Source organism: Zosterops lateralis (assembly GCF_965231275.1).
Source record: "Zosterops lateralis genome assembly, chromosome: 11".
In the NCBI taxonomy this organism is placed as follows: domain Eukaryota; kingdom Metazoa; phylum Chordata; class Aves; order Passeriformes; family Zosteropidae; genus Zosterops; species Zosterops lateralis.
In genome coordinates, this window is record NC_139771.1 from 15203333 (window position 1) to 15336543 (window position 133211).

General features: G+C 41.3%; 3 protein-coding genes across 4 annotated transcripts; 1 reads left to right on the forward strand and 2 right to left on the reverse strand.

Moving 5' to 3' along the window:
* Positions 1-6985: 6985 nt before the first annotated feature.
* Positions 6986-15392, reverse strand: THOC7 (THO complex subunit 7). The gene is made up of 8 exons (XM_083869615.1): positions 15272-15392; positions 14847-14964; positions 13831-13958; positions 13373-13459; positions 12329-12386; positions 9262-9328; positions 9084-9153; positions 6986-7864 (listed from the first exon to the last, which is right to left on the reverse strand). Exons 1-8 carry the CDS (start codon positions 15288-15290, stop codon positions 7797-7799), a joined length of 615 nt encoding a protein of 204 aa, XP_083725741.1. The 5' UTR covers positions 15291-15392; the 3' UTR covers positions 6986-7796.
* Positions 15393-15449: 57 nt separating this feature from the next.
* Positions 15450-99999, forward strand: ATXN7 (ataxin 7). 2 transcript variants are annotated; one of them, XM_083869613.1, is made up of 13 exons: positions 15450-15507; positions 33863-33955; positions 41959-42213; positions 42694-42762; positions 65463-65567; positions 90204-90456; positions 91121-91383; positions 92129-92211; positions 93913-94178; positions 94600-94798; positions 95671-95792; positions 96069-97020; positions 98145-99999. In XM_083869613.1, the coding sequence occupies exons 3-13, from the start codon at positions 41970-41972 to the stop codon at positions 98160-98162; spliced, it is 2574 nt and encodes an 857-aa protein (XP_083725739.1). In that variant the 5' UTR covers positions 15450-15507; positions 33863-33955; positions 41959-41969; the 3' UTR covers positions 98163-99999. The 2 variants fall into 2 exon arrangements, with proteins under 2 accessions (XP_083725739.1, XP_083725740.1); XM_083869614.1 differs by lacking the exons at positions 15450-15507; positions 33863-33955; positions 41959-42213; positions 42694-42762 and adding an exon at positions 58678-59035.
* A 7429-nt stretch (positions 100000-107428) lies between these two features.
* On the reverse strand, positions 107429-114040 carry PSMD6 (proteasome 26S subunit, non-ATPase 6). The gene is made up of 8 exons (XM_083869668.1): positions 113843-114040; positions 112538-112743; positions 111881-112026; positions 110628-110847; positions 110411-110519; positions 109145-109313; positions 107881-107958; positions 107429-107734 (listed from the first exon to the last, which is right to left on the reverse strand). Exons 1-8 carry the CDS (start codon positions 113985-113987, stop codon positions 107638-107640), a joined length of 1170 nt encoding a protein of 389 aa, XP_083725794.1. The 5' UTR covers positions 113988-114040; the 3' UTR covers positions 107429-107637.
* Positions 114041-133211: the final 19171 nt, after the last annotated feature.

Here is a 133211-nt window from a genome sequence, read left to right on the forward strand (position 1 = left end):
CTTGCATTAGCAGGGGAAAGTAAATATTCCCACTGCTTTTTAGCAATTCTCCTCCTCAGGCGCTGTTAGTGGCATAAACCATCTATCAGCTGGCAGCAGGCTGCAGCAGCAACTGGCAGAGTTGAAAAGCCTGTGACATCGGATTCCAAAGGATCTACAGGCCAAGTAAACACTGACAAGGGCCTGGGCCTGTGGGAGCAGGGAGCAAGCAGCCCTGAGCAGAGACTGCTGTGCCACCAAGGCTGGGCTTGCACAGCACAGCCCTGCTGCTGCTCCTGCAGCCCAAACTTCAGGGAAATGCTGTGCTGCCAAACAACCCTGCTGCTTCCCTCAGGATTTTGGTCTCTAAGCGTGCTGTGACATTTTTGTTCTTCCTTACTTTTTTATTTGTTTGCTTTATCTGAATAGTTTTGCAACCCCCTGCACCATTTTCTGCACCGCCTGTTACCCAGATTGCAGGAGCTGTGTGATTTCCTTCCTAAAACTCCCTTGTTGGGTGCTAGCTGCAGCCCTTATATGATACCTAGCAAATTAGCATCATTGAGAGGCCTTAAACAGAGGTGAACAGTTTTCTTTCATGGATTTGGTGAAGGATGGCACAGTGTTCTTGTAGAATTGGGGTCTGGGTTTAGCCCTATCAAGCTTAGGGAATGTCTCTACCTGTATCTTGAGAGATGATGCAGTGGAGCACAAATCCCCTTTTTACTTCTCTACATTGGGTAAATTAAATTGGCTATTTAAAGTATTGGAATAAGATTACACAAGGGTTTTTCCCCATGTGCCCTGAGATCCTTTGCCGTTGCTTTGTGTGCTCACTGTAGCAGCTGGCAGGTTTGGTGGGTTAGACAGTAAAGAAGAGAAAAAGAGAGAAACTATCACAAGCTAAATACAAATACAATCTGCCTATTCAATGATGGTTTTGCTGACTCTTATGCCATTGTCCTGAACGTGTAGTACTGACAAGTCAAACCCAAACACATCCCAAATATGCCCCTCTACTTCTCCAGCTCTTCAGCACTGCTTTTCTGCCCAGACAGGTCTTGCAGAGCAGTGCCCATCTGGCCCCTGTCCCCCCTCACTGCCATCCTGGGCCCCATGTACACAAGCAAAGGCACCCATGGGCATTGCCAGAGCCCACACAGGGAAGAAAGTTTTCCTTCACTTTGCTGAGTGTTGTGGGCTGGGAAAGGCTGGTTGAAGTGCTGGGAAGAACCTGTTTTTCTATATAAGAAATTGAATGAATATGTACTCCTGACAAGCAGAGTCCCAAGGTGCAGAAGTTTCTCATTCCTCCAGTGAATCCTGCTGCTGAAACATACCAGCAAATAGTTTTGCAGCTCACATTTTATTTGATTGAGGCACAGGTCTCCCAGGGAAGGTTTCTGTCAGCAAAACCGCCCGTTTGCCTTCAATCACTCCTCAAGTCACCTCAATAACATGACATGTCAGAAGGGCAGAAATCTCACACAGATGTACAAGCTTTGAAAAATAACCAGTACATGTCAGGCAGCGAGGGAAAAGCTCCAGCATAACCAGTCTCCTGACACCAGGATATTTGTGAGTGTGTGGGCAGGTAGTGGATGCTCCCACTGCAGGAGATGTCCCTACTCTAGTTTTGCATTTTGCTGGGCACAGGGAACACTAATAACATGGTGTGGTGCTCCCAGTGCTCCATGACCCTTCCCACCTCCTGCAGCCATGATAACAGAGCAAAAGACAATTGATCTGAAAGCTCTCTGTGAATTCATGCAGAGTGTCAGAAGATACTGACATTAACAGGCACTAAGAAAAAGACAAGACTTTTTTTTCCCATGTTTTCTCTCATATAAGTTAAAGCATCTTCACCTCTGAATTTCCACTAAGTTGTAAAAGTTTCCTCAATGTAACTGGGAGAAGCTGCCCTGGGAAGTGGGGGTTGTTTCCATGTGTTGTGTCTAAATTTATGTCTTATGCTTGGGAATCTACCAGAGGCTTCTGTTTTCAGCTTTGAAGCTTAGTGTTGTTTGGGAGATTTTAGCAACAATACAACACTTTGGGGAAGATTCATAGTTTGAAATTGGAGTTCATGCATGGGATTCTGGTGCAGCAAATGTAAATGTGGATTTCATTTAGGCTCATATAGGATTTAAGTGTAGTAATATTTTGTGTAAGTTTTTGGGAGGTGTCTGCAGTCAGCTTGCCCCACCAGATCATAAATTATATGTTTTGTTTCTATTCCAAATGGGCTCCTAGGGGGGCCTATTTGTTACATGCAGTACATACACTTCTGATGAAACTTTTGTGTTGAGAAGAGCCAAATCCTTTCCTCCTTGGAGATAAACCATCATTTTAAATTCTCTTGATGGTAACTTTTCATTGTGAGCAAACTGGCAAAATCTAAAAAAACGTTGTTTAGGTAGTTCGCTTTTTTATTTTCCCTTTATTGGGAAAGCAATTTTAAAACACATGTCTTTGCTGTTAAATATTTTAGGAACTCTCATGCACTGTAACCCTTTTAGCAAACTTTTGCCAAGTTTCTCCCTGTGGTGGTGCAAATTCAGAGCAACCCAGTCTGTAATGATCCTGAAACAACTCTTGCCCTGTTTCAGGGTGATGGGGCTGGATGTGTTGGAGGCAGCAGAATCTTGCATGCCAAAGGGTGCTTTGTTCCTCCTGCAAACACTGTCAGACTGCTCTTCCAGCCCTCGCACGGGAGAGGCAGCACAGAGGGTTTGGGATCTGTTATCATCAGTAGGAAAATGAAGTATTGGATACACTTGTGTCGCATCATGTAATATCCCAAAGGCTACAGGTTTGGGGATTGCACCTTCTGCTCCCTAGCAGTGTTTTATGTGTTTTGGGGCATTTTTGAGAGAGGCTTTGACAATCAGGGTGGTTCAGGCAAGAAATAAAAACTAAGTGCGGGGATGAGCAGGGGCTGTGCTGTGCAGGCCCAAGACTTCGGCTCCATGAACATTGTGGGTCCCTCCAACTGAGGATATTCTATGATTCTCTAGGATTTAACCCCTCCAGACAGTGGACTGGCTGCGCCTGGGAAACGGTAGCAAAACAAAACAATAAAAGGTCTGAAAAGGGCTCATAAGGCTGGGAAGTGCTGGGAACGGGGCCGGTGGGATGCATGAATCCCTGGAATGGACTGGTGGGATGCACGGATGGATGCAGGGATCCCGGGGAGGGTCCCGTGGGATGCAGGGATCCCGGGAAGGGCCCGGTGGGATGCAGGGATGGATGCAGGGATCCCGGGAAGAGCCCGGTGGGATGCAGGGATGGATGCAGGGATCCCGGGAAGGGCCCGGTGGGATGTAGGGATGGATGCAGGGATCCCGGGAAGGGCCCGGTGGGATGCAGGGATGGATGCAGGGATCCCGGGAAGGGCCCGGTGGGATGCAGGGATGGATGCAGGGATCCCGGGAAGGGCCCGGTGGGATGCAGAGATGGATGCAGGGATCCCGGGAAGGGCCCGGTGGGATGCAGAGATGGATGCAGGGATCCCGGGAAGGGTCCGGTGGGTTGCAGGGATGGCTGCAGGGATCCCGGGAAGGGCCCGGTGGGATGCAGGGATGGCTGCAGGGATCCCGGGAAGGGCCCGGTGGGATGCAGGGATGGATGCAGGGATCCCGGGAAGGGTCCGGTGGGTTGCAGGGATGGATGCAGGGATCGCCGCACGGATCCCGGAGCGCACCGCCCGCCCAGCCCGGCCTCTGCTGCCCCCTGCCGGCGCCTCCTCCCGCAGCGGTCCCTCCAGCTGCCGGGTTTGTGTCCTCCGAACCTGCGGCCCCTCACAAAAGCTACACAGACATAAATGTAACAAGTGTGATAAAACGAGTCCGTTCTCAAGTTCCTTTTCGTGGGTTCCTCGATAAGACAGCTCCTGCCACTCAGCCAGCGATGGCTGCCCAACACAACCCGCGCTGCCTCTGGCCAGGACAGACAGAGGTGCTTTTTCCATGCAACAAACCCTCCATCATTTCACCTGGCACGGAGCTGTAAGGCCCCTCATCCTTCCCTTTAGCACTCTGCTAGCCCAGGCAAAGTTCACACCATGCTGCATCCCTGGCTTTAGGTTTACTCTTGAATATTTGGGAAACTCCTTGGTACAAGGAAGCAGGGTTTCCTCAGCCAGGATGTCCTGGTGATCTATTCCCCGAGTGCCTTTGGCACATCACTGAACAGCCTCACACAGCCATGCCAGGCCAGCTCCTGCTGGATACATTCCTGCTGCCAGCAGGCAGGTGAATCACACAAGGCCAGGGTGGACACAAGCCAAAGGCAAACCTGGCTTTGCCTCCTGGCTGCTGTGGCAGTGCCAAGCACACAGGAACAGCCTTTCTGTTCTACCTGTACAGAGTGCCCAACAACCCACAGCCCTGGGCTACAAGTGGATGGAATTCTGCAACAGTGCTAAGAACCTTTATTAAAACAGACTTGGGAAATGAAGGCTGAGCTAACCCAAGAACACGTCTGACAATCGAGGTGGAGCACTCCTGTTGCTAACTTGCTTTCCCCAGGGTCTGTTGCATACAGATCTATAAAATGGTTCATACACTGGATGTGTCTCTAATGCAGCTAGTTGAGAAAGAAAAAAACCACACAGGTTCCCAGAGCAGAACTAACAGTACTTGCCTGCATTTCTGATTTTTTTTCCTTAGTTTTTTAAACTTATATGAAAAGGAAACCCACCTGAGCCTCAAGTAAAGGAGGGAAAGCATGGTACAAGCCAGCTGTGACATCTGAGAAACTTACAAGCATCTCAAATAACTCATAATTTCTAGCTCATAAATCTTTGGGATTTTTTTTTTCCAATTTTCTTTGCTGGCAGCAGCTTTCTTCAAATTAACATGGTTTCAGAGATATCCCATCATTTGACAGTGTGCCACGGTGACATTCTTTCTCCTCCTTCTTCCATCCCTTCATGAAGCTTGCTAAATCTGTCTTAACAAATCCTGCCCAAGTTACCAATTCTGTCCAATGTTCTACTCTCCCTCTGCTGCTTTCATTTGGACAGGACAGAAAAACAAGTCCTGGCATTGAAAATGTCAGTTTATCACTTCAGCAACTCTCTTCCTGCTTGTATTTTTGCATCCACATGACAAGGGCACTGAGATGGACCGTTTAGGCATATAATAATCTTTCAGCTTAGATGGGGTCAAGGCAAATCAAAAATTCAGGAAACAGCTTTTTAAAATAGTGTGGTTGTTGAGATTCTAAATTATGTACTAGGTTTTCATACATGTATATTTAGAGTCAATGCAGGTAACCAGCATGACAGAAGAGTTTTCTAGAGAGGAATGTAACAGCCACCATCATGTGTGCCTTGCAAACATGACACATGGAAAACTTCTGGAACAGAAGATTAAAGGACATGCAGATATTAATTTCCAGCATATGCAGGGCAGATTCAAAGCTGGAACCTGAGTATCAGTATTAAAGCAGGCTAAATACTGCCAGGTATATGAATTCCATTTGGTTTTGTTTCTTTTTTGGTAAAAATCTAATGTTCAAGAGATTAGATGTATAGATATTGAAAAAAATAGGAGTAAATATTTTGGGTGTCCCACTGAAGCTGTGCTTTGCAATGAATTGATGTTACTTTTTTCTTTGATTGGCCTGGTGACATCACTTTCTTGCTGCCACATTGCACTAGGGCAACTTGATTTTCTAGGGCAGTAATTCCTTTTCAAGATTGCATCACTGCAATTTGAACTAGAATATATTCCTTTGACATGCATTTGTATTGCTTCTCTTGTGTACAGCTTACTTCTCTGTAAATATTCCTTACCAGAGGGATGGACTTAGGTGTTGGCACATTTCTGGTCAGAGCAGTGCAAGTTCTGAGGTAAGATACTTGACTGATCCAAGTAATTTCCAAAGAATTTTGTAAAACTGGAAAATTTTGACATTTTCACTCTTACAGAGACTGTTTTTACCTGGTGAATATTGTCCTCCTCTGCACCAAAATACACTCCAGATAGTTCATGGAGGCCATTTCAAGAAAAAAAAAAAAAAAAAACAACACAAAAACAACAACAACAACAAAACAATTAATATACTTTAAAATTGTCCTTGAGTCCTTGTCCCTTATGATCTTCATAATTCATACATTCATGACAGTGACTCCTCCTTGATTTGGCAATAATTTTGTGTAGCTGTTTACAAAATATTTTACCATTCCCTGTTGATAGGAGGGGAAAATCCCTGTACACTTAATACTTTTTGATGGTGTAGTTCTCCTATTAAATGCCTGTTGTTTGCTCAGCCACCCCTCAACCTGCCAAATTTGTAGTGCATGAGAAGCACTGCATGTCTGTACAGGCTCCATCAGACAAACCTGAGCTTCCCTGTATTCTGAGCTGACCAGCTGTGAACTAGAAGACTTTTGACAGCTTATTAGTACAGGGCTGCACTGTGCTACTGAAGTTGTGTGACTTTTTATGCAGCTGGCTTGCCTTTAGCAAACTTGGAATGTGAGCAAAACAAGCTCAGATACGTCTGTTAAGCCCAATCCACACAGATCCACAGCCACTGAGAGTGGGAATTAGAGCATCTAGGTTATAAATGTCTCAAGTCTCAATCATGGAAATCCCCCTCAGCTGTCACCTAGTGAGACAGCAACTCTAATCTGTGTAACATTATTTCCCTTGAACCACATATGCTTATGGTACAGTCTGAGTGAGATCCAAAATGTTTTCCTTCATCCAAACCACTGAAAGGCTTCACTTAATGAGTGTTTTTAGAACATGACCTACTACTGCCTTTTGTTCCTTCCTCCCTGCATTACAAAAGCTTAGAGCATGTTCCGTTCTCTTTTGGGGAAGGTTGAAACTTTTCCTACTTCCCAACAGATTGCTCAGACATCAGGATGATCCAGGTGTATGGACAGATTCTGCTTGGCCTACTAATAACTAAAGTATCTCTGATTCTTTAACATCATGATTATTGCTCTACTGCTTCAGTTTTTCATCACGAAACAAGAAGGGCTCCACCATCTGTTTCAGAAATTATGATGTATTTTGATAGTAGTCAATTGACAGATAAAATCCAGAAGCAGATTATAAACGGTATTGGGATTAGATTCCTGGTTCTTCAAGAACAAAGCTTTTAAACTGAAGTTTAAAACATGCCATTTCAAAATGTGACCATTGATGTGGTACAACAAACACGGCAGAGTAAGGCTTGGATCACTGCAGTTCTCTGCTTTGCTTTGAAGAAAAAATTAAAGCTAGTATAGTGTCATTTTTGGGTTTTAATTCTACAGAAGTAATTTATTTTATGTTAAACTAGCAAATTCTAGTCTAGTCACAGTGAGTTCTAAAATGGCAGCCCCTGTGAAAAACTAAGAGCCTACTTAGTTCAGATTTTGGTCCCATCTAGAACAGGGTATGGAAGCTGGGACTCATGAAAAGATGCACTGCCCTCAGTCTGATGTCATGTAAGAAAAGGAGCCCTTATTGTAAGGCTCATTCCCTACTAAAAATAGGAAAATCTGTGAAAACACCTTTAATTGGCAAAGTTTTGCAAACACCTTAGTTCTCAAGTACAGTGTAAAAGCTTCATCCTTTGTGAAACAAAGTATATTTATCACAAATTACAAAGTTTGTGGATTAACATTGATTGCCTGTCTGCAAACATCTGCAACTGTTTTCCCCTGAAGCATATGCAAAACACGTATTTTTGTATAAAAGTTCACAGAAGCTGTAGAAAACTATTGCCAGCTTCATCTCTCTTACTGTCGATTTCAACAAAAAATGAAGATACTTGGACTTTCTTAAGTAGTACTGTCAGTCTTCATATGCCATCTACTGCTTGGCCTCTGCTTCCATCTGAGTTTCTTGGGATTCCTCAGCTTCTGAAAGTTTTTCATCATCTAAAATTCAATATTACTGTTAGTCAAACGTGCTTGGTCATATATACAGACTATATTGAAGAAATTTGTCCCACTTAGGTATTTTATTTTGATTGCCTCAAATATATATTTGAGTATCTCATTCTATAAAATGCTATGTTCAAACAAATAAAAACCCTTCAAAGTTTTTAAGAATGTTATTTCTAACAGCTGTTACTGCAAATATGGGTAAATTCTATAGTATCAACTGAAGCAAATGGTACCAGATTGCTTCTAATCCCTTCTTTCTCTTTGCCTACTAATGGTTTATTTATTTTATACTGAAGGTGTGCTTTGCACTGAACTGCTACCTCCTTCACAAAATCCTGAAAGGTAATCTCTATGTTCATATGAAAATGCATTTTCAAGACTAATACTTAAGCAAGTGTTAGTAACACATAATAACAATAACCTTCTGCTAAAGTGCACCTAGGATTAACAGTTCATTCCACTTAAGGAGATCTAGACGGCCTTAGAGAATGAAAGTCTGTTCTTACAGCCATCTCTGCATTTAATCAGGTCATGCTCAGAGGCTGTACCAATTGTTCTGTCTTTGAAAGACATGGCAAATACACAGCAAATAATATTTAAAACAATATTACCCATATTAGAGCACGGAAAGTTAGTGCTGATTTGAAAATATTAAGTATTTGTATCACAAGAGATGAGTACGACTAATTCCTGAATTTAGCTCTTGTGTCTGACACCAGTTTTAGTCTCTGCTCTATCAGAGATTCACAGTCTGAGTAGGTTGTCATTTACCTTCCTTGTATTTCAATTTCTTTTTAGTAAAGGCTCAAATGATACCATGATAGCACTGACATGTTCAAAATTACTGAAATAGGAATTATAAAATTAAATTCAGAAATAAGCAGAAGAATATTTTTCTTTAAGAAATATTTTCTGCTAAAAGAAGAACCCAAAAAAACTTTAAATTGCTATTCTCCAACCTCACATTTGAAAGAATTATGCTGCCTACAAATTAACCTGAAGCTAGTCAGGAAACAGCACAGTGGGTAGCTTGTAGAAGAAAACCAGAGCAATCTCAGGCTCTGGACTACTACTAGGGAAAAAATTCTGCCAATGCAAGAGGTCACCAACCTCAATTGCACAGAGCTATCCCCCCTGCTGGAAGCTGTCATTCTTTTTGATCTGCTAAAACCTAACCCAGTTATACCTATTACCAAAGAGCAGCACTTACTCTCCAGGGTTTGCTGAAGTTCATGGATGGTGCTCAGGAGAACATGGAACTGCTTCCTTCTCAGCTCCAACTGGAATGATATAATACATGTTGTAGGAAACAGAGAGCAAATACAGCCAAACAACACACAGCAGACTCTACAAAAATTATTATATAACCATCTCTAAGAAAAACCTACCTTATCTTCAACATTTTCTTTAATGTGAGAAAGATTTTGCAGTTCCTTTCCCAAAGCTTCTAGCTGCCTGAAAAGAGATTGTCAGAGTGTTCTTAAAAAATTCTGTAAATTTCTTACAAAACAGATTTGCTCTAAGTAGAGGAGAAAGAACTATAAAATAAATTGTTTATGTAAACAAAACAAGTGAAATTATTTAGATGCAGGAACACTTCATGTAATTGTTACACTATTATGTTCTAGACTTGTAATTTCAGGACCTTTACAAAAAATTAGGCCTCCAAGCTGGAATACAGTTGTACCCTGGGCATTTGTAACAATTCAGTCCTGACACAACATGTGATTTACTTGACCCTACAAGTTAAAGAAGCAGATTCATAGTCTTAGAATATCCTGAGCCAGAACAGACCCACAAGGAACATCAACTCCAATTCCTGGCCCTGCACAGGATACCCCAAGAGTCACGTCCTGTGCCTGAGAGCATTGTCCAAATGCTCCTTGAACTCTGTCAGGATTGGTGCTGTGACCACTTCCCTGGGGAGTCTGTTCAGTGCCTGCCCACCCTCTGGGGAAAGGACTTTCTGCTCTCACTTCAACTCACCATGGACCCCCACAATCCTTTTTGAGGCTAAGAATAGCAGGTACCACAATACACCTTTCAAATGAGGATGGAGTACCAACTCTTACAGCCAAACCTCATTTGGTCCTTCCACTTCTAATGCCTATCATAGTTTATGCACCATGCAATGAGAGCAAACTGCTCCTTTAAAGGTGGATTGAGGCTGATCATCCCTGATTAATTAGCAGAGAGAGTCATAGAGTGGTTAGCAAGGAAATCAACCTTTCTTTCCTGAAGCCATTGACAGTTGCTGCAACTAGTCTGGCTAGGGAACAACACAAGGCCCTCCAGTTCTAAGTACCTCACTGTGGATGGAAAAAGGCCTCTTTTACTGCTACCTGAGGGTGTCTTTTTTTGAGCCAGCTTGCTTGGTACCTCAATGGGAATCTCTGAGAGAGTTGTGTGTGACATTACCCCTTTCTTTGATGGAAGCAGGCTAACAGCTTATAGGCTCACACACTGATTTTGGAACCAGTTGACTTCTAGTTTCTGAAAAACTTCCATTTGGCCAAATCTTGCTGTTTGCACTGTGCTGTCAGGTGTAAGCAGACTGAGACAGGACAGACTTTTTTTCTAGAAACATCCAAGCCACATCTGGAATTTTACTCCTTTTATTTTAAATTCCAGAGAATCTTTGCTTAGCCTTCTTACTTTCATATCTACTTTTCTAAGACTCATTTTTTGGTCCTCTGAACAGTTCTTCTGATACTACATCTAATTACACTGTGGGCACTGTTGTTTAGTACTTCAGCTCCTATCACTTCCTTAATTGGCTCCTGTGCACTACTTGTGACTAAGCTGTTAACAGCTCCTTTTGTGCTCTATGACTCGTTGTTCCAAGAAACAGACTCTTCAAAGCATAAAGAAAGTATTTTTCTAAACTTTGTCCTTTTGTGCCACGTAACCTGCAAAAGCTATAAATGTAACTCTTGCAATAAGCCCTTTCTGTTTCTTCTCACAAGAAGTTTTCTCAAGTGTTTTTAGTGATTAAGAGTTCCATGAAAAGTGTGACATTGTTAGTGAGGCATCCTCTATTCTGAATCAAAGGTGGCCTTTGGATCATTGTATCATTTTCTGTATACTTTCCTACAGATTGCTTTCTTACCAGTTATAATTTACCACTCTTTCTAGCTTTGCTTAAGAAACTTAGGCTTGGATGTGTTAAGCAAAATTAGAATAATCATTCCAAACCCAAACAACCCAGCATCCTCTAAGATGACAATGAAACAGTATCATCTATCACAGAATTATAGAACAGTTTGGGTTGGAAGGGACCGTAAAAATCATCTCGTTCCAATCCCCTGCCATGAGGAGGGACATCTTTCTCTAGATCAGACTGCTCAGAGACCCACCCAAACTGGCCTTGAACACTTCCAGAGGTGGGACAGTCACAACTTCTCTCATCTAGTTGTTTCTATTCTTAATTGACTGCATTTCTTTATTAAAGCCTCACTTAATAAATATCACATGCTGACTAATGAAGTAAGAAGTAGTCAAGCCTCATGAGCCTTGCCTGTAATAATCAAAGTTCGGGTAATGAAATCAAGGCACAGAAAAACAACATACAAGAAAGAAATGTGTAAAACATTGTCAGTGGTTTAGAGCTATTAAAAATGCTATTATTAGAGTAATACAATAACCAAAACACTTCCATTTGCTATGAAAGGCTTTGGAATATGAAAAGACAGCCTCCCTTAGCAATTTTACTGAAAGTGGGAACAGGATAAGTGCACAGCTGCACTTAAATGGGAACAGTAATCCCACACTGCATCTTTAATCAGTTTAAGAACAACAAACTCATAGATGCAATAAATCCTGGAATGTTTCTATGGCTCAATAAAGTTAACCTCCCCACAACTGCCCCAAAAGCACAGATAGTGATGCAAACCCAGAATGTGACAAGCAGCAGTGTGAGTTACATGCCAGACAAGTTGGACAACAGGTAGGTCTGACCTGCGTGCCAGGGCAGGTTATTTGTGCTGCACAGCACAGCCATTTATAACCAGGCATGCAGGAACAGCGACCAGAAGGAAAACAGAAAACCCTAGCAGGAGCTTTCTTCTGCCTTCTCTCCTTCCACCTTACTTGCTTGTTTGTTAAGCATTTTGAGTGACTACTGAATCTGGCTGGTGCAAGGCAAAGGACTTCCCACCATCTCCCTTTTCTGAGCAACCCATAGGTAAACTGACATCAGATGTGCATTTACATCTCAGTTCATTTATTCACCTTAACAGTGCAAAAAATTTCAACTACAGAACAATTAGCAACACTTCTGACCCATAGAGATTGGAGATAAATGAAAGCTCATAAGGCCACAGAAACACAAAGTTTTTGTTGTGTCAAAGGAATTATACAAATGTGAGGAAAAGTCAAACTGAAATCAAGGAAATGTCTAGCCTGGTGACTTCTAGTTTACTGCTCTATTATAATTTAATGTAGTTTTATACTTACTTCAGTGTTTCATGTCTGTCTGGGTGATGCTGTATGACTTTGGCCAATGCATCATATTCTGAAAGACATTTAAATAGTTAATCTAAATACTTCTGAAAATACAGATTCAAGAACCCAAACTCAGGTACCACAGAATGGCAAATTCTTTTTCCTTGAAAAACTGTTTTAATGTTTCTCAAAACACCTTAAGATAGCTCTGCATTGCTGCACACTTAGTCTTTTGTGTCTGATTCATAAACATTGGGTTTAGATACAATCAAATGTATACATACAGAGAATGGTGTTAATGTTACACATGAACATTAAAGAATTTTAGAAAAAAAAGTATAAAATGATGAATGGATTTTTTTAATTTTTAGGGTTTTTTTAAAAAAACCAATTACACATTAAGAACAATGTTATGGTTATACAGACAACTAACCCAGCCACTTCCTGATAGTAGGACCATACATATGCCAACTACCTCATTCACCTGGAAAAATTTGTGCTGCAGACTGGATAGAACATTTTAAAAAGCAAACACTTCAGACCTATGTTTGTGAAGATGTAAGAGCTCCATATTCCTACTGGTTACGGTTATTTTAATTTCCAGTTGAGTTCAAAATTATCCACAGCATTAATCAAACAGTTGTATTTAAAACCTTTCATGTTATATTTCTAAAATTTCTTTTTGGCATTTCATTTATCGTGAAAAAACAATTTTTTTGCTTCTTCTCAATTGCTCATCTTTTAGACTGTTTTATGTTTCAATGAATTATGAGTATACAATTTTAAAAGTAGGGAAGAAGTAAACCTCTTAAAACAGGTGTTCAGAAAAGACACTGTTTTAAGTTTTCCTGATGTTGCACGTCATTGAGATTTGGTTCAATCCTGCCTGTGTCATCCACCCAAAACTTTCTGTAGTGAGTAGAACCCACCAGGCTGATATAGTAATCATGAGGCCTTGCACTTTCAAAAATTTAGATTCTATTTTCAATACAATGTATTCTAAAAGATAACAAAACAATGACGCCCACCACTGTAAATACAGATATGGCACCTTACCCTGGCGATTTTTTCGAATCCTTTTTGCTTGCAGGATTTGCTTTTTGCATTCAGATATTTTCTCATGGGCTGCAGCTATACTATTTTCTGAAAAAAAAAAAAAAAGGAAAAAAAAAAAAGAACGGTATAGAGTTACATTGAATTCAAAGAATACATGTAAATAAGCTATTCTGCTAAACTATAAAAGAGCTGTTTGTGAACATGGTGGCTTGTTAGCTCCATCAATTTAAAAACTATATACACTTCAATAGGTTAAAAAAGCTCTTGTTTACGTATTCTATATAATTACAAGAGGCTTATAGCACATATATGAGTGCTATCCAGTTGGGAAAAAACCAAACCCAAAAAAACCTCCAAACCACTCATCAGATGTATATATTACGTTCACCAGAACTGGCCTAAGTTTATTTGTAAGAGAAACTATCAAACAGAAACTAGTAATATTTTCTCATGTTTACCTATATCCTTATAGATTTTTTCATAATTTTCCATCTCTCTCAGGTTCATGTCATACACCAGAAGAGTTTTCCCCATTGAAAATTCACACTGTGATAAAGTACTCAGCATTCGTTGGTACTGGCTGTATCTGAAAACAGACAAGATTTTTTACTCCCAAGCAGCATAAAAACGGTTCTTAACTTTACAGAGCAAGAAAACAAAACTTCATGTAGCATAAGGGACAGCTAAATAACAATTATTCAATAAAGAAAAGACTCCAAAGATTCAGTGTATAATTTTTTTGGAAGTGCAGTTAGAAACACTGCACACATTAATTCCACCATCATGTCCTTATCAGTATAAAGTGGGTGTTAAAGCAGTGAGTAGTTTGACCCGGGGCTTATAAATTTCCCAGCTCGGGTTGGCTCTGTGGCCACCGAAGCAGTATTTTAATAGTGCAGTGCTTCTCTGTGTACACACTCATAATATCGCGTCCTCTGGGAATTTACAGCATCACCAACAGAGACCCAAAGAAGGCTGTCACTGGTACCTTACTAATTCATTCTTTAAAAACAAAACAAAACCAAAAAAAAAAAAAAAAAAAAAAAAAAAAAAAAAAAAAAAAAAAAAAAAAACAACCAAAACCCACAACAACGACAGCAGCAGAATACCAGCAGCATTTCCCTTCCCTAACAGAACAAACGCAGAACTGCCAACTAAAATATCCGAGTCATGATCCTGTTATTGGAGCGGGAACTCGCGGCTGGATCCCGCAGCAGGCACAGGGATCCTGCGGGCACTGGATTTCAGTGATTCCTGACCCGTCCGCAGCCCTCCTCTGCCAGCACAGTCCTCGGCTTGTCCTGGAAACACCACAGAGCCAGAGAAAAGCAGCTGTGCGCGTTTTAACACGGATCTCTTCCAAATGGACCGAGCCCCGCTTTCCACTGAGAATCAAGCTAAGCAGTTCCAAGACTCAAAAAAAAAAAAAAAAAAAAAAAAAAAAAAAAAAAAAAAGGCAAAAAACAAGAAATACCCTTCCTCCTGAGATCCGGAATTACACCACTTAATGAAACTCTTCACCAGCAAATTGATCCGCCTGTCATCGCCAGCTCCATCGCCATCGATCAGCAGTCGCTTGCGGATAACTTCATCTGAGGGGGGAAAACCCCGGTCAGGCCCTCAGCCATGGCAGCCGCCTCCCGGCCCCGGCCGCGGGGCTCTCCCGGCGCTCCAGGCAGACATTCCCGGAGCCGGAGGACCCGCTGAGCCGCGGGGCCCGGGGGCGCAGGGAGGGCCGCGATGGAGGCCCGGCCGCGGGGTGAGCGGCCCCGGGGAGGGCGCGGGGGCCGCGGGCAGGCGCTGCCCGGACCGCAGGGCGGGGAGAGCCCCGGCGGGGGTCGCGGCGCGGGGCGGGGGGAACGAGGAGAGGACGGCGAGAGGGAGGGAGGGAGGTCTCACCGTCGGTCACGGCCCCCATGGCGGCGAGTGCCGGAGCCGGCGGGGCGGCGGCAGCAGCGAGTGAGGTCAGCTTCCCACAATGCAGCCGGCGAGAGCGGCGGCCATGGAGGGGGAGGCGGCGGCTGCTGGGGCCTGAGCCGGCGGGCGGCGGACGCGCGGCCCGGGGAGGGCGGGCGGACGGGCGAGCCCCGCGCCCCGCGTGGAACCGGCCCCCTGGCGAGGGGCGGCCCCGCCAGGTGAGCGCCCGACGGGGGAGGGAAGCGGCGGTCCCGCAGCCAGGCTCCACCTCCCCGCCCCCGCCGCCCGCAGCGGCCCCGCCGCCCCCCGCCCGGCCGCCCCGCCATGCCCCCGGCACATGGTGCCGCGCCATCGAGGCCGCCGGCACCGGGCCGTGCTCCCCGGGCTGCCCTCAGCCACCCGCGCCCTCGGGGGTCCCCACTGCCCGCACGGGGCTCCCGCACGGCCTCGTCTCACCTACAGTGGCGGTGGTGATGGCAATAAGGGGGCAGGCGGACGGTGCCGCCGTGGTGGCGATGAGCGGGGAGCAGGTGGATGGTCCGGTCACGGTGCTCGGTGCCGTGGATGAGGGTGGTGGGATGCCCTGTGGCGGCTGTCCGGCCCCTGTGGCCGGAGGGAGAGGGAGCGCTGGCTCCTCGGTGCCTTTCCCCGGTGAGGATGGGGAGGATGAGCCCATGGCACAGGTGTCAGGGGCTGGGCTGGCCCGCCCTGGCCGCCCCTGGGCTCCATCCTCACTCCGTGCTGGGAGGACAAGCAACAGGGCCTGGGCTGTGCAAAAAAAATCATAATTCTGATGCTTCCTGGCGAGTCTGACTATGATCAGCAGATAGGAACAATAGTTGTTTTTTCCTGTCCCGGCAAACTTAGCTGGTGTGGGAAAAAGTGGTTAGAGGTATCTGAAGTAAAGAAATATTAAGGTGTCATTTTGGTCATGGGCTTGGATGCTCGGACAGTGCTGATAACGTTACTGTAATGTATATCAATGTACCTGAGGCGTTGCCAGAGCCTCACACCTTTCTATTCCCTCTTTATTTTGGTTTGGACAGTTAAGTGGCTTGTGATCTTGTTGTGCTTAGCGCTATCCATTGACAGTTCTAGGGTGGTGGGGAAAATCGCGGTGAGAACGTGCTCTATGTGATCTGTTAGTTCCTGTGATCGAGAGGCGCTTTTTTGTTCTGGATAGAGGCATTTAACAGCTCTTTACAGATTTGTAGATTGTTTTAAGTCAGTGCTTTGTCTTCAAGAGGCGACTGATCAGGGCCTTTGGAAGGTGTTATCAGGAAAACATTACTGGGAGTTGTCCTTAAAATTCCCCAGAATTTTAAGAATAAAGCGTTTCCAGTATAGGAAATTTGAATAAGTGGCTGCTGTTCTTGAAGTTTTTGTGTACTCTTATGTGATTGGTGATGTAATTATATATGAAAGCCTAACCATCTATCCAGTTACCCAGGTCTGGGCCAAAGACTGGGCCATGCATTCAATGAACTATGTAAACGTTATTAAAAGTGCTCACTTTTATGAACTCTGATCATGTTGCCATTTAGTTGGCTTCACTTAAGACTTTGTTTTCCTTGAGGCTTTGATCACTATGGTACAGCCTAGTATTTTGCCAAAGGGTGAGAAGAAGACCTAACTGCACTTCTCTATGCAAATTTTGTACAGTTACTGCCTTTCTCTCTTTATCCACTTACTTCCTTTTGGAAGTCTTAAGCATCTTGAAACATCCAGTTTAATCAAGACTTAATATTTTTCTTACACCTCTCTCTGAGCTCTTTCCATTTTCTGAGCCCTTTTGGTTTTTCTCACCGAGAAAAGTTGGTCAGAACTGAAGACTGTTGTAGGTGAAAATCCACAATCATTTATTTAATCATCTCAGAACTTCTGTGTGATTTTCTGTCATTTAGTCCAATACAATCTTTTCTCACTTTTTGTTCATCATTCCACTCTTGGTCAGATAGTCTTATTAAGTTCTTCACAATGACTAATAGATAGTCCTTGAGTAATTAATTTAGAATACAGCAGTACATATGACTAGTTAATAGTATTTAATTACTTTTGTGCCATTCTTCATATGTGTTACTAATTATGAGCTTCTATGAATTTTTTTCTTCTGGGTCTTAGGCTCATAAGAACAATTTTGAGAACAAAGCCATTATTTTTTCTTTTTAAGACACGGCTTTCAGGCATCATCAATGTTCATTAACTTTTCTCCTTTAGAATGGAAGTAGAACTTGGTAAATACATCATCAAGAATCTCACTAAGGCTAGGTATTGATGCAAGTGCCTGTTCTCTCTCCTGCTCTATTTTGACATATTAAATATCCATGAGATGTTTTTGCTTGAGAGGGCAGTTCCTGCTTGCTGGGTTTCTTTATGTGTTTGAGAATTCACTGTGTCTTAAGATTTTTTGTTTTGCTTTGTTCCATTTCCAAGTGGAATTCCTTATCTTGTAAGTGTGAAACAACCCTTGTTTCTCTGCTCTGGAGGGTGTTGCATGGGCTGTGTACAGCCATGTCTTTGCCATTAATTTAGTGTGATGTGTGATGTAGATCTTTGGAACAGGACTGACTTACTTGTTTTTATTTGTCCTTCACCACCTTGGGTATTCTGTGCAGATTCCATCAGCTGCAGTCTTTTATGTAATCCTTCAACTGATCAGCAGAAACACTGAGTAGCACTGGACCTTCCCTGAAGCCTCAGTAGTGGAGATTCAGACAATAGGAAAAAAAAAAGTCTTACACAGGGGATAGCACCTGACTCTGTTCCAGCTCTTTTGGAATAAGTACCTGTGTGTGCTTTCAGCCAAGCTAAAATGTCATGCAGTTTTCCCTCTTTCCTTGAATTCTTTTATGTGTGCCATATGGTAAGACCCTGGAGCAGCTTATACATAATAATTTGCTGCACATCTGTCCTTGTCAAAAGTGTTAAATAATCCTCTTTAATGTTTCCAGGTGACTCTGGATGCAAGAAATGTAACCTAGGTGAGTTCAGTACTGCAAGATGTTATACGTGTTTGGAACTGGCTTTGATTTTTTATAAGTATCTTATATGGCTTTTAAGTGCACTGATTTTTATATTTTTTTAATTGAGGAAATCTGTTAATGCTGAAGTTTTCTTTCCTGAAAAACAATCTATGAGAGTAAAGGTTTCAAGTGACTTTATACCTCCTCCCTTTTTCTTTAACTGTGTGTATATACAATTTTTTTTTTTCCCAACCACACAAAAAGTTAAAGGGGAAGAAGCTTTTTATAGTATTCCAGGCTATAATGAGCTATGATTTTTAAGAGCTAAGAAAACAGCTTTAACTATTGACAAGGTGGATTTAAAATATTTTTCTTTAACCTCCCTAATAATTTATGAGATGGTTTTAGATTCCAGGTTTTCTTCATGTTGACTAATTTCTAAATCAGACTTCTGTGTAGAACTAAATTTTACAGAGATCTAAGTATAGTAGGTCAGAAACTGCAGGGTATTTTTATCCAGTCCAACCTATATTCTTGTCAGAAAGCCATACCAAATTTATTTAGCGAGACCTATTTTCTGTAAGCCTATGTTTAGCATTACTTTTTACCACCATCCTTTATTTTTCTGTTGATTATATACCAGGATTTTGTGCAAGACTGACACCAAGCTAACCTATCAGGCTGCTTTTCTCATTTTAAATTATGTTAGTGGTTTATTTTCTTTGCAGTCTTCTGTAGCCTCAGCATTTACTGAAAATTAGCATCAGTGTTCCAAGAGCTTGTCATCTCGTTCTGTAAAAATTCTAAGACACTGGCTGTGTAATTCTGCAGATATTAAAATAGTCACTCTTGGCAGATAAGCCTGGAGTTTTTCAACCCAGTGATTGAGGTATAAAAAGTAAAGTGAGTGGTTCTTAGCCTTGTAAAAAGCTTTCCTGACATGGACCCTTGTGTTTCTGCAGAGCCAGCTCGTTTTCACAGAGTTAAAGCAGAACGAGAGAAGGGAGGGTGAAAATACTTGTTGTGACTGTAGTGATAATACCAATAATTTAAAAATGCAACATTTTATTTTCTGAACAGTAATCAATTTTGCTGTCTACTGCCTGTGTTACCAAGATTGATTAAATGTACTGTTAATCCCATACTTTAAAAACCAGGGTCCTGTCAGATAATAGTGTAACTACAAGTTGTGGTCTACAGAATTGGTTTTATTTGTTATTTTTTTTTATTTTGTAACTGAAAGAAACCTGTAAAATTCCAGAAGTTTTGACAGAAGCACTGTGCAAAGTATTAGTCCTGAAATATTTTGTACATTAGAAAGACATTTTATTGCTACTACTTTTCTCCTGAAGAGAGAAAAGCTTATCTTAGCCCTAAAAAAATACTGCTACATGGTTCTTTGAAATATTTTTTTTCCTAAGTAAGGGCTTGTGTCTTAGTTGATCTCAATTACTCAGGTGGCATTCTGATATTGTCCTCTTTCAGCTGTCTTCACAGGAATTATGTAACAGCTTTCCAAATTCCATATCCGCCTCCTACTGAATATTTATGAAGCTTGAGGATCAATTATTGTACATTTTAGGATGATCTGTGACTAATCTATTAAAGCCTGTCAAACTCAGCTTGAAATTTCTTGGTACTGGAAGTTGTAGGTATTGAGTGTAGAAGGCAGAGCCTTCAGGTGCAGGGATGCAAAGGAAAGTGTGCCCTGTGTATGTGCCAAAAGGGGATCTGTTTGAGGAGTGGAATTAACAGGAGTGATACGGTGGCTCATGATACCTGTCCCCAAAGACTTGGTAGATTCCCACTTTGCAAGAAAATCTTGAGTGTCTTGAGAAACTCTGTGTCATGAAGCTGCTGCGAGACAGATTAGGTGGTTAGAATTTAAATCTAAAAAATCATTAACACTGTAGACTTCAGCTGCCTGTGCAAAGGCTCGGGGATCCCACATGATGTCTGCATTCTGTGATTTAAAGTGACTCAGGTAATTTTAGGGTGGCATTTCATGCTGTTCTGTAGGTCTGTTTCATGTGTTTTTTAAGAAAGCAGACATTTATTATTTTGGAGGGGTTTTTTGACAGGAATAGTCACTTATCTAGCATTCTCCTAATTTGTTGGCAGGATGTTTTCAGGGTGAGTTTATTTTATTTTACTAAGGAAAAAGAGCATATTTTTGGGTTTTCCTTCCTCAGTCTTTCAGTTCATGGCTGTGGTAGGGATCAGCGTGGTGCCAGGGTTTTCAGAGGAAGAGGTGGATGTTTAATGAGGTTTTACCACTGACTTAGAAGAATTTGTCTTTGCTGGCATTGCTCCAAATTGTAAGTGTTTTTATTTAACTGTTGTTTGAAACATTGGACGAACAATACGAGAGCTGCGAATGTCATATTTACTTATATCAAGTTTAAATAAATAACTGTTAGTGCTACCGAGGTAATTTTGCGCAACGATTACGAGGGAAAAGAGGCATTTCCTCCTTTGGAAAGCAGCTCTTGCCCGACTTCAGAGCGGTGTTTTCTGAACCACGTGGCCACATGCTTTGACTCAGCTAAGAAAGCTGAATCAGAGCTATTGCGCAGCTTCTGAGTCAGCTTTTCGAAGTTAAAAAAAATTTGGTTGGTTAAATTTTTTTTTTTTTTTTTTTTTTTTTTTTTAAAGCAGTCCCGAACTGTAAAAGAAGAAATTTTACAAAGCTTTGAGCTTGGCCGCATTGTGGAGAAATGTTGAAAGAAAGGTTTCTGTCTCAGGAGATGGAGAAAGAGTATCAAGTCTATTGATAAACATCTGTTTCTTGCTTTAAATTGGGTTTCTATTTTGCTTTGTATTATTTTATGGTTTTTTTTCTTGTTATAGAGAAACTCTATCAGTGGGTAATGTTCAAACACAACTACAATTTACTGTTCCCGTTAAACGTGATACACTGACACATGTTCTCATTTCTAGTTTCTAAGGTACAGGCCTGAGCAGAGAAATAGAAGTAATTGGAGGCATGAGTACATGCTTGGGTGATGTCTGCTCAGGTTTTCATTTGTAAAATGTTGAATGTAGTAGGGGTGGCACTGGTTGGGCACTGGAACAGGCTCCCCAGGGAATGGTCATGGCCCCAAAGCTGCCAGAGCTCAAGGAGTGTTTGGATAACACTCTCAGGCACAGAGGAGATTGTTGGGGTGTCCTAATCAGGCCCAGGAGTTGGGGTTCAATGATCCTGGTGGGTTTCTTCCAGCTCATAATATTCTGTGGTTCTATGATTCCATGATCCTGTGAAAACACTGAAGTTTATTTCTGACCACTGATGGCCTACCAAAAAGGACTGGAAAGAAACAGTGTAAACCCCCAGAGTGAATTTGTGGCCTTAGGAAGATGGCATACTCTCTTCACTTTCTTTTTCTGGTGTGCCAATGTAGCTTCTAAACTCTTGCTTCAGCTGCTGTCTAAACAGATGGTTTAAGCAAATATTTCAAGAGAAATGTGGTGAGAGGGTAACTGGGCATTTTCAGCAGAGACTGTCAGATCCAGAAGGGGCAGATCCAGGTTGTGGCTCAAACTGGTTGTAGCAAAAGAGAAGGCTGGTCTGGCTGAGGCCATTGGGTCATGTTTCCATGAAGGTGTGGGGGCCAAATTCTTTAGTATTTGTTGGTGTTTTCTTAAAATTATACCAGCCAGAAAGGCTTGAAGGAGATGATGAATCTGCACATTTTCTACGCAGTAGCTGAAGTAGGAACATGCTTAAATCCTGCCTCTTTCCAGGGCTAAGCACCTTTCTCCAGGGAGCATTTTGGATTCATGCTCTCTTGAAATTAGGATCATAAGACCTTTCTTTCAAAAAGGGAGCAAAGGTCAATCTTTGCTTTCAAAACCCAGGAGGTGGTGGTGGTTCTGGTTCCCTTTTCATCATTAGCAGAGCTGTTATCTGCTGGACTGCTCGCCACATGTGTGGGAGACTTCAACCCAGCTATCCTCCTTCCTGAGGGGATTAATGCCCGTAATTCTTTCCATCAGAGTGAATTTTGTAATCACCAGACTGTTGACTAGTACAAGGTGGTGTTGCTGTCAGAATGATAGACTGAGCACAGCAGTGAAACCCAACACAAAAGATACTCAGTGACTGAGGACTAAGGTGTTTAAGGGAGTAATTCATAAAAGCAAACCAGTAATTTCAGAAGTGCCAGAAAGGAACAATCAAGATAATTTTTTTCAGCATTGCAGGTCAGATTCTGTTCAAAGATGTACAAGTGCCTCCCTGGTGATTTCTGTACTTGATTTTCAAGCAGGGATAGAATTTGAGCTTGAAAAATACAAGGAACAGGAAAAAAAAAACCCCAACAAATTGTGGAATAAAATAATCTGCTTCATAAAATATTTTGGTGAGTTACAAAAGGTAAATAGACAAGCTAATGTCAAGCATCAGCAAAAAGAGGAATTGGACACAAAATACATTATCTATAAAGTATATGTATATCTATATATATGTATACGTACATGTACATTTTCAGTTGAGATAGGGAAGTGCCTATATGTGTGCCCAAAACATTAAGCCTCAAGTGTTCTCTTAGTAATAGTTATGAAAGTAGGTAACAATTGTATCTGTCCTCACAGTGTTTTATTTCAAGTAGGTTACAAGGTAACTTCTTTGTATAATAATGTTTTAGTAGACACGTTATAAACAAGTGTTCAGATTCCCTTGTTGGGTTGTTTTTTTTTTTTTTTTTTTTTTTGGAAAATATTAGTGCAGTATGCTTGAAAACCGTAAGTTGTTTTTGGTCCTCTGCCTTTTGCTTCTATTTTAATAAAAAATTAAATTTTGGTTATACATAGAGAGAATTGAGCTAATAAGAGAGGCAAGGCAGATAAGTTGGATTTTATAACATAGATTAATAAAGAGTGGCTCGTAGGAGATCAGAGTAAACCAAAGCCGTGCTATTAATAAGTATGCACCTGTGATATTGTGGTTCATAGTAAATATTTTCACTTCAGTTTCATTCCAGTGTCACTTGGGCAGTTAAGAGTTGGTGGAGTGGGTTTTTTTTTTTTGGGGTTTTTTTTCATTTTTGAGAACTGGTTGTGGTTTTTGGTGTGTGCATATATATATATAAAGTTAGGATGGTGTTGAACAATAACATATCCTGAAATAAAATTGTGCACATGCATATTAAAATGAAACATATGAAATTATTATTTTTTTAATGTCATTAGTTTGAAATTTAATTTTAGAAGTACCCAAATTGCACTTGAGGTGCAGCCACTTTGTCTGGATTGGAATAGGAGGATATTTATTGTCAGATTTTCTGGTGGAGCTTTTCTATCCTGTTGCTATGTGAAAGGCTTGCACAAGCAGGAGCGACTGACTGTAACTGTAGTTCATGTCATCAAACAAATGGAAGGAAATAGCTCAAGAGCTGTTGTTTTCAAATGTTTAAAGAAGTCTGTCCTAGTCTTGCAAGCCCTTGAAGGGATTTTGAACCTTACTCATCTTCTTGAATGTTGGTACAGACTTGTGATGATAATACAGGTAACAAATTTCCCAATGATTGGATTATTCTTATCAAATCTTTATTTGTAATTGCCTCCCAGACTTTCTAGGACTGGCCTACTAAATTGGGCACAGAGAGTTTCAAATCTTAAGACAGCCATTTTGCAACTAGCATTTTCTTCTTTCTGCTAATACCAATTAGTTCTGTTCTCCATCTTCTTTTGAGATGGATACTATGAGAATGTCTTACTTTTTTGCAAAGGCCTCTAAAAGTTAGAGTGTCTTTGAATAAGCAGTTGTTCTCTGCTGGCTTCTGTGCAGGTGGTGTCTTTTAAGCAGCTGCAGTAACTGTCATGGCTTGGGGAAAAATATGTAACAGGGAGCTCTGGCACAGGGCACCCTCTGGGGGCTGTGGGTAGGGTACAGCACTGTGTGTTGTGGTTGAGAAATGTACAGCAATTAGCAACAAAATGTAATTTATTTTTTTTTTTACAAAGGTATAGAAATAGGAAAATATTACCCTAAGTACGTGTCAGTGCAGTTAAAGGAATGGTTTGTGCTAATCCAGTTGTCAGCAGGGCCCAGCCTTGGCTATGCTCCATTATCCTTTTGGTTGAGAAAGGAGTTATTGGAAATTTGATGATCTCTGGTGTCAAGTCAAAGATCTTCCCAGGCAAGTATCTCATCGAGAGCAATGTTGATATGAAATACAGTTGTCTGTTGTTATCAGAGAATTTAAAGCTTTAGAGTGATCTTTGACTTAGAAAAACAAATACTTCAAAAAGAGAAAACATAACTATTGAGACTTTATGCACACAAATATAGTACTGAAGGGTATATATAAGAAAATTTTTCATGTGGTCATGTTTTTTTAAGATTTACTTTGAAGGTTTCTGATCAATTTATGACTTTTTATTTTTCCTGCCATTTGATGAGCATTTTTCTGTGTTTCCGGTTTTTCACAGCTCTGCTTTGAGCACCATCTCTGATATCAATGGGGAACTGCACAGTTTTGTTGCAGGGCAATGAAGCCAACCTCCTTTTTATATTTGTGCTCATCCCATAATAGTGACATTTTATTCACTCATGAACAGCACTTAAATTTTAAAGTGATAGGAATATCTTCTGTGTTTTTATTTGTTTCACTTAAATGTAAAATTACTGCATAGAGTAGGGGTGCATGCTGTGTTCTAGCTGAGCTTCCTAAACTTCCTTAGACAAAAACCACAAAGTAAATCTGTATAATATTAAAGATCCTGAATTTATGAAAATAAGTCTGCTTGATCTGCTTTAGTTTTGAAATAAAGTATTCATTAACTGCACACATGGAGGACATCAGGTCTGTATTGAATGAAATTAGGAGAGAGGAGGTGTGGAGATGCCAGTGCAGTTGCTTGAAGATCTAAAAACCCATGATGCATAAACAATGTGTGCCTGCCACAAGAATGCAATTCCTTACAGTAGAAAAGAGGGGACTCAGAGGGTGAGAACACAGATCTGTTGAAGGGCATTGCAAAGCAGGGGGCTTGTGACAGGTGGAGGAATAAATAGGTCATATTCAAGCAATGAAGATTGATCATGGGCAAACACAATTCTCTAGTGGAAGGATTGAAAGGCTGGAATAATCCCCCGTGGGACAATGGCTTGTCCATTGCCCCGGGTCTTTAAGAACAGGTTTGATTACTTGCATTGTTCCCACCAGGTAGCTTAGTTATCATGCCTCGGGGCTGGGAATGGACTGGCTGACCTTTGGAGGTTCCTTCTATCTCTCCTTTGGTTAACAGATCTCTAACTACACATTGGACACATTTTAACAGGATCATGCTGAAACCTATTCTCCAGCTCTGTTCATCACTTCTATTTCAAGTGGAATTTGTTGTATCTGTAAGAAAAGCTGTGGTAGTTGTCAAGGAAAGGTTGTGTTTTTCAACGAATTTTTTGGCAGTGTTTCTTTCATGTCATCCTCCAGGACAATTCTACAGTGAGTCTCTGTCATCCTTCTGTTTAAATATTCTTTTCTGCTGTAGTGTTGCATCTAGGCCAGTTGCAGAATCGTTATTCTGCTTGGAAAAATGATGGGGATTCGTGGAGTGCCTTGTGGGGGAAAGCATGTCCTGAGTGTGGATCAGAATGAGCAATTTTTCCAGCTGGCTGCATTCAAACTGTTGATTTCAGTAACCACAGCTTGACATTTAGTTCATATGTAGGTAACCATGTTCAACAGTGAGATTTTTAATTCCATTTAATTTCATTTTATCTGTGAACATGTATCCCCTTAGGAAAAATTAATTTCTTAGTGGGACTAGCAGTAAAAGGAGGGATACTGTGGAACCTGGAGGTTGTGTATCTAATGGAATGATAAATGTGAGAAAAAAAATCTTCTGTTTTTCTAATGCTCCATTACCAGTCTGCCTGTTCATGAGCAGCAGAGTGAGGAAACTGGAGAACTGATTTCTTCACAAGGCATTATTAGTCATAGCTAATAAATTATTTTAATAGCTAAAGAATATGCTAACACTCACACAGCTTTGGCTTTGCATCTGTGTATAGTTCACAGAGAAGGGAACTGCTACTGGGAATATTTTAAAATGCAAATTATTATATTCTCCAGGTAAATGATAACAAAAAAAATCCTTCCTTTTATTCTGTTAAAGAGTATCTAGTGGTTGTTTGACTAATGCTTGAGAATTAGGCACCTTATTAATAGTTACATAAGTAGTAGTTAGAAAAAGATATGATTTTATAGAGTATAATGAGCAGCTATGAATTAATACAGTTTATAAATATGTGTTAAGCACACAGTGTGTCAGAAGTGCTGTTTGCTTGGGTGGGCTTTTGTAGACATTTAAGCCACTGGTGTATTTGGGTCAGTATGAGTGTATTTTTAAAAATGAAAATATTAGAGTTTTTTAATTAAGTTTCATGCCACTAAAAAGACATTTCTTGTCTTAACAATATCACTAATGTCATGAATGTTAAAGCCTTATCAGCATTTTAACATAGATAGTCTTTGAAATTTCACTGTTGCATCTTCAGCTAATGATGAGATTCTGTAGTCAGTTTCTTAGCATGGCCCAGCATATTTCGTAGCAAACAAACCGAAACACAGGATTTACTTGAAAAGCAGTGTAGTGCTATTTTAAATATATTTTCCTACACGTGCTACTGAAATATGTGAAACAAAATAGCAGTTTTCAGAGAAAGACAGAGAGACATGGGCCAAATGCTCATTATTCTGAAGGCACTTTAAGAAGAGAAACCGAAAGAATTTAATCTTGTAAGTTGCTGTAACTTTCTAGAGTGTGAGTTTTTGGTTTATTTATTTCTTTTGGCTGGGGTTGACATTTCTGTTGTTGCTGGAAGGTTTCTGTCCTGCTTGTGTGAGGCATTGCACTCTGGCTCTAGGTGGCAGTCACTGGTAGGCAAAGGGAAGGGTTTGGATGCTGGGCTTGGTGCCTGCACTGATTGGCTTCTCCTGCTGAAATTTTTATGGTGTTGGACAGCAATGAAAGTGTCACTTCTGCTTTTTTCCCTTCTGAATTGTGGCAGAGATACTACGGAGATAGGAAAAAAAAAAAGGAAAAAAAAGGACAGAAAATGTTGTAGTGAAATATTCACAAAAGAGAGCTTTAGTAATGCTGACAATACAGAAAAGATTTCTTTCAGTACAACTCCTGTCCTAGATTAACAGACATAAATTTGTTTATAACGGAAGAAATACCAGTTTTTCACTAAATTCATTTTCAAAGCGTAGAACAGATTGACCAAAGTGCAGTGAGGGATAATAGGAGTGGAGAAACATGTGATTGTAATTTCATTTAATTGAGTGAAGATTTCCCCACAATCTTGTGGGCAAGTGTTGAAGGAGAAATTATTCTCTTTTTTGCTTAAGACCTTGTGTCTTCCACCCTACCCCCTGCATCCCCATCCTCCCTTTGCAGTGTCCTTCCTTTCTCAATTTCCAAGCTCATTCCCATCATTATACAGGTCCCTTCCTTTAAATTTGTTAATTGTCTATCTCTTGATTCTCCACTCTGTCTCTTCTCTATAAAGTAGGAAAGGCTTTAAGGTTTTTCTTTCTCTCTCTTGGTATAGGTGTTGTTTGCCTCCCTAACTCCTCACTGCCAAACGATTTGATTGAGAGAGTGGCTGTTGGAAAAGGCAGCAGCACTCAAGCAAATGAGCAACAGTTTCTCACCCCTTGCTGTGTAGGGCTGATTGCACTTCATGAGATGAATGCTGCTTGATAAGAAAGTTGCTGTTATCATAAAATCACTGTTCAAACCCAGGATTAGTCTATACATTTTATTGATCTCTGGTTTCAAATATCATGCCAAATTACAGTCTTGTTTACCTGTGTGCAAATCCCAAGAAGCTCTTTGGAAAGAGCTGAAGTAATTCTGCATGTACAGAGATATACTTAAGATTATGTTTTGGCTTTCAGTTTTAAAGATAAGGAAATTACTTACTGTAAGTAACATGTTATTTTGCATGTTGTGTTAACTACCAGGTCTAGTAAAGAGACTCTGATCCTCTAAGTGCTTTGCAGATATTCTGCAGGATATTTTTGCACTAAAGAAGAGTAACCAAAAACCAAAATATCTTGATTTTTGTTTAATACAAGCCTAGCAACAAGCTTTTGATTTATTAACATACTAGTTTTAACTATGGAAAACTACAGATTTTTGAAAAGAAAGGTGCTTCAGCTGCAGAAGAATAAAAAACCCAAACCACCAAAACAGTCACCTAAAGATTTAATTAGTTCTATATTTTCACATGTTTATATTTAAAAAGACCATTAACATTTCCAGAGATGAGTTTTACAGCTCAGTCAAGTGCATTTCCAGAGCCAGTTTGAGAAATGGGGACCATCATTTGTGAGGGAAAGTTTTCTGAGAGTTAGGAGTAATTTAGTACAGATTTCTGTGTGAAGTTCATGTGCAAGAAATACAAGATAGAGATAATTCTGGTATTATGTCAAGATTATATATTAGGGTGACAGGTATCACAGTCCCTAATAGATTGCAGAGGACAGAGATAATGAAGAGTGATGCTTTGTGTTCCCAAGCTACCCTTGGGCCTGGTACATAACTGGGCAAATCACTCCTTCCTCAATTCCTCTGTCTGTAAAAATGAGGATAATGATGTGGATTATTTTGTGTTTTGTTTTGAGATCTTAAGGGAATACATGGAAATGAAGTGGTAAGAACATGAGAGGAAATACAAGGTTGTAAAATAAGCATCTGTATTGCAGACAGCTTTGTTCTGGCAACTGATTATAAAATTATTGATTCCACTGTTCTTTCCTTATTGAGGGTGTCACTATGTACTTGTTCATAGGATTGTAGAAAAAAAATTTGCTATTTTTTACATTTGCCTATCTTTAGGCTTCTCATTCAGAATTTATGATAAGGTTATTTTATTCTTGCTTTTATTCTTGCCCATTACTACCCCCATGAGGGACAGTTAAAGCTGTAGTTGGTAGAGGATAAGGACAGCAAAGGTCTGTCTGTCTTTATTTTCTCTATCTCCTCCCTTTCTATCTCTCTGTCTCTCTTTGGCCGTTGAAAATGTAGGTCATATTGCATCACCATAAAATGGAACAGTCAGAAAGGTGTTTGAAAAATGCTGACATCCTTAGCCTGGGGTGCATGCCAGTGTCCTTTGTTTACATTGGGAATAGTGTTGTACCTGTGTAGGAACCAGCATCTCTGTTAAGGTTAGTGGTATGGTACCTGGATTATGAGTCAGATTTTAGGATGACTTTCATCTGCCTGCAGTAATTTAAAATTAGACAGATAAAATGCAGCTACTCAAAATAATGATATACACAAGGAGCTAATTTGAAATCCTTAATCTGCAATAACTGTGACGGTGTTGTTTGAATAATGTTACCTTTAACAGAGAGGCTCAGTAATAAATTTTGCAAATCATATTAATCATGTACTCTCAATTGCCTTGATTAGCTGTGCCTTTCTGTCTTGAAAAGTATGTTTATATTATGTTTGTATATTTTTCTCATTTTTTTACTTCATTACTGTTTTACTTCATGCACCCTTTAAAATGATCTAATCAGGATTTTTTTTTTTATTTTAAAAATGAAAAATCCTGATGTCCAGTGTCTTACTGCTAGCTACCAGGCTTTCATTGTTTGTGTTTCTGATGTAATACAAGTTGCAATTGGTATGAAATATTCCTGTGGCTTAAAATGCAGAACATATATTTTTCTTCTCTACAGACGTCTATAAATACCATTTTTAAAGAAATGTATAAATATAATTTCAACTGTCCATATTTATCTTAGTTTCCTGCAGTGAGATAATGTGTTTTAGGGATTGAATTTTCAAATAAATAGTGGCATAAATCATACTGCAAGATGTGGGTGTTTTGAAATATAAGACACAATACTTGCTTATAGATAATTTTGCCTTATTTCTGAAACAAGGTAAATTTTTTACCTTTCTGTTCAATGCTTTGTGTGGTTTTGCTTAAATTGTTGAAGTGGAATATGCAAAGGGTTCTTATGACTTTGTTAATCTTACTGCTGAAGAAGTCTTTTAAGTTAAATGAGAAATTGTTAGAAGATAAGATTAGTGATGACATGATTTGTTGAGGAAGATAATGAAAGCTGGTCTCTGCCTGTTGCAGTTAGACAAAGGAAAATTATAGTAGTCAAAGTTAAGACCCATCAAGTGCACTCTGCTGTGCATAATTATTTTGCAATTTTTATCAATTATCCAAAAGGTGTTATTGCTTCTCCACTGATTAAGGTATTATTTATGTAGCAACTAAAATATTAGTTATTAAAGTTTGATCCTTCTTGTTGTTAATTAAGATACCTATGCATGTTTGAAACAGTTTCAAAATAATTTGTATCATTATTATATTGTACACCCGATATTCTGTTACATTTCTGTTTGCACAAATAACAGTAAATATTTAGGTAATTCTGAGAAACACTTGCTATTGGTATAGATAGGAAATACATGAAATCTTGAGAAGCTGTTATTGGTATTTACAGAAGTTTGGTATTTAATCTCTGAATGGAGCTGGTAGTTATTTTTCAGTCTCTGAAGACATGAGGAATTGTGTCTCCTATAGAGGCTAGCAGGGCCAGTTATGCCATTGGTGGTTCTGATCCCATCTTTGCCCCCTGAGATTCTTTATTTGGTGGGTTCAGGGTCAGTTTCCAGCACAGCCAGGATCAGCCTGAGGACTGCTGGGGTAAACCCTGGAATTGCCAGCTGGCCATAAGAGCAGCCCCTGGGCTGCCCTGCTCCTGCTCCCTCCACACATCTCTCCTGCTCCAGCCTCTCCAGGGGCACAGTGACACCTTGTGAGGTTATCGCAGACCTACAGAATGCCCGAGTGAAGCCCAGTGCTGGGTGTGATTGTACCTTGCATATCCACATCTTTGTTTATATAAATATAGCCTTTGCATTTTATCTTAAATTTGAATATTTAGTTGGTAGTAGAGGGGAAGGAGTGTTCCAAAATTTAGGCACATTCTTTGGTGCATATTTCTGGCACCTGAAAAGAAACAGAGTTAAAGGACCTTGGATAGCTGAGGCTTTTTTTTTTTTTTTTTTTTTTTTTATGTTTTCAGAAGTTAGGGATGCTATCACATACATTTCCATTTTCTTTATTTTAATGAGTTGATTTGCAATTACAATTTTCATGTAAATGTGTTTCCCCTTAAATAGATAATACGCATTAGTAATTGTAACTCTGCTTATATTATATGTAATCTGTGTAGATACAGTTTTGGCTGGGGTATAGCTCTTGCTCTTCCAGGATGTGGTTTCCTGTCTTGCATATCAGTAACTCCTCAAAGTATTAAACAGCAATTTTTTCCAAGTTTCTTTGATAGTCATGCAATGAAGTGACATAATGCTTCACTGGTTTGGAAATGCAGGCCTTTTTCCATTTTCCTGGGTTGCTGCTTCGGCTTTTTTTTTTGTCATTTTTCCACCTTTCAACCACCTCTCCCTTTTCCAGGGTACCAAGGAGAGAGCTCCACCTGGCTTGTTCTCAATCATCCCATGACTTCTTGCATTACTCTCTGCTGACAGTTGTGGTTGTAATTGACCTGCTGTAAATTCCCAACTAGAATCATTCCTGTTCTCTGCCACCCATTATCCAGAGAAAGAGTTCTCTTTAAAGGGTCATTAAGCTGTCAATTTATTCTTTTGAGACTTAGTCTTATAACTTCTTTCAAACTCAACTGCAGGTGTAATCCCTACAGCAAAATTCACAGGTGGTGGTATAGTATGCTCTGATCTTTCATAGGAATAAAATTTTTGCTGATCCTTCCTTCACCCTTGTCTTGTTCATTTCTTTACTATCCTATTTCTAGATCTGTAAGTCTTTGGAGACATCTTCTGCTTTATAGTTTTTGTTTTTATTTTTATTTTTGCATGAGGCAATAGAACTTGCCTTTTATGAATAAGTAGCATTTACATCAGATTAAAAGAAAGAGGGTTTTGCATGCAGAGCTCTTATATCCCCTAAAGAAATTGAGGTAGAGATGGAGGAGTGAATTACTTCCACAGCAGGTAGGTCATGTGCTTGAAGGGCTTGGGACTTTGAGGCTAAACTTTGAATGATCTTCTGGGAAGGGGATGATCCATATCAATTCAGTCTCCTGTCCTAAACTAATAAAGGACAAAAATGCAGTAAACACTGCATTGCATTTTCCTAGTTAACAGCAGCAGGAGTTGAAAGTTTTATACTGTAGTATTCAGGTTCGTATGTGTAACAAGGAAATACAGCATTTTCTGAGACTTCTACTAGTGTAGAAATTTGCTAAGGATCACTTCTATTAGGCATAAAGCAAAACTACCTACAGAGAGGAGAAAAAAATAATACTGAACTTGGTCTCAAGTCTTGCCCATCGAAAACAAGAAAAATTTGGATTTTATGCAGTAACTAGAATATAATTGAGTGAGGATGTTCTTCTTAGGATCAGCTATGTCACTGAGCATAGTCAGTCTTAGAAATAGTAAATATATCTTTAAAGGATCTCAGTCAAGGCAATGCTAGCTGCTGAGCTGCAGTTTAAAGGAAGAGATGAAAAAAGGGTTTACCCTCAGTGCATAAAAAGACTTTAAAGACATAAACTTAGTTGGCAGACATCTTCTCAGAGGAGCACTCAGAATTCAGGAAAAACTTCATTCAGCACCTTCCACTGGAGCAGAGCCCTGCAGACTGGGAGACAACTTGGATGCCCTCTTGGACTGCATTCCTCCTGTGTGGACTTTTGTCCTTTGAGAGGAAAAAACAGTTTTCACTGGAGTGTCATCCAGTCCCAGTGCTAGGTTGGCTTATTTATATGTATCTTCATGGCTTTTTAGTGATGAAAAAAAATCATCAGTTTAATTTCAAAGCACTTGTAAAAATCAAATAATTGATCTTAAATGTAAACTGTGCACGAAAATAGTTGAACTTTATTCTAAGTTTTAACAGGGCTTTGGTTTAGCTTTAATCCAGTTTGGCATTGATTTATGCTAAACCAAAGCAAACTGGGATTAAGTTTAGTTTGTATAATCAAGTTTATAAGCATTGAATGAAAGGATCTTAAAAACTTGAGCTTGAGATGATAAAGGTCCCATTCATGGGAAGGCCTCAATCTTACATTTCTCTAAATTCTTCATCAGTGGTACAGTGACAGTCCCTGATGTTGATTACGTGAAGGATCATTTTTACCTCTCCATGTTCTGTGGCATGGTGGTAAAGCTGCCAATGGCTGCATCCTCACAGCCTGTGTTTTTGGAGCCGTGCTGTGTTTTAGAAAAATCCTGTGCAGAAAGTGCAACCCTGTCGTATTTCCAGTGTGTGATACAGACACAGCCGTGTGCTTGGGAACCTGCTCACTAAGAGTCGGTGCAAGTGCCGTAACTGGGCTGAAGATTGAGGTTTCATCCAATGCATGCCTTTCTGGTAATGTCAGGCTGCCATTTAGAGAGCTGCTCTGTACAGAACACACCATAACAGCTCCCTGCTTACCTTTCAATTTGAAATCCATTGCACAAACTGTGTTTGTAAAACTGATTAAATGTTTCGTATTAGTTTTTAAATAGACACATCGTTAGGAAACGGAGTTAAGATTTCAAATGTCTTAGTGCTCTACTCTTTTTCTTTCAGAATTAATCAGGTACAAGTTAGGAAAAGCTTCCAAAATCTGAACAGATGAAGATCAATTGATAAATCAACCCAGCGATTCACCATACTTTCAAGGTACTGTGGCATGCTTAACCAAATATTTTCCTTAAGCATAAGATTCTCATTCTTTAGATGTGAGAAGCGTAGAGCACAGGATATTAGCAGGATTGCAAAGCAAGTCTGAAGTGTTGCCAGATGCAATGGGGAGACTTTTTTAAAATGCAGATGTTTAATGTATGTTTCTGTGGGAAATAAAGTGATATTACAGTTAACGTAAAAGGAGTTCAGCTTGGCATCCAACTGCCAAACTTAAAAAGATAAAACTAAGCTGGATTGTATCTTTCAATCAATTAGGTGAAGTGATTTGGAAAAGTAGACTTTGGCAGGTGGGGAGTATAGTAGAATCAATATTTTAAATTTATCTACTTTTTATATTTTAGAAGAAGTAATCTTCATTTTCCAAATAATTTTTTTTTCTATTTCTGTGTTTCCATATGTTAAAGCATTTGAAGGCTGTTAGGCTCTGGCATATGCCGTAGCCTACCTGCTGTATCAGTCCTGTTATTTTACGAGTTCAGAAAGTGGAATTGTAATCTGAGATAAGACTGTACAGTTGCCTAACACAGTGGGTTTATTCTGCATGACTATGAGTATATGAGTATTTATTGCAGAATGTTAGAAAAAAGAGAAAATTATGATAATAAATTGAAATTTTGTCTGAAGGGCTGCTAGTGCAGATTATTTTATCAGGTACTGCTAATTCATTGAAAGATTATCTGTTTCTTTCTCTGTTTCCCTTACATTTATCTTTACTCTTTATCATCACGTGCATTTCACCATTTTGTATATTTTTGCTTAACTTCATTAAAAAAAAAAAAAAAAAAAAAAAAAAAGACTTCACTCTTATGCACAGATATGAAGAATCCAGGAATCCAGACTATTATAGCCTGGCCAGTATTTGCTGGACAAATCATCTTTTTAATGCATTTTAAAATAGATTGCAGCAGAAAGGGCCATTATGGTTAGCATGGATCTGGCCTGCAGAGCTTATTTAAGTGGCAGAGTTAATCTGGGCTCAAGAATTGTGAGGAATGTTTGTTACTCTCTGGATCTTGCAATATGTAACAGTTGAAGCTGTAATACCTCAAGTTTTTATAGCAAAATGCTTCCCTGGATTTTCCAGCAACCTGAGAGTTGACTGTCTTAGTGAACCCAGAGTGTCTGGTTTGCAAAATCTGACTTTGTTCTTTCTACTTCCTTGCTCCACATCACTGAATAGGACCACAACATCTTTTTTCATGTAATCCTAGGAAAGTCTAGATTGGAGCAATCCTCTGGACATCATCTGGTCCAACCTTCTGTTTAAGGCAGGTTATCTGAGGCCTGGTCAAGCTAAGGGTTAAATATTTTTGGCAAGAGAAAGTTCACAATTTTTCTGGGCAGCCTGTTCCAATATGTAATTGTCCTCACAGTAAATATTTCATTGTTGCATCTGGACAGAACTTCTGAACCAACTTTTTCCATTTGCCTCTTGCCCTGTCACCTTGTTCCTTGTGAAGAGAGTTACCTCCATCTTCTCTATAATTATCTTTTACTTCTTGGAAGACTGTGATTACATCTCACCTGAATCTTCTCTTCTTTAGGCTGAACTAACCCAATTCCTTTTAATTTTTTCACAAAGTTTTCCAACCTTCTGATCACTTTGTGGGCTCTCTACAAGACCCTGTCCAGTTTTTTAATGTCTCTTGAAGTGGCTCAGTCATCCAGCCTGTCACAGTCTCTGTACATAGGGACACTTAGGGTGGATCTATTTGTTTTCCAAGTTTTTGTGTCACCTGCAAACTTGATGATGTATTTATTCCAATCATCCAGATAATTCTAAGAGATACAGGATAGGATTGAGCCCAATATTGATCCTTAAGAAACTCTGTTTGTGACTGATTGCCATTTGATTTTGAGCCCTTCCCACCCTTTGAGGACAGCAATTTAGCCAGTTTGCTGGCAACCTCATGGTCCCCATCTGTGACCTTTCAAAGTAACTCTCTTAGCCCCCTTGTGTGCATCCTGTCAAGTCCCACAGACCTGCCTGTGTCAAATTTGTGTCATATTTTGTTGTCAACTTGCTAAGCCTGTGGTCAGAGCAGGTGGCTTCAGCAAAGCATCAGCAGGCAGCAGTCAAACATGAGAAGAAAGATTAAATTTAAATTTCCTTGCACGAGGGTTCTTAGGATCCCTGGTTTGATGTTAAAAGCACATCAGAGGTTATGGGGCCTCAGCAGCTTCCCTTCATAGATAGTGTGGCTGTGGCCTCAAGGAACTTGAGTCCTGTGAGCTGTGCTTACACCCAGAGTCTTAAACTGGCAAGAAACCAGGCAGGTTATGAAACTTTGTATGGTAGTTCCATGCAAAGTAGTACTTCTTCCAGCAGAAGATCAGTAATACCAAATTGTCCCCATCAAGTGCTTTGGTTTCAATAAATGGAAATCCAGCATTAATGTTTTGTTACAATTGGCTTGAACAGCTGTGTACTGTGAATAATTCTAAGTTGTAATATCATATTGTAATATCATATTCTCTGTGTATAAATGAGAATCTAAAAGGTCATACCTGTTTATGATTCCTCTGATTAAAATGATTCATCTGCACAGTTAGGTTGCTGAAATTGTTTTAACATTTCCAAATTCAAAAGGTAATTTCAATACCTTATGTAAAATTAGTAAACATTAGTTTCATTTCCAGATCATTAACCGGGTGTATTTTGTGTAATTTTGCCTATTTACCTTTAACATTTGGAAACTTTGTATCACTCCAGAGTGTTTTTCTGTGAATTTCCCTTCAAGAATTGACAGTATGTGGTGTCATTAAACATGGTAAAGATCTGTGCTCCTCTATTCATTATTCTGCTTTAGATCACTATATTGTGAATTCCTGCAGACAGATTTGAAAGTTAAGTAAAGAAGGAAGTGGTTTTAGTCCTTTGCTAAATTTTGAATGCATGGTAATAACATTGTCTTCTAATTTGGGTGTAAAGGTGTTATTGTGATATTTGGATAAACATGTAAGGGCATCTGTTACATTCTCAGCCTAATGCCGAATTCTTATTGCAGATTTACTTATAAGCCTCCATTCCTCAATTCTTCCTTCTCAGAAAAGGACACCTCAAGTTAGTATTCTAATCTTAACAATATTGTTCTTTCCCCTGGTATGGCTGGTTTGTAGTAGGTATAAACAATAATTTATTTTCCATCATTTAAAATAGCTGTATTCTAATGCTTCTGAGCATATCCAGTTTCACCTTTGAAGTGTTACTCTAAATAAAATTATACACATCAACCTGTTCCCAGGATCTGTGGGAAAAAGGATAATAGACTAGCATGATTTCTTATATAATTTTTTTTATTGTGTGCTCTTTATGATTAGTATCCTTTTCCAGGATCACAATCCTGTGTATAGTTATAAAGGGAGAAGTTGCTGATTTCCTGGATGTCAGAGTGAACTACAGATTACCATAATGTGTTTTCCTTAGTGTATTTAATATTTTTCCATAATGGGGCTTAAATTAAATGGTCTGTTTGTTATGGCTGGGTAGTTCTGTTTTCATCTGGATGTTTTGATTTATGTGAACTTTTTATCTCTTGCTTCTATACTTGCCCAATTATAGTCTTACATTTCTCATACTGGAGATACATTTTAAAACACATAGAATGTGCTCCCCGTTCCAGTGTTTTCAGTAGAAGCTGATGGGAGGGTCAGGACTTCAGCATATCAGCTGCTTGAGTTGTCATTTCATCCTGAATCCAACCTACCAACAAATAATGACATTTGATCTTAGTTTTTATGCCCTTCTTGGTTATTTCATACCTTTGGCTAGAGTTAACTTACTTGATTTCATTTAGTGCCGTAATGCCCCTCAGAGCTTCTCCTTGACAGACTTTTTGTGAATTCACTATTTTCCTTTCTTCTGAGTACTGATAAAGTGACACCCCCGTGGATTCTCCCTGTCTCTCCCTTTGCACTTCAACTCTCACATCCTTTCACTTCCATTGTGGAAAATCATCGGTGAATTGTATCATTGTACTTCTGCTCTTAAAAGAGTTTGGCTGCAGATTCATCCTTCCTTTTTCATTCCAGTTAAGAGTTGTCATATCTCAGGTCCTATACAGAAGCTGTCATACAGATTCTAACTGAACAGCTGAAGTAGGTGTTCCCTGTTTGAACGGCTTTCCCGGACCACCTGGCAAAAGAATGAAACCTGCTGGTACAGGTGAAAAAATGCCTGCAGTGTCATGCCATGAAATAACCATCCGCTGCAGTTTTCAGCAGTTGCATGCTGTTTGTAGGCATACATTTAATCATAGTCTTGCCAGCCATGTTTCATATATTGTTAAATCTACTTAGTGAGCTTTAAAACTGTGAGTTTTCCTTTTCTGTATGTTTCGTTTCCTATTTTTGTCTCCTTTCTTTGCTTTTGCAGGCTGTGTTATATGTTTTGTTTGTTTATGCTTTCTTCACATCATTATTTGACTGTTTTCTCTACTTCATCCACTGTTTTCTGCTGTTTTCCTGCCTCATATTTTTCCTTCTCTACTTTCTCTTTGAGCTTAACTTAACTCCTCCTTGTGTTTTCTCTCTGTTCTCCAAATACTTGTTCTCATTCACAGGTATGAGCAGTTCATGGTTTTTCACATGTTGTCTCAGTCCCAATGCTACTGTTTGGGCTATTTTGCTTCCTCAGATAAGTCCTTAGAACCAGTGGCATTTCTGAGCTCCTTTTTCTGTTCTGTTAAAGAGAAGTATTGGCTTCTAGGCAGTTTTACACTCTTGAATGTTCTCTCTACTCCTGGCCAGGTTCACCCCACTTAGTCCTGGATTTCTAATGCAGGTGCCTAATTTATGTGTGTGGTCACCCATGGCAACTTCTGTGGTCAGTGGAAAGAGAATGGATGTTTCGAATAGTGCTTTGCACCAGGAGGGACCAAACTGATCCCAGAAGTATCCTTTCCTCTCTGCTGACCACCAAGGGAGCTTTGGATGTCTGCTCTTCTAACCGGATGCCTCAGATTTGTAACAGTCACCTCTGTTAAAGTCTACTGCTTGTACATGTGTTTTCAATTCTGATCTCCTTCTAACATGATGGATTTTCAGGGATTTCCCTATTTTTGCCTAAAATAATCAATGCATCCATGTACAGCATTATGGAAACAATGTAAGAAAATCGAACTAGTGTCCTTTAAAGAGTCCAAACAACGTATTCAGCCTAATAACTTTGTGGGGAAAGAAAGTTCTCGCCACTTCCAGTCCTTGTAAAATTAGTTTTTCATCTGCCCCTATTCCTGCTGTCTGACTAATCAGTCTTGTGCACTGAACTGATGAACTGATCCTTCTGCTGCCACTTCCCTCCCTCTGCTGGAATACTGATGTACTCACAGCACAGCGAGAAAATATTTCAGTAGCGGAAGGTTTACTAAAGGACAGCCTGAGGCCCAGACTGCAGAATTAGATCTTGAGTGGGAATATATAGGGAAAGAAGAAAAGCTGTGAAAGAGGGAGGCTAAAAATGCAACAGCCAGATTGAAAGAGCAGAGAAGAGCCATAAAGGGGATAATCAGAGCTGTATGAAGTAACAGTGGCATGTGCTTTTACCTGTGTGGCTGGCACTTCTGAGTAACTTGATGAGTGTCAACTTCAGAAACTAAGAAGTAGTTTCCAATCTATTGTCCTGTTAATGTATTTAGTTAGTCGATGTAATTCTGCCAATTTTTGCATAACTTGATATAAATACATCAGTAATGTTTAAAGAAAATAATCAGGTGATGTGTGAACGTGAAATTGATCTGCCATGGTCAACTCTGTCACTGTTAAAGGGTAGGTGATGGTGTTCTGTGACTCTGTTTGGTCACCTGTCGCTATATTTACTTAATGATTTATGTAAATAATAGAAAAACCCTTTATAAGTTTGATGGACATTTGGACATATCAAAGGTTCTTTTTCAAACTGCAGCTGAGGCAGCTTTCTGACAGCTTACTCCAGGACAAAGGAAAGCTGTATGAATGAAGTTTATAACATAAATGAGAATATTTGACACAGAGAATATAGATCTGTCTGTAACTTGCTTTATCCTATGGCTGGGGTCTGCATTCAGCTATGGATGCTCAATTTGTGAAGCACTGTTGAAGAACTAAGCTTGAAAGAAATCAGGCATAGGTGTTTTTCCCATCTGGCTTCTACACCACAAAAAAAGCTGAGGTTCTGTTCAGAAACTGTTCAGCACCTTACAGACATTTTTCTTCCGATGATGTCCTTAGCTTTAATTATAAGTAGTTTTCTATATTATAAAGTATGCTATTTGATAAATAGTCAAACAATAATGCACTCCATTAATCTTTAGACTCTGGTTCCATTGAACCCCTTTATTCGTGTCCAGACTAAGATGAAGAGTTTTGGGAAGCTACAGACAGGGCAACAAAGAGCTGTTCAGTGTAACTGAAACATCAGGGCCCAGCTCAAGAGGCTGATGGCCTTTGATAATTAATCCTGCTGCAAATGTCTGCAGTAGAAATCAGTGTTGCTCTCTTTACCTAAATTTTATGGTCTTGGCCTTTTATGAAGGAGCTAAGTTAGACTTCAAGTTGATCAGGGGGAGAGAAAAATCATGCCAGCTGCTCTGTATTAGGTCTGCAGTTTTATGAGATACGTTCTGAGTGTGACATAAATTATCAGTTGGGTGGAACACTGAAACTGTTCTTATAATTACAGCCTGTGCTATCCCGTATGACTATGGTGTGATGAGCTTGAATTTATAGATCTTTTTATATGCATAAATTTGGAAAAAAACACCTCTAGCTTGTATAGTCCCACACTTCAAATGAAAACAGAAGATGAAAATTAGCTAAGCCTGCATGTATATGCACCTCTGCAGGTTAAACAAATTTATTTACAGTTCTGATTTCTGCTGTGTGGTTTTGCAAATACATGTATGGGATCTGTGAGCAGTTCACTGACAGCACCAGTCCCATCCTCTCGAGTACCTGTAGAGGAGGCAGCACATCAGATTTACATATTTTTAGCTGCTCTTCGAGGATGTTGTTACTGACAGTAGCGTCAAGCGTGACCAGAAATCGCTGCAGATCATGGCCTTGACATTGGTACTTGAACACTTCAGTGGAGAAGACTCTGTAATAAACAAATTCTAAATGCAGGGGTTTTTTTTAAATCATAGAACTTGATTTTGCAAAGCTTAGACTTTGTAACTTGGAGTTAGCAGGTACGACAGCATCCTTTAATCCTCGCTTTTGACACGGCACGACGTCATCGCAAAGTTTAGGCAAGGAGGGGAAAAAAAAAAAAAAGAAAAAAAAAAGCCGTTTAAAAAAAGAAATGTGGAATAACAATGAGAAGGCCCTTTCCCTGGGAGACAAGTGACGGGTATAACGAGGGCAGCAGCGCTCAGGAAGCTCGGCCGGTGTCCCCCTGTGCCCGGGAGCACAAGCGGAGGAGCGCAGGGAGGGGATGGGAGGGAAGAGCCGGGGGGGCCGGGGACGCGCCCGCCCGGAGCGAGTTTCCTGCTCGCCGCTGCCTTTAAGGAGGCGCCGGCTTTAAGGTGGACCGGCGGCGAGGGCGGGGCGCGCCCGCCCGGCTCCGCCCGCAGCGTCGCTCCCCGGTCCGCCCCCCTGGCCGGGGCAGCGGGTGCCAGGCGGGGTTGTGATGCGGCCGTTGTTTTTGTAGGGTCGCGGGGCCGCGGTGCGGGGAGAGCGAGGCGGCCCATGGAGCTGGGGTACGCCTGGCAGGCGGCGTAGTCCTGCCCGCCCCCGCTCCCTTCCGCCGCTTTGTTAGCGCGAACACAAGCGCGCCTCACCTACACGGTGAAGAGGAAGGCAGCGCTCCCCGCACAATAATGGGCACCCGGGCGCTGCCCCCCGGGCCGCCGCAGAGGTGAGTCGGCGCCGCCGCAGGGCCGCAGGTTCCCCGCGGGGAGGAAGCAGGAGCGAGCGAGCGGGCGGGCTGACAGCGCCGCGGCGCTGCCTTAAGAGCGGGGCGCCACCTTAAGCGGCCGCTGACTTTTCTCGTTACATTGTAGCAGCGGAAAGAATGTCGGCGCGGGCCGCGGGTGACGTCAGGAGGGAGCAGCGCGGCGCGGCCGCCAGGCAGCGGCAGCGGCGGCCCCGCCACGGCCAGGGAGGAGGCGGAGGAGGCGGGAGCGGCGCCGGCCCCGCCGCCACCGCAGCGGCAATGGCGGCCGTCGGGGAGCGCAGGTCCCTGCCCAGCCCCGAGGCGATGTTGGGGCAGCCCTGGAGCCACTGGGTCGATGCTGCTAAACTTCACGGGAACGACGGTGAGTGGCCGCCGACCGCCCCCACCCCCCCCTTCCCCCCGCTCGTCCCCAGCGCAGCCCGCGGGTGCCCCGGGACGGCTCGGCACGGCACGGCTCGGCTCGGCTCGGCGGGGCTGCCGGGCCCCGAGGGGAGGTTGGGTCCGTGCCCAGCCCCGGCGCTGGCGGCCCAGGTCGTTGTCCGGTGCGCGCCCCCGGCCGGGCTCGGGAGCGGCGCTCGGCGGGCAGCGCCTGCCCCAGTTCCTGTAATCCGGGACACGGTCCCCGGAGCCCCGCACCTCCTGCCCTGGATTCCGCCGCGGCGTGGGGCGGGCAGCTCCACCAGCCGCAGGTGAGGCATCCCCGCCGTGACAGCGGCTCCCCCGCTCCCGTGTGTGTCCCTGCCCGTGCCCGCGGGGAATGGGCTACAGGTCACCGGCGGGGGCTCAGAGCCTGCCCTCTGGCTGTTCCCTGCATTGAGATCTTGTGGCTTTCTGGTTTTAGGAACAGCATTAGAAGAAAGTTTCAAGGAATACGGAAGAAACCGAGAAGCGATGCGACTTTGCCGAGAAGGTGAGTGCGATTCATTCTTGAAGAAAAGTGCACGGAGAAGTTTTCTTCTCATGACTGCTTAGCAGAGGGTCAGGCATGGGAAAGAGAAGGGATCAGAGTTTCCTATTGGGTTGGATTTAGGACTGGTGGCCTGTCAGTGACTGGTGTTATTATGAAATTAATACATATTTTGAAAACTACGAGTTAGGGCATAGACTGTCTTTACTGTGTTTCTATATGTTGTGTTGTTTTTTTTTTTTTTCCTCTAGACTATAAATAGTCCTAAGGAAGCTCTGTGACCAACACTGATAAAATCTCCTCTTGAGTTACAATATTTTTTGTTCTTGGTATAACCCATGTCAGTATTTCAATACCGATCCCTTCCCCTGTCATGTCGATGTGTTATGTTTATTGCTTGGTGCTCTGCTAAATGAGAGTGACCTTTCACCTGTGATTAGCAAAAGCCCATTACGGCCTAGTTTCTTGCAAGAGTAACAATGCTGCTTGGAGTTGTAAGCAGATGATGAATGAAAGCTATAGATTATTATTTACTTTCTAACAGGCTGTGGAAAAAAGGAGGTGATGAGTCTGATTTATTATGTTAATTTTTGTTTGTTTGTTTTTCTAGTTTAACGATTGTTTTAGAACTGGGAAAGTTTTAGAACCTTTCTTAATATTGTTGGTTCTTGGTTCCCTCCGACTGCCTGAGACATGTGCCAGAGAATAGGCCCAGCTGTTTTAAATACTAGAGCAGTTAGGCCCAAGTAATTTATTTGATGTTGTTAGAAATGGAAGACTGAGTTTGTAGACTTGGTTTACAATCATGGGGAGCAGAACTTGCCGGCCTTAGGAGATTATCTGATTCAGCATTTACCCACTTGGGAGCTGCAAGCAGCAAATGAAACCTCAAGCAAGGTGGCACAGGCTAGCAGGATTGAGAGTGATCCATACTGAGTCTGAATCAAAATGGCTATTAGAATTCCTATTGTTGCTAAAATTTGGAAAATACAATTTCTAGGATCAGAGTTGGTGGTCAGTGGCACAGAAGAAAGATGCAATAGGCAGCTGTGCTGCAGCATTCAGATTCACTTGTGTTGTTTTGCCATCTTCTTAAGTGTATCTGTGAGTTCTTAGGCACTTGAAAAATCACTTTATTGCTTCATTGCCAACTTCCAATCTAATCATTGTGCTGGATATGTAATTCATTTTTCTGAATAGGCAAATCATTCAAATGCTAAAAAGCGTTTGCAACAATAAACATACACATTATCCTAGTAAAGATTTTACCCATAAGGATTTTCAAACATTTGCTCTTATTTCTACCTCTTAAAATGCAAGCATCTAAGGTTTCCAGATTCTGAAGATTAGCTGGCAGGGCAAAGAATAATCTATCCTATTTTTTTTTCCCACTGGAGAGAGGGATCATGAAACTGTTTTTTGCACAGGCAGATCACTGAGACAGAGCTTTTCTGCACTGACTCCAACCAAGTGAATGATTGGTAGGGTTATGACTTGAAGAAAGCTCATAAAATACTTAGAGAATTAAAAGTGAAACTTAGTAGCCCTGTCAGGCTTCCAGAAGTCTATTTATTTTGTTTGCCTTATGATATATAAATGAGACACTGACTTGGCATATACCTGTAGCTGGTCTGTAGGGACCTTGGCCTGCTGGAAAATAGAGCTAAAGGAGTATTAATTAAGTTTAGATTAACTTAACTTAAGGAATTAGGGGAGCAGCAAACATGCCAGCATACGTGCGTGTTACCAAATAAAACTTTGAAAATCCTGTAAGTGATTCCTTTTCCCAGGAAGAATTTTGCATTCAAAATTAAGGAACAAATGTTTATTAAGGAACTGGACTTTCTAAACCTTGGCTCTTAACAGGGAAAGGTGAACCTAAAGTGTAAATTTTGTTAAATCAACTTTAACCTCAAGACTTTTGTCGTGGTACCCCACAGTATTTTAACTACAAGTAACAACAGAACTCCTTGTGTAAGAAAGTTATTTCTCTACAGATTGGGAGTTGACTCTGAGGCCCAACTTCACAAAAGGATTTCAAGGTTATTTAGGCTAATTTAACCTTGCATTGCAACTCTTCCAGTTTGCATAAAAGAATTAAATATTCATGGCCTGGAGAGGGAGCAAAAGAAGGAACATGACTTTACAGCCCACATATTAGAATTGGGTTCAAAACCAAGAACCATTTTCTTTATTTAACAGTTGTCAGGCTCCCACTGGCCTGTGTCCCCACTGGGATATGGGTGGTAGTTGTTCCTTTTCCCACTGTTGCTGTTTCTCTGCATCTCGTGGTGAGAATGGCCTCATGCTCAGCATGCCTGGTGGCAAGAGGTGGATTTCAGCCTTGCAGGCAGTTGAGTCTGAGCCTCCTGAATGAAGAGTGAGTGTTGTTCTTGTTGTAACACTGTATTAGAAAAGGGGCTTAACATTGCCAGCTTCTCCTTTTGTTAAGCCTTAAAGGCAAAGAATGATGCATGTTATTTCTTTTAAAGGAATAAAGGAGGATGTAACTGTGTAATTCTGGGACAATATTTCCGAGCAGTGGATAGAGGCAGGATTTCAGATGCACATTTCTCAGTGACACTTTCTATTTGCTGATCAGGCAGTTCCTCTCTCAGCATTTTAGAAGGTTGTGAAGTCTGATGAGTCCTTAATACCTGTCAGTGATGTTAATTCCATGTAGCGATCAGGAAACGTGTCTCAAACATGTTTTTTTTTTTCTGTAGCTAACCCTCCTTGTCATAGCCAAGCTCACATTGAAGTCAGAACTGGAATTTGAATTTGGGTTTCCCAAACTCCCAGTGTTTGTGTCTCATACTTCCCTGTTTCTTTTTCACTGCTCTTATATGCTTTCTGTTCTGCTAATACATAATATTAAATCATTCCTGCTGGGATCCTCACTGACCTTCATCAAAGTGAGGAACTCACTGGATACTTTCCTGCATGTTGCTTTTTGAGACAGTAACAATCCACACTGAGCTTTGATGTAGAAATCAGAGCTGCAAGAAATAAAGGTATGGACCCAATGGACTTGGCTCGCTCTTGGTATGGAAAATCCTCAGGAGATGGAAGTGAGAGAGGGATACCCAATGGGATGGGAAGATTTTACTTTAAAATAAGCCTTAAACTTTACTTTGACTATTTGTGCACTGAAACCTTCTTCTGCCGAGCAATCCTATCAAGATAAGAATGTGTTAGAAGGAATTGTGCATATTAGTTATTTTCATATGTAATTGATGTGACAGAATCTTTTGGCTCATGCAGTCACTTAATTACTTACTGCTTTGTGAACCAGCTAAAGGTGTGAATCCCCTGCCACTCACTTGTGCTGTGATGGAGCAAGGATAGCATGTTGCATTATAATCTGTAGATGAATTCCAAAACAGTAAGGCAGAAAATCTTATTCTCTTCATGCATTTTTTCCTATATTTTACAATGAAACTTGGCTGAAGTTCATCTTCCAGACTTGTGTGATAGTGGGAGCGAGGGCCATTGGATGCAGCCAAAATGTTTTCAGACACTCAGTTCATCTTGGAGGTGCAGTAGATCTTAAAAGGAGGTTGATGTGTCTGTAGTACCTGACACTGTTTGATTTGAAAAAAGATTCTTCATATCAAACCTCATAATCAGTGCCTGAAACAGTTTTTCAGGAAGTCCTTGCTAACTTGTGCTGAATTTAGTTTGCGTTTAAGAAATTTTCTAGCCCATTGTTGTGAAGAGGATCTCTAAATAGAACTGTGAGTGTAGAGTTCATGCGTGGTAACTTTGACAGGCTTCAACAGAGGCAACTGTTGCTTCTTGCAAAATTTAGCAGCAAGTTGGCTCATTTTGCTCAGTGAAAGAGTAGAGAAGCTGTGGATAGAAACAGTGAGGATCAAAGTTGTTTATTGGGGCTGGGGGCCTAAGCCTCTCCCACCACCCAAGGAACTCTTGACTCTCTCCCCATGGTAAATTTTCAATTGCTAAAGGTTGTCATGAATGTTCCTTTAAATAAGACAAAAACATGGGAAAAAAAAAAATCCAAAATAAGAAACCAAAACCAAGCCATCCCCACCCTCAAATCTGTATTGGAGAGTCAGAGAGAGACAACCCATGTACATCATCATTACATACACCATTGCTTATTAATTTGTGCAACCCTTTTCAAGTGGATAACAGTCTGTTATATTCTTATACTGACTCATAAAATAATTTAGAAATACTTAAAATTACAAAAATTATAAAAAAGGAAAATAACATCTCAGATGGAAAAATAAAAGCATGGGGAGCAGAAAAGAGATTTGTTTAGACAATTTAAAATTGAATGTTTCTTTTTAGTAGCATATTCAGTGGATGCTGAAACTATGGTGTCTACTAGAGCTTAAGCACCTCATTCTTTCAGTTACACATACAGCCCCTTTTTTTAGTTTGTTTGGGTTATTTTTGTGTGTGTTACATCCTTTGGGAGGTGAATCCCTTGGTGCTGTCTATTTCAAGCACTTCACTCATACTGTCACCATCGCCTAGAGTTAACTGGCAACAAAGTAGAGGAGGAGGAGGACAGAACATCTGTAACTTGGGTCACAGGTCAGAATTGGTGGTGACTGGGGGGTGATGTAGCACAGTACCAGCCTTACAGCTTTTAGACTCTACTGTCTTAATAAGGCAAATGTTCAATTTTCTGTGGGAATGCAGATTGTCAGTTTTTGGTGGGCACCTTCACTCTGGAAGGTTTAGTGACAGTAGGAATCAGTCAGGGGAGCAGGTGGGAGCAAACTCTGTTCAGCATCGTGTCACCTGGTAACAGCTGAACTTCTGGTCTTTGACAGTTAATATGTCGTGGGGATTTAAGAAAAAAGGCTCTGTGAACCTCTAGGGCATTCAGTAGAAGCTTTGAGGTTTGATTATATTAACTGCTATTAATGGAAGTTACCAGAGCTGTGACAGTACTAAGAGCCATGCAATGAACCCTTGTTCTTCTTGAGCTCTTTCTAGGCTGGGCTGAGCAGTGAAATCCAGGCCTGGGAGGCTCACTAGAAGCATCTTTATCACATAGACCCAAGGTCTAGAATTTTCCCAGCAGCAGGTTCCATAAATAATTTAAGCATCTGTTCCAATATTAAGTTGTAAATACAAGTAAGAGACAGCATCTTATTTCAAATTTAAATTTGTTTTTATTCAGCCTTGGGAAGTGCTTTGTTGAGTTGATTTTTTGTTGTGTCAAATCATATCACAGAGATGCTTAGAGGGCTCTATAGTCCTTTACTACCTGCAAATACACTTGTGAGATTTTTAATAGATTGAAATAAATATTTTAAGGTAGCAGTACAAAGTGCCATGGTTCTTTTTTGACATTCTGCATAGCTCTTCACAGCCTGTAATCAGATAAATCTCTTCTTCATTTCATTGCATTTTAATTGACTATTTACACAAATTGTTTTAAGGTTTTGTGGACTGGTTATCGTAAAACAATTACAGGGAGACTTTAAAATTGCATTGAACTGTTTAGGAAAATTGTGGAGGTTTTATGAGATTGTTTGTTTGAAAAACATGCAATTTGAAAGGATGTTACTTTTGAAATTCTCTGCAGTGATTGGCCCTAATTTTTTCTAGTTATTTTTTTTTCTTTAAATCTAAGCTCTGTTTACAATATTTAATTATTTCTGGTGAGATGAGTCAGGTGTTATAAATAGAACATTGTGATGTTAGACTGCAAGTTAGAACTGTGTCATCTCATATGCTTTAAAGATACTTTGCAGGTTTTAGGTATTACCGTAGTGTTAGTGTGGTATTGCAAAGCCTTGGGGACTTTGGCTGAAACTGCAGCCACAAGACTGTCTTGATCTGTCCATAATATGTGGGAGGAGCAGGATATTTTCTTTTTTATAAGAACCTTTTGAGATAGTTGTCTGTACACATATGTGTAACAGTCAGGAATTCACTGTTATCTAATGCTTCTTAAGTAGTATGTATGATTAGCTGGGTTATCCCTGTGCAAGAGAGGTGATAATACTTGGTTAAAGATTGGTTTTTTGTGTCGTTTCTGTGCTATATTTAACAACAAAAACTCAGTGAGAAGAAGAACAATGCAATAAATATGTAGAAATGTGACTTTCATACAAGGTGGTAACTTTGTCATCTAAGTAGAGCAGGAAAGACAAAAAGGCTTAGTGAAGGATACTTTTAAATAAATTGGGTTAAGAGGATGCAGATTACTCTCTCTAAGGTAACTATTTTAAAAGGTGTTTCTTCCATTGCAGCAGATCTATAAAAATGAATGTGTCCAGTTCTTACAGCTTTCCTGGCTATGCTCAGCCTATGGCTGGAACTGCAGAAGGTTGTCTGGGGATAGATGTGATCTCTTGTCTCTTGCAACACAGAAAATATTTCATCTTTCACAAACCATTGTAATATTTGACTTGTAATTAACTATTCTAAATAACCTCTAGGATGCTTGAAAATTTTTTCTCTTCCTGTGTAATGAATGAAATAATCCACTGCAGTGGAAGTTCCCCATATGTATGATATTCAATGTTATTGCCTAGGAATTCTTACAATGTAGGTGACAGAACAGAGATGAATAGAGCTTTGTACTTACACTTCAAGTTTCTTAGCAGGAAGTGTTAAAATCTGACAAAGGGAATTCAAAGTCTAATGTAGCAGAGTAGCATGATTATAAAAGCAGTTGTCACAGAAGGCAATAAATTTATTGTAATCTGTGTTCCTACTGTTAGAAGGCTTTGCACAGTCAAAAGCTGTCCCTGCTGGTGCAGGCTTTGTGCAGCTGTGAGCCAGGGCTGGTGCTGGTGGCTCTCACACTCATTCTTGTGGCAAGTCAGACACTCGTGGTAACCCCAGATACTACAGGGTATGACAGGATGTGACTTCATCAGAGTAAACTGCGCACGCAGCTGCTCCCACATTGCTTGGAGTCATGATTGCTGGGTTTGCAAATATTCTGGGTTGTTGGCTCAGGTAAATGAGAAATACTCAAATGCTCAGTTACTTTTGTGTGTGCACATGCCCATCAGCCCTGTGGAATAAGCTGGTTTGTGGTAACCTGTGTTCCAAATGAGAAAGATTGTTTATTTACAAGCTCACCCCCACCCTGATCTCCACTTCTGATAGATTTGATGTAGCCCATGGATGAAATTCATTGATGATATAAGGGGAAAGAGATAATTGGTTATGCCTTGTTTTCTGCTGGGGGGATTATAATAGGCAGAAAACATGTAGTGTTCTTGATCTGCTCTTCCTTCTGTTGCTAAGCAGGACTTGAATCTTCATCGACTGTCTGTAGTGCAACAGAAAATGCAGCTTGTTCAACTGGCACCGAAAAAATATGCCCAAAAGAGCTGAAAGACTAAAATCCCATAGAGTGCAATTTTGAGTTTAAGCCCATATTGCTTTGGTTCTGAAATCTAGAGCTCTCACTGTTTCCTTTGTGAGCAAGTTGGTTGGATGCTTTCTCACTGATACAGTTGCCTGGAAGTCCTATAGCAGCTTGCCTTAAAATGAAGTGTGGAGGCTTTAATGAGTTAAATTTGAAAATCAAGTCCTATGATGAATACACAGTAAATTGGATGTTTGCTTTCCATGGACATCATATTCTGTTGTATTTTACCCCTTGTAAATTTAATTTTCAGTCTATGGTTTTGTTCGTTGACTGCATAAGTGGCATAGTAGATGCTGTGAGTAGGGAAATGGGAGTTCTGATGGTTTATTATATTAAGTGTTACCTGGGGATGTGGGGTCGTCTTGTGAGCCACTGAAGTCAGCAGGGATTTTCTTGTGACTGGAAGGAGAATGTAGGACCAGGTTGTGGGGCTCAGTGGGTGAGAGAGGAGGCAGCCATGTTCATTGCAACCTCACGATCAGACAGACACCAAAGGTACTTCACTATGCAAACATTTCATTGTCAGTCCCTAGATCTTATAGCCATGGCTTTGTCAAGGTGTATATACCCTAAATTACACCCTCTGGCTATTGTTTCAGGTGAAACTACAGAGGAAAATCTGTATCAGTTTAGACCTAGGGTGTGGTCTACAATCTTTTTTTTTTCCCTTCTAGTAATGCTGGATTAAGCTGCTCCTCAGTCTCTGCTGAGTGAAACACTTGTGAAATAATAGTTGTATTCTAACTGTAAAGTTGTTTCCAAAACAAGGTGATGGCTGCTTAAAGGAGAACCTCAATTTTCCATTATGTGTTTGATCTGGAAATCTAGAATCCATTGGACTGTGCTTGATTATGTATCTTTTCAGAGTGAATCTGATCCGATTTTTGCATGTCTGCCTACAAGACTGTACAGCATAATAGATCTTGTATCTTGGTTTTCTTTGAGTGTTAAAGATGTCATGTCAGTGAATAACCACAGTGTAAATCAGGACCAGTTGTAAGTGGTTCATTGTGAAAACTAAACAAGTAAGAACTAGTTGTTGTTAATATTATTAGTTAGTATTTTTTTAAATTCCTTTTTCATAATTATGTCAGGAGGCCAGGTAGTAGAAATTGGAAGTTTTTCTAACGTTCTTGAGGTGGTTCCCAGTAACTTTGTGAACTGGAGAAAATACCATTTGAATTTGTGTTACTCTGCTGAACAAGACTAACAGCATCGTTTATCTTTATCTCTTACTGGAGGGCTGTTGCAAATGGTGCCAAAAGGAGAAAGAAGCATCATTTATACAGTATACATAAATGTGTTCCATACCAAATACTCTTTTTATCCCTTCTGAAAAAAATCTGTAGTTGTGGGGAATATCCAGAAGCCTCAAATACTGCAAAGAGGTGGGTTAACTGGCAGTATTTTTGATGGGTATGTCAAAGGAATAGAAAGTGTTCCCAATAGTCAGACAGTGTGGGTGTTGGATTATTGAGACAGCCATGTAAAATAATTTGGAAAGCATTTTTCAAAATAATAGATTTTCCAAAGAATTTCACCACTTTTCCCAGGAAATGTTAAAATCTATTTCGTTCCTGTTCAATTAGAATGACTCTAGAAATATGTTAAAGGAGTTTAACTTGCCTCTGAAAACTACTGGCTTTGGTTCATAAGGAATATAATTTTGGGATTCAGGATATTGTTGTGGTTTGACACTGGCCAAATGCCAGACTCACTCTCCCCTGCCACAGGTGGGCAGAGGAGAGAAAAATGTAATGAAGGCTTCATGAGTTGAGATAAGGACCATGAGAAAACACTCCAAGGGCAAAACAGGCTCAGCTTAGAGGTACAAAGTAAATTTATTACTAACAAAGTCAGAGGAGGATAATGAGAAGTGAAATAAGCCCTTAAAACACGTTTTCTTCCCCCAACCCTTCCCACCTTCTCACCAACAGCACAGGGAGACAGAGCAAGGGGGTTTGGGTCTGTTCATCACTGAGGTTTTCTTCCCCTGCCCAGGGAGAGGAGCCCTTCCCCTGTGAGCCTGTGGGGTCCCTCCCATGGGAGACAATCCTCCCAAAACTGCTGTGGTGTGGGTCACTCTTCCAAGGGGTGCATCTTCCAAGGACAGGCTGCTCCAGCCTGGAAGCAAAGGCCCCCTCTCTCCACTGGGTCTCCCGCTGGATCACAGCCTCCTCCAGGCATCCACCAGCTCCAGCCTGGGCACCTCCCCCATGGGCTATGGGTGGATCTCTGCATTCCCTGTAGATCACCATGGGCTGTGCATGGATATCTGCATCCCTGTGGATCCCCATGGGCTGTGCATGGATCTCTGCATTCCTGTAGATCCCCAGGGGCTGTGGGTGGATCTCTCTATCCTCCATGGATCCCTAGGAGCTGCAGGGGCAAAGCTGCTTCACCATGGTCTCACCATGGCCTGCAGAGGAATCTTGGCTCTGGTTCTTGGATCACCTCCTTCCTTCCTTCTCCACTGACCTTGGTGTCTCCATGTTATTTTCTTCACATGTTCTCACCACCTCCTCTTCTCTGGCTAGGGAAAAACTGTGTCCCACTTTGTGTTGATTTTCTTCTTAACTCTGCTATCACAGAGGTGTTACCAACTTCTCTCATTGGCCCAGTTTTAGCCAGCAGCATTTCCATCTTCAGAGCCATCAGGGACTGGCTCTGCTGGACATGGTGGAAGCTTCCAGCAGCTTCTCACAGAAGCCACCTCTGTGGCTCCTCCACTACCAAAAATCAGGCCATGCAAAACCAACACAGACGTTCAGATAATTTGTTTTTTAAAACATAGAATCTGTGTTTGAATGTGTCCGTTCTGCTTGGCTAAGAGAGATGGCAGTCGTCCTGCTCTCACTGGTACTAAATGAAAGTATTTGAGAGGAAAGGCCTAAATTAATTTCCTGATAGGCAGCATTTACTTCATAAAAGTACTTAAAGATGAATTCCCAAAAGCAATTTTGTTTTTCATTTCTGTGAAGTTGTGTTACTCAAATCAACTGCCTAGAAATCCTGCTTAAGGAGCTTCTGTTCCACACTGTAGTTTGTAATTTATAGAGAAGTTTTGAGACAAATTCAGTATATCTGTTACCTACCAAAGGCAGTGTAATATGCACTTATAATTTTTGTCCTAAATACGGGGTTGGAGCTTTTTGTGGCCAAGTGATTGAGGGCAGACTTTTACTACCAGTTGTGTTGTGAGATTTTAGGGGAGATATCAATGTCTGGGCTGTACCTGATACAGTTTTGTTATGGTTTATATCTAGGCTGGACAGAGCCCTCTCCTTTTCTGATATCTCTTCTGTAGAACCTGCTTTAACAGCCAGCTGACTGTGTGTGGCTGTATCAGCACCACTATTTCCATGTGGTGTTTGGAGAAGTCCTAAATGTTTCCTTTTGGTTCAGTCTGACTCCCACTTTGTGCCCTGAAATGTAGGGGCACAGACCACTGTGTCATTTGCTGGAATAAAACTTTTAAGTTGCTTTTCTTGTTTTTGCCTTGGAGATAAAAATACTATTTTTATCCTCAGAGTAGAGCACAGGAGTAAAATCTTCAGTGTGCTGTCAACGTCTCATCTGAGGCTTGTTTACAACTGCTTGGGATGCAAAAGGGGTTCTCTGTGCAACAGTGCAATTTTCTGTCCTCCTGCTGACGCCATCCAAAATTCTCATGGATAACCACAACAGTGTGAAGAAAGGTTTCAGGAAAGGGCAAGAATCACAGCCTGGGTAGATGGTGCTCTTCATTGTGAAATAGGAAGACATGATGGTAAGGTGCAGCATCAGCAGATTTATTTATAATTTAATCCCTCTGAGACTTTTCCTGCAGTCGTGTGAGAGGTGCTGTGACCGAGGTGTTGCAGGAAGCGCGGCGTTGTTCGTCATCGCAGCGCCTCGGGGTGATGTCACTGACTCACGGGAGCATTTGGGGTGTCCATACTGTTATGGTGGCCTGGCAATACCCTTTCCTGGACTCCTTTGGCATTTTTCCCCAAGTGTTCCACACTGTTGCTGGAAGCAAAAGCTTTTGAGCAATTTCCAAACACAAAGCAGTGCATTGTGGGCCAGCGCTGGGAGGACTGGATCAACAAGTTTGGCAGCAGCAGCTTTGGCTTCCTGCCTACCCTGGATAGGCACCAGTAGAGATTGCCTTAGTCTGCCAGTGAGTTTGAGCTGAAGATCCCAGCCTGGGTCCTGAAAGTCGTGTGTGTGCAACTGCTGTGCCTGGCAGAGGATCTGCTTCTGTTGTAAACCGTGGTTTTGTTATCCTGGATATGTTTGCAGTAGTTATCTTTTATCTGCTTTAGGAAGGTGGATGTTCTGTTTGTTTTCAGTGTACTGGAGGGTGGTAAACTCTACAAATTTGTTAAAAGTACCAAAGGATCCTGTTTACCTTTCAGTTTTCTGTTGTCTATTTAATCTTACTGTTTTCATCCTGAGTCATCCAGGGGCAGTTAACTGTTGTTCTGAAGTGTCCTTTTCTGTGTGCTTTTGAAATACCAACTCTCTGTTCTTTGTTGTACCTGTCTTAATGCTGACCCCATATGTCTTCTTTGACTTCCCCTTTGCAAATAGGCCTCATCTTGTAACACAATGCACCACTTGAGGTCTGGGGGTTTCCTGGGGGAGCAGGACACCACTTGCTTGTGTCTCATTGCACAGTTGTGCTCAGATTATGTCCAGTCTTGTATCTGCATAAGGATGACTTTGTTGTACTGCTTATATAATCAGGTTTATTAGTTTTATGTCCTTTTTGACATGAGATGTCTAAAAATTAAAGCTGCCTATTTCAATACTTTTCCCCAAGATTAGAGCATTTTGCTCCCTAGCTGGCCTAAGAAAGGGAGAATAGTTTTTTTCCCCCTCCCACCGTGTGTTTTGGTCCATTCATATTATCCAATACCTTCTTCCCAAGTGTGATGAGTGTTGTTATCGGCAGAGAGACAGGGGAGGGAAATAGTCTTAGAAGTATCTGTCATAAATGTGACTTGGACCAAACCTACCAAATCAAAACTTTAAGTAGTCTGAGCAATTTCTTCTTTCCTTTTATTTTGTTCTGCTGAAGGTGTTACCTTCTGTGTACATCGTAAGTGGACTGGTGTTCTGGTTATGTTAAAGAGGCCCAGACCATGAAAGAGCAGAAAAACTACTTTAAAACAGTTTAGTCCTTTCAGATATTCTGCATGTACAATAAAAGTTGCAGTCATTCCCAACCCAATTCTGTTAAAGAGTGAAATGGGTGATTTCAGGAGTGGAGAGCTAGTGCCAGGTATGGAAGAAAAATACCTGATGCAGATTTGTTCACCCCACGTTTTCAAAGTCTTTTTTTTTTTTTTTTTCCCTCTGTAACACACATATCATGTATTTTATGTGTAGTGTTTGGAGATGAAATTTTGGAAGATTTTGTGAAGGCAGGCTCTGAAAATAAGGCAAATTTCTCCTAACAGTGTAGAAATACATCTTGGGATAAGGATAGTGATGGGTTTATTCCAAAGAGGAGGTCACATGCAAAGGCAAAACCTAAATTTATTCTTTTGAAGAATTCAAAATTCTGTAACAATAAAGAAAAATTCACTTCTACAAAGATATTTTGGGCTGAACTGTTTGTGTTGCATCACAAATAACCAGCAGTGAAATTACTGACCTTGTTCTGTGAATGGGTAGACTGATTTTTCTTCCCTGCTTACCAATTTAATTAATGTAACTGTGTGTCAGAGGACAGCCAGCACAGGTTTATAAAGCCTTAACCCATCTGAACAGGTGGGTCTGCTCTTGGAAGGAAAGCTCCCATGACAGTAGCTCTGTATGTGCTGGAATATATCAACTGTAAGAAGTCAAGACCCAGTGTTTACCAGTTCCTCAGCTAGATAATTGAAATAGTCATATTTCTTTGTCTAAAGGTATGTAGCAGCCAACTTCAAAATAATTTGTGTAACTACATGTGTGTTCAAATACATAACAAGTAGGTTAGCCCTTTTCCTGCACTATAACAACAAAAACATTTTTTTAATTTTCCACTTTATCTTTTGATCTTATTAACTATCACAGTGCTGTTTGGGTTTTTTTTTCTATAATACATTTATATGCTTGTTGCTGTGCAATTTAAATTATTTTTTTTAATTGTATCAAATCAAGTCCCAATAAATCTGCAAAGCAAAGGAAGTAAATTTTAATGGAAAAACTAATAGTGCCTGCCAAATTGAGAGGAGTGAGGAAGTGTAAGCTGGAATGTGAAAATCAACAGGCATCAGTTTCCTTATGGCTATATGAGGCATGATTGAAACAGTCTTATTTTTAAGCTGGATGTTCCAGTGCACAGAGAATGGGAGTGGCAGGGGTGGGGTGGTTTTAGGTAGTTGGCTTGCCTAATAAAAGAAAATATTGATATACAATTCAGTTGACAGGTCCTGTGCATTGTTTTCCTTACTTATTTTTTTTTATTATTTTTTGTGTATGCTGATTTGCTCCCTCAGGTATCAGGTGCATGATGTGAGAAGTGGCCAGAGTGCTCTTTGCACAAAGATGTGTTGTCTTTGCACAATTAAAGAAATAACACCATGCTGCTGTCACATGGGAGTTGGGGCTGTGGCCAGCAGGGAAGAGGTGGAAAGATGAGCACTGGGTATATCCCAGCTAGCAGGGATCAAGGTGCATTTTATTATTGCTAAATTTTGGGTGTTCTCCTGTCACAAAAGATGTAGCATTGTGTTCCTCCAGTGCCCATTAGTCAGGAAATGTGTAAATCAAAGCAGCTGTAACTGCTCTGCTCTGTCAGTTACTGAGTTACAGCCAGCACCCAGTCACATGACTGGATATGGACAATCAGTCACACAGGAAAGTGGCAAAAATGCTACACATATGCCAGGTTTATTTTCCCTTAAAAGCATGTCTAGGTAGGAGATGGGAGAGGCTGAGAAGCCTGGAACATGTTCACCATTTGCAGTCACGTCGTATCAAAATACTTCTGCTGTGACGAGCAGTTTTATGTAAACTGTGAGTTTAGGTTTAAATAAAACAAACTTCCTTTTTCCTACTCCAGAAGTACAGCAGCTGCAGAGTACACGGAGTGCTGTGGGTGAAACAGGAGAAAAATACCAAACCTGTTGATGTTAGAACAATTCATAATTGTAGTGTGCTTCAGGCTGTGTGACTTAAGATACATTTTAGAGTATTCTATGGGTGATTTATTTCAGTTTAATTGAAGCTGTGTTTGACTAGTGACTTATCCAGAACTTTTCTTCCCCCTCATGGTAGGTTTTCTGCATAATAATTGAAGTGTTTCTGTGTACACTTTCATATTAGCTTCTTTCAGACTTTAATTTTACTGTGCAAATTATAGGGCTTTTATTCCCTGAATTCAGTTTCATTTTTGTGTCATAATTGCAAAATGCAATGCATTTTTGAGGGTCCCTTAAGCTATTTTAGATATTTTTTAACAGAAAAACATAAATAATAGTTTGTTGGCTTTCCCAAAATACAGCAGTGGCACGATGAGATCATGCCAGCTAAAAATAATTCATGACTTTGAATGAAGATATCTTACATGACAAATTATGTGTTCAACATTAGTGTAATATACAAATTGGTTGGAGAAATTAAAAATATCTTTAAGTCTGAAAACTCATTAAAAAGTAAATGGGAATGATTTTTGCAGATGACTGACTTCATTCAAATTGCTGATGAAAAATTGATGTAACAGGATACGATGTGAGTAGGGAGACTTATAAGGCTTTTCAGCAGATTAAAATATGCTACTTGTGTTTCATTGAGAAATTTACTCATCAGTCTTTCTACAGACAATTTCTGTAAGCTTCTTCACTGAAATTATTTATTATTCTGTACAATAGACTTAGAAAACCTGTTTAATAGTTTGAATGAAGAATTTGACATGCGTTTTGTGTTAGATTTTTAAAAAAAATGTATGTAGATGAATTCATATACAAATAATTTAACTAAATACTTAGATGTCTGCTTTAATATGCTTTATATATAATTACAGGAACATTGAAATCTTGGGAGCCTAAAATTAGAACTCCCAGCTGTACCCTAGGCTGCAGGTGCACGTGTGCATGACACACTTCTCTTTGGTATCTGCTGCTCAGTTTTTATTCTTGGGTACAATACAGACATTTCCCAGAACTGTTAAATTTTAGAGAACTAAAATATAGAGTTTCATTCTGCATCCTGGCAGAGAGAGGGAAGAAGGGATCGGGGGGAATTGCTGTGCTCATAGCCTTGCACAAGGATGGCTGTTTGGATTTGCCACCTGTGTGTGCACAGAGGAGTGGTGCTGCCTGCAGCAAACCTTTTGCTGGAGGAGAAGCTCGAGGGGATGGTGCAGGGGATGGAGTTTTGGGAATGCAACACAGCTGAACCAGTGGAAAAGAGGTAGGTCATATTTTGCCCCTCCACCAGGGCAAATCTGACTTGAATTTGGGGAAAGCAAAGTAAAATCTACAGAGCTGTAGCTTTGCAAAGACAGACTGTCATGAGTTTTGCAAGGAGACAGAACAGAGAGGACTCTCCTTTTAGAGATGAACCAAGCATTCTAACACTAGAAGAGATTTATGAGAGTGATCAAATCTGGTAATGCAGCTCCTGTGCCTAGTTAAACCAGATTGTGGGGTTTTTTTTGGTCTTGAACTGAAAGTCATTTCTCTGAGCCAAAACTTTGAGGTTTGAGTATTCAATAAAATGCTGGGTAATTGCTGTATTTGCTGAAGTGGAAAACACAGTCAAAACAGTTAATCAAGTCTTCAGCTATTCCTTCCTTCAGCTGATCAATCAGCAACTACTCAGTGAAACAAAGTTCATACACTTGTGCTCAGAAACCAAGGAGAGCTCTACCTTTCAAAAGTCACCTTAAGTAGCTGGACTTCCAAAGCTGTATGTGCAGGAAATGTAAGTTATTTAAAGCACAGAGCAGAGTTGGCAAGGAATTTTAAGAATGGGTTACCTTGAAGAAAAGACTTCAGCAGTGCTTCCCTCTGAACTTGAATGGAACAGCTCAGATATGGGAATGGGTTTATTTTGTATTAAAAGGCTGTTTTGTATCTGAGGCAACATAAGCATAAACCTTGTGGGAGATATTTTTTTTTTTTTAAACAGTGTTTCTGTGTGTAGATTTGATAATTTTTTTGTTTTCTTTGTTTGATAATATGTATGTTCTTTGCAGGCACAAATTTGCTAGGCCTGCACATATGGTTCATAAAATACTTGTGTTCTATTAATGCCTAAGTGTTCATTACTTGAAATTTTGCAGAAAACCCTCAAGCATGTATGTTTTACTAGAATCTCTTACTTTGGTTCAAAACCTGTGTAAACCAGAGCACTCTAATTTCTATATGGGTTATTTTGTTCACAATTTCTGTTTAGAAATATTCTTCTTTTGTTATCATCTTGCATGGTACACAGTAAAAAAAGTGCAGTAGTTTAATTTTACGTCAGCATTGATAAGTATACAAAAACACATCTGTTTGTGAATGATAACCACTTGAGTGTTTCTCCAAAATAGTTTGGAAGATATTGTTTAGAAAATAATGGTTTAGTTGCAGAAAGTGAAATATCTGCGTATGAAATGGAAATTTTGAAGACCTAACTTGGATCACTTAATTTTTTTAATAAAACATTCATATCAGTTAAAATAAGGACCTATATTACTTTAAATAAATGGGAGCTTTACTTAAGATAACCAGGTTAGTTAAAATACATCGCAGTGCTGTTTGTAGTTGCCTCAGTTTGCAGTCAAGATTCTCCTTCTGCCTGAAGATTACTTGGTATTGACAATTAATGTCAGCAATAGATTCAGCAGGACTTACCTACTGTGCAGATTTCTTGGCAGAAGTTTATTTTTTTGGGCCGACTGCAAGTCTGGTGGTAACAGCTGAAATTTCCCTGGTTTTGGTACAGTCTGTTTCATGTGGTCCTCAGTGATGGTTAGTTGCCTTCCTTCTCCCTCCTCGTGCCTTTCCCTCAGATCACAAGCTCTTAAAAATAGTAATTTGGGAAGTTTTGTCTGCTTTTAGATACTAAATGTCATGTTCACCACAGCCATAAAGGGTAAAACAATAGGAATATTTTTATTACTTTATCTGACAGTACCTGAGACACGTGTTACAAGCAAATTATGAGAGTTACGACAAATTTTCTTTTCCTGCAAGATGTCAGCTACTTTGTTACTACAACTGTGATGTTTCCTTCCCTTTTCAAAAATTTCTCAGATGTCAGTGGAGAGTTGTGTTATCTTAAGTAAAGTTCTACTAAAAGTGTGCCTGTAGAGAAAGAGATCTACCAGCTAAGTTAAAACAAGGTGTACTCGCATATTTTTTACCTTAGTATGATCAAGACTAATTACCTTCTAATGAGTAGACAAAACCCAGCTAGTACAGAGCAAATGTATTCAAGATAGCTGTTGGTTGACATAATTTAAACTTACTTGGTCCATGAAGTAAATAGTTCAAACAATCCAGATTTTGGCAACATTTCAAAATAGTGGGATCTATTTACAATTTCCTTATATAGTACTTCTGAAACAGTTCCCTGATGTCTTAATGGAAAACCTAGTAAATTGATAAAATTTGGTACATTTACTTAAGGTGGATTTGGATCACTAAAAAAAAGAATTCTCTCTTTGGGAGGTTGTAAAGATAATAGGGGGTTATATCTGGACTGTCAGTATAAATTTAATAGTGTAGGGCATTGTAATTTTAATGCATCTATTAACTACAGTGATTAAAATTATTCTGGAATTGTAACCCAGTTGGTGTAGTGCTGAAAGCATGTTATGCTGTTCTGTGGAATCTTTGTAGCCAAAACCTTTACTGTTCACATCAAGCATCAGCCTTACTATGTCCATTGTCAAATTATAGTTAGTGGTGAGTCATATGTACATCTTTGTTATAAACCAGGCTTGGACTTTAAAAACTAATCTTAATAAACAGATGTTTATGTGGAGAATGGATAGGGAAGAACGAGCATTAGCAACGTTCTGGCTTAAAAATATTTCTGCAGAGCTTTTACGTACTCCTGTTGCTTTTTTTTGATCAAGTTTTATATTCTTTTGTCATAACCTTGACAGTTTGTTCTTTGCCCTTTTGCCTCTTGGCAGTTTTGCTTTCGCTTCCTCTGATTCAGTTTTCACTCTCCTTCTTCGAATTGCAATTACTAGTTTTCTGGCAAATAGGAAACTGGTATTTTGGTCTCTGCACACAACCTGCATTCACTCTTCCTCCAGCATTTGCTGTCCTGGAGAAGGTCTTAACCTTACTTTTTTTGTTGATATTTAATTTCATTTGTAAAAGGAATGTTGTCTTATTAGATACTAGGATAGATGGACTGTGCAATGGTCCCAGTCTGAAAAGAGACAAGAAGATTTGTAGGAAAACTGATAAATTTGGGGAGTTAAAAAAGAAAAATCCGATTAAAATATGTAGCTGTGGTAGTCACTGAAATCTAGTGGCTAAATAAATGCAAGCTGTTGGCCTGATCTCTAACTGAGGTAGTTTTAGCCTGTTTTATGTGTTCTGTTATGCGGGATATTAATAAGATTGAGAGTACACATGCATAGTTAGTTTTAATGAGCATGAGTTTCTTTAGTGTAGCTGTCTTGAAGAGAATGCTGGAAATAGTAGGAAATTATTCAATCATTTGTGTGTTTCTACAATGTGTTTCAGAGAAGAAGAGATGGCAGATCAGTGTAAGAAAACTTTGCAGATGAGGCACAATGAGCTTCATTTTCCTTGATGTACAATATGCAAAATTGTCCATTATTGCTTTTTCTTTTTTTTGTTAGAAAATGATGCTACATTGACCTTTTCCAAGTAAGAAGCATTCTCCTTATTACATGCTCAACAACTGATGCAGTTATATCAGAATTGTGTATGGCATGAGCTTGTTCTGATCTTAGTAAAGAGTGCTGTAGTGCATCATTTGAAGTTATTTTTTAAAAAATGCAGTTACATTTGAAAAGAGAAGTGAGTTCTGGAAATCAGTGTCCAGAGGCTTCCTATTATGGAGGTAAATTAAATTGTTTTTCTTTCTGGTGTGAATAGAATTAATGTAACTAACAGCTGTTATAATAGTATCTGTATGTTGATACAATGAATACTATATTTATGGAAAATACTTGGAAAGTTTGAGGTCTTGATTTAAATTTTTAGTTTGGCCTTGAAAAATACTCCCAGATGGAGAGAGTTAAATGAGCCCAGCTTTGAAAGAGGAACTTATGAATCATGGTTGCCAGGCTCTTCCTTGAGAGGCACAGGCTTTACATAGTGAAGTATTTCAAAAAGTCATCTTCAAACCCAGAGTCACAGTGCATTGAGATGACACTGGTGAAATACTAGAAACTTCATTAGACTTCTAAATAGAGAATGTGCATGTCATGAAGTGCATCAAGTATTAGATGTTGGAATACCAACTGCACAATATATGTGATCTTCCATAAATGGCTGATGGGGAACACAAAATTTAGTTATCCATCACTTACTCCTGGTACTGACTTACTATATAAGTTTTGTTAAACTGTTCTGAATGTTTTCTCTAAAAATTTTATTGTCTAATTTGTCAGTCCCTAACAGTCCCACATAGGTGTTTGTCCTGTTGGAACTCAGAAAGAGAAGTAAGATCTGCCTGAAACCTGCTCTTGCCCTGCTCAACTAATGACAGTGAGGTACATTAAAGATGTGGGTGGTTACCTGCCTAAGAATGAGGCTCCTGGATTGGGAAGTGTGGACTCGGGTCTCTTCTCTGACTTGGTTGGGTCACACTCCTTAAAGTTTCAAAGCCATTGTTAAATTGCATTTAGACCACTAACCTTTGCTACTCCCTCACTGGTTATGTTGAGATGTTGTTCTGATATCAGTGCTGTAGGAGACCACTGTGGGGTACAAGATCTGTTACATTGATTCGTGTGGTCTGGCTGGCATCTTGTGCATGACTTCCTTTGAAATCAGGTTGTGGTTTTGTGTGTGCAGCAAATATTTTTCTCTAAAAGTTAAGTGGTTTTACTCTTAGAATGGACCTTGTGAGTTTGTCTATTTCCTGGCATTCTGTCATTGCTTTTTGTCACTTGGAGCTAAGATTTTAAAAACTTAAGGTGTTTCACCTTGTGAAGGACCTTTGTAAATTATTCACATTTCTTGGGATCCTCAAACTGAAGTAGGAAAACACTTCTGCTTACATCAGTTTCTGTCAATTTGTCTCAGTTGCCATTTAAAATTGCAGTTCTGTATTGCCAGCAAATATTCAAAGAAGGTTTCTTAGAGGGATGGCACATGGATGTGGTGTCTCTGACTGGCGTGAAGGAGTGCTTTGTCTCACAATCCTTTTCTCCTGTTAATGATTCCCCCCTGCATTCAGTACAAGCTGGTGTAAAGTCTGAGAATCCAGCACAGTCTGAAAGGTGCAGCTCTGGGAACAGGTTCTAGGTGTGGATTTACAGTTGCCTCGGCATCACTCAGGAGTAGCCATGGGCTGTAACTCCGTGGGCTATTAACAATGTAAATATCAAGCAGCGCATGCTGTTACTGTCACATTCATCCCAGAGTATTGGTGTGGGGTGAAAGTGACCCTGAACTATTTTTGTGTATAAACTTTGATACACGGGCATACTCAAAGAGATTGCCCCTGAATTAAGTATTAGCAATGGCATTTAAGCTTATACTTGTTTTCTTATGTAGCTTAATATTACGTCACTGAAGGTAGATATTGAAAAATAGAAGTTTATTATTCCTATTTGATTTTTTTCTCTCTCTCAGCATGTATTTATTAATTTTGCCTGGCTTGCAGTAGTTGGGTGTGCCACAGATTTTCATGCTTTCTTCAATAAATATCATATAAATAAATAAGCAAGACCTGCTACTTAAAGAAGTGCAAACCAGATTATTTGTTTATTTGATGTAACCTCAGTTGTGAAAAGCTGTCTGTGACTTAGGTGAGGGTAGCTGTGATCTCTCTAGCCAAGTTAAATGTCTTTGGTCATTGCATTTGCATTCAGCTGCAAAATCCAGTTGGGGCTGTTATTGCAGGTGTCATGCTTAATTTTGATTTAGCACTAGTAAGATGTGCGGAACATGTGGGATAGACCTTATGTCTTCTAAATAAAAGTATTTAATTTTTTATGATGAAGATACTAATTCTGGAATTAGCTTTGGTGTGGATATATTCTCTGTCTGTGAGAAATGAAGTGGACAGGGCTGATAGTGTCTTTCTGTGAGCAGTTGCCTTGAATTATGGCACACTCAATGTGCAACACTCAATTTATTTCATAATTGCTGTTCTATTAATGAACAAAGCAGTGGATGTTGCTAAAAGTATACACAGGCAAATCAGTAGCTGTAAAACAAAACTCTGGGGTCAGTTCTAGCACAAGAGTAAATAAGTTTCACTTATTTTCTAAGTTTCTGTTAAGATAAATCTATTACTTGAGGGCTTTTATAAGAAAATATTTTTTGCTTATGTCAGTTTTTAACCTTTAAATAGTGTTACAGATCCTTAGCTACATACTATGTTTGCAGTTTCCATTTTTTTGTCTTTTACTGATTGAATAACATTTTTAGTTATATAAATGTAATATACCTTTTAGTTGTGTCGTGAATGCTGAATTTACTGCTCCAGTAGTCTCTGAATGCAGTTATAACTGTTAAATATATTCTTAACAAACTGTAGTCTTAAAAACAAAATTGTAGAAACTAATTTTATTTGTAAAAGTCTCCAAGTATGTGTGTTATCTCTGCAATCCACACATGCTCTGACATACTGTTATCTCTGGTTCTCTCTCCTGTGTAGCTGTTCCATGGATCTCTGGCAGCAGATGGCTGGACTATAATGCACTGTTAAACAAATAAAACCATTAGGCATGTAATTCTGCCCAGTGAATGACTGTGTGTTTAAAATGGTTTAAAAAAATTAAATAGTAAATGAAGCTCACTTTTGAATTCATTTAATGACATTGGAATAAAATCCAAAGCCCTTTTCAGAATACATAAAACATCCCCTCTTATGTTGTGTTTGTCTCAATTGAAGTCAGACTTTTTTATTGCATTCTTGCATCTGGTATAAAATAATCAGTCCTAAATCAGTTTTCTAATAGATGTTTTCTACAAGTAATCTCTCATTTTACATTTATCTTTGTAGTAAGAGTTTTGCTTTTGTAATTCTCCAGCACAAAATTATCTATTGCATTATATGCTCTTTTTTCCTCATTTTCAAATTTGATACAAATGTCTCTAAAATTTTGATTCAACACTAGTGTCATCGCTCTGTAATTAAACTGTTTTTCTATAATTGTCAGCAGCTGAGAGATGCCATTTTGTCTTTTTGTTTTTAGATATGCCAATATTTGGTCTTTGCCCGGCTCATGACGATTTCTATTTGGTGATGTGTAACCACTGTAATCAGGTCGTAAAACCACAGGCATTTCAATCACATTATGGTAAGTGCTTAACTATTTTTAATAATTAAGGGTGAGGTTAAATCAGGATTAAGCCTGGCAATTTTTTTTTAAATTGATGGTAAATAGATCATTAAACTATAAAAAATGTCAAAGAACGTAACCCGTATTTAATCATTTTATATACATTGTAATGCAGTTACATAAAGATCTTGTTCTTTTTAGTTTTTAATGCTTTCTTGAAATGCTGCATAGCTACAGTTCAGTTTTTAAATGACATATCTAGTGTATTTCACAGCCAATGTGTATAGTGTGTTTGTGTCTCTGTGTGTCCTTTCTCTTTGTGTTTATACAGATTATATTTATACGGATTATTTTTATATGGGTTCTGGTATGGTGTGAACTTGAAGTGAAAGCTAATCTTACAGTGAAATTTGTAAAATGTAGTAGGCCTCCAATAGCCACTAAGCTTATTTATTTATTTTCAGAATTATCAATTTGTATTTGTTTTACTGGTCCAGTGGTTTTGTATATAAACTATGTAAGGAAGCTCTTGTTGTGTTGGTTGGCCAGTGTTTAGAGAGGACTGAGAAAATGTGAAGTGCTACGCCAGTTCAAGTGCTTGGTTATTCCTCTAAGCCTGACTAGGGGTGGTTGGTAGTTCTGCTTTTCCATGCTCCTCTCAAGACTAGAAATTAACCTCAAACAATTTAATGCCAGTATTTGGACAGGAGGTTTTTTTGGAATTCAGCTTTTTGTTTCTTAAGAAATTAATGAGATGTTTTCTGACCAGCTCCTAATAAACACGATGGACAAAGCATCTTCTGAACTAGTCCTTCCTCCCTGTGTGTACATGTATTTGTACACTGTCTGTTTTCTCTAGACCAGTGCACCTACTGGTTGCCTTGGTGTTTATAAAGATATGAGCTGGGTATGGGCAGGGAACCTCTTCTAGTGTTGAGAAAAAGGGATAACCTTTAGTGCATCTTAAATAATCCCAACTCATTAGCAAGAGAAAATATATATTTACTTCTGCTTCCTCAAGACTGGAGAAGGGTCTTTCTGGGCTGTGCAGAGGGTGAACTTCTTATCCTTTCTCCCTCTCACTTGGCTTTGTGTTATATTGCCTATGGATTATAGCCCTGCCCTTGCTGCTGGATCCTACAGTTGTGTCACACTGCGTGACTCAGAGAAGAGCCTGAATAGGTTTTGTGTCATAATTCTTAATAATTTGCTTGTTATTCTGTGGATGGCTGTACAAATCAGGTTTTTTTAACTCACAGTTTTGTGGCTATAACTCTCAAGAGCTTTTGGGAACCAGAAGAAGAAAAGGCCATCTTGCTTTTCTTGTTCTAGTGGCTGTAAGCCTTTTTACTAGCCAAGAGCAAGTTTACCCCTTGCCAGTGACATTCCTCATATGTCACTGAATATCAACTTAAGACGTCCAATAACTCCTTCTAAAATATCATATTAAACTAATTCTGACAGCTAAAAATAAATTTATGGGGGAGGACTGGATGATACCGTGTTCTGAGTAATGTCATATTGAGTATTCTGTCTTGAGGTCAGGAATATGGTAGTGATGGAGTGCTGTGGATAGCTGCAGACACTTGAGGTTGTCTTTATGAAATGACATAAAGGTGATCTCCCAACACTGTCTGACAAACAGGTGTCTGGTAGAAAGCAGAGTCATGTTTGCCCTTATGGCCAGGTGGCAGAAGCAGCTCAGGAGCTGAGTAGGTGCAACATTGTGTCTTGAGCATGGACATGGAAAGAGGGCATGTTGCAATGCTGCTTGTACTGCTGTCAGACTTGTTATGTGGAGTTAAATCCAACTCTTCTGTAAGTGCTGTTTGCCATTTAAAAGGTGCAGAGTGAGCAGGGAACTGCAAAATGAAGGCATGGAAAGTGTTTTTAAAAGTCGTAATAAATACTAACATAATGTTTCCATTCAGTACCACTTAGTAGAAATGTGATCTCTAAATGTGAAAACTCTGATACAAACTTTACATCAGTGGCAGATTCATACTTTGAGGAGTGTAGAAGGAGTGGATAGAAATTATGAGGTTATTCTTAGTATTTCTTAAGCTTGTTCTGAACAATGAGGAGTCTCGGCACGGGCTGTGGCGTGCAGAGGAAACAGGCGGGGTCATTCTGATGAGAAAAACAGGCTTGGGTGGAGTGAGCATCATTAAAGGACCTTAGTTTGCCAATCTAGTAGCCTCAGAAAGGTAAGAAGGCTGACTTGGTGATTTTGTGTAGCACTAGTTCTCAAAGCCTTATATCAGCCTTCTCATTTTTAAAATTCTTACCGTTATCCCTTAATTTAGGAAATTAAATATGAAAGCTGATAAATGTTGCAGGTGATTGATTTCCAGACAATGATCTATTTCTTTTAAACACTTTATAGCTCAGCAGAAGGAAATTGCTGAAGTCCTCAAAACACACGGTTATTTTATAGCAAAAAGTGTGTTATCATAACAAGAAAGTAAAGCACCCTTTGGATTCACCACAGTCAGTTTACCCTGAATTAAGGTTTTTATTGATGGTATGATTTCAGGGACTGAAAAATTCTGAAAATTTTGAGTCCATCAATGTGTCTTTTTGTTATATTCATAGAGTTTTTTATTTTTAATTGTTGCCAGAGAAGTATTAATCCCTTCAAATATTCTACAGCTCCTGGTGGTGTGTGTTGCTGCACTTGGTGTTCTTTGAAATTTACCATGTGGAATTTTGTTTTCTGAAGTAGTATAATATGCTCTGTTAAAATGTCACTTTTGTGGAAGGAAAGCTAAACAAACAATTAGTTAAACCTAATGAGCTAATTAATTTCTTCCAAGGCATATTTGTGATAAACTACTTAACTAGGTAGGCTGAAAGTGCTTTGCAGGACATATGCTGGCTTTTTTCTCTGGACTATAAGTAGTGAGAAATAATTTAAATGTAACCTTATTAATTAGAATATGTCACCCTTTTAGTAAAATACTGATACAAATGACAGACGTGTATGTAAATGATTCTTTTCTATTTCATGTATTTGACTAGAAAAGATACTAATTTTAAATTAAATTCTACTTTTTTAGGCAATCCAAGCACGTGTTTGGGCTATGAATTTCCATTTTAATAATTTATTCAGTGCTGTTGGTATATGCACTGTGTTTGATTTGTAAAGTTGGTATACATAACACCACGTGCAGATTTGTTTTTAAGAGCAATCTAATATAATGAGATATCTGCAGTCAGCTTGTGGCATTCCTCCCAGCCTGGGTATAGTGGCTGGCTGGGAGTGCAGTCCAAGGGCTTTAGCCCCTTGGCTTAGGCTGACAGTGCTGTGGGGAGATGGGGGAGCAGGAGCATGCCAGGCAGCCAAGGAAAAGTTGTTTTAAGATAAATCCTCCGTTCTGTCAGATCACAGCTATTTTCATCTGGGGGGAGCAGGCAAGTGATTGCAGCCCTTTATTGCTCCTGTTCCTGCTGTTGCTTTGTGAATGGCGACGCTTTTATGGTATCAGCATCTTCCTTGGATGAGTCAAGATCAGTTCAGAGGTGAAAGATGGAAAAAAGATATAATGTTCCGGCATTGGATGAAGCACCTGAGATCACTTATCACGATGACCTATTCCCAGAAAATGTTTTTCTCCAGGAGTGTTTCTCTGCACTCTGGATGATCGTGTGCCAGCTGTCTCGCTCCTCAGGACAGAGTGATGTGCCCGTCTCCCTTTGATTTCCTTTCTTCCCTCCCTGGAAACGTGTTACAGTTCTTGTGCTGCACCCAAAGGTTGCTCTTTGAGGGAACCATCGTGACAGTTATTTCAGGTTTTTCGTGGAAGCCCTGAAGTGCCGTGGTTTTCAGGCTGTGTGTGACCTTTTGTTGGCATTTCAGCTGTTCCACAGGTTTATCTCATCTCCCTGTGGTTATCAGCCTCCTGGCTAATGAGAGCTGCCTCTCTGCCCTGGCTGGGCTGCTCTTGTGGCTCAGACAGAACTCAGCAGTATGAAAGTAGCATCAGCATAGAGATGTGTGGAGTTTCTTCCTCCTAACTTTTTTTTTTTTTTTTTTTTTTTTTTTTTTTTTTTTTTTTTTTTTCCCCTCATATTGCTTTAGTTTCCATGAGTACAAAGTAGGGTTAAACTCTCAGCAATAACAATGAAGGCTACCTGTAAAACTTACACTGAGAGTGCTTGTGACTCATGTGATGATTGTGAAAACCGTGAATACAGTACGTGTTGGAAGGAGATGATGATAGTGTGTTGGGCTGTTGAGTCATTAAAAAGCTATGCCAAGTGTTTTGATTAACTTCCATGGGTTTGGCGAGGTGGCAAAGGTGAGCAACAGCCATGAGCTTTGCCTGCTGCTGCTGTCCTGAGAGCTGGTGGGGAATTGCTTAAACATTTTGATTTCAAATCAGTGCAGGTTTAAAGCCGAGGTGTAGGAATCAGAAACGGGGTCACTCTACAGATACACCCATCATCTGTTGGGGTTTCTAGGAGGTTGTGGAATTGGAATGGAGCATCACACAACCTTATACTCAGAGGGCAGATCCTGGCAGTAGAGAAGGGGATGTTTGCTGGTTAATTGGGTCCATCCTCCGAGTCTGTTCGAGGTCTTTTGTGATTCTCCTTCATCTGATTGTATCACCGAGGTCCTTCCTCCCTCAGCCAGGGCCCACACCCACCTTTCATTTGCAGGTCTCCGCTTTGAGAGTCCTAAAAGGGTTTTTTTGAGTTGGTGTTAAGTGCCTGGATTCAGAGAGAATACGTGATACTTGTGATTTTAATTGAGAAAAATGATCTGTTAACGATCTGTGTCGGTGTGCTGATGTATTTTGGATGTGTATCGTGCACAACTTTAGTATTACAGTCCCTGCAGTGTGACATGTTTGGGGTTTTCTCACAGTAGGAATTGAATATAAATTTGTCCTACTGTATTTTTGTTAAATTTGGCAGTAGCTAATTGTTCTGAAAAATCTGTCAATATTTAATGTTTTTAAGTGATTTTGTATGTATTGCTTGTTTAGAGTAGAATAAAAGAGTGTGTTTAGCATGGATTCATGGATTACAAAGTCAAAGATAAAGTGTCTGTACAAGGCAGCATTTGAAACTGATAAGAAAAGAAAGGAATGTACTGAATCTTGTTCCAAAGCCATTGGACCTGAGGACTGGGTTGTCTGTTCCTTGGTTTTTGGGTTGGTTTCATTTTTGTGTGTGTGGCTTTTTTTTTTTTTTTTTTTTTTTTTCCCTCATGGGAGATTGCTTGAGCTCATCCTCATTTTGGAGGGATAACTCTTCATTATGGTCTGCATACTTTTGGCAGCAAGCAATTTGTTTCAGTAATTAACGTCCACTGTTCATTAAAGTCTTCTTAAAGCAGTGTGAAAAGGCTTTTTATAAATCATAAGAATTTTCTTGGGTATCAGTGATCTTCTGTAGAAGTCTAACAACCAAAATAAAAAACCTGGATGTCATGTGGTGTGTCACAGATGTGCTGGAGCAATCTGCCGAGCTTATTGCCAAACACGCACAGGTGGCATTTGGCACATTGTGGCTCCAGTTAATGTATATGTTTTAACAAATTATCATTGGCAGCTTTTGTTCAGGAGCTTCTGTTAAAATGCACAGTCCTCTCACAGTGGTTCACACAGTCCAAGTTCCAGCAGCTGGATCTTAAATCTGTGGGTCCAGCAACAGCTAGTTAAATTTCTTGGTAAAGATTTGTGAAATTCTGTGGCTTTTGCAAGAATCGTCTTGGCATATAGCAGGGTCAAAGGTCAGCACAGGATTCATTTCAGAAGGAAAAGTTTTAGATGACTATTTATTTAGTCATTTTTAAATAATGCATCATTATATAAGAAATTATTATAATGTGGAAGGAAACTCTGTAAACATATTTTAGCTTTGAAATGTGCACCCCCAAGCCATTAGCTGAATACCAAATGTGCCATGCAGATTTTACAGAGCGCTGGAGTTCGGTGCTGTGGTTACTTGTATCATCACTAACTGTTCACATGCAGAAGATTATTTTTGTACACAGAATGGCTGTGGTCTTTGTTTATTACATGAAAGCACAGGGAGTCTGTTTGAGAAGTTGATGGCAGTTTTACTGAAGTTCCTCCTTTTTTGTGGGTACTTGTGTTTGTCAAGCACTGGTTGAAGCCATAAAGCAATTTTTAAGTATCAGCTAAGAAAAAAGGTGATGTTCAGCTTCAGATTTAACAGATACTGATTATTCAGTTTACTGCTTCCCATGTAACTCGTTATTTTTTCTACAACACTGTTTGTGCTAAAATACTACAAACTTCAAGTGCTTGATGTGCTTTAGGCTGCTCTTACCTTTGGTTAATGTGAAATGAAGTTTATGCTGTTCTGCCATAGCAGAATCTGCCATACATTTTTGCATCTATGCATCTGCATAGACGCAAAAATCCTTTTGGTATAATATCGGCTGAAGAGAGAGTGTATTTTTTTTAATTCTGTTCTTACCGAAATGTTAAAATATTTAAAACAAGTCTTAACATATAAAATTATGCAAGGGTTCCATGAGAACCCTGCTCATTTGTAGTGATCTCCTTGTTGGGTATTTGCTTGAACACTGGGACTGACTGCTTGCTTTTCAAAATAAATGTTAATGGGGAAGAACAAGGGGAAAGGAAGAAAGAAAAACAAATATTTATCTTTGTGGGAAAAGAAGAAGCAGTGCCATGTTCACTATCGTAGAAATAGTTGTTCAGCAAGAGGGAGAAAGTGTGTTGATCAATAGATTTGAGTAAGATCTAAAAAGAACATGTAATTCTAATGAAAAGTTGCTGTTGAGTGTATTTGACTACAACTTCACTTTGAAAGAAGCCAGGTGGGATAGTTGCATCAGGTCTACAATTAAAAATGACTGACAATGAGAGGACTTAACCAATCTAGAAGTCAAGGTTGAGTTTAATCACTCAGAACTCATTTTGTGAGAGGAAACAGTGCGTAGAACAAGACACAGCTCTCCCAGCCATCTTTCCTGATTTTCTGCAGGGTCAGGGAAGGCCATTCTGCATCAGCTTACATGATCCACATCCTTAGAAGGTTTCCTTCGCAGCTAAAAGGGTTCTTTCTACCGCCTAAGCCACTCCTCCAGGCTGGAGCACAGCCAGGGGAGGTGGCACACACTGAGGGCAGGCCATGGGCACGCAGGGTCTGGCACACTGCCCTAAGCTGAGTGCAGGAGAACGAAGCTGCAACCTGTTTAAGAGCTGGGGAGGTGGAAGAAGCCTGAGTTGAAGTAAAAAACAGACAAATTTCTGCTGTTCTGGAGAGATGGGAATGTGTCAGTGCCATGGAGATACAAACTTGGTGTTGGAGGGTGGGGTTAGTAGTAGTTTAATTTCAAAAACTAACCACATGCAGATGAATTATTTATAAGTACTTTCTCATTTGTTTTTTGGGGAGAAGTGTGTGTTCTCATGAACTGTGTAGATTATTCCAAGAACTGCAAACCTCAAATGAATGCCACAGTGCTTTGTGATTCTAGGGAGGAGTATTCTGGGAAGCCTGTAAAATTGTTTGGAGTATTGAACTGTCATGAAGAAAATAATTTTTGGTTGGTTCTTGTCTTCTTTTTTTCCCCCCATGGAAGTACATAGTTTCCAGTTGCACAGACTGTACCCTCTCATCCCAGCATCTGACTCTTGAACAACTGCTGTGTTTTGGATGGTCTCTTTTTCTCTGCAAGCACAACTTCCTAAGTCAGATAGGAAATCCCATCATTTACATTACTTTTTGCAAAGATAGCAGTGCACCCAGTAGAGCTGGCTGGGGCAGTGGTGCCCAGCTTTGGCAGGCAGGGGGATGGCAGCTTTGGCAGGGCTGCCTCAGCACAGCTGGAATTAAGTGGCTTGCAGTCTGTGTGTGTATGTGTGTGTGTGTGTGTGTGTCTGAGGAGGGGAAAGAGAGGACACTGGGGAATAGCTAAAAAGGGAAATGTAAAACAAAGAACTTGAGTAAAATACATGTAAAAAGAAATAGTTTAAGACAATAAGGAGGAAGCTAAATAAGGAAGGTAGGACAAAATTACCTGGGAGGAGGGAGAATGAAGTAGGTACAGTGCTGGTTTTTATTACTTTGTAACCAGGGGTAAAAGTGGTAGAAAGGAGGAGAGGCTAAACAGGGCAAAACAAACAAAAGCTTTTTCACAAGTTTTTCCTCTCTCGCTGTTTTGGCAGCAATATTCTTAGTATGGTTTGCGTAATGCTGTGGCATTCTTGGATTTTGCACATTTTGGTGGGAGCTGAGGGCAACAAGAATGTGTCCTACTTGAGACACATCTCCTGGCCTTATCAGGCACTGAGCATCAAGGGAAGAGATGGATATATGCATGTGTGTGCACTTACTATTAGTTCATCTTTTGGTTTCTTGTGCATTGCTTTTACTATTTCTGTTTGGACTTCTTAATGTTATTTCACAATTCTCATTTTCTATACTGTGAATAATATTTTTTAGACAGAAGGATGTATGTGTAGCCTTCAGCAGCTTTTGCTATTAGAAGAATGCTCCCCAGAGCAGATGAGATGTAGTGTACTAGGTTGAAGAAAGTTATCCATGCTGGACCAACATAAAAACAATGTTTTGTAGGAACTTCATCTGCCACCTCAGGAAAAGTAGGCAGCATTTTATAATCTATATTCTCACCTACAGCAATAGTGCTCAGAATAGTAACCAGGCATTAGGCACGAGTCATGCTTTTGAAAAAATGTGGGACAATATTTTTCTTACCAAATTAAAGGAAATTTATAACGTTTTGGTTTTAGGCACAGCTAAAAAGTTGCTGCTACTTACTTTAGCTGGGTATTATGTCAAATAGTTCTCACCTGTTATTTATTTGGTTTTGATCATCAGTTTCCTAGCTTTTTAAAAAGAAACATGATACTGCCTTGAGGGTTTTTTTTCTTCCAAGCAATATGATACACTTAAAATCTAACATATGATACACTTTAAGTCTAGAAACTGTGGTTTTAAGGTATAACCAGAAGAGGGAGTGTATAACTTTCTATACAACGAAACCTGTAAGTTTATTGATGAATAGCAATCAATAACCACGTAATATTTTTTTTAAGTAAAAAAATAATTGTAGGGTTAAATTCACTTTCAAAATTATACAATTAATGCCACCTTTTTAAGCTTCTCATTAGGCTTAATTCAGTTTAACACTAAATGATTATATCCAAGTAATGTAAATGGCCAAGTAATGTGAATGGAAGACAGTTCAGATTTTGAAGTGGGGTCTATCTGTAACAAAGACACAAACAGCTTTTCAGTAGCAGTCTTTGATTAGCTTTTGCATTATCCAACTCTGTGAGAGTTCCATAACAGTATGGAACAATTACAACTATCTTTTAAAAATGTAGAAAATAAACAGAAATAGATTAATATTATACGTAATTATACGTAAGTGTGTGATATTATTGTCTAATATAGGCCATCATTCACTATCTCAGGCAGTAACAGCCAAAATACTTCCAAACCCTATTATCTCTTATTAAACAAATACATAATACTGTGTTTGTATAGGAAATAATTAATTTTTACTCTACAATTTGTGTAGATATTCCTGCAGTTGTGGTGCAGCTGGGAAGCAGGGAAATCTTTTCAACAATACCAAAAAATATAGGAAAAAAGCCCATCAATGTGTCTTATGTAAACTCCTGATAAACCTTGCCTATTCCAGTGCCTTAAGCAAGTTCTGCCATGTCAGGGAGTGCTGCTGGCCACAAAGACAGCAATGCTGTTTTGTTTCACCAAGTTGTATTAGGGAAAGAAGGACCACTGTCAAGAGATTCTTGTCCTGTTTTTTGTTCTCTCTTCCCCAGATAACGAGTTGCTCAGGTTGGTATGACACACTCCCTCTGCACTGCTTTGTAAAGGATGCAATTAGACCAGACTCCTGCAGGGTTGAAGCAGTTCCTACATAACTGAGTTTTTCCTTGTTGTTTGGCAAGATTGTCAGAAAACCTTTATTTCACAATTCTATACAAAGTAGCTTTCCAAAAGGAAATCTTCTCTTTTAGCCAGATCATCCTCTTATGTTTTTACCCCACAGTATTTTCTCCCTCTGCCAGGCCAGGAGTGGTTTTGTGCTGTGTCCTCTCTGTGTGACCCTGCTGGTTGCGAAGAACCTGTTTGTCATGTCTGGCTCTTGGAAAAGCCCTGGTTTCTGTGGAGCATTGTGGTGAATTCTGTGCATTAGGTAGAAGGCGTGCCCCTTTCAGGGCACCCTTCCACCTCTGAGCCTAAAACTTTCAGATGTTTGTGGATTATCTGTAGAGCTGTGTTGGAGCTGTCAGTTTTATGTGATGTACACTGAGTGTTGTAAGAGCTGTTCATCACTGTGTGATGGTTCCTATAGTATTCACATGGAATTTGTGGCTCTTCTCCTTGCTAAGAGGAAAATTGGCTGTTTCTTTTGTTACTACATGGCTGAAGTTTTCACCTGAATTCTTCAGCATTTTGGTATGCTGCTGTATGAGGGTGGGCTTCATGAAGTAATTGTTTTTCTTTCACTTTTCAAGATTATAATGAGAAGCATACAGTACTGTGTTAAAGCTCTGGCCCTGCTCGTCATTGGCATGGGACTGGCTAGCACTCGTTTTCTTCAGTTTCATTTTGGCTTGCAGCCTCTGACAACCATGTAACCATGTATATGCCTGGAAAGGTGCCACACTGGCCCTCCCATGGCCTCTAAGGTCAGAGGAAAGGTTTTTAAACTACCACAGTTCAGTCCCCTCCCCATCACAGAGACATGTACTATCTGACCAAAGATCATCCTGTGGGTCACAAAGCAGTTCACCAGCTAGCTTCTAAAAATACCTGCGACTGCTTTAATACCCACAGAAATTATATAAACTTAAATATTTGTGTGGAATTGCAAGGCTTCGTGCTCGCATCTTGCTTTCCATAGACTGAGAATGACATCTAGTGACACCTAGGAACTGGTCAGTGCAAAGTTTTTCTCTCTGTAGAATTGGCCTCTATTCAGATTGAGGATGGGCTCTGGCCTTTAGGGCCATACTTACCTCCTTCTTCTGTGATTACAAGAACATATCTAGGGAGGCTGGAGTTGGCAGATAGTTAGGATGTGCTGAGAACCCTGCAGAGCTCCTGGGCTGTTTGCTATTTCCTCTGTTCTGTCCCAGTTGTGCAGGTGGCAGAGATTCACAATAGCTGTAGCTGTACACTTGAAATCTAATGGACTCAATATCCTTTCCTGATTTTAGTCCCTGGAAATGACATAATTCTGTACAGAAACCTTCATTCTATGTGTACACACGTGCTACATCAGTAGCAGTTATATTTTGTATTTCTGGTGTAAACAAGCATGTTGTGTAAGTGGAGTTGATACTAAGGCATAAAATGCTGTCACTTGATTGTGCACCAACAAGCCTGTCAAGTTGTTCCTCTGTACTCAGTCATCTATTTTATTTTGGACTCGCTCCAGTTTTCTGAAACCTGAGGAACTTCTAAGTTTGCCCACTTGGAAAAAGAAAACATCAAAACCAGTAATCTTGCCCAATATATTTGTTTTGTTCTGCAGCATGTAAGACACTCTCCAAAGTGGCAGCTGCTAGAGAAAAAAAATCCATGTATTTCAAAATCCATTGCCTTGTGGTTCTGGAGGTTCTGGGAGTTTAATTCACACTAGTACTTCAGAGCACTCATTTCCAAATACAAGGCAGTAGCACTACTTTTTTTTATGATTTTGCTGCTCCTTTACTAAAGCTGGCTTTGTGGTGTCATGTAGCAAATCTTTTCATGCACCCCCTATGGCAGCAAAGTTGATTTTCTAAGTAACCACGCTGGAGTCCTCAATTGATCAACTTTAAGAGGTTTGATGTTGGCTCAAAGCCCATTATTCTCTTCCTTCCAGGAAGAATAATAATAGTAGCCAGTAACCAAACAATCTCTTTAAAGAAAATATTTACAACAAAATCATCTTAGACAGCACTAAATGTAAACATAAGCAGGCTGCAGTGTAAGCAAGCCCAGCTTATGCACTGTTGATATCAATCAGATACAATTCTTTGGAAGTCTGATTATTTTCTATGTACCCCTCAAAGCTTCTAGGAACTGGCAAACTTATCATTATGGCAGTTCACAACCCAGTTAATTTTTGTCCCCAAGTCTTAGGCCTGCAGCCCTCTCCTTGGGATCAAGTCACAGTTTAATTCTTGCTAGTCCTCACTCAGTGCACTGCCAGCTTTGGCACAAGCAGGCGTTTGGTTTGTGACACCGTGGGGTCATTGAGTGAATGGTTCTGCTCTTTGTTGTGGACAGAGCAGATGGTGCAGAGGCTCAGACTGAGTGGTCAGGATTGGGGGAGAGGGCAGGAATGCTTTTTGCCTGTGGCAGTATTATCCCGCACCAGCTAGTTTAAAGTGGTTGTGAAATTGGTGCTTGAGTTTGCTGAATTTTGGGAAAGGATAAATGAGTCTTAATATGCAGTGAAGACACTGAAGCCTGGTTGTCTGTGGCTTTGTCCTGTGCGTTTTGCTATCACTCTCCCCCTGCAGCCTCTCCTGCTCTGTGCACAGTCATAGCTTCAGGTTTCATGTTGTGTTTTCCTTTTTTTTTTTTTTTTTTTTTTTTCCTGGCCAATATAATAAGACACGTGCACAGCTGGGCTGGAATGTGCTTGTGGTGTCCAGCCAGCAAAGATCTTCCTGCTTTCCTTCTGTAAGAGCACCAAGAAGTCAGTCCTACCTTTGCTGTCTGAATGCTGCTTTTATTGTTAACGATAAACACCAGTATCTTCAGGACATCTCCCAGCAGGGGGTGGGAGGGCACCATCTCAAATCCAGCTCTTCAGTTTTACTGAAATCAGCCTAATTTTGAAATACACAGCACTATAACGTGGACAAGTGGAAGGAGATGTGATAGAGCTGCGTTTATCTCACTTTTCAAAACCAGACAAGAAAAGTGCAAGTAAAAGATCGGCTGGAGAATTTTTATTCTTAAAATCAATTTTCCTGGCAATGCAAAATGTGGAGGATACGTCAACTTCTGGATTCTCTCCACTCCCCCAATTTTATTCTTGTTTGTTTGTTTTCAGTTTCTTGATATTCTGCACTACTCATTCATACAAGGGAGCTACTGTATATGTGTGTGTGTAGTGATAGCATCACAAATTATATAAATACCTTTTTGTGTTACATGAGTTCAGCAAGAAAATAAAAAAGAGGGGGTTGATGCTATTCTTTATCTGGAGTGGTAGGAAGCAAACTTTCTTTCATTGCAATGATTTTGGCACGGTTCAAGTTATCCTCCTTGGGTGGTTGTGTAACACCAAAGACCTGGAAATTAGGTTCTCTGCAGTGATTCATATCAAAGTGCTTCTCTCCCTCCTGCACTGTCCTGATGTCAGAGCAGGAGTCTCCTCTCTGCAGCCTCATTCCCTGGGAGTGAGCGGCAGGTGGGTGTTCTTTGTGTATGGATCTGTGCAGTGCATTATCACAGCTTGCAGGGCTAATTTTAGGCTTCTGAACTCGGGTATTAACTGATGGTATGAGTGTTTATATTCAATCTAATGTTGTTGATGTTTTGGGGATTTTTTCAATGGCTTCAAGTGCTGTTGATAGAAAATAAAACCTCTTGCAATATTCAGTATCAGAAAAAGAACTTACTAATTTCATTGCCTTACGTAATGGGTTGCTTTTACTACATTAAGTAAAATTACTTTTGCATTTGTCACAGTACATGGGCAGCACATGATTTCACTGTGCCGCACACAGAGTCCATTTCAAGGTGAAACCTTCTGAATATTTACTGCATAGTGTTACTCAGAAGCCTTCAGACACTGGAAAATAGTAGGTAAAAATGTATGATGGATTGAGGCAGTTGGCATATATGCTCCTGCTATATAACATAAGCAGGCAAAAAATTCCATTGTATTCTCTGTGCCATTGTGTGCCTTCCCGTGGGCCGAGGCTGCTCTCTCCCTCTGCGAGTGTCCCGTCATGCCTCTCCCTTCCATTCCAGCTCCTGCCTTGATGCCCAGCTGCTGGGGTTTCTTAGCACTTTAATTCTTTGTCCTCACTCTTACCCAGAAGGAAGACAGCTTTCTGCATTGTTCCATGTGGGAATTACATTGCCCGATCCTTGGTGAGTTTATTTGTGGAACAAAATAAAACTTACTTGCCCTCTTGTCCCTAAAATAAGAATGGGCCAAATCAAAGACTAAGAATTCTAGTTTCTAACAAATACATCAGTGCTGGTTCCCCACATAGTATTTTGAAGTCAAGAATTTTGTGAACCACTAAAATCTGTTGGAGACTTACCCAGTTTTAATTATGGGTGTGAAGTAGAAGTGTATAGTAGAAACAAATCCTCCAAAAACATGCATGCCTCATGCTAATTTTAGTGGTGGAAGGAGTAGTGTTTTAAAAACAGCATAATCCAAGGAAATGTCTTTATATTCCTGAGTTGTCCTTAACAATTAATGGGTAGGTGACATGAGCTGTGAACTTCTTGAAATTTGGAGCCATAGAGGAGCTGGTTGTTGTCTCATATTCTGAGTGCACAGACATGGGAACGTTATTATTTAGTATCTGTGGTTTAGGATTTAGTATTAATTTCTAAGCTTGGTAATAAGAGCAGTAACCTCTAGGTTTCTACATGTTTCTTTAAATAAAGAAAAAAAGCCCCAACTCTAACAAATCCCAGTCTGCTGAAATGGTACTCCCTTCTTCTGTTTAAACCTTCTTAACGAAGAAAAGTAATGTGCTAACACACCAGTGTTAATACACAAAGGTGTTTGTACAAGCCAGCTCCCTCTCTTCTCGGCAAGCTTCTTATTTTAGTGAAAAAGTACTTTGCTTAGTTTTAAAAATTAATTTCTGTAGAATTTGATAAGTGCAGGAAGACTGAAAATTTCAGCTTTGATTATGGTAACTTAAAATAAGAGCAAAAGCCACAAACTGGTTTTTCCTATTCTTTTTGTCAGCAGATATGCTATAATTAACTGTAATAAATCACTTAAATATAAGTGATTACTTAGGAAATGGTTTAGAAATTAATCATTTGGTAAAAATTAGATTTACTATCCACGTGCTGCCTTTGGCTGGAAATGAGACCTTGATGGTTGAACCAGAGAGACAACTCTCTGAGAGCGTGGAGATTTAGGATCTGGAGGCCCATCTGGAACTTCAGGCCAGTAAACAGTGGAGTGAATTTTCGCTGCTGGAAAAGCACAGCAGGAGTCTCCAGCGGTGCTGTGCCAGGGATTGTGTCCCTCAGAGCACCGATAACCCAGGGAGCTGCAGCCCTTGGGCGGGCGGGTGGGTGTCCTCAGGCCGGGTGATGTCAGACCGAGCTGGGGTGGCTGGCGACAGGAGAAATCGGCCTGGAGCCGCTGGCAAGGCCTGGCAGCTGTCGGTGGGAATCACAAGAGCATCCCCAGAGCCTGGCGCCGTGTCTGGCCGGTGCCACCCCAGAGGCCGTGGGTGGCAGCGGGTCTGCGGGCGGAGCCGCGGCCGGGCCCGGTGTGGGGACAGCGCAGGGTGCCCGGGCCAGGCCGGAGCTCTCCCGGGGGGCCCGGGGGCTCTGGAGATCTCTCGGGGGCTCTGGAGCTCTCCCGGGGGGCCCGGGGGCTCTGGAGATCTCTCGGGGGCTCTGGAGGTCTCCCGGGGGGCCCGGGGGCTCTGGAGCTCTCCCGGGGCCGGGTGTGGCCACCGGCGCTGCCCCCGGGCCCGCGGGCCTGGGCGAGCTCCGTGCGCGGCGTGGAAAATCCCACAGGCGGGGATTAAGCGCTGCAGGCGGCCCCGTGAGCCCTTCAGAAATGTCACCGGAGCCGTCTGGCACCGCTCCAGAGCCCTGCCACGGGCAGGGACAAACCCGGGAGGGAGCGCTGATCCTCCGGGGCTGCAGGCCGGGCAGAGGCCGGACCCACAGGGCCAGACGCCGCTTTGAGTTCATTCCCTGCGGAAACCAGAAAATCCCCAAAAGCCACAGCTCAGATGGGGAGGCTGGCAAGAGAAAAAAAGGGCAATCAAATGTTAGAGGGCCGATTGCAGCCCTGTCAGGCCCTTAGATAAATTGGCAGCTGTTAATCAAAATGTTAATTAAAGAAACTAGTAAGAGTGTGCTCATTTTAGCTTGTTTTCCTGAGTGTGGTCGGCCGTGTAATTTATAAATCAGAGTCCTGTTAGGGCTGTGCGGATGGCTGGCTGCGGGCAGCAGGGGCTGTGCTGCGCTCCGGAGGAAATGGGAAATGCAGGCACAGCCCGCCTGTGTCAAGTGCAGTCATGTTTTTCATTTAAAAGGTTAAACTGCACAAACATTTTAGTTAGCACATCCTAATTACAGCGTTGCTCCATTCTTTCAAAAGGAAGTGTGAAAAGGCTGGTAATATTTAATTTGAATGACACTATTGTGCAGGCACAGTAGGTCTGTGCCCTCGTTTGACTGTATTAGTGATTTCCCTAGGATTTTGCTGCAGTAAATTTTTAATTAGTGTAAAGTTAACATGGTCAGTGTTTTTAAACATGAAAACAGTTGTTTTATGCCAATGTGATTGATCAATGATAATGAAATAAGCATCAGTGATCCTTTTTTATCCTTCAAAACTTACTAATGCTTAAAAATAAATTGGGGTAAAGTATTGTAAGGATTTGACTTAAAAGAAGAAAACAATTTATTTGTTTTCCATTGATGTTGCAAATTGCATGTTTACATTTCAAGAGATTTCAAATATTGGAGATTTGAAAAGTATTGCAATACCACTGATTTACTTCCCATCGTCTTTTCCCATTGTGAAAGAGTTAAAATTTTGCACTTAAAACCTCAGAACAGAAAAAGGGGTGCTAGCTGTGGAGGCAGAACCCCGTGCTATTCTCATTCCTTGATGAAAGCAGATGGGCACTGCCCTCGGTGTGGAGTGTCCTGTTTGCCAAAGGGAAGCACAGTTGTGGGATGTCACATCTATCCCTGGTGCAGGTACAGAGACAAGTGAGACACGGGTGTGACATCAGAGACAGCCCCGGGAGCTCCCTCCTCTCTCAGTTCCATCAGTCAGCACTTCCTCCACTCTGCCGTGAGCACAGAGGGGCTTTGTAGTTGGCCAGTTCAAATAGCTATGTACATGTTTGTGTTTTTAATCTTACCAAGCTTTTGTATCGTGGCAGTGCATGTCATGTCACCAGTTAGTCATGCAGTACATGAGAAAAATATTTGTGCTCCGTGGCTTTTTATCCTCTGGTTTCTTAATGACAAAATCAAAGAATGTGATTTCCTTAGCTGACATCACTATTTTCGTGTACACCCTGTGATATTTCCTCCTATTTCCATGCTCAAAACAAAGTCAATTCCCTCTTGTTGATCTCTTTTGTGTGGAGAGCTTTCCATTTCAAGGCCTTTCTTTTACACTCATCTTCAGAACTTTGATTTGTAGCCCCCTTTGTATTTTGGTTCACTAACAGCTTTTAAGCAAGTTTTCCTTGTCAGCATCTTTCGAGGCAGAACTGAGTCTGAGAGTCAACATACAAGATTTAAAGTTTCCTAGGTGTAAAGAAATAGCTACAGGGGAAAACATTTAATTCCTAATCTGGCCTGAATAGAAGCATTAGGGAGATGAAAGCCAGGCAAGCGTTTGGATAGGTAAGCTCATCTGAAGTCATGACACAATATCATACTGTGTGATAAGGTCTTCTGAGAAATATTGTTGATGCTGAAGAGGAGGAACATGGTGTTAGAGATGTAAATCTAATCTCTGGGTAGAGAGTGGGCAGAGAGAGAGAAAAGCAGAAATTAGGTAGTGGTTCTTCCCATTTTTATTTACATTTTTCAACACACCGTTCTTTATTAATCTTTTGTTTACCAAAGTTTTTATTAAACTTTGCAATAATGTTGGGGTGTGGTATTTATTTTGAATTTGCTTTATACTTTTTTTGAAAAACGGAAGCTTTTCTTTATTGTCATCCAGGGTGAACATAAACAGCTGGAAAACTGTCGTCTTATATTTTTGAGAAAGCTGACCCGTACTCCTTGAAGCACTGCTGCTCTGTACTGTGTTTGATACTCTTGTTTGTCATCACTGTGGCTTTTCTGAAGTTTATTTCAAATAAGAATTTTTTTAAAATAGCGAAAGAATTATTTACTCAATACCTGCCTTATAATCAGACAGTGCAGATATTGTCATGCCACCAACGGGCTACACCAGGATTAGTGTTCATAGTGTGGATGTTATAATCTCTCCATGGCCCGATTACCATCTAAGACACTCTACTGTCCTTCCATAATAACTTTGCCATATTTGTATTTCAGTGCCTAGCAGGTTTACAGGACACTTACAGACCACACCTCTTGGCAAGTTCACTGGGGAACTGCACCAGAAGTTTGAGCTTGGATGTTACACTGCAGTCTCTTTGAGATGTTAAAGCCCTTGGATTTGGGTTTACCTGAGCAAGGAGGAGGATGGGGTGAACACCCTTCTCTGGGTGATGAGAGGAGACATTCCAACAGTTGGTCTCCCTGGCACCATTTTTGTTTGTGGTTCTGCTCCATGAATAATTTAGTGTCCTGCTTCTATCAGTTTTCCCACACTGTTCTCAAGGGTTTTGCTGGTCTGAGGAGACTCTGAATGGCTCAGGCAAACCTGATGGGAGTGTCCTTAATTCCTGTTTGCCACTACACAAGACAGAAAACCCCAGGCTTGGGATGGCACTATGCTTGATGCTTCAAAGGCTATTTTGCATCTCTTGGGGGAAACCCCATGTATGTTAGAGAGGAATTTTAAATCCTGTGGAAATTGATTACAGAACTACTTGTGTGCTGAATACAAGGGGGTTTTGAAAGGATTAGTAACAAATAAGGAGAAATTTAAAAACTGGTTGTGAAGGGGCAGCAGTTGGGAAATTGAGATACTTGAAGGTTATTTATTTAAATACATTTATTGTTATATTCTTAATAACTGTATTTGCAATCTGCTCCTCTCTCTCTTTCCTGTGGTGGCAATCCTGGATGTCAGGGGAGGTGTGCTGGGTTTGGAGCCATTTTGCAGCAGATACCACAGAGGAGATGGCATTCCTGCCCAGGTGGTGTGTGCTGCTAGAGGATTAAAACCCATATTGGCTATGCTGCAGTTATAACATAAAAAACCATAATTTATCCTAAATTATTGTTACATCATTATCTTCTCTTGGAAATAATTCGAAGTACTGAAGTTGGCATTTAGACTCTTACTACTGAGGATGATCACTTTCCATTTCTCCCTCTCTTTTCTACAATGGCAGCAACAAAACTGATCCTGCTTATGCATAATTTAGCACACCTTTATCTAACATATTTGCACAGTGATCACCTGTGAGTGGATTTCAGTTCTCCAAAATAAATGTGTAGGAAAACTGTAAACTTACTGTGCTGAATATTTCTCAAGTGAGGAAGTGCAAGACATAAGGTTGCACCAGTATTTCTTGCCTATTTTCTGTTTAAAAGATATTATATATGGCTGTTTCTTAGTGCCACAAGCATATGTGACTATCACTTGACTTTTTTGTGTGGTTTTGCTAACACTGAGTGATAAACAATAATATCAGCTGCTAGATGCAAACCATTTTTTTAAAATGAAAGAGTAAGACAAAGCATCTCAGGGCGTGACAGATAGTACTGGTGCCCATCAGGCCTTGTTGGTCTGTCATACTGGTTGCTTGGGCTCCATAAATATTCTGTTCTGTAACCTTCTTGCTGAAGTGAAGATGACTTTGTTCAGCTGCTCTCTGCTCAGCTAAATGTGCATGATCAAACACCACAGAGTTGAAGATAGAGTGACCTCGTCATGACTTACAGTGTGCACAGAATTGATGGCATGATTAAAGGGACATCAGTGGAAGATTAAGGCAGAATCCGTGGTATCTGGGTCCCGTGATTAGAGCAGGATAATGAAGCAGCAATAAGTGAGTGAGCAGCAGTTCATGCTCCTGCACAGACCAGGCAGCTGCATCCTGCCAGGGTGGCAGCAAGGAAGAGTAATTTGCCTGCTCTGCCTGTGATTGTTTTAGCTCCCAGTTTCTCCCGCAGAATCCTCGTGGACCTAATTTTTTTTTATCTTTGTCATGGTGAGAACAGAGTGCTGGTGGACTGGAGATTTTAGTTTCTTGCTGAGTAAAATCTGGAGCTATGTTGAGGTGCCCTTCCATAGCAGTGTCTGTGCTCTGCTGGCATGTCATGGATCTGAGCTTTCTGGAGAAACAAGGTGACCAAATTAATTAGCTCTCCATTATTCTAGGAATGAAATACTCTAACTGTCAGGAAATTACATTTTTTATCGTCAGGTAAAAAATGTTTTTAATATGCCTGTCTAAATTTATTAAATGACAAGTCAACCAGTAGCTCAGTATAATGGAGAAAAGGATGAGTTTGTCCTAAGTTTCACAATTACCATGCTTATACTTTGTGATGTAGACATACAGACGTGAAATAACAATTGCTCAAGCATAAAAGGTTTTTTATGCTTTGTGTCAATATACACATCTAATCCTTTAATTTGAGGAGTACTCTTACACTTATCCTACACAAAACTCTTAACCTGTGTTAACTCTTTTTTGAATGTTCACTGAAGTTCCAATATGTCTAACAGAACCAAACTCGTGTGTGCTCTCCTGGGTGTGTTTAGTTTTCACTGCAGCTGCACCAGCACTGACACTGGGCACTTTGACTTTTTGCCCAGTACTTATATAAGGAGTTGGTGTAAAAAATGGGTTTATGAAACTTGATCTGTACATCTTGTATTTGCTGCCCAAAGCTATTAATTGATGCCCAGAGAGAATGAACAACAGAAAATACTTGCTAGCTTTTGGGAAATAAGCATAGACCTGGGAGGAATGTCTTGAAAATTTAAAGAGCATTGTTACTCTTAAATTAATTTTTTTCCTAATTTTTTTTTTTTTTTTTTTTTGTAAGCATGCAGCACAGGAAGTACCATTTTATGAAAAATCAATTTTCTTTTCTATAAAAGGGTTCCATCTTTTAATATAGCAATAAGTTATGAATCAGAGTAAGTCCAACTGTTTACTCATTGATAGAAGAGTAAGTAGTAGTAGCTGAACACAGTAGCTTTTTTTCCCTGCCCTTCCAGGTTACTTTTTTACTTTTTGTCAGAGATTGCTGCATGTTTAGTAGGAAATAGACAATGGAAAATAGGATTCTTAAACCCAAGAAAATTGTAAGCCAGACTAAGGCCCAGGTAATGCTTTTTTTTAAGCTCTGGATGAGATTTTTATTACTAATATCTATTTTATCAGGAAGTCCTTTGGCCTGATGTATATATAATACTTGCTCAGCTATAGCACAGAGATGCTGTATTTTTCCAACTTGATAATTAACAGTTTTCCTGGTCGTGGAGCAGAGGCATTGTTTGCTGGGATGCCATCTCTTTTCACAGCTTTCTAACTGTGTCCAGTCCTTCTCCATAGTGTCACAAACCTGTTGTATAAAAGCAAAGGCATTTAAGGAGTTTACCTCTTAAAGTTTAGTATTGAACACAGCTTTCATTTTAGATCAGATTCTTTCCAGTGCTGTGGCATCAAAGAAGACTTTCTGGTTCTTGTCCAAAGCCAAAACTTACATTTTTCTGATATTTAAAAAAAGCAAAACAAACCAATTTAAAAAATCAAGAGAAAAACCCAAGCAACAACAATAAATCTCCTCCTTCCCCTAACTTTTACAGTTCAGAGTCATCATACACAGGTGCAGAAATGGAAATACCACTTTGAGATGCTATGTAAGCAATCATGGCATAAAAAACTGTTTTCCTCTCAAGAGTTATGTGAAGGAAAAAGATATGAGTGCCAACCTTTACAATTTGAAAACTGAACACCTGGAGATAGTTATATTTTTAAATGTTTTTGAACTGAGACAGAATTAATGACAAATGGGAACTATGTTAAATTGGCAGAAGGTTAGTAGAATTTATTATTATAATATGCTTAGCATAAAAAGTATGGGGGTCTTGATTATTCAGTGACAGTTTGTGTTGCAATTTTTGCAGTAAAAACTGTGTTAGTAACTTTATTAGATCAAATATGAAATTCTTAACATGTCTGATTTCAAAAATAATATTAGCTTTCTCTATTAAGATGAGACTTCAGTGCTCATCACATGGTTTGCAAAACTGTTCTTAAGGAGATTTCACTTAAAACCGTGAATGTTATAAAAGACTGAAACATTAAATATAAACAAATTGTAGTGGCACCCCTACCTCAATTCGTATGTATGTCACCAAAAAAAAAAGTAGGTGTAGGCAGATTATGATAAATGGGCTGAAAATTCTTCTTGTTTTTTTGACAGACAATATAAGTCGTGGTTGTGCACAGAAGTGGTAGGTGCAGATTTCACAGCTCTGCATTATTACAATATTTCTTTCAGAAATTGTCCCAGATTCTAGGAAAAGTTATTTTGATGGGTTTTTTTCCCCTGGGTGTGTGTGTCTGTGTATGGAAATCTTCTCAGACAGGTAGACTGTTGACTTGTGTGTGATCAGCCATTAGCCTTAGTTCTCTCAGGTAATTTTTTTTGTTATTGCAAATGTAAAACACTTTCTATTAAACTCACTTGGTTGTGCCTGGTGCTGTTGAACATTTGTGCAAATAGCAGTAGCATCTCAATTTGGTACCAGAACAGTGCCAGTTACAGTTGCCAGAAGAGAAATCCTTATCATCCGGATAAGTAGCTGAGATTGCTGTTTTGTCTAATTTCTTCCTAATGATGGAATACAAGGAGATTGTCAGTTTTATTCTAGTCCCCTCTTTTCATCTGCTAGGCTTTTTCAAGAAAGTAATACTCTCACTTCCTTTGAAAATCAAAAGTCATCATAACAAACTCCCAAGGATTGCATTAGTCATCCACTGGCTTATTGGAGGTTATTTGTAACTGTGATAAGCACTTGGATTTTGAATTTTCTAAATATACAGAATGTGGAAGAGTATTGAGTAATGTTTCTCATTATCTCACAGGGTGCAGCATCACTGAACTCTAATGGCCCTCAAATAGTAACTTAACAGAGCTGCTCAGGGATTCTTGCCATTGCTATAAAAAGCCATTTGGCAGTAAGCACTGCGTCATATTAGAAGCACAGGCATTTACTAGAACATAAATATGCTAAAATATTTCATTTACAGACTCTTCAGTGGCAGCTGGCTCTAGAAAACTAAATGGATGATTTTGATAACTAATCATTTTAAATACTGCTATTTTAAAGCAGTTGTTCCTTGAGATGGGTGATAAGTTACTTAATTTGTTTGGTATTTTTGTCGGGCATTTCATATTTGACTTCTCGACTTCTTGGTAATTACCCATTCAGAAGTGATGAGTATTTTGCAAAAATTTGCAGAAGGTTTTTGTCGGGTCCTTTGCACCCATTTTTACAGTTAAACAGAGAAACACAGGAGTTGGTTCAGTTTCTTTCTTAGTCCAAGCTCTGTATTCATTCATTATTTTTATTTTTCTGAGCTAATGAACACATTTCAAGTGCTCCTTCCAAATAGGTCATATAAGCAGAACACAGATGTACTAATTTTACATTTCCCAGAGCGTTACAGGCTTCTGCACAGGTTGCACTGGACTTGGCTGTCACTCTTGGCTGCAGTTGTAGCTTCATGAGTAGCCTGCTGCTTCCACAGTTCACTTAAGTCAAAATCTGTAAGGTGATCCTGAGATTGATCGGTGGTGGATTTGGGCACCTCTGACAATACTTGGCTGCAAAAGAGGTGTTACCGCTGCCTTTGCACTCCCCTGACAGAGCTCTTTCTTGTGTCTCTTAGATCTGTGGTTTTCATTTACTTGACTGCCAGAAGTGCCTCTTAATTAGGTGTTGATTACACAGATCCTGGAGGAATCACAGGTATCCATGTGTCAGTGAGCGCATGGTCCATTAATGTGTCCGTGTAGGCAGAGCTGGAAGCTGCCAGGTGTTTTGACAATTCATGGTTCTAAAGAACTGCCTTTACAATAGACAGTATTTTACCTGAAATGATGTTAACAACGTAGAGGTTTTCATGGTTTGGTGTTAATTAAAAAACACATCCAGTGACAGAATCTGACCTCTCTTAATTCAGATACTCAGGTTTTTGTAGAAGAATATCTGTTGCTGCTTTTAATACTGCTAACTAAAAATAAGAGGAAAAAAGCCACAACCAAACAAAAACCAACAATGCTCAAAAGACTAAATGTAGATCAATATTTTGAGCTGATGTTCTCAGAGATGTTCCATACTGGAGGTCCGATAAATCATTCCAGAAATTTATCATGAAGTAAAACTGAAAATGTTGGATTCAATATAATTTTGACGATTAGGAGGCATACTTACAGATAATTCTTATCCTTTAAAGGGAGTATGAAATTTAAGCTTTCCTGGCCTGAAGATTGGGGTCTCTTGGCTTTGTGTGTCTGAGGACCAGAGCTGATTATTTGAGATGGAGGAAGAGCTAAGCTTTAGTGGCTGAGATGTGTAGCTCTCAAAACTCAGAGATTCCAGTAACCCACTGGAGACCAGCATGAGTGGAACCTCATGGATTACAGAGAGGCTTGAATCTTCCACACTCTGTATGTGACAGGGAACCTCCCAAGACAATAAAGCAAAAATATTAATGGAGTAAATGACATGAAGTATTTACAAATTCTTTCTATATGGGACCTTAAAACCCCTTTTCACTCTTTCAGAAAGAAGACACAGCTCCTCCAGCAAGCCGCCTTTGACTCCTCCCTCCTCTTCAGTATTTTCCCTCATTTCATCTTTCCCTTCAAAAAACAAAGGTAGCAGTGGAAGTGGGAGCAATCGTTCATCCAGTGGAGGTACTAGTGCATCATCATCAAATTCCAAGTTGTTGAAATCACCCAAAGACAAGCTGCAGATCAGCGGAAACAACAGGTTAATGCATTCGGTACAGCACAGCAAAGTTCCCCATGACAAAATGTGAGTATGCCTTTTGAAAGAGGTTTAAATGTCATTACTTGCATAGACACTGCTATGCCAAGAAAGTTTCCTTTTGTTTCAGAGCGTTTTTGGTTTAGGAGGCAATAATTTCAAACTCCTCCAGATCTTTTCCTGCAGCCTAATCAAAGATTATAGTTAATGGTCATATCTGTGTTGAAGAAATTCTTTTGTAAAGCTGCATCTTAAATCACTATGAATAAAGGTCATTTTATTAGATGCTTCTAATTCTTTGATGTAATCTGCATACTTTGATCATAAGGGAGTTTTAGCTCTGATTCAGGTGATTTTTGACCTGCACATGTGAGATAAGAGCACTGCTGATAAAATTAACTGCTACAGAATGGTGCATTTCTCACTGGATGTAATAGGTCCCTTGCAGTTCCTTTGGACAGTTTGCAGTGATACTCTCTGTCCATGAATGCAAATAATGGTTTCTGAAATCCCTGGACACTTTGAAGTGTCAGGGAAAAGAGGACAGAAGAGATGTCTGGTTATTATGGATATCATTAAAAAGTGTGAAAATTAGAAAGATAATAGGAGAAAGATCTGCATTTATATTGGGAATAGATCAGAGAATTGTTGAATAATAGCATATTTTAGCTATTTTTTTTCAATTTTTCTCTTTGTTTTTCATAAATAACAGTATGACTCCATCTGTCAAAGTGGAAAAGATTCATCCAAAGATAGATGGTGCCCAACTGAAAGCTGCTGTTGGTCCAACTTGTTCTACTACTGTGAGTTCCTCAATAAAGACTGGCCTTAATTGTCCCTCAATACCAAAGCCACCCTTGCCTTCCCCTGGACAGATACTGAATGGTAAAGGTCTTCTCTCTGTGCCTCCATTTTTGGAAAAGAAACCTGAAGAAAATACGAATAATAGGAAATTTTTGCATAAAAGATTGTCAGGTAATTTTTTTTTAATTATTATTAGCTATATTCCTTTTAGTAGAAGTATATATATGGAAATAAGTTCCAGAAGTAAATTAGAACTCTTGTAATACTGTAACTTGTAGTAAGAGCTTTTAAATATTATAATTTAAGTCTATAACTGGACATACACTTTAGGAATTACAAATTGGCAAACACCTTGGAATTGGCTTTTCCTTTCAGAAACCTGTACAGATCTCAAGTGCTTGTCAGTTTTGACAGTTCTAAAATTACACTCTTCTTCTATTTTTAAAGAGTTTCCTTCTTTCTGTTTGGAAGGTCCAAATGTACACAGAAAACAGAGCAACTAGCACCTCATAAACTCAAAAATGAAAACCCAGCTCTGTACACTTTTTAACACAATTATTTTGAGTGTTAATAGAATGGTAGAAAGGTTCTTGACACCAAAGCCAACAAGCAAAACCCCACCATTTGTTTGTTACAGTGCATAAGGATGATCTCTGCTCCTAACAGGCAGCATCAAATCCTCCTTTGGGGTCACTTACAGGTGTTTGTAGGCTTGAGATCTGTATTTCAGCATGCCATAAGCTTGCTGAAAGTGTAGGAAAAATCATTTGTACAATTTTATTGTGCATTTTTATTTGTACATTTGCCTGTGCTGTATTTGAGAAGTTGCCAATATTATTAATTTTTATTATGAAAATAAATGTTAGTATTTCAAAATGTCTTTTGTTAACTTTTCAATACTGTGTGTCTTTGACAGAGAGAGAATTTGATCCTGATATATACTGTGGTGTCATTGATGTGGAAACCAGGAAACCTTGTACTAGGTCTTTAACATGCAAGGTAGGATATCTGAATCAGGATAAGATTATCTGAAGTTTTTATTCAAATTTTTGAGGAACGTGATAGAAAACTGAGAACTGCAATTTTTTGCTGTTGATAATTACCACTGTAAGTGGTACCTCTCAAAACATGTTGCTCAGAAACAAGAAGAAATTGTTTTTGAAGTTCAGTTAATTATTTATTCAGAAAGTATTTCTCAAAGTAACCTAGAGATTTGTATTTTTGTATGAACTCTTTAAACATGGATGTTGACATAGGACAAACTGTGTTACTCCTCATGTAGGTAGCAGGGGGCCAGTGTGTTCCTCTTTTTGGGGGGTAACCTTCTGGTTGTAGATCATTAATTTTGAAATTCCTCATAAGCATTGAAAATATTGCTTATACAGGATTTAAATAATTCAAGCTCTTCCCCTCTCACACCCTTTCCTCTCCCCCCAGCAGATTCTTGGTAGAAATTTGTGTAAATGCTAGTGCTGCTGGATGTACTGCTGCAGCCAGCTCCTGAAAGAGCCATGGAGCAGGCCTAGAGGTCAAACTCTAAATTAAACTATCAAAAACTTTCAGTCAGACAAAATGTATCCTCTGGCTTCAAAACCCTTGGGGACAGAGGGCTGTCACTTGCTCCCAGGGAGCCAAGAATCCAGATCCCCTGCACCTGTGTAATATTTTGCTGCTTTCCTACAAAGCAGCTCTACCCTCAGTTTGGGAAATGTCTGGTAAATAAACCTACAGAACAAAGGTAAATGAAGCTGGCACTAATGACCCAGAGGAACTGAACTTGAACACATTGCCCTTTTGGAATTACAGAGGGGAGGAAATTGTTTTGCTAATAGAGGAGGGAAAAGCTGCAAGATTTTACAAGAGAATAGGCAAATCAAAAGTGCAAATGAAAGAGTAAAAACATTTCTCAGCAATTCTTTAGAATATACCACTCATACAATAATTTTTGGAAGTGTTCTTTGTGTCTGAATTATGTGATAAAAATTTTTACCTACTAAAAAGGACCAAATCAAGCCCTTTGTGCCATATTAAAAAGGTATTATTGTGTGTGAATTTAACAATTCAGAAAAATAGTTTCCTTCACCTTACTTAGAATTGGTGCCATTTATACACATACATATCTTACTGTCCTTAGTGTGCAGGACACTCAAAGAACTTTGAGTCCTGACTGACTCTGGATTCTGCTGGGTGTTTTGAATTCCTCAATATCTATTTGATTACATTAATTTTCAAGGAATATATTAGTTTATAGAAGGCAGCACAGTACTTTCATAAATATTTTTCAGGTCTCCCATTAGAAGGCTGATTTTAAAAGTTATTTTGTTGAATATTTTTTTAAGTGGAAGTAAATATTTTCTCTTTTTGGTTTTGCAGGAGTTGGCAATTGAAATATCAGTGTAAAACAAGGTTTTCAGTTCTAGTCTTAATCTTATTTAAAATTTGGCAGTTTGGATTTTAAAAAGGAGTTTGAAAGAAGCCTTTTACCGAATTGCTGGTTTTGTTACTTTGTATCAGACAAGGATATAGTCATCCACCAAGCAACTTTAAAGTTTGTTTTCCAAGTCATATTTCCATTTGTTTACTAAACTAGGACTGTGATGATTTTTTTTTTCTGTTATCAAGCTCTAGACAGGCATTCTGAGTGTTTGACTTCCACAAATGTCATAGCCTGGGATTAATGATTTATTCCTGGTTCTGCAGACACATTCCTTAACCCAGCGGAGGGCTGTACAGGGTCGAAGAAAACGATTTGATGTGTTATTAGCCGAGCACAAAAGCAAAACCAGGGAAAAGGAACTTCTTCGACATTCGGATCATCATCAGCAGATGCCCCCTCTCAGGGAACCACATCCCTCACCTACTAAAACTTCCCAGGAGCTGCACCAAAATTCTCATGGAGTTACTCTTACAGAATCAAAGCCTTTATTACCTAATAAACCCAAACCTCACCCCCCCAGTCTTCCAAGGTAAGGAAAATCTGCAGATGCAGTGGTATGAAATGAATACTGGCAGCTTGGTGAGGTGGATTTTGAGGGAGCGATGCAGATCTGTTGGACAGGGCAGTGTGTTTGCTCCAGGCCTGGTGCCCCTGTCTGCAATTAGCAATTACCTGCTGAAGGTAACTCCTGGCAAGGAGGGGTTGGTGTTTTGAAGTAGTAAAAGCTGACTTGCAATCAATGGAAGCAGTTGAGCAACTATTGGGCAACACTACTTTTCCAGGGGTATCACCATTCTCTGTCCTTCCCCTTGGCAGGTTACAAGTCTGTGGACAACACCAGGGGTCTGTTAATGTAGATTTTTTTCTCTCAGTAACAGTAAGCACTTAAAGGGTGGAATTTTTAGCTGGGCTTAGTTCAATAACACCTGATTACTGCTTGCCTTGCCCAGGCCTCCAGGCTGTCCAGCCCAGCACAGTGGAAATGCCCCCAGCGAGTCTCCTTCTGTCCATGAGTCCCCACACCCTCCCTTGCCTGCAGCTGAGCCAGCATCTCGGTTATCCAGTGATGAGGGAGAATGTGATGAAAAAGAAGAGCCTGTTGAAAAACTGGATTGTCATTATTCAGGTCATCATCCTCAACCAGCCGCTGTACGTTTTCAAAGTTAACCTCAGTCTCTCTCTGACTCTAATTATGTAAACAAGTTACTTTGGGGTTTTACAGGTGATTTTCTGTGGGGTATGTGATTTTTTCATTTTCTTTTTTTCTTCCTTTTTATTTTTTTTCCCTCCCTATATTTTGAGAAAATTATTTTGTGGCCTAGTAGGCGGTGAAGGTTTAACTAGTTGGAAAATAAACATGCTAATAAAATGTGTTCATAGCTCACTTCCCCAATCCAAAAGAAACCAAAATGCCAGAATACTAAAGATGAAATTGGTAACTGCTCTAAAGGGCTGTGATTTTGGAATAAGGACATGCAAACAGAGTCCTTCTGGTGCAATTTTCTTACTGGACTCCCCCCTCCCACACCCACACACATTTTTTTTATTCAAGTTACCAACATCACATTAAAGGTAGCAGTAATGTATTTTAATATTTAGATTTTGACAAAAATTAGTTTGTATAACTAAAAACAAATTTATTGCCCACCCTGGATGTCAAACTATATCTTTTTTTTACAAAAAACCCAGGCTGATAGCTGGTAGGTCCTCAGAAGTAAATGTTACATAAATATATGTGTGTGTATAACATTTATACATAAACAGACATACTGCTAACCTTTTCTGTTTAATCAGAGGAGTTCAAATTTGACTTCTTCTATTAAGTATGGGAGTATCAGAAGACAAAACTATCTCAATATACCAAGGCCAAAAATTTAGAATAGTTGTTGGGCCATAGATGTAAAAACTCTTATTTATATTTTTTATCCTCTACTTAAACATCTAAAATATTTACAATAAATTGTTATTCAGAGAGTTGTCATTGAAAGAAGAAAACACCAATAAAAATCATGTCTTTTCAGTTTTGCACATTTGGTAGTCAGCAAATTGGAAGAGGTTATTATGTGTTTGACAAGCGGTGGAACCATATTCGATGTGCACTTGACTTCATGTTGGAGAAGCATCTTAATTCACAGATGTGGAAGTGAGTAGAAGTGAAAGACTTCTTATTCTTTCTTGGTGTTTGTAGAAGTACATTGTGATTCTAATTAAAGAAGAGTAATTTTGTGTTCAGACTGAAGATTGATTGTCTGTGCTTTACATTTTTTGCAACAATTAACTGTCAGTTTAATAAAATCTTTCAGAGGCATTAATCAACGCCAAGATACAATCATTTTAAGGCAGCATTATCAGGCTGGGTATCAATCTGAAGAATAGTGCCTATGCAGGGTTTTATCTTTGTTTTTCTGTTTACCCGCAGGAAAATTCCTCCAGCATCCAGTAACACAGCATCAGTCCGTGCCCCGCATCGGACAAACCTGATGCCTGCCTCTCAGCACGGTGTCAGTGCAGCAGGGTTCCTCCTACCCACCACGGTTATGTCATCGCCAGCGTTGGTCTCTCCTTCCTGTGTGTCTCTGAACAACAAATCGGTACCATCCCACGGGACGACGCTGAACGCCAACCCCGCCGCCCTGGGCGCAGTGGATCCTGTCTGCAGTATGCAATCAAGACAAGTGTCTTCTTCCCCTTCAACACCTACAGTGCTTTCCTCTGTACCTTCACCTATGCCCAGCAAACCTCAGAAAATGAAATCCAGCAAATCTTTTAAACCTAAGGAATCTTCTGCTGGCAGTGGCACCTGTAACAGCACCGGCAGCGTCAGTAGCAGCGGCGGCTCAGGAAAGAAGCGTAAAAACAGTTCCGCACTGCTCGCACCTTCTCATTCCACAGAGTCCTTTAGAAAAAACTGTGTGGTTAACTCTGGAAACTCTGGGACCTCCTATCATCCCTCAGTGACAGCTTCGTCCCACAGCGTTGGCCTCAACTGTATGACTAGCAAAGCTAACTCTGTTAGCCTCAAGCATGACCAATCAGGGAGGGGTCCTCCGACCGGGAGCCCTGCAGAATCCATTAAGAGAATGAGTGTGATGATGAACAGCAGCGACTCCACGCTCTCCTTAGGGCCATTTGTTCATCAGTCTAGTGAGCTGACTGTAAATTCACACAGCAGTTTTTCACATTCACATACTTCCCTTGACAAATTAATAGGAAAGAAAAGAAAGTGCTCACCTGGTTCAAGCAGCATCAACAGCAGCAGCAGCAAATCAAACAAAGTTGCCAAATTGACATCGGTGAACAATGTTCATGCAAAACACACTGGTGCAATCCCAGGGACACAAGGACTGATGAACAATTCTCTGTTTCATCAGGTAGGAAATCTTGTCTCAAACTAAGCCAGCATGAAATGCCTCCTGACATGCTTGTGATACTTGTTTTCTTTTAAGTACTGAATAGAGAGCCAGTTCCAGATCCTGCTCAGGTAAAAGGGAGTTCTTCTCTTTGTCCAGTACTCATTTTTAGTGTTCTTATGGGACATTTGTGCAAGACTTTTATAAACATTCTAAATAGAAAAGCTACACTTTAGGAAAAAAACCTAATGGACATTTCAAATTCCTTAGATGCTGTTGCCTGTGAATTGCTTTCAGATAAAATTAATTTCTCTTTTTTTTAAACCATAATTTTAAAAGTGAATCCTGCCAGCCTGCTGTGGAACTGAGCTGTGTGCCACAGCCTGACTCCTTGTTCCTGTGTCAGGAAAAAGCATTCTACAAAGTGGAACATAATGATGCTGATAACAGAACTGTGATACTGTGATAAAATAAGCCTGTTATCCTAAGGTGTCATTGACTAACTTCTTAGTAATAATGAGATTAAATATAATAAATCAGATAAACATTTTTAGTTGGTAAGGCAAACAGATATGCTATAAAGGAAGCAGATCTCATGAGTATGTAGGATCCCATTTAGAAAATTAGCTTGGGGTTTTGATTATTTTTTAAACAAATCTCACTGGAAAAGTAGTGCATTCATTATTGAAAATCCAAGAAACTTTCTTTTCTCTGCTGGTAAAAACTGAAATCTCTGTAGCTGGAGAGCCAGGAGATCAGTAAGAACTTTTTAAGAGTGGTTTCTTAATTTTCAGTTTCAGCCACAGAGGAAGATTTTCACCTTTGTGTGTATACTTAACCAAAAAACCCCCCTTCAGATGGCTGAATTTAATTTTGGGCTTACCTAATAATTACTATTTCAACTATGTAATATTAGTAAAAGAGAAATACAATTTGAGTGAACTAAGAAGGAAAGGATGCTTGAAACCATTATAGCTTTGAAGAGGTTTACTTGAGGATTTTCAAGTCTCAGAGAGGCTAACCTTGTGTTATCAAGGTTTCTTTGTGCCTGAGGTTTTCCCCCAGATATGTCCTTGTTAGCCACAAAATCTGTTTGTTTCCAGTGCCTCTGGCTCATTAATGATTCTCTCTTTTCTCACCCCAAGCCGAAGGCCCGTCCCTGACCGCTGAAGGCACCAGGTGAGAAACAAACTGGACAGTTTTCACTACAAGCAAAACCTCCATCTGGATTTCTGGACTCCAAGATGCCTTGAGTTTTCCCAACTTCCCATGGTCCTCAGGTGTGGAAATCTACTGGACTGTCACTTAAACAAGGAATTTCCCTGAAGCCATGTCTGTAGCAGTGAATATACTAGAAATGGACACTGGATGAAGTTCAGCCACATAATTGCTCTTATCAGTGTTAACAGTGGTCTGGACTGTTTGCTACAAATCTGTGAGATTTTCCTTACAGGAGTACATCATCTTGCCACTATTTGACATAGTTTGGCTGGGCAAACGAATGTTTTCTGGGGGGAAATAAACATTACTGTGGACTTATTTTTATACTGATGGTGTCTTTTGTAGGTGATAGCTAAACCAGACAGACACCCTCAATGGAGAGGACCCCGCAACAAGGGGAAAAATGTGTGAGGCACAATGGAAAGAAGCCCTCAAGAAGGGAATATGGCTTTAGTGTTTTTATAGCAATGTTCCTTTAATGGAATATAAAAAAATAGCACAATTCAAAAAAATAGTCTGTTTTGCCCAGCCTTTTGCAGGTAATTTGGGATAAGAAGCTATCAGGAGTTTAAAACAAAACAAACCCAACAAAAACCAGAAAAACTTGTTTGAGGCCACTGCTCAGAAAACAAGTATAAAAATGCCGTATTTGTGTGATACAAAACCTATTTTCTATTCTTTTGAATGAGATTTTATTGTGGAAGAAAAGTTAATTTTCTTCTTTAAAAATTCCAAAAATATCAAACAGACAAAGGCAAATAACCTCTAAAACTCTATGCCCAAAGAACGTATTTATTGACCTATACTGTATACCACAGGCCTTTGTTCTTTTTTTAAAAAGTAACTGTATTGGTGAAATTAGGCTGGATTTGTCTTCCTCTTCCAGCTGATAAAATTAGCCCTTTTAAAACCGAGTTTTTAAAATATTTAAATATTTTTTAACAACCATAAAAGTCAGTTTCTTTCTGCCTTGTTTGTGTAACAGAATTGTCGATGTGTGATGCCTTCTACCACTCAGTAAGATTTCTTTTTTTTTTTTTTTTTTTTTTTTTTTTTGGAGTCAAAATTCTGGTATAAATGCCAATTTGACAGCAGAGTCCACTGTGCAGCACTGGTTTGTGCATCACAGTCACCCCAGGCCCACCTAGGCTTTATAAGCCTGGTGGGCTTTACTGTTTTGTATAATCCAGCCAATTTTTATGAAGTATTTTGTCTTGCTTCAAAACACCTCAAAAATCAATTCCGCCAAAGGGCTCATTGTATTATGGTTTGACTCATCTGGATGTTTTTTGTTAAGTTTTTAAACATCAGGTAAAGGCTCAAAACTGACTAAACTTTTATTAAGGGGGCAAAGCAAAGGAAGATGAAATCCTAACGAAGAAGATTTTTATTTTCTGCCTTAAAGGGGCATCAGCTATTGCTGAGAAGAGACAATCTGAGCCTGTCCAACTGTTCACGTAGCCCAGCCTTCTCCCCATTCTGGTGGCAAGTAGTAAGTACATCAGGGAATCCAAAGCCACTCTGAGTAGCAGTTGCTTAGTTGTTTACCTAACGATGCTTTCAGTTTCTCCTGAACTTCCTATGAAATCATTGTTATACAGCAAAACAACAAGAAGCCTCTATGCAGACACTTTAGCTTTGAATTGATACAAAAGATCACACTGAGAAAGCAATGTACTAGAGACTCTTATTATGCAAACTTAAAAAAAAAAAAAAAAAGTAGACAACTTTTCAGGAACAAAAGGATTCGTATTTAATAGGATGCCCTGTTGAAAGGATTGTTAGAACTGCGATTGGTTTAACGCAAAAGGAACCAAAGCGAAATGCCACAAAAAGAAATCCAAGTGTATTAAATCCTGCACGTTTGGAGAGAAATCCATGTTCTGATGAAGTCCCTGGGGCAGAGCTTCCACTTCAGGATAGCATCAGTCACAAGTGCAATTTGACTCTTGGTAGAAACAAAGGTAAAAGGAAACAAAAATTCAGCAAGATTGGATGCTGACGAGTTTGTGATTGAACTGTCCTCTGGTTTTTAAGGTTCTGTTGATTTGAAAGCAAAATGGCAAATTTGTGCTCCTTCAGTAGCAAGCAGACGTGTACAAAGTGAATTCCTGATGGCTGCTCCTCCAGAGCCACCTGCGCCATGTGGGCTTGAGCCACTGGAGCAAAGAGTCCCAGCAGAAATTCTGCCTGCCCTAGACCTGCTCTAAATATTATGTTTTAGATCTTGGTTATAAGCAGAACATTGTTCCTGAAGCTTTTATTGTCATATAGTTCTTACTGTAAATAATTAAGGAAGCTTAAAATTAATTTTCCTTGCAAAATTGAATTTGCAGTGGCTGGGTTGTTTCTAGACAGATTTTGGTATTAATTTAAGAGATACAGTTTTTATAGTCTTTCCAACTTCTCGTTATGACTCCTGCAGTTTTCTTAACCTAAAAAATTGCTGCAATGATGAACAAAGAATTATACAAGAAAAAAAACATACTTTTGTATCTTTATTTTGGAATTTCTTGTTCTATTATAAATATTGAAGTATCCCTATTTCAGAAGACATATTTTGTTAATTGATTGTACATATTTAAATATGTATTTTTGCACAGGTCTTTTTTTCTTATATCCAGTTTTGGTACAATTGAGATCATCTAGTATTTATTTATTAATTAATTAAAAAGAAAAAAAAAAAAAAAAAAGGCAAATACCTTTTTATAATTTGAAGTGGTTCACTGCCAAGCCAATAGTTAACATGCCTACTTTTGCAATGTAAGGGATGCCTCTGTTTTGTGAAAAGCCGTGTCCCTTTTCCCTGTCTTGGGAGTGGGTGGATCCAGGCCGAGCTCGGCCCGGGGAACCCGGAGCCCACGTGGTTGATGTGGCATTTGCTTATGAGTTGCCTGAACTCCCAGCAGATCCATTTAGTTCTGTGACACACTGCTTCTCTTCTCTTCTCCTCTCTTCTCTTCTTCTCTCGGTGTTGGTGTGCGTGTGTGTGCGTGCGCATCCGTCTGGGTCTCATGTGGTTTCAAACTAACGGAAAAACTGAAAGTGCCTGATATTACTAGTTTTAAGCTTGGACTGTTTAGACAGCTTCTCCTTAAAAGACTTGAATGTTCAGTTGAAATTCTGGAGCTTGCTTTTTCCACCTATATATAATATATGTGTGTGTGTGTGTGTGTGTGTGTATACCCATACACACATGCATATATCTATATTTCTGAAATTATTGAGATGGGTTGACAAAAGAAAAGCAAATTATGCTGGTAGCTTTTGTAAAATCTTTTAATTTGAATACCTTATGTTGGAACAATCCCATTGATAACTCATATTTAGTATAAAGCCAAGGGTTTGAAATATAGTTTTTAACCAGCAGTTTATTTAACTGTCTCATTTTGGGGAGGGGGGGGGAGCAATATTCATTAATCAAATAATTTAGAAAATGTTCAAAATTGTTGGTATTCTAAAACAAAGATAAAACCCCAAGTAAGTACCTCTTAAAACCATGAAAAAAATAAAGATGTGATTTCCAAATGACATTTCTAAGGTAGTTGTCTTCCTGTAAGAGTTCTCTTGCCAAGGAATCTCTCGTCTTTTACTCATTCTGTCCTGGAGGAGGGAATTGGGCTTAGAAAGATTCTTAAATGTTTCACTGTTCAGCAGAAAATAATCATTTTTACCTTTTGTGCGAGATATTTTATGTTTTAAAGATAATTTTGAAATGAGCACTACATAATGTCAATGTGAATGTAGGCCTTGGAAGCATCTTGCTCGGTGTTGAGCCTGGTTCTAAAAGCAATCTCCTGTGTAAAATGTGTGAATAGTTTGATAATTTGTATACATAATCAAGAGCATCTGATCAGCTGAACTCTGTGTTGGCTGCTGTATAGTACATGAACAAATGTCATGGGATAGAAAAATTACTTTGGATATTTAAAAGAAAAATAAATATATAGTCTATTTGTTTTGTAACAAGTTTCTGTAAATAAAATAATTTATACTATTTATAAGAAAAAGTTGTGCTTTGCTTCATGAAAAATATTAGTTTGTTGAACAAACATGTTACTAAACAAGGCAATAAAATTAGGACTTTTCAATAAATGAGGTTGGTTGCATGGAATATATTATATGTTTCTGCTTCATTATAAAATCCTTCGCTATTAAAGGAAAACATTATCTGTATTGGTGCCTATGTGAACTAATTTCAGAGAATTGGATGTGGTCAAATTCTGCCATTGTCTCTTGGCATCACGAGTCAGCCCGGTAGGTTTGGAGCTTTCCATCCTACAGGGGGTTGGTACCTGGGTTTGAGCAGTGCCTGTGTCACCTCTGCAGCATTTTCCTCTGCAAAGGATGTTCTGTTACTTGAGATTCACATTTTATATTATTTTCTAGTCAGAATAATGAGCAGCAGCCTTTACAGCCCCAGATGTGGTTATGCTGAGTTGTGTTTCCTGTTGTTTTTTTTTTTTTCCTCCCAAAAAAGTGTCTTCTGTGTTTTCACAGTTTGAAGATCCAGTGTGTGAATTCAGCAGGTTAAACACTCCTGTGGAACTTTTCTCTGTACAAGACTCAGGACTCATGGGTGTGTCATGGGTGATTTCAAAGCTGTTCTTAAAACCAGTAAAAACTCCAGTTAGTGGGGCAGGACTCCAGAGTGACATCTGTGGCCAAACTTCCTTTATTCTGTCTCTATTTTGTTTTGGTTTGGGTGTTTTTCCCTCTTACAACAAGTTTTTCTTAATGTTTGGAATAAATGCTTCGAGATATAAACAGGCTTCAGACAACAGGCAAGTTCTCCTTTGTCTTTTTATAATAAGCACCTCTAGTAGTTCTAAGTTTACTTTTTGCCTTACTGAGTAATTTCTTTTTTTGTCTTGCCTTCTTGCAAATCCTTTTCCTTCCTAGCAGCAGTTTCTCCCAGCTGTGCCATCTTGCCTGAGCTGCTGGTGCTGCAGGTGTTTGTGCAGAGCTGCAGGAGTGACCACAGCCCGGAGCGCGTGGGAGTCGGGTGTTTGCAGCCCAGCAGAGCTCAGGGCTTGGCATCGTGTTCAGGCAGGTTCCTGACTCTGAGAGCTTCAACACTGAAGGAGTAACTCTGCATTTTACTGCGTTTAATACAGGGTTCAGTGTCCTCTAAAACTGGCAAGGTTAGGAGAGGAAAAAAGGTGCATTCACCCTGTGTAACCCTGAGCTCTCAGAGCTCTGTGGAGCTGGGGCATCCTCCCTCTCCCCTTCCTTTGCTGCCTTTGGTGCAGTGCAGTGCCAGGGAGCCCTGACCCTGGGGCAGAGCAGAGCTGCTCCTTGGGTTCTCTTCTGGTGACTCTGTTCACTAAAGGAGTTCGTGATGAAAAATGGCTCTGATGATGTGCTGAAGTGGAACACAGTAAGCCCAGATTTCCCTGAACTGGGTGGAAAACAATTTCCCTCTCATCAGTGACTGTCTTGTAGGAAAATACTCCAGTTTATATTTGGGACAGTTACTTGGTGATGTAGGAGGCTGCCAATGCATGCAATGAAACCACAGGCTCAGAGGTTCCCTGTGTCCAGGCTTTGTGTACTTGTGCATCCTGTCAGTGCCCTTTGCATTTAGTATCAAAGCTGGGGAAATGTGCCCCGGGAGCCCGAAGTCGTTTGGCTTTCCCCTGGTGGAGCAGTGTTGGGCTCAAAGGCTACACAACCTGACTTTGGCAGAAAAGCTGCCCCTGGTTCTGCCAGAGCAGCCCCGGGTGAGGGGTGGGGAGCTGGCCGGGTGCCCTCGGGCTCTCTGGAGGCCGGAGCGCCGCTCCGTGGGCGCTTTCCTTACACCGACTACCCAAACAACCCGGAGGAGGGCTTGCCCTCTCTATTTAAATGCAAATTCCTGTTGGTTCATTATTATCACGTTCTGCTGCAACAAATAATCAAACACATGTGGCTTGTAGGATCCACCATGGGACTTTTTATTTTGACTGCCTGCTGTTTTCAGTGCTTTGGCTCGGAGCTGTGTTAGCTGCTGGATTTGTTCCTAACAAGCAGCATGGGAGCTTTGTCATGGAAAAGTGGCATATGCTTGGGTTTTTTCTGACCCAACAAACTTTGAAAACCTTTAGGGAACTTGTTCAAACTAAAGTGGATTGAAACTTTATTGCCAAGGAAGAAAAACACCCCGAGAAGTGCAGTAAAAAAAGCTTTGTCCAAGCCCATGAGAAATAGCTGGTGTTGATATTTGTGCCCAAATTGATACAAAAGTTTTCTTCAGCATCAGCAGGGACTGTGTTGCTGCTTGGGTTTGGTGGTCTCTGGCAGTGCTGGAAGTTTTTTATCCTCCATTTTGCAGTTCAGGTCCCTTCACCTGAGTCCTTTCCTGTCCATGACAAGTGACTTTTTCCTAGAGCCAGTGTCTTGTCCCTTGCCTGCAAGGCTGGGCCTTGAGCTCTGGAGTGTTCAGCAAGAGAAGCACCAGAGGTGTTGGCAGGTGAGCCACAAACTGCACAGAGGCTTGCACAGGAACATTTCAACTGCTTTGTAGCAGAGCTCTGCTAACAAACCCTAAACCACCCCATCTCCTGCCCTTCCCACCATTACTGCAGGGAATGAATTGCAGAGAGAAGTTCAAGCTGTGGCTTGAAATCTCTGTCTGGTTCTAGCTACCTTGTAGCGAGGGTGAAGTCAGCCTTGCAAAGCGAAATTGGAGAATGGCATTAGCTCAAGGAACTGCCCAAGCTTAAGTTACAAGAGAGAATGTACAACTTTGGCATGTGGGCTATAAATCCATGGAAAGGTGTCAGAAGGGAGGCATGAAGGCCTCCGTCTGGAGGGCTGCTCACAATCAGAGTTAAATAAAGGGAAATCATGAGATCAAATAAACAGAATATAAAACTAACATGATCATGGGACAGTAAAAATCAACTTGAAATTACTTCAGGAAGTAGAAATTTTAATGCTTCTGATTTGGCATGGAGATGGAAAAAAGCAGTTAAAAACAATAGAATAGACAAAATTATGCCCTCAATCAGCTCAAGGCCTGACCACCCTGGACCCCTCAGCATTCCTACTCTTTGGAAAACCTGTGTATCAGATTGCTTTTTGTCTTTTTTCAGGAGAACGGTGTGAACAGCTGCACTGGCTAAACCGTGTGCCTCCAGCTGGGGGCTTCAGGAGGTGCTGCCTTTCACCTTTCCCAGAACTTTATCCTGTCACTATTTGGCATGGCTGAGAGGCTGAACTGCTGCACAAAGCCTTAAAACCTTCAGCTAAAATTGCTGAACTTTCCTGCCAGGCCTTGGCACAAAAATCTTCGTCCAGAAGATCTCCAGGCTCTCCCTGCATCCCCTTTTGCAGGATGTAGGCTGAGATCAGGAAATGTGAAGGCAAGTTGTGATCTTTAAAGGGGAGTCTTTGCTGTAGTAGGATTGTGCACTTCTATTTGAAACATTCTTTTTCACCCACCTGTGCAGAGAACACCAAATTCTGAAATGCTTGGCCCTCACAGGATGATAGCCACGGTTAGGATAAAATGGTTGATAGCTCTGCAAGTATCTTAGAACACTAAAACTCTTTAGCAATGCTTTTTTTTTTTTCTACACAGAGGAGGGATTTACATTTTTTTTCTGCTGCTCTTACCTACATTAAGACAGCAGCAAGATTTCTCTGGAAAACATGAAGTCCCTGTTAGCCTCATTTTTCTTGAGTAGGTTTCTAGTCTCTTTACAGTTAAAAAATACGTGGTAGTTCATAGGCTGAATGGAAAATTTGATGTAGTTAATTAAGGCCAGTTCATGTATAAATATGCTGGAAAGGAAAATTTATTTGTGCAACAAACAGAAATTCCTCAAGTCAATGAAGACAGGCAGACAGTATGGTTTTCTGATAGGCTTCACACCTGCAACCTATGGAAGGTGGAGAAGATGTTCCCAAAAGTCAGACTGATTAAAGCCCTCCTAGTTAGCTCTACTTATCTGGCATGGAACAGATGTAGAAAATAGAGAGATTATTTCAAGCCTGAGAAGTCTGAATATTGGGTTTTATCAATTAAAACTTCATAGGAAAGGGTATGTGTGTGAACACACAAAACAGAGACTCATAGCTGACTACATGGTAAACTAAAGTTCATGTTTATTACTCTGCCTATTCTGAAGAAAGATCAGAATTTTCTTCTAATTAGTACTGCCTGAAATGTAAATCCTTAAACTCTGGTTAAATAACTGCTTCTTGGAGAGGGAACCAACCAAAAGAGCTTCCAATAAGTAGTAAAAAAACCCCAAAATCATGAGGTTGTATTTTGGGTTTCAGAAAAGTTCATCAGAGGATGGTAATGGCCCCTCAGCACCAAGAGGTCCAACAGGCAGCAGCAATTCCAGGACAGGAGACCCTCTGTGATCTTGCCATGGGAGGGATGGGCAGGGGAAATTCCGAGCTGTGCTGTCTGTGGCACAGCAGCTTCCAAATGCTAGGATTGCTCTTTGGGTACACCTGCCTGCTGGGGCTCCTTCCAGCACTGAAGTTGTACACAGGCTGTAAATGTTCCAAATGCAGTGGCATCAAAAGCTCACAGAACTCACTCACAGGCCTTCTTTGGGAGGAGGGAAAAAACCCCTCAAGGCAGGCCAGCAGGGTAAACAGCTGCTGCTGGAGGCTCTGCCAGGCCAGAAGCCATGTGTCATCAGCATGGCAGCAGCCAAGTGAGACACTCATTCCTCAGCAGCTGTGCAGAGAGGAACTGCAACCCCTGCAGGACCTGATCAGCTCTGTCTGACTGCACTAGTCCCTTCATTGACATCTGCAAATCTAACTCAGGCAATAATTACAAATCTAATGCTTTGCTCACATGCTGACTTCCTTTTCAACAGTTTGCAAAAAAAAAAATAAAAGTTTAGAGAGAAGCTACTTCTGTAACAGTTGTTCCCAAAGTTTTAGTCCTGCAGTTCCTGTGGTTATACTATTGCTTCACCCCAATCACTTGCATCCTTATTCCTTCTCCCTGAAGCTGTAATCCCTTCATTGCAAGACTCTGTCCTGTCTGGACAGTGTGCACTCTTCACTAAAATGTTTGGCCACTTTACTATTATGCAATTGATTGTTTTCACGTCTGATTCCAATATGAAAGTCTTAAAACAGCAAGCATAAAATGGCCATGAGTTCTCTGTGTTCACAGGTTGTGAGGCTGCTTTGCAGTTCAATATGGAACACTGGATACACACGCAAGGAAAGGAACAAAGTCTGTTACAAGAGATCACCAACAGTATCATACATTTAATAAATGAACTGGATTCCATCCACCAGAACAGAACAGTGTGTACATAATGAAGTGGAAAGTAAAAACACTACCTTTCTTGCTAGTTATTTTTTTCCCTACAGTATACCAAGTTATGCAATATATTTATAGGTTACTTCCAAAATGTTTTAAACATCTAAATTTTGCATTCCCTTGTGTTAAAAAAATTACATATTAATTACTCGGGAAAGTTTCTGAATTCTGTTTAGCAGCAAATCTCCTTTCTTGATGGTTTCTTGGTACTGCCAATTCTTGCTGTCAGGCCTAGGAATCATGAGGGAAAAGACCACGGGGTTAGAACTAAAAATATAATTTATACCAAAGCATTAAACATTTTTGTAGTAAATGTTATCAAAATATATAGAATTCTACTAGTCTGTTAAAAGCAACCTCTAGAAATTGTTACATACCTGTTAGTTTCTACAATCTCGTTTACTTTGTCTATTTTGCAGTGCAATCGCCCAGCTGCAATAAATCTTGAAAGCTCCCTAAATAAAGAAAAACAGTTGGTTAACTCCTCTTTCAGCAGGTACTTGTAGCCCTAAGAGCACTGAAACTGCTGTTACACCAGGCTGTATTTCTGAACCAACAGCCCATGGATCTTCATAGGATACCTTATGTATCCTCATCTTATTAAAGATTGGACATTGCACCCAGAAATAATCATTTTAGTGACCTGAACAGAAAACCTCTTAGTTCTTCCTTCTCAGGTCAAGTGTTGTACTTGAGTTAGTGAAACTTATCACTGAGCTTTGTATCAACTACTCTGCAAATCCAAAGGCAGCAGTAATGCAGTGTGGCTATTTGGCATTTATCCTGAGATAAATATCTTCATGCCAGTCAATTAATTAGAAAAGCATCTCAATAATATTTAATTCTTTAAATTATTTTAAAATTTTTATTATTATTGTTTTGTTTAATCAACTGGTGGTCTACAGCACTGATGGTAGAAGAAAATATTCCTGTGCTCAACAGTAAGATATGTTACAACTCATAATAGAAGGTGTAAGAATTAGTATGACTTATAAAAAATTACTTTTGAATTGAATGGTATTTGGTTTCTCTTGAAAAACTTATTAATTTTTGAGTATTTCAAGCAGTTTTGTATTTCTGTACATTTTCTATGATAGAAAATTTAAAATCTCTGAAACAAGAATAACTCTTGTGAAGGCATTTGAAATAACGTGCTTCAGGTACACAGAATAAAAGTCAGTTTCTCACCAATTAGTTACCATGACCAAAATCTGTTAGTTTTATTCTAGAAAAGAATTTCAAATTGGGACTGCAGGGTACGTTTAGTTAAAAACATCAGATCCTGTCCATATAACAGAAACCAAGCAAAATGAGAGAGGGAGACTGGCAGAGTACAAAAAATGTGCAGATACCCAAAGTTGGAACAGCTCAGCTTTTGCATAGCTGTGAGCTAAGCTAGCTAAAATCTAAAGTTTCATAGCACATGGAGGTCAATAAATACAGCAACATAAAGAACAAAGTTATTAATAAAATCCCAGCTTCTCACTCTCTTCCACAGAAACGTAACTTGGCATATTTAGAATACAGGCGAACAAAGATTTTTACTCGTAAGGAGACCATCATAAATGTTAAAAGGTATAAAGGGAATGTTAAAAGGTATAAAGGGAGATCTCTAGGGACTGAAGAAGCCAAAGAACTTACTGATCTATGAACTCTACACTGACTCCAAAGGCCTCTGCCATGTACCCCAGGGTCAGGGAGCGGTAGGACTCGAGGAGCTGGCTGTAGGCGTGGATCCGCATCTCCCGCACGTAGTATCGGTAGTGAGGGGCAAACAGCCAGTCCTTCTTCATCTCTTGTTCTACAACAGCTGAAAAGGAAAAAAAAGGAAGCAAAATTTTAAAAAAAGAAGTCAGTAATTTCTAAGAAATGTCAAACATCAGTTATGTAAATAAAACATATGATACCAGTTACTATGTCATAGGCATGACCATAACTACATTGTATTCTTGCACTCCTCACGATGTGAAAGGGATTCTGCACTAAAGAGAAGTAAATTAATGTGATCTGTAACAGTTCTGGAACCAGCAGCAGAAAGAATATGCAAACAATGTTGTGGCAGAGCTAATGGGCACCTGTGATCAGCACAGCATCCTTCTTTCAAGGGGGGAGAGGAACCACCCTACTGAAGGCAAGAGCTGGATCTGCTGCCCCCAGGCAGTTTGTTTCCCTGAGCTGGGAAACAAACAGAACTGATATGTAACTTCTTGAAGAAACATTGTTACCCACACCTGTATAAGGATTTTTTTTTTCTGCTCCTAGCTCTTAAATTAGTTTCAAGGATTTCAGGGCAGTCAAGTGATTTTTTTTTCCCTGACAGCATCGGTTCTTGGCTTGGGATGAGGCCAGCAATAGGAAGATTGCAGCCCTTTAACTCAGTCTCATCACACCTAGTCTTTCACAAAATCAAGGGGTTTTCCTAGTTTTTTCTAAATATCTCATTTTCTTGTATTCTAAACCTCACAGAAGAAAAACAAGCAGTCTGAGAACTGGCAAGAATGAGGGTTTTCTGAAAAGCTCTTCTTTGGTGTCACTCTTTTACACAGAAAGATTTCAAATCTTTCCTGATCTGGCTCTTCAGGTAAGATGGTGTTTCACAGCCATTTTCAAAGTGCTTTTTCACCTAATCATTATGTGACCTTTCACAAAGCTCATTGGATGAGAAATTTGTCTTTCTTTGTTTGAAAAATCAAAGCAGAACATTTTAGGTCACTGTTAAAAAAATCTCTCCAATTTCTTTTTTTCTGCACACAGCTCTATTTCTAGACTGCAGCTACTCCACAAAAGTTGTGTATGATCTGAAACAAACAACTGGAACACCTGAAACAGTGGCTGTGACTGTGATTTTGTGGCTGTTCCTGTGTTTGTGTCCCCCAGAACAGTGTTGTGGGACAGAACCAGTCTTACCTAGGGACTGGAAAAAGGCCGCGTAACGACATTCATACAGAGAGAAGAGGTACTGCCGGACAGCTGGCAAACTGTGCAGGGCCTCCAGGATCTCTGCTCCTTTAATCACCTAAAAGCAAACACACAAATTTAACCACCATCCCCTTCAGTCCCCAGATGGACAGGCTAAGGAAAGGCTCTGCCAGTTTGCACCACTGTTCCCACGTGCTGTCCTCACCTTCTCCCTCAGGTCAGGCCTGTCCAGGGCAATCATGCTGACATAGACAGTGTATGTGACAAAGGTTTTGTAATCCATCAGTTCATAGGATGTAAACGTGGAAACTGTATCAAGGAAAAGCTCTGCTGCTTGTTTAAAATCTCGGATGGCTACACAGTAGAGGCCCTGGTACACCTTGAGACGGTTTCTTCTGTCCCAGTCTCCTCCTTCTTCTATTAGACTTAAAATAGAACCAAGAAGATTTACTTATGTAGTAAGTACACAAAATATGTACAAATAAGTACAAATCAACCAATACCATGAGATTAATGAAAGAATAACTTGGTTTATGTTACAGCTTGTTGAAACAGCCCAGGCTTTGTACACCTGCTGGAGTAGAAAAGTGGCTTCCTTGGGACAGGAGAGGCCAGAGGCTTTTACACAGTGCAAGTTTCAGCTGAAAGGAAAAGTTACAACCTCTTCAGCTGTGACAACAGTCTCTGTGGATGTGCAGGTAAATATTACTGTCAACCTGGACTGTGGCAACAGATTTCCACTGCCTTTGCTGCTAAAGTCAAAGCTGTCCAACCAACAGCATAGAAAAAAATTCACAAGTTGACACTTTTTAAGGATCAGCACAAAACTGGTGTGGCTGTAAGAAGGGCAGGGATGAGACAAAACTGCTGAGAAGGCAACACAAAATATCCCTGCCCAAGGAACAAGGGAAGTGGGAACCTTCTGTGCCTTGGTGTCTCATGGCAGCAGCAGAGAGATTGGAACCACAGCTTTCTACAGGAACTGCTGAAGTTCAAAACGTTGGGAGCACAGAGACACTGAAGCCACCAGTGGGAACATGGGAGGACAGTAGCACCAAAACACACCAAGCTGCTCTTGCTTCTAGAGGAAAAGCTCCCTCTTTACAGAGCCAGCTGGGTGCCACTGGAGCAGCTGGACTGAGCTGGCAGAGGCACAGTCCACTCACACCCGAACTGGGAGCTGGGCTGCAAATACAAATTGAGCCAGCTGCTAGCAAACAGCTACCACAAAATCTTCACCTTTCTCTTCCCCCTCATTAAAAAAAAAACAAAAAACAAAAAAAACCCACAAACAGGAGTAGGAAATGCTCTGAAACAAAGTAACACCCACCCATCACTCTGATTCTCTCTCACAACCACTCCCAGTCATTTCTGGACAGAAAGGTATTTATCTTCCATCTCTTTTGTCACAGCTTGTTTCAAAAGTGCTTTAGTGCACTCAGACAACCCAAGCAGTACCTTTTTGCCTTCTCAATGTTCCGTGTGATGAGGTCATTGTCCATGTAAAACAAGCCAATCCTCAGCAGGTAGAACACGATATCCAGGCGATGTCCCAGGGCCACGGTTTTGTCGTAGGTCTTGCGGAAAGCAGTCAGAGCTCCCTCCTGGAAAAATAGAGTTTGTAAGAATGTTAAAGGCACCCAGAACAGTCACAAAATACCTGTTCTGAGAACATGTGTTGTCTCCCACTGATAGCTGTGACTTCCACATTGTGCATTCTGAATAATCTTAACGTATCCAAGTCCAAATCAAGTTAGAAAAGCTGTTCCTCGTGTATCTTTTAAAGCTAAAGATTACAGAAATCTACTCCGTAATGTGAAATTCAGCTGCATGATCTAAAGAGCTTGAAAAAGTCTAAAGGCGCAAGTAAAGTGAAGAATGGTATCTACAAACTTTTCCCCTTGTCAAGAAAAAGGTTTTTCTCTTTCAAGAACTCTTTTTTTTCCTACATAATTTCTATTTCAGTAAGACCCTCCCCTCTCTGCCAGACATGTGTGAGCTGTGCCCTATATAAAATGCTCTGCAAGTCCCCCAGCACTCTCTGGGACCTGCCCAGCTAACAGGGTTCCCATTCAGTATGTTTTATGAGTCCATAAAGCCTCTGCTGCCACCAACCTTGTCCCCAATCCTGCACAGGTACTCAGCCTTGGCCATCATTGCATCCCGGATTTCACTCTCCCCCAGGATCTTTTCTGCATCCTCTAATTCGTTGTCAAGACGTTTCAGCTCCTCCTCGTTGGCTTTCTTCATTTTGTTCAGCAGATCCGTGTCCATCTGCCACTCCAGAGACTTGCACAGGGCTTCATAGTAGGGAGCCATGTCTGAAAGAGAAGCAGGAAGGGCTCTGCTGTTCATTGCTGCAACAGTGAGAGTGTGTTTGTTCCTAAAAGGACAACGTGACTGTCAGCCCAGAGATGTCCCTCCTATGACCAGGCACCTGCTGAATCCAGACACAGCAGAGCCACTGTTCCTGCAGGCCTTGCCCCTCGTGCCTCCCTCCACTGATCCTTTTTCACCACTGCTCTTTACACTGCTCCCATCTGCACTTTCCCTGCCTTGCCCTGGGGTGGCCTCACCTCGAGTTCTCGGGGCAATTTTGGGCACTACAATACCAGAAGGACATTAAGCTGTTAAAGGGCATCCAAAGGAAGGACAGGAAGATGATGAAGAGTCTGAAGGGGATGTACAAGGAGCAGCTGAGGTCACTTGGTGTGTTCAGCCTCGGGAAGAGACTGAGGGGAGACCTCAAAACTGTCAAAGCTTCCTCATGAGACAAAGTGGAGAGTTGGGTGCTGATTTCTGTTCTCTGAAAATCAGTGACAGGACCTGAGTAAACAGCACGGAGCTGTGCCAGGGGAGGTTTTGGCTGGATATCAGGAGAAGATTCCTCCCCCAGAGGGTGGTCGGGCATGAACAGGCTCCCAAGGCAGAGAACACTTGGAAACTGCTCTGAGGCAGAGTGCTATTGTCGGGAGTGTCCCGTGCAGGACTTTGATGATCCCTGTGGGTCCCTTCCAGCTCAGGATGTTCCGGGATTCCCTTTATCCCACTGTGAGCACACAGCCCGTTGTGCTCAGCTCACAGCTCTCACAGCCCCAGCACGGTGTGAGAGCGGTCGGAGCTGGGGACAGGGACAGCACGGGCACCTCCAGCCCTGGCCCTGCCCCGCCGCTCTGGGGCTGTCCGTGCCCCGGGGGCGGCAGAGCGATGCCGAACCGAGGGGAGACGTGCACACAACCCCTGCCCGGGGATCCACGACCACAGTCGGTCACAGGGCTGCTCCAGGGACACACGGTCAGAGCCGGGACGGGCGAACAGACAGACAGATCCCCCCCAGACACACACACACACACACACACACACACACACACACACACACACATACACACACACACACAGCCTCCCCCGGGCCCCACTCACTGTGCAGCCGCACCGCCGCCATCAGCTCGTCGCGCGCGGCGGGGTCGGGCGCGCGGGGACGCAGGCTGAGCAGGAAGCGGAGCTGGGCGATGCGGAGGTCGGGGTTCTTGGGCAGCCCCTCCTCCTCCAGGTTCTCCAGGGGCATGGTGGCGGCGGGACGGGGCCGCGGGGCCGGGGCTCGGCGGGACGGGCGGCGCTGGGCAGCGGGAGGGCGGCGCGGCGCAGTGACTCAGCCGCGACGGGCGGAAGTGCCCCCACGCTTCCGCCGCGCGGCGCCCCCTGGCGGCGGGGAGGACCCCGGCGGGCGGCGCGGGGATAGGGCGGCCCCTGGCGGCGGGAGCGCGCGGGGAGCGGCGGAGGCGCATGCGCAGAGGGAGAGGGCGCCGCGGGGCGGTGGAACGGGCCCGGCCACAGACACGGCAGCGGGGGGACACAAACACAGAAACAGCCACAAAATCACAGCCACAGCCACAGGTTGACCAGGGACAGTGTTTGCTCCGTCCCTGAAAATGTCCAAAGCCAGGTTGGAAGGGGCTCTTGGTATTCCTTCCCATGGGAGGGAGTTGGAACTGGGTGATCTTCACAATCCTCTTCCCTCCAAAACCATTCTATGATTCTGTGATCCCAGAGCACATGGCACAGGCTTGTGTTCAGACGGTTCTGGAATATTTCTAGTGAGGGAGACTCCGCAGCCTCTCTGCCCAGTCTGTTCCTGTGCGTGATCACTACATGGGGAAGTTTTTCCTCATCTTCAAGTGTAACTCGCTGGGCATCACTTTGTGTCCCCTGTCACCTGTCCTCGTGCTTTGGCACCACTGGGCAGAGCCTGGTTCATCCTCCTGCCACCCTCCCTGACAGACATCGATGTCCCCTCTCAGTTGTTTATTCTCAAGGCTGGACAAGCCTAGGAAGGGCCTGTCTGGTGTTTGAGCACAGAGGAAGGACACAGACCTAGAAGGGTCACAGGAAAAAGTGTGTTTGTAGCTTTTGTAGTTTCAGAAAGGAGCTTGAATGTGTTACACCAGAGCTTGTAGCTCAAAACAAGCAGACGGCAAATAAAGGGGTCTCTAAATGGCCCTGGTTTCAGTTGTATTTCATCCAGGATGGTGGGGAAGCCATACCTGACTCTGGCCTGTGTTCATCTACTTCTCATTTTGCTTTTCTTGACGTTTCTCCATCTCTTTATTAACTATCTTTGATTTTGTCTTTCCTGACCTCACACAACAAACACTGCCAGTGCTGGAGCATGTTCCCTGCCGTGGGAATGTCAAGTGGAGATGGTGGCAGAAGGCCTGGGTGGTCCCCACGTGTCACCTCACCCCACTGGCCCTGGTCCTGCCCCACTCTCCCTCCTCCCCAGGGCTGCCCACAAATTCTCTGTGCCAGATGTTACAGATGGGGCATCGCCTCCATAACCGTGTGTGTGGAGTCCTTGAGGTTCACCCCCAGTTGATACCTGCAGTCAAACCCTTTTTTTATCCTTACAATTCTATCAGCCACTGTATTCCCTTGGAAGTTGGCAATAAGATAAAAACATAGTTGGTGCTTTTGGAGTGGAAGACAGCTGGGTGGTTCAGCAGGCACAGGGTGCTTGGCTCCTGCAAAGAGCACTTTTGGGTGCCCAGGGCTATCCTGTGGGATGCAGGATCCCATCCAACCTCCTGGACCACGCTTGCTGTACAGCTGAGCTCCTCCAGACACATTTTGATGTTATTTGTTGAAATACAACACTTTTGGCCAGTGCCTCTCTTTTGGAGTTGTGCTTTGCATCTGGGTGATGGGAGAAACAGTTCCCCTGTCTGTTTTGGCACTGTGTATTCCCAAGATTGGCTTCTGTATATTGGGCATGAATTATTTAGGAGGTTGCTGGAAGGAACAGTTGCCTGCTGTGTTTTTGATAAGTGCTAGCATTTTTTACATTGATTCTGACTTTCCCCCCCTTAATTTATTGGCTTGGAGTTACAGTATTTTAGCACATAAAATAAAGGAGAAACTGTGTTTTAAGTTGGACTGTTCCTTTGTTTCTTTAGGAGCAGTAATTTTTTCCTTTGTCTCCTGTTTCTCTTTTTGAGCCGCAATCACTTTTGTATCGATTGCGCAAGAAGCAATGGCTTTGGTGCTTTGAGGGGAGCAGCACACAGATTTTTTGCAGCAGTGTTTATGTTATTTGCCTGTTGATCTTTGCATTTGCTCAGGGGCCTATTAATTAGGGTTTTTTTAATGACACACACTTTTAGTCATCTCACATATTGAGGTTTGGTGGGGTTTTTTTTGCATCTTGTCCCCAGCTCTATTCCTTAGGCAGTGTGCTCTGGAGCTAAGGAATGCTGTTTATTCTTTGCATGCCTTGTTTGGGAAGAAAATGATGGTTGGGTTTTTTTCTGCTAAGTAAGGCTGATGTTCCAAGTGCTCAGGCATTGCACACACGGGTGGATGTTGCTTGTTTGAGTGGCTGAGCTGGGATTAGCTCACAAAAATTGAAGACAAAAAAAATTGAACCAGTTCCAACACACAGTTATTGCAGACAGTCCCTCCAGCGACGGGTGGAAGGTGGAAAGTATGTGCAGCTCCCTTGTAAGCAGATAACCTGGCTGTCACCATAGCTCTTTTCCTAATCCCTAATAAAGATTGGTTTGCAGCCACAGCTGGAGGTCTGCCTTCTTCCAAAATTCACATCATTCATAACCATTATAGTTCTGGCCATTCTCACTGTCCATAGAAACACCCACACCCTGTCAGCCTCGCTGGGTTTGGTATCCTCGGCTCATTGTGGCAGTAAAAGCCACAGATTCATTATGTACTGTGGGAGAAAAATTTCTTCATTCTCCCATTTCTGGATTTGCTGCTTTTTAATTTGCTACAAAATAAGCTGCTAGGTGTGAGAAGAGTAAAGGAACTGAGTTTTAATTTTCCTGGGTTCAGTTATTACTGAAATGTTGTGTTTTGTTTTGTAACCATATGAAACACTTTTTAATTACCCCACACAGCATTTATTGCCTGTAAATATTTGCCCATATTTTCATATTTATGTGTATTTCAGCAGTAACAGGGAGAAAAAGAGCTGGGTACACACCTGTGACATTCACTATTAAATGTGAAAAAAAACAACTCAGGGAGAATAGTTGTATCTTAAATATTTATATGATGAAATAAGGCCTTGTGGTGGCCATAATTTAATGTGGTCTTACAGCATTCAAATGGATCCATTTTTTTTTTTTTTTAATTTTTATTTCAGAAAGGTTTTCAAATGATTGTTTCCTTCCTTACAAGGTGCATCAGGGCAGTGAGGAGCCTTGTGATGGCCCCTTGTATCTCTTTCTTGAAGAGTTACAGTATGGATGTGCTACATGTGCATGCCCTGGTGATGCTCACACACATCAAGAGGTTTTTTTACTCCTTGCAGTTTCCTGGGTTGGACACATCTTGTGTGGCCACTGCCCCAGACAGTGATCATGGGCATCCCAAGTCATGCCACCCTCCTCGTTATCATTTTTGTAGCTCTGGGAGGCCACAAACAGGGCTCAAAGTGCAACTACAGATTTCCAGATCTCCTCCTTCCCCAGCAGCAGCTTTTAGTTACTAAATGCTGCCCAGAGCAAGGTGGCTTTCTGTATCTCTGTGTGATGTTGCTCCTGCTCGTGTCCTGGCTCTTGGAGCCGTGCCCAAGCCACCCCGATGTCCAGCAGGACAGCCAGACACAGCATGTCCAGCTGGGGCTGAGCTGCCACAAGGTGCCAGTGTTTCAGAGCAGTAACTGCACGGTGTCTCTGCCTTCTGAGTGCTTTGCTGGGCTGTTTTCCCCCCTCAGGGTGCCAAGAGAAGCCCTGCTATTGCTGAATGCTGACTGAAATCTTTGGGGACTGCCAGCCTTCTGCAGGGGCACAGACCACCCAAAACCTGCTGTGTCCCTTCCCCAGCCTGGTTTGCAGACCCCTGTGTCCAGCCAGGCACCACTTTGCTGCCGGCAGGGATGTGTAACATACCTGTTATAGCAGCATCAGGAGTCGAGTATTTTGCTTGCCAGAGCCATCAAGGGAGCCAGGGATTGTGTCTGTCACTGATCCCTCTGCTTGTCCACCCCTGCTGAGTGCAGGGGCTCCTCTCTCCCAGCCTACAAAGGAAAAAGCTCCCATCACTCAGGGTATGTGGCACTTTCCAGCAGCAGGTCACAGAGCACTCCCCTTTCCTCTCCAAGAAGGTCCTGCAGCTTTACCTGGCTCTCCCAGGCTTTAGAGACAGGGACCACCCTGGCACTGTGAGCATCCTCTGCCAACAGATCAGGATCTGCAGCAGGACCTGGGACTGCACCCAAGTGCTGCTGAGTGACTTTAAATCCCATTGCAGAAGGCATGAAGGGCCCTGGGAGCTGTTCGACCTGTCCATGCTGTAACAAAAAGCTCTTTGTGCACAGCCACCATGCTGTGAGCTGCAGGCTCACCTCAGCAATACCAATTATGCTTTCATACCTTGCTGTCATCCTCAGGCATCTTCAAGGCCAGTGCATTTGTTTCATTTGCAGGGGTGGTTTAACTGAACTTGGGAAAAGATGGTACTTAAATCACATCTGGCTTCATTCTTTGCCCTTCAGTCGTGGAAGTGTTGACAGCAATACTCACAGTGGCACTGTGTAAGCATACAAGTGCTAGGCATTGATTTCTTCTGAATAAGCTCCTAGAAATTGCCTGTTTTCCTAGGTAATTATTGTTGGCATAGGTATGACTGTTGTCTCAGGAAGTCTGGCTCTCAGAAACTACAGTCTGTGTCAGCAAGGAGTGAAAAACACAGGGTCGAGCCCTCTGCTAGTGCAGCTCCACGGGCTGGCTGGTGTTAAACAAGCCCTGGCACCAGTGTAAGAACAGCTAGAAAATGCCCTTGGAGTGGGATTTCTGCATCTCTTGACCTCCCTGATATTCTTTTGTCATCCTTTCCATGTTACTAATTGCATCTGATCAGCCAAGTATTTTTTTCACAGCAATTAGTGTCTTTTCTTCCCTTGCATATTTTCAAATCAGTAAATCCTTGTTTTGAGGGCAACATTTTACACAGTGCCCAAATTAAGTCTTTTGCAGCATTAGAGTCAGGGTGTTCCAACCAACAGACATGTTGGGGGAGTTTATTACCCTGGGAAGAGAGGGCTCCTTAGAGATCTGAAAAGCTATTAATGTGTAATGGCCATGAGAAATCAAACTGACAGGTAGGGGCAGTGGAGGAGCCTCTTCCTTTGCTCCACACCTCTGGCAGCCCTGGGTGCAGGGAAGGGTGGTGGCATACTGCTGCCTGAGGCTGGATATATTTAACACTATTGCCTCAGGAAATCTCGGGGGAGAAGCTCTTTCTGAACAGGTGAGAACCCAGTGGATTTGGTGCCATGAGGACATGCAGCAAGTGGCAGCTCCTGGGTGAAATGGCTGTAATGGGGAGGGGGAGAGAGCACTGCTGGTGCAGGGAAGTGAAATCTTGCTCAGTATCTGTCCCATCATCAAACCAAGAGACACTGAAATGACATTTATGGACATGTGTAAATATACACACACAAATGTGTTTTGCTTGAACCTTTTGTCTCAGATCCTGTGTTGCAGCTTGCCTGTTACAGTGCAGAAAGGAGGGTCCATGGGAGATGGTTGCCTGCGAGTCTGAAATCAAAGTGAGGTCTGTTTGTTGTGTCTTGTCTCCTAAGTATGGATTTAGTTTCAGAAAACAGATACTCTAGCCCAACCCACTGATGTATTTGTTTCATACACAGCAATAGCACCCAGTGTTTCCCATGATAAATGGTGTCAATATCATCACAGGCTGGTGCCCATATGGAGCACAAATATTGATACCTCCTCCAGACTGATGTGACAGTTTTAGGGGGGGTGCCATGCACAAGGTAAGGTGTGCTGCTGTTTAAGGTATCCTACTGCATGTAGAAATCCACAAATCTGCATTAATTTGGTGGCTCCAGTTATGTGTCAGTGTCTGCCTTTGTTTTTTAGGTAATTTGTGCTGTACACTTTCATCCCATGATTGCTTTTATTGTATATGGATCCTTCTGTTGGGCATTTCTCTGTTGACTATGATTACTACCACATCAACTGAAAATGCTCCTGTACTGTATAATTAACTTTATCTGCTTTGCTACAATGCCTCTCACTGGTAATTACACACACTTCAGCTCTTTCACTACATTTCTAAGACTTTAAGAAGTGCTGATTACTCTTGCCCAACCTCTGTCCAAACTGGAGGGGTTTTACATGCCTAAAATGATATCTTTTTCCTTGCAGCAGCCCTGGCATAATCTGAATATTGATTGTAGTACATATAATGTGATCTTTAAATAAACCATCTGTTTGGAATACATTGGGGTTTATATGTGCTGGTGGCAAAAAAGCTTATTTAAATCCTCAGGTTGTTGGTGGGTTGATGTGATAGTTATCAGTTTACTGAGATAATTTGGAATGAAGAGCAAAGAATTTGAAATCTTTCAGTTCCCTGGGAAGCTACTCCATTTTCTTCCTCCTTAGCTCAGCCCTGTCAGCCTTCCCTGCAGTTCCAGAGTGACTTTTGTCCTTTGATGATTTTTTTAAGCTTCTTTTTCTCAAGCAATAGTCTCATGCAATTACACCCTCTGCCATCAGCCTGTGTTTCTGTGCTCTAATGCCTTTGAACCCCTTGGTCAGCTTGAACCAAATCTGATAGATGTCATGAGCTCTTAGTAATGTCCAATTCGTCAAAGTCACGTGAGATCAGGGAGGGCAGATCCAAACTGGGAGGATTAGCATTCTGCTAACCCACACCATCCTCCCCTGCAGGGAGTGGATCCCTGTGCCTTTTGCTCAGCTGGTGTTTAGGGAATGTGGCCAGCAGTGAAGACTGCAGTGTGGCCATTGCAGGGTGCCTGAAAGGATGGGAAATAACATAGGAGTGAGGAGCAGAGGAAGGAAGAGCTGGGATGGGGCAGAGTGGGGAGAAGGGGTATGGGATCCATGAAAAAGCAGCCTTCATCCCTGACTGCTCACATAGCAGCAGCTGCCACTGTAATTGCAAATATTGATGTATTTTCCACAGCTTCTTTTCAAACACACAGCCTGGGGTTTTTTGTTTGTTTGTTTGGTTGGTTTTTTGTTTTGGTTTTTTTTTTTTTTTTTTTTTTTCACTCTTTACAACACAAGTGATTTTCACATCATGCAAGAAAAAGCACTTGGCTGAGAAGTGTTGTGTAACTTCTATTGAGATTTCACAGCAAACCAGGCACACATTTATTAATTAAGGCAAAGGGTGTTTGACACAAACAATAGTGTGATGATTTAATATTGTGTTGTCTTCTAAAATAAACCCAGTGTTGAAGTGATTACAGTCTGAATATCCCGGTAAGTTCACAGGACAAGGCATTTCTCTAAAATATGTGGGAATTTAGCTCTGTCTCTTTCTGCAGGCTGTTGGAATACCTGGAGAGCACCTGTGAAATGCCCGTTGGCTTGAGCACCAGTTTAACTGAAGGAGGTGCTCATTTCCTTCTCCTGAGTGCACTTTGAGTCCCAGAGTGAGTGGGATTTCAGAGTACACACAGTGCTGTGCCCTTGTGCCCAGGCACTGCTCTCCCTAAACGTTTTGCTTTTACTAATGGGCAAGTTGCTAGCCTGAGAAACTTCGGTTTTGGTGAAAATAGCTGGATTGTTACTTTAGGGAGTTTTATGTTGGTTTTAATAAGTGAGCAGAAAATTCAAACCATCTGGAACTGAGAGTCTATCTCTGTGCAGTGCTAGAGGATCCTCCTCAACTGATGGAAAGAGCTCTGCCATTGCACAGAGTGACTTTGAGAAGCAGAGAACTCAGGTGCCCTGAAAGATAAATACCTCCAGTATATTTCTTTCTTTTATATGCAAGACTAATTCTGCTATCACAGAGTAGGAATATCCTTCACTCAGCAGAGGTGAAGAAAACTCTCCAGATGATTTACGTCATGTCTTGTGATCAAACCTTCAAAGGTCAGAGAGAAAGGCCTTAAGCAAGGAAAGTGTGATTTAGCTCTCTATAAATGCTACTGTTATTAGTGACATTGCGTCAATGTAGGTGACTTCTGGTTGCGTATTTAATCTTCCTGAGCTGCGACTTGACATTACTGAGTAAAAAAATCCCATGTAATTAATTTCTTTTGGTGTCTTTCTATGTTGTAACCTCTCAGAAGTAAAGAAACCTGTGCCTCATGGTATTTCATAAATACCTGGTTCATGCCCTGTAAAGCCCTGACTGGCTGCAGCATCCAGCCTTTACTGCTGTGGCAGTTTTCCTCCTGTCCCCATGGCACACTGCTCTGCAGCTGGGGCTGTGTTGAACTCTCTCCCCCTGTAGCAGATTAAAATTGCCTCTTAGCTAGGGTTATTTTTCTCTCCATTTCCATTTTCCTTTCACCTCTCCCTTGACCTTCCCCTCTTCATCTTTTGCTCTCTGGACCTTTGTTTTTTCCCAGTTCCTTGCACTTGGGAGTAGCAATCACCTCTGGTGAATGAAATAGTTCTTCTGCTGTTGCCTCCTTTTGGGGTGTCATTTGAATTACTGATCATTATATGTTACATGGTGTGGATATGACCAGCTGTCTTGGTTTGAAAGACAGGTGTTTGCCAAGGAAGGTGGGAACCTCCCTTGAAATGGAAAATATGATCCCTTTTCCTCCAAATTACTATAACTGAAATTAAGGGGTTTTCAGGCAAAGGTATGGGAAAAGGAATAACAGCTCTTTACTAGTATATATTTACACTAATTATACATTTACATGTATAACAAGGCAAACAAACAAACAACACCAGCAGGTGCACTGAACAGAACCACAGACCCAGTCCAGCCTCTCTCGGCCGCGGCACTTTCCCCGTCGGTGCAGTTCCGGTCACGGCCAGCAGGGGCGCTGGTGGCTCCCGGCCGGGCAGGGGCTGCGCTGATTCCCCCGCGCCTGCAGGGGGCGCTGTGGTGTGAGCTCTGCCACCTTCCTCAGGCAGTGATGGTGGGCACAGCTGGCGGAGGAGATGGAACAACGGGCTGCAGCAGAGCCCTCGGAGTGGCAGCTGGGCAAACAAAAGGTAACTGAAAACTCCACAGCCTTAGCTGGAGCCGTGGGGGTCAGGTGGACAAAGAGTGGTGGTTAGAGTGTAGTGAAAAAGCCCAAGGCAGTGGCAGACAGCAGCAGGGCTGGGCAGTGGCAGCTTTGCCGTAGCAGCTGCTGCACTCAGCTGGGGAGATGCACCCTCCGGGAAGGGGAGGGGGTTGGGGTCCCAGGTTTTTCTCCTAAGGCACCCAAATAGATGGTGAGGGTTCTTTGCAGTTAGATGGGTTGTTAGTAAGGTCCCAGTCCAATGGCTGCTCGCTCCTACAAGCAAAGACTCCCCCAGAGTAAGGAGGCAGCACTACAGGGCTGGGCTCCGGCAGTGGCAGTGAATTCTCCCTGCAGTGGGCAACAGCTCTACTGTGCGATGCTGATGCTGAGAGCAAGGGAGAGTTTGGAGCTCCTTGCCCCCCAACCCTTGCCCCTTGCCCCCCAGCCAAAATCTCACAGTACCTCTGCCCTTCCCAAGAGAATGTCTCTCAGCTACAGTGCAGCCAGCTGCACCTCTCTCCCTTAGCCACATCTTTTGTGTCTCTCAGGCACTGGTTGTTATTATCTCTTAGCGACGCTTGGGACAAAATTCCGTGAGAGAAAGAAACAAGGAAAAATTCTAATCCCCAAACATCAACCTCTAAAATCCTCCCCACAACTCACATGAACCTGCTGCAATGCCAGCTCACCTTGAACTCTTTTTCTCTTGCCTGCTGAGACACACTGCTTGGCACTTACTAAGGCACATATACAATTTGGTGTCACAGGATTATTCCTGGTTAATTCACTGTTTATTCCAGCATGGCACAAGACCTGGGGTGGGATTATCCTGGCCCCAGCCAGCAGCAAGTTCTGCTGAGTGAGGTAACATATATTCTGCTGCTTCTTGCATCTTCCAGCTAACACTTTCCTCTGTTACAACACAATTCATTCCTCTCCAAGTGTATAAACCCCTGTTAAATGTTTTCCTAGTGTGGCCTGCATGACAGTACCTCCACGTCTCACCTGCTTTCCTGTGTTCACGTTGAATCCTGCCCTGTCATTCCCAGCACTATTACATGGACGTTGTATTTGCTGCTCCACTTTCTGGACTGACACCTCTGCTCCTTCCCCTGTGCTTGCAGCTCCTTGTACTGGCAGTTTTGGCTGGAAGAATATCCCTGAATGTGCCACCATCCGTCTGGCATGGGGAGTTGTTCCTTGGAGCAAGGAAAATGCACTTTGTGAAATGCAGTTTGCTGCTTTTTTTAGCAGAGATGAAGGTGTCTGGTTTGTGGCCGTGTCTGCTTGCTGGGAATTGCCGCCTGCCTCCCCGTCGGCTGGAGGCTCTCTGGCACAGATCCATTCTGCTGTCGGGTGCTGGATCTCACCCTCTCTCTGTGTTTTCTGGTCACAGCCATCCTTGGGCAGATGCCATTTAGACACTGGTCCAACTCATCAGACAACTTGCTTTCCTGCTCAAGGCCTTGGACTTCAGTCAAGTTAACCTCTGAGAAACCCTCTCATCTTCAGTTGGATGCAGGAAGGATTTCATTTGTGCTGCCTTCACTTTTCAGTATTTTTAAATTATATATATATATATGTATGCACACTCTGTGAAGTAAAAAATATGTACTCTGTGCTCTGTGTAATCACATACACATGCATTAGTTTATCTGTCTGTCTATATATCTGTACATATGTGTATTGTAAGTCTTGTAGGAGTCATACTTGCACTCATTTTTCTCTCAGAGATTTTTTTTTCCCTCCTGGAGTGTTCCCTGAGCCACAGTTTTGTGGTTTACCCCATTTTTCCCTTTAAAATACATTTTCCAAGAATATCTAAAATTACTAAGCTGTTTATTCAGTTGCCTTTTAATGTCTAGAACCTTTGCAAAGAAATATTTCAGAGCAGCTATTTTCAGCTACCTTTTTTCATACCTACTTGTGTTTTGTGCTACTTTACTTGTAGTTTCCATGACAATTATCCCCAGAGTTAGAGGCAGCCTTGCCCTCAGTTGCTGTTTTGCAAAGCAGCCATTGCTCTTGCCCATCTGAGAATCTGAGTGCAGAAGTTCATGTTTAATACAAGTTTTTATATTCATAGCTTTTCTAAATCCCACTAGCACTACTTGGGTTCTGCAGGTTGCTGTAATATATATTGTGTCTTGCTTGTTGTGATGGGAATGATCTGGAGGGCAGAGACATCCCATCCTCAGAAGGAGAAGCATATTCTGGCTGGTGGAAGAGGACACATTGTCCACAGAAGGACTCAAACAAAGGATTAGCTTCACCTGGTGCAAGGTATCCCAGTGGCCAACAGGAACTCCCCGCAGCCCAGTGGAGCCAGGTCTGGTTCCTGGTGGGATGGAAGAGGAGGGTGGGCACATGTGAGGTGCTGGTTTGTACAGAACCTGAGCCCTGGCTGGCTCCTGCCCCTCAACACCAGCTCCCCACTGGGCACAGCCTCTGTTTGGCCATATCCTCCCTCCTGGGCACAGGATGCCACTTTCTTCCTGCACAGCTGTTCAAACATGAAAATAATGTAGTTTTAATATTTTGAACTGTATACTATTCAATATATATTTCAATAGCTTTTAATGTCATTATCATCTTGGTGTTTTCCTTTCACTCACTCCCCTTTTCCTGTTTTCTCCATCCCACCTCTAGTGACTCACAGCAATTTCTGAAGTGCCCAGCAGCAATCCTTTGATATATTATCCTTATACATTTCCTTATTATCTTTATCTATTCAGTCTGGTACATGTAACTCTGAACTTTCTGTATGATCTACTCTCAATCCTGCCAGTACCTCCTCACCCTTTCTATGCATTTTTTTTCCTTTAGTTGACTGCTTCCTTCCAATTTTCCATGTGCTGCCTCTTTTCATTCTTACCTACTTGCATCCTTTCCACCCACCACCCCCAGCTTCCTCTCCTGAATCCACTTAAGTGTAATCTAAAACATACTGCTTGAAAGTGGAAGCCCAGAGAAATATTTGCTCTGGCTCTCACTAGCACCTCTCAATGCCAGTGAGCTCTGGGACAGTGGATTCTCAGCCCTGCAGTAAAATGAGCTTTTCCTGTAAGTTTAAAATTTGATTCTTTCTCACAAGCTACAGTCAAAGTGATTGTCAGCTCAAAAAGTACCTTTTAACTAAATTCAAAGGAATGCATTCAGAGCAGATTTTTGAATCTCCACATGATAAAACTAATTACAATTAGCATCTTGTTACTGAAACAGAAAACATCCAGAATGCCACGATATTTGAAATTATATTTTCAGGAAAAAAACATAGATCAGAGTAAAAAACTTCAAAGTCCAAACTGATTATTTTCTTAAAGAGCCTTAATTGTTTGTAAGATAAATAGGAATGAAGAATTAGAGGAAAAAGAGCTCTTGCAGAGTGTGATCTGCCACAGCACATGAGCTGTGAGTGATTCAGTACTGAATAGCCCCAATTTACCAACTTGCCCACCCAAATGGCACCACTGACCGATGGCTCAAACGCCACCACTTTCCAGTGGACTGACTTGGTTTGTAGTGTGGAAGGGAGACTAAGAGCTCCCATTTCAGGAGGAGCCATGGAATAATGAATGCGGCTGCTGGTTACTGAGAGCAGCTCTTCAAAGCCCCTGAAATGTTTGTTCATCCTTGCATTTGCTGTTACTCATCCTTAGTCAGATGAAATGCAGGGTTTTGCAGTCATGTGGGGTAAATTGCTGGGTGAGTTCCTTGACTTGTTCCACTGGCTGCTGGAGGTGATCTGCATGGATGCACTTTGTCAGTCTGACCCTTGCACTGTGTATGGCTCACTGTGAGACCCAGCCCAGCTACAGCAGGGTTTGAGGCAATATTCCTTATCTGATATGCCTCACCAGAGACACCCCTTGTGAGTTCTTTTGGCAGTAAGGGGTTAACCTCCCTTTCCTGAGGATCATTCATGTTTGATGTTCTGTCCCCATGCTTGGCTGTGTATCCAGCCCCAGCTCCTTGGTAAAACCTTGTTAAGAGCTCCATTTCCAAAGTGCCCCATGCTCAGGGCTGTACCCAGCAGCACAGCAGCTGGTTGTGCCAGGATGCCCAGCTGGATTCCTCCAGTGAGTGGCTTGTTGCCTGATTTGACAGTGTCTATCCACACCTCTTCCCAGCCCAGCCTGGGCTCTTGGATGGGCTATGGGGAAGTACAAGCAATGGCAGAAGAATAATTAGAGGAAAGAAGGCGATGGAGAACCAACCTGTACATTCACCACCCCCCACTATGCACTGCAGATTTGTCTCAAAGCATTAGCCAGGAGCAGGGCTGGACCCCTAAAAAAAGGGCTAGGGTGAATAATGGGGAGACGAGGAAGAGAAGGGGGAGGTAGCCAAGCTGGTGAGGTGGGCCTGGAAATTGCATCTGGAACTGAAGCTCCCAGACTGCATCTTTCTCTGTGTGGTTGGACTTGCCGCAGTGCCCCAGGGATGTGGATTTTGGAGGCAGTCATGGCTTGCTTCTCCTTGAGCTGTGGTGTTTATGGCCTGCTGTGGTTTTGGCACACAGGTCCCGTTTCAGCTTCTCCCCAGAGGCATGGTTCGGGTATGAAGGTTCCCTGTGGCACAGGGGTCTGCTCCCAAAGTCTGAGGGCTGTGTGGGTATTGTCACTGGTGACTTTCCCAGAATCCCTTTCCAGTGAAGATGTAGCCAAGATGTGGCTGCCTTGCAGTCCTGTCTGTTGGTATAAGGCAGCTAATATTTTATTCCAAGTTGGACTAATGATGAAAATGTGCTGGACACTGGAAAGAGATGTCTTGAGCACACAAAGCAGCTTACAAGCCTGAGAAGCAAGGAGAGAATTTTTCATTTGGCAGAATAACACACATAGCACTCTTGTTTTTAATAAGCTCACAAAGCTTTCTTGAAAGCTAAGGATTTTTTTTCCATCCTGAACACATGAGATATTTTTATTTCATAATGAATGTATGTTATGCTCAACTTCCAGAAAGCCTTTCACATGAAAAAAAAAAAAAAAAATTCCAAAGATTATTTCAGATGTTAAAGTGAACGGGGTGGAAGTAATCATGAAACAAAATGCTGGAATATTTGCTCTGTGCTCAGAGATTGTGTGGCATCTTGTATTGTCTGAAACAGCACCAGAGAATAATCATAAGTGCAAATCTCTCAGACTGGGGCAACAGGGAGAGGAGCCAATCTCTGTCTCCATAGAGCTGGAAGAAATTTCAGATATTTCTGTTTGTCTGCAGAACAGCTGGGGACTTCTCAGACATGAATCTAATTAAGCATATTCCTTGCTACAAACACTTCAAGTCCTATTTCTGCGATCCAAATGTCTTTCCGAAATGAAGCCTTAGGAATATTGCTTTCATGCAGCCTGCTTTTTCTAATTTGGTCTGGGCAAAATTAAATTACAGTTATAAGCTCAGAGGAAAATTTACTGAAGTCAATAATATTGATTGATATTTGGGTATCAGCGTAATGCCATGCATTAGTGATAGCTGAATTTAATCCACAGACCCTCGAGGGCTGCCAGCAGCAATGTGGGTATTGGATTGGTCAGGCTGGGTGACATTTGACATGCCTGGTCCCCTCCATCCAGTGATGGGTGTCCTTCCCACCATTTGGTACTGGTGCCTGTCCATGCCTCCTGCCCCAGATTTGCAGGTGGTTAGGCTAGGATCAAAACTCAAATATTGAATCTTTTTTTTCCCCTCTGCTTGCCACATCCCAAGGTTTAAAATAGAGCTTTTATTTTCTCAGTAGAGAAAAGGACTTCCCACAGCAAAGGGCTTAACTGGAGCCGTTTCATTCTGCTGGGATATGAAGTGGTGCAAGCCCGGCTGCCTGAGCACAGTGTGAGCAGCCTGCAGCACATCCCTGCTCCCTCTGGCACTGGGCATACTGAAATCCTTCAGCTGTTTTCATGGCACAAAGCCCTCATGGCACAAACTCTCCTGCATGGCTCTGTGGACTGGCTGCTCATCCAGTAACCGTGCCCAAAGCACAGGACAACAATGCCCAAATCAGCCCTGCCACCCCCTGAGACCCCCCCAGCCCCACCACAGCTCTGCAAACCATTAACTTCCAGTCTGCAGCCACTTTGTTTTAAACTCAGGGTTTCAAACCAATCCAGAACAAAAAGGACATTCCTGCTTGCTTTCTTCTGCTTGTTTTGTAACGTGGCACAAGATTGCCACTGACTGCTGCTTGTGGAAACCCCCTCTGGAATTCTTGCAGATTTGAAGGAATCTTTTCCTGCTGATATTGCAGGGAATACACTAATCTGAGCAAAAATCCCAGTATTGATGTATTCATTACAGTTTTCACCTTTTTCCTGCTGTCTTTCCTGCTCCAGTTGGAGCCAAGCCTGAGGCTTGCAGGAGGCTGGTCCTAGGCTTCAGGTCCTGCTCTCTGATGCAGGTCACAGCTACAGTAAAGCTCACTGGCAAAGCCACATTCCCTCAGACCATCTCATGCAGCTGGAAAAAACAGATAAGCTTGCAGTCACATAAGCTTGGGTCTGTTATATGCAAAGTTATTTGTCTGTGCTCCTCAGAGAGTTTGATTTGTGTTCATTTGCATGTACCAAGTATAGTGAAACCCAGTGAATTCTCCTGACATGTTTTCACTCCTGCAAGAAACATGATGGGAAGTGGAAGATACGATCATCTCCCTCCCTAGTGGCATCAGTAAGTATCACACATATCAGATTAAACCCTTGACATTTTTCCAACGGTGTGAAATTTGCTTGAAAATGCTGGGAAATGAGTTATAGATGTGAAAGCGAGGCTTGGAATATGAATGCAAACATGTTAACCCTAAAACCAGTGTAATTTGCTTTCCCTCAAACCCTGGTGTGCAGAGCTGGAGGGGCTGGCAGGGAGAACCCCCACCAAAGAGCCTGGGGGTGAGTAAGATTTGGGCCATGAGACAGAAATGCATTTTGGCTCCTGAGTAGTGATGAATACCTAAATGTGCCCAGTGATCCTCAAGGATGCACCCCAGCAGTGAGGGGGGACATCATGTGGGGGTGCCTGGGTGGTGTCAGGTGTATTCCTGCTCCAATACTGGGGTGCAAACTCCTGTGTCAGTGTGGCCCCTGGGGAGAGCTGCTCAGCAGCTTCGCATGGAATAAAAATACACTTTTCACTTAGCTGAAAAGATAAAATCCCTTTGGGTTTGCTGAAGTATGATCATCCACCTGCATAAGATTTCAGGAAAGATGTAGGTTGGGGATTTGAGGTGCTATTGTGGGCAGGACTGGGCCTTTGATGTAGAATTTAAGTCAGGACTCTTTTATGTCTTACAATGAGACTGGGTTTAGTGTTTTTACTGCAAAAGCTCTCCAGCAGGTTTTCAGACACTTCTCCCCCTGGCATGCTCAAGCTGAAAGGCACACTAGGGTAACGATTTTGGATTTTTCCATGCTTGCATCTGGGATCTGTCACGTTCTGATAGTGAAACCTTATCCTCATAGAGTAACTCCATTTGAGCATGGCACCTCCCACTCAGTCCCTGTCTTGGGGATGGTTTATTATCCCATACCATGGTGGGGGTTTTTTGATTTGTTTTGTTTGTGCCCAGGGTGGCTGCTGTCCCCACCACAGCCCCCATCCTGCCTGGCTCTGGGGCTGTTGCAATAAGTGGGAGCTGAGGGTTTCCAGAGGGAGTTCAGTGTGGATTGAGGGGCAGCCCTTCCTTTGAGTGTGTTCTGTTCCCCTGGACACACATGGCCGGTGCCTCTGACCAGGGATCCTGCTCTTCCTGTGCGTTTTGCCTGCTTCTTTTTTTTTTTTTTTTTTTTTTTTTTTTTTTTTTTTTTTTTTTTTTTTTTTTTTTTGCTTCAGTACTGTGACTGAGCTTGCCAGCTTGGCTTCTTTTGCTGCTCTGCTGTCGGGAAGCCCAGAGCCAGTGCGTGCCCTGCCAAGACTCGGGAACATCCTTGTTTTCCCACTGGGAGCTGCCCCCACCCTCCGCACAGCCCATATCCAGGGATCAGCCAGTGAGAAATCCTGAGGAGAGGAGGAGTCTCTCTCTCTGCCATGTGTGGGAGCTGGCTGCTGCTGCCCATTCCCCACCATGCCTCTACTGCTGTCTGGGGTTTTTTGCTACACTGGGGCTGTTTTCACCCTCTGCCTGCAGGAGATCTCATGGTCTGGGTACGGCTGCTGAGTTTGTGCTGCCTCTTGCTTGTTGTCCCGGGGGAGCCCGCCATGCCATTCCAACTTGCTGCTTTGAAGGTTTCTTGCTACAGCCCCTTTCACTCTCCAGAGGGGCACCAGGAGCGGCTGTCCTGTGAGTTGTCAAGGGAGCCCCTTCTCCATCCATTCCTGCCCGCTCACCATTGCCGTGAGGGGCTGTGAGGGCGGCACAGCGCCCCCTGCAGGCGCGGGGGAATCAGCGCAGCCCCTGCCCGGCCGGGAGCCACCAGCGCCCCTGCTGGCTGTGACTGGAACTGCACTGACGGGGAAAGTGCCGCGGCCGAGAGAGGCTGGGCTGGATTTGTGGTTCTGTTCAGTGCACCTGCTGGTGGTGGTGTCTGTGTGCCTTGTTATACATGTAAATGTATAATTAGTGTAAATATATACTAAAGTGCCCAGCCGAGAGAGGCTGGACTGGGTTTGTGGAGGGGGAGGTAAGGTTCCACAGTCTCAATAGCTTGCATTTATTCAATTTTTTGTTGTTAATAAGCAGCTGGTTCTTTTTACTTTCACCTCCTGTTATCCATTTCTCTCACTGGCAGAAGAAAAGGGAGTTATAGAAGCCCTTTCTCCTTAAAGGAAATGCTCATTCCAGGGCATTTTCTCCTGAAATTTGTCTCCAAACCAAGACAGTCCCCTCCAGCCTCCTCCATGGATATGCACAGGGCAGCCGTGAGCAGCACCAGCAGCAGCAGAACAAAAGCTGAGTGACACTAGCAATATTGAGCATTTTAAGGTACAGACTAATTGCAATCCCGAGGAATTGTTGAGGCAATTACACTGTTCAAAGTGGTTTCAATGCCTCTTATTAATTTCTCCTGCATTATCCTCTTGCTCCCTTGGAGATGACCAAGACAGAAGTTGATTGCAACTGCTGCTTGTGAGAGTGTGGCGGTTCCTTGGGAGCCATTAGGGATACAGCATCTGCTGGAGTTGCCATGGAGATGCCAAGACTGATTGTAAGCCAGGTGAAGTGCTCCTGCTGCTGCTGGCTCATCCCTCCTGGGGGACATGGCCACACAGCCTGACACTGAGGTGGGAGGAGCAGCAGCCTCAGCCTGGGCAATTGTGCTGCAGGGAGGGATCAAAGCCAGGTGCTGGTGGCTGGAGCAGGACCCATCACTAGAGTGGTGAAGCTGTTGGGAGCAATACAGATAAGTCTGAGATCTACATTTGCAAAAGGAGATTTGCCACAGGAGGGGTTTGCTACACCAGATCTCTGCCCCAAATATCCTGGGTCCAGCCTTTTGCAGGTTTTCTCTGGTTGGTCTCACTGACCTGGCTAGGAGTTGCTCCAAGGCAGCTGTGGCCGTCACTGGGTGTTTATACCCAGAGGAGAAGGAGGAGGAGGAAACTCCTGAAGTTGTGTTTTATCAGTGAGAAATCTGGTCTTTCAAAATCTGGCAAGCATAGTGTGACTTGAAGTACAGTCTGAGCATAAATTAGCTGAGAACACATTTGTCTGTGGCAGAGGGAAGGTGGCTCTTTGGCAGCAGGTGGCTTGGCTTGCTTTTATGCAACAGATATTCTGTCTTCACTTAATAAACAGATAAAAGGGTGATGCAATTGACATCAGGCTCATCTATTCTGAGATCTGGCATTTGGGAACATGGTTTCACTGCCTGCATTTGCCCGGAAGCGTGTACCATTTCACAGGCAGGAAGGTCCTTCACTGTTAATAAATTTTGACTGAGATTTAATTGCAAGATAAGCAAGTGCCCTCTGCCAGCTTTTCACTTCAGCCACTGCCTGCATCTGTGGTTTGCCAAAAAAATCAGACTTCTTGCACCCAGTGCTGCCCTCTCTTTTCAGGGTCCAGTTTCAGGAGAGCCCATCAGACCACTGGGGCACTGTCTGGGATGCACTTGCTCTATGCCTGCCATTACTTTATATATATCCACTTTTTATATATATATATATATATATATGTCTCTCTATCTGTCTGTCTGTCTATCTAAATATATCTCTATCTCCTACTTTATAGATATCCTACCTTGACACTATGATCATCCCCTTTGAAAGTTAAAATAGTTCTTAACATATTTCAGTCATAAGAGTGAAGGTCAAGAATCCTTTCTTTTTTGTCTTCTTTTGAGAATGGTAATGGAAAAAAAAAATATT

Excerpts from the sequence above, each read along its gene's own strand:
- PSMD6 (XM_083869668.1), bottom strand. The coding sequence starts at position 113,987 with ATGCCCCTGGAGAACCTGGAGGAGGAGGGGCTGCCCAAGAACCCCGAC. Across the intron at positions 110,848-111,880 it reads AACATTGAGAAGGCAAAAAG|TCTAATAGAAGAAGGAGGAG; the intron begins GTACTGCTTGGG and ends TTCTATTTTAAG. Across the intron at positions 107,959-109,144 it reads AGTGTAGAGTTCATAGATCA|GGAGCTTTCAAGATTTATTG; the intron begins GTAAGTTCTTTG and ends TTCTTTATTTAG.
- THOC7 (XM_083869615.1), bottom strand. Across the intron at positions 13,460-13,830 it reads AAAAATCTATAAGGATATAG|AAAATAGTATAGCTGCAGCC; the intron begins GTAAACATGAGA and ends TTTTTTTTTCAG. Across the intron at positions 9,154-9,261 it reads AAGAAAATGTTGAAGATAAG|TTGGAGCTGAGAAGGAAGCA; the intron begins GTAGGTTTTTCT and ends ATATCATTCCAG.
- ATXN7 (XM_083869613.1), top strand. The coding sequence starts at position 41,970 with ATGTCGGCGCGGGCCGCGGGTGACGTCAGGAGGGAGCAGCGCGGCGCG. Across the intron at positions 65,568-90,203 it reads GGCATTTCAATCACATTATG|AAAGAAGACACAGCTCCTCC; the intron begins GTAAGTGCTTAA and ends TCACTCTTTCAG. Across the intron at positions 94,179-94,599 it reads CACCCCCCCAGTCTTCCAAG|GCCTCCAGGCTGTCCAGCCC; the intron begins GTAAGGAAAATC and ends TGCCTTGCCCAG.